Source organism: Hordeum vulgare, chromosome 3H, assembly GCF_904849725.1.
Source record: "Hordeum vulgare subsp. vulgare chromosome 3H, MorexV3_pseudomolecules_assembly, whole genome shotgun sequence".
Classification (NCBI taxonomy): domain Eukaryota; kingdom Viridiplantae; phylum Streptophyta; class Magnoliopsida; order Poales; family Poaceae; genus Hordeum; species Hordeum vulgare.
In genome coordinates this window covers 295,760,796-295,904,974 of record NC_058520.1, presented here as the reverse complement: position 1 = coordinate 295,904,974, position 144,179 = coordinate 295,760,796, and positions in this window count along the sequence as shown.

Below are 144,179 nucleotides of genomic sequence, written 5' to 3'. Positions count from 1 at the left end.
GGCGTCAGGGGTCGGGGGTCGAGGGTCAGTTTCGGGGTGCCGGGGTTCCCTTTTCCTCTTCTTTCTTCTTCTCCTCTCTCCTCTTTTTCTTCTTCTTCTTCTTCTTCTTCTTCTTCTTCTTCTTCTTCTTCTTCTTCTTCTTCTTTTTTCTCCTCCTACTCCCCCTCCTCTTTTTCTCCTTCTATTCTTTTTCTTCTTCTTCTTCTTCTTCTTCTTCTTCTTCTTCTTCTTCTTCTTTCTCCTCCTCTTTCTCCTCCTCCTCCTCTCCTCTTCTTCTTCTTCTTCTTCTTCTTCTTCTTCTTCTTCTTTTTTCTCCTCCTCCTCCTCCTCTTCTTCTTCTTCTTCTTCTTCTTCTTCTCCTGCTTTTTTTCCTTCTGCTTTTTTTCTTCTAACCTAACTAACTAACCTAATTAGCCTAATAATCTAACCAAATAAACTAACTAAATTACCATATATATAATAAAAAACTAACCTAATAAACTAACTAAAGTAATTAACTTTTTTAAAAAGAAAAACAGGAAAAACTCACCGGCAGGGGGCGGCGGCAGGGGCGGCGGCGGCAGGGGGCGCGCGGCTGGGGGCTCGCCGCAGGGGGCGTCGGCGGCAGGGGGCGGCGACGGCAGGTGGCGCGCAGCAGGGGGCGGCGGCGGCAGGGGGCGGCGACGGCAGGGGGCGGCGACGGCAGGTGGCGCGGGCGCGCGGCAGGGGGCGGCGGTGGCAGGGGGCGGCGGCGGCAGGCGGCAGCGGCAGGGGGCGGCGGCGGCAGGGGGCGCGCCGCAGGGGAGGTGCCCTCTCGGGGAGGGGATCCCACGGGGAGGGGGTCGCCGGGGGGGGGGGGGGTGGGCTCGCCACGGGGAGGGGGTCGCCGCCGTGGAGAGAGAGAGTGGTCGGGGTGAGAGAGAGAGAGAGACAGTGAGCGAGGGGGGGGTGTAACGGCCGTTATAGGGCTGCCCCTTTGCCGTCCGCCCCCCGATGGCAAAGGGCCGTATGGCAGACGGCAAAGGGCCGTATGGCAGACGGCAAAGGCCCGCGGACGGCAAAGGCCCCCGGATTTCGGACACGACAGGCATGGGACCCACGCGTCCCCTTTGCCGTCTGCCCTGGGGCTCTTTGCCGTCTGCTGGCGGACGGCAAAGGACCCACACATGGCAAATAGTATTTTTGCCATGTGTCAGTTCTTTGCCGTCTGTATTGTGTCAACTGATGGCAAAGAGGTTCTTTGCCGTCAGCCAGCAGACGGTAAAGAACTGGCTGACGGCAAATTTCTGGATCCCATTGATAACAATCCCGACTTTCCTACACCCTAGGATGGTCCTTAACACTGCTCCCGGGGTTTGTATTGCCATTTGCCCGTTAAGCAGGGTAGGCTTCAAACCACATTTTTTCGCAAATCTTTGTGTAACAAAATAATGCGAAGCATCACAATCAAACAATATTGTTGCTCGGGTGTTGATGAGGAACGTACCCAGAATGCAGTCTGGGTCTTCCTGTGCCTCTTACGCGGAGATATGATTGATCCACCCCCTGTTGTGATACTGCTGGTTGCGGGGAGCTTGGTTCCTTCCTGGTGCTCCTTGGCCTTGGTTTGGCGCATTGGGGCGTGGTGCGTCGGGCTTCTTGTTAGGGCACTGCCTGGAATAGTGCCATGTCTGTCCACATCCAAAACAGATAACTTCTGCTGGAAGGTTGGTCTTGACTCCACTGTTGTTCGGTGGGTTGAATGATGGCTTGGTGTTGACTTGCTGTTGAGGCTAGTAGTTCTAGCGGAATGTTGGAGACTTGTACTACTGCTGCTGTTAACTGGGTCTTGCTGGAGCTGACTGCCATGGGCGTGGCTTCGGATTACTAGGTCCTCCACTACCCATCAGCTTGCGCTTACGGGTGTCTTCCATTGCACGACGCTTATCTTCCAACATAAGGGCCTTGTTAACTAGATCGCTGAAGGCCCAGGATTCACAAACAACCAGTGTTGACATAAAGTGTTCCACTTTAGCGGACTCAGTGTTGACATCCTTTGGTGCATATCTTGACAGGAGGTTGAACTTCTACAAATATTCCTTGACAGATCCACTGCCTTTCCTTAAAGCTCGGAATTCACGCTTCTTAATGGTCATCATTCCGGGAGGAATGTGAGCAGCGCCGAATCCTTCCTTGAACATTGCCCAGGTGATGACTTGTCCTGCTCGCATGATCTGAAATCCATCCCACCAAGCTCTGGTTGTGCCTTTGACAAAGTGAGATGCATAGAGAACTTCCTCACGATCATCAGTGCATTTGACCAGCGTGAGGAGGTCTTCGATAGTAAGGATGCAGTCATCGGCATCCAATGGTTCAGTCATCTCCGTGAATATGGGTGGCATAGTCCGCATGAACTCACAAAGAGTATACGGACCATTGTCATTCCTGTTCTGCGATGGGTTGTTCACCAAGACTTGAGCTAGCTGCTGAATGGCGGCATTACTGGCTTGACGTTCCTCGCGAAGAGCTTGAAGGAACTGAGCCATAGTCAAGCTTTTAGGAGGACGCGGTGGCGGTGGAACATCGTCTTGCTGCTGCTCATGGTGATCTCCAGCATGAGCATCCCCTCCGGTTTCCTGCTGCTGACCTGAAGAGGCAGAGCCGTGGTTGCCGAAGGTGCTGGTGCGAGTTGCAATCACCATCCTGTCAGGGGAGTAGACAGGTCAATTTGCCGAACTGGCCAGAATCATAAGGGCGGATGCTCTAGTACATGGGTCTGGTGCTGTGATGGTGTGAGATGTTCAAGCCAAAGATTTTTGGAAAAGAATAATGCATTAGATTAAATCAAGCGATGTAGTCGCTTACAAGCTGTCTAAGGCAGAATGCGACTTGCATCCAACATGCTCACAACATCATGGTTCGCATGAACCGATACATAAACGTACTATGCTTAGGAAATCTCCTAATTGCCTAAGTCATAATCCTATGCGGCTGACTGCTCGGTTTCGTAGGCGGGTTCTGCAGTGTCTTCGTCTTCATCTTCATCGGTACTTTCCTCCTTCAGAGGGGTGGGAGAAGGAAGCGGTCCATCACGGTGTCTCTTGGTTGGCGAGGCAACGAAAAGTTCAGTGTACTCTTCCACGGTTAGGCGGCGAATCTGAATAGGAGTGGCCTGCAGCGGTTGTACTCCTCGTTGGAAAGCAATGGTTGATCGTCTTCGGGTGCTCCTTCCTTCTTTTCCTTGCGGGTCTTCATATTCTCCATGCGGAGTAGATCGTGGACTTGGTGCAGTTCTTGGCGAATCTTTGTTGACTCCTTGATCAAAAGGTGCCTCATAGTGTCGGAGGAGAGGCTGAAGTAGGTTTGAAACGTTAGTGCCGTCCCGTCCTGCGACGATGGGTTGAGTGTCCAACTCCCGTCTATCCAATCCTTAATAAAAGGTAGGTGACGAGTAGCTGGCTCATTAGCCATCTCGGGAAGGATGTCGTGGAGACGCACGAGCGCCTCTCGTGCGGCTTTCTCCACTGCCAGCATGAGATCCTCCATTTGTGGTCCTTCGAAGAACCAACTAGTCGGGAGTCATTAGCCTTCACTATCACATCCACGTGATATTCCTTAGTGTCGGCATTGACCCAGTGCTCGTGGTAGAGGAAGATGGGCGTGTGGCGTACTTGGCACTTCTCGAGGCTATCACCCAAAAGTAGGGGAATACCCGTCTCCAGAAGCATCTTAGGTACGGCGGCCATCTACAAGATGTAGGAGAGAGGGTTAGAAAATTTTTAGTGGGTGCAGAATCTCAGGTTAAGGTCTAGGTGCACTAATCGTCTCGGCTATCGTTCATGCTACCTAAGTCTTCCTATAGTCAGAATGGCTCTGATACCGGCTCTGTGGGGACCCGGACTTACGAGTCGAGATCGCCAAATGAACGTGCTCACCGAACACGCAGATACTGAATATTAAGAGTCTTGCATGCAAATACTGAATTATTACATCACGTGACCGAATTGTCAAGTTCACAAGGTAGGGCCTATAAGGCCAATTAGATGGATACAACTAGTAGCGGAAATCTTAGGGTTAAGCGGGTGCCAATGCCATCAGCTTACACCAACAGGCATTATGACTGGGAAGCGTCCTAGTTCGCAGGGGCGTCTCCAAAGATGTACTCTTCTCCAAACTCCGGTTCTTCCATGTCTGGTCAATAATATAACCAGTGGCAAGCCAATGAGTACTTTTGAATGTACTCGCAAACTGCCCATGATATGAACAATGCAAGTGAAGGATAACAATAATATGCATCTTTGGTGGACAACAACTTGGTTGTAATAATCATGATCGTGGATGTGCAACATAAGCTAAATCTTGATTTGAAGAACAGGATACATATATCAATATATCTGTCGAGGGTTGAACACTCTGGGTTCACCCTATATGCCAAGTCACCAAACTTGGGCATACCAACTCTTTCATGTTAACTCCATTTACCACAAACTCACACACACACTTGGTTTATGCGGAAACGACTGGATGTAGTTTAAGCAGCACCACCCAACTGTCCTTGACTGTGGACACGACTAACGAAATAGTTATACACTTTGGAGAGGTAGTAAGCTGGACCCACGAGATTTGGTAAACTTCCGTGTCATCCACAACTCGCGGAACATAACATACCCGAGGTAAGTACCCGATCAATGCCTTTCCCCTGACGATACTAGACAAAGAGATCCACTCGATTGGTTCCTAGCCCACATGTTGTACGTCTTACGAGCACCAACTCTGGACATTATCAACCATGCGGGGACCAACGGTGTGCGTGGAACACGTAAAAACGGCATAGTCTCCCTACCTGGCACGACCCCATCACAAGAGTGACCACACATCACTCCCGCCACTAGTAATGTGGCTCTTTGCTAGCACCGACCAGAGTAATAAACACAACCCGTCCCATAAAGGGGTAATGTGGTCGTACATGTAAGGTTGGGAGGGTCGACACATCATAAATCTAATCCCATTTCCGAAACCATACACACACAAATACCCGATGGACCACTTCACAAAAAGTGGCCACCTAACTCATCATCACCCTCGGGCATTAGTGGCATCCGACAGGGTTTTCATAAATCTTTGATTATACCAACAACATGCTCATGCTACTATGCTTAGCTCTGCTTGTCAACATGAGATTAGCGTGACCCTCATAGGTGGTAGGATCATGCTCAAAATGCAAGTGCTCCGAAGGAGCCTTCGGTAACAACACTTCAATGATTTACCGACTCTTATGATCATATGCAACGGAAATATTTGCTACACTAGCATGCAATATAACATATGCTCAGTCATGGTCAAAGGGTTGCTTGCCTTGGTTAGCTAGGTATTCGGGGTCTTAGAGGTCTTCCGCTCCGACTCCTTCGTCACATGGGTTTTCTATCGTCGTATAAAGATAAAACTAATAAGTAGCTCAGTCCAAAACAGATCATAAAGTCACTTTAAAAATGTTTGTTATTTCTGATAACTACAGGTTGTTATTTAAAAAATATTTGCTTCTGGTTTTAATGAAAGAATATTTCTAAAATCAACTTAGGAGAAGCAAAACTATTCCAATTTAATCCTTTTTATTATTGTAAAACAGAACAGTTGCTGCAAAAATTCAACCAATGGTTCTGTTAAATACTACACATTTTTAGATGAATAACGGTGGAAAAATTATATTTTTACACTCGTTAAATCTTTTTTATAAAAATCATTTAAACCCAGGTTGTAAATCAAAAAAAAAAGTGGCTACGGGCAGCGAGGGTGAGAGAGATGGGCCACCTACAGGTGGGGCACACCTGTCGGGGTCGTCTCCTACCTATGGCCAGAGAGGAGGGGGAGCACTCCGGCGTGGCTACCGACGTCCTCGGGCCCTAACGATGACGAGAATGGGTCCGCCTCGTCGTCACCTACCTGATAATGGTCGAGAAGACGGCGGAGGGGCTCAGGTTCACTGGCGACGAGGTAGCCGCGACGGAGGGGTTCCGGGCAAAGGTGGAGGTGGTAGCTAGGCGCAAGGATTTGCTCAGGGAAGAGAGGGGAAAGCTTCCTAAGGTCACGAGGAGTGGTTTGGGGTGCAGAGGAAAGCGGGAGTCGACGTGTAGCCGGATATCGACCGAAGCTCCGAGGCAGAGGGGCCTCGGTCGATCTTGAGTACCGGGGCTCTTCTTGCTCAAAGAGGAGGCTAGGGAGGTGATTGAGGTTGCTGCGATGAGGAATGAGGGGTGCTAGAGCGAGGGGAGAGGCTATATATAGGCTCGCGATGGTGAGCCGACTGGGGAGTGCAGGTGATTCACCGTACCGCGCTCGGAGGTGTAGAGAGGAGCTGGGGTCGAAACCACGGTCTCAGGACGTGGTTTGGGACTGCGAGGACTCACTGCGAGGGAGGGAGAGAGAGGAGATGCGAGCTACTGTGGCCACACATCTCTAGCCGGTTCTGGTGCGCGCAAGCACGCGTAGCACCAGGTCTTAGCACGGGAGAGGAGGGGCCCTGATGGTCGCCTGTTGCAGAGGGCTTGTCGGGGTAGAGGATAGACACATCGGGGGAGGCTGGAACTGGCCGAGAGCGTCATGCCCACCTTGGTGGCTATCTGCAGCACGCCCATAGCGCAGCTTTGGCATGCCATGGCATGCTGGCGCGCTCTGGGGTGCCTTGGACGTGTCTAGCATGTCCTAGGCACTTGCTGAGAGATGCCTATCCATTGGAGACCCGTGGGAGCTTTGGCTGGTCAAGGGGGACAAGGAAAACACGTGTTGTCAGCCTTCAGCTGAAGCTTCGATTGGGGTTTTTGGCATTTCTACTTTGAACCGAAGAGGGGCCAGTTGATTGAGGCTTGGCATTGATGTTATCCACCTAATCTAAGAGTTTGGGAGAAAGGGTTGGGGTTTAGCTAAGATTAGGAGGGGTTTTACCCATCTGTCAGAAGGTGCTGGACAGTGGTTTGGGGTGGTTGCAACCCACCACTGGTTCTGAACTTAACAGGATTGGGTTTGGTGCTAAAACAGGGGGCTTCACCAAGTTTGAGCTCCATTGGACAAGTTTAGCTCTGTAAACTTGAAAGCATCACCAAATGACCAGATATGTTCCTTACAAAGAGAGTGCGGGCAAATTAGGTCCCACAAATCCCATTTTTGGCATGGAGCCCTCATTTGAGGTATTAGGCACTCCTGCTGATGGGGTTATAGTCCTATGGTAGGGTCATAGGCCTGCCCCATGGGTCCTACCCAAGGACTACCCTTCATAAGGGATAAGGCCCTTAGTCAGTTCCGACTGAATTAAGGACTTCCCATCATCTAGTCGGTGACGAATCCTCCATCATCCAGTCGGAGATGAGCATTCGGAAAGTATCAAACTTACCGACTGGATTCCACTCTGTACATCGTAACCCCCCTGGAGGGCAACAGTCATACATTTCCACGTACCTTTATTATCATTTAAGACATACGTTACCTGTAACGTAGGCATTTATTCGCCACTACTCCACCCCTGTGCACCGAACCGTTGTGAAGGGTAGCGCACTCTATATAAGCCGCCCTTCCCCACTGGTGCAGGGGTTAGCAATTCACTGTAATCCATATTCCACTCGACAACAAGCTCCCAAGAGCACTGATACGTAGGGCTTTTACCTCCACCGTAGAGGGGCCTGAACTCATACAACCTCGCCATAGCTAAGGCTCTGCCCATCCTTTCGTACCCTACACATCTACTGTCAGACTTATACCCACGACAGTTGGCGCCCACCGTGGGGCAGGCGTCAAAGCGACTTCCGGCGAGTTTGCGACTACATCTTTTCGTCATGTCATCCGGTGGAGATTTGAGCATGGGTCACGTGATCCTCTTCGGCGCTCTCTCCTTCACCGTCGACGATTCGGCATGGCTTTGGGACGCCCCTCTCGACGTCGAGGCACTCCCCAGTCGTGGGGCTACGCACTTTCGTGCCGGCGCCCGCGATATCCTTCTTCTCTAGCAGTCGGCTCCGGTGTCGACCTACGCCGCCGTCGCACGCCACAATAAATGGTCCTGCCGTCCGAGGCTCTAGCGTTGGGTGTAACATGCCCAGGCGCGCCAGCACGCGTCCTCACAAGTGGCGGTCCTACAGTCGGTTGTAGTGGTGCCGCCGTCCCAGCACTCGGAGTCAGTTCCGACTGAGTTTCCTTCCGAGTACTTGGGTCGCGGGCCTGCAGCTGAAGTGCACATGGCCAACTCCCATGAAAGTCCCCGCCAGACCGGCCGGAATGCACATGAGGTCGGCAAAACATCCGGCGCTCGCCGTCAGCCCCGCCGTTCTGCCAGTCGCCACACTCGGCGGAGCAACGTGGAGGTGTTCCGCACACCCGTCCTCAACCTGGCTGCTGCCGCCAAGATAGCCGATTCCCTCCAGCCGACTGATTCAGAGGCTGGCAGAGGGATCGATCAAATCCGTGCCCTGCTGCACACGGCGCAGCAGCAAAATTCGGCGGTCTCCCAGTCGCACAACAGGATCCACAATAGTTCTGGTCATGCGAACACGGATCGGTCAGTTCAGAGCCCCGGTTCTCATCAGCGACACAGGGGAGGCAGCCGTTCCATGAATCCCGAAGATCGTCGCCGTTCACGCACCCCTCCGCGGGGTGGGCCCTACGGGCCCCGACATCATGATGACCGGTGTTCAGTCGGTGACACTTATGATCCAAGACCCGACGCGAGGGGGCATATCGCCCAGAGGAGGGTCGACAGGGGTCGGGCCCACCGCGATGGCCACGATGTGGACCGTCCGAGTGGAAGCAGGACCATCGTCTCTGGTCCCGAGTGTTTCAGTCGAGCCATCCGTTTGGCTGACATCCCTCCGAACTTCCGATTGGCGCCGGGGATCAACAAGTTTACAGGAGAATCCAAGCCAGAAACATGGCTGGATGACTACCGAGTGGCAGTCCAGATCGGAGGAGGGGACGACCATGTCGCCATGAAACACCTCCCTCTGATGCTCGACGGCTCGGCACGATCGTGGATGAACCAGTTGGCTCCCTCAAGCATCTACAGCTGGGAAGATCTGGCCCGAGTCTTCATCAGGACCTTCAAAGGGACGTTCAAACGCTCTGCTGGTCTCGTGGAGCTCCAGCACTGTGTCCAGAAGCAGAATGAGCCCCTGCGCGATTTCGTTCAGCGTTGGACGACCCTCTACCACACAATGGAGAACGTCATAGAGCACCAAGCAGTCTGCGCCTTCAAGGCAGGCGTGCGGTACAGAGATCTGTACTTGAAGTTCGGTCGAACAGGCGACATCTCCATGAGTAAGATGATGGAGATAGCGGCACGCTATGCAAATGGCGAAGAAGAGGACCGCATTCGTAGTGGCAAGCACAAAGCAGTCGCTAATGGAGATGGGAACAGCACCCGGAAGCAGAAGCAGACAGCTCCGTCCACTTCGGAGGCAGAGGCCGCAGCCGTTACCAATGCAAAGTTCAAGGGCAAGGGGAAGGCTCAGTTCACCCCCAAGAAGAAACAGTTCGGAAACCACATCCTGGACGAGCCATGTCCAATTCACATGAAGAAGGATGAAGAGGGCAACGCCATATTTCCGAAGCATACCAGTCGGCAATGTCGCCTCCTGATCCAGGGGTTCGGCGAAGGGCAGCCGAGTGAAAAGGACAATGAACTGGATGAGGAGGACAAGGAGGATCCGTTCCCCCAAGTCCATGCAACACTGATGATTTTTGTTGACGTTGAGAGCAAGAGTCGACTGAAGCTGGTGAACAGGGAGGTGAACATGGCCACGCCGACCAACCCCACGTTCCTCAAATGGTCTCAGACTGCGATCACCTTTGACTAGTCGGATCATCGAGCACACGTACCCACCCCAGGGAGGCACGCTCTGGTCATCGACCCGGTGGTGGAAGGATTCCGACTGCGCAAAGTCCTCATGGACGGCGGCAGTGGCTTCAACATCATGTACGCTGACACTCTCAAGGTGATGGGCATTCCGATGTCCAAACTTAGCGAGAGCAGCATGCAGTTCCATGGAGTCGTCCCTGGACGAAAGGCCAAGTCACTCGGCCAGATCGCGTTGGACGTCGTCTTCGGCTCCGACAAGAACTTCTACAAGGAAAAGTTGACGTTCGAGGTGGTGGACTTCCAGAGTGCGTACCACGCAATTCTGGGCCGCCCGGCGTATGCACATTTCGTGGCCCGTCCATGTTACGTGTACCTGAAGCTGAAGATGCCAGGCCCAAAAGGTGTGATCACTATCACCGGCAATCGGCAGCGGGCCGAGGAGTGTCTGCAGCAGGGATCGAGGTTCGCCGACCAACAGATGGCTGTCCTCGAGCTTGACGAGTACAAGAAGACAGTCGACCCCGCTGACTTGATGCGTTCGAAGAAGCCAGCTTCGGAGTCCGCATTCCAGTCGGCGGGAGAGACGAAGAAGGTCAGCATCCACTCGACGGACGACACCGCTGCCCCGACGAACATCTCCACCACCCTCGATCCTAAATAGGAAGCCGAGCTCATCCAATTCCTCCGTGAGAACTGGGACATCTTCGCATGGAAGCCCGCTGACATGCCAGGTGTACCCAGGGAGTTGGCTGAGCACCGACTGCAGGTGGATCCCGCTGCTCGGCCTGTCCGAGAATGCCTGCGTCGGTCCGCCGCGCACAAGAGGAAGGCAATCGGAGAAGAGGTGGCTAAGCTTTTGGCAGCCAACTTCATTCGCGAGGTACACCACTCCGAGTGGCTCGCCAATGTTGTCATGGTGCCCAAGAAAGACAAGTCGCTCCGAATGTGCATCGACTTCAAGCATCTCAATAAGGTCATTTTCCGCTCCCCCGCATCTATCAAATTGTCGATTCGACTGCGGGTTGTGAGCGTTTGTCATTCCTTGATGCCTACTCGGGCTATCATCACATCCGTCTGTATGGCCCCGATGAATTAAAAACAACCTTCATCACCCCATTCGGGTGCTTCTGCTACATCACTATGCCATTTGGTTTGAAGAATGCAGGAGCAACCTTTATGCGCATGATCCAAAAATGCCTCCTCGACCAGATCGGTCGGAATGTGGTGGCGTATATGGATGATATCGTAGTCAAGTCACGCAAAGGTTCCGACCTGCTGACTGACTTGGCAGAAACATTCTCCAACCTTCGTAGGTACGATATCAAGCTCAACACAGCCAAGTGTTCATTCGGCATTCCCAGCGGGAAGTTACTCGGTTTCTTCGTTTCCGAACGAGGGATCGATGTCAACCCCGAAAAGATCGGGACCATCGTCCGAATGGAGCGGCCGGTCTGAATACACGATGTTCAAAGACTCACGGGTTGCCTAGCGGCTTTGAGCAGGTTTATCAGTCGACTCGGTGAGAAGGCACTTCCTCTGTACCGACTCATGAAGAAATCAGATACTTTCGAGTGGACAGACGAAGCCCAAATCGCATTCGACGACCTCAAAGTCCTACTTTCCACCCAACCGGTTCTTACTACTCCGCTCTGTAAAGGACCCCTTCTTCTGTACATCGCCGCTACAAATCAAGTCGTCAGCACTATTCTCACAGTCGAACGGGAAGAAGAAGGCAAAGCATACAGGGTTCAGCGGCCAGTGTATTATGTCTCCGAAGTCCTGACTCCTTCCAAGCAGGGGTATCCCCATTATCAAAAACTTATCTACGGGATTTACATGACTACGAAGAAGGTGGCTCATTATTTTCAAGACCACTTGGTGTCCGTCGTTTCTGATGCTCCGTTGTCGGAAATCCTACACAATCGGGACGCCTCGGGCAGAGTGGCAAAGTGGGCAATGGAGATGTTATACTACGACATCAAGTTCGAGGCCAAGAAAGCTATAAAGACTCAAGCTCTGGTTGACTTCATAGCAGAATGGGTAGAACAATAGCAACCGACCCACATCTACTCGGCTCATTGGACAATGTTCTTCGATGAGTCCAAGATGTTGAATGGCTCCGGCGCTGGCGTTGTGATCATATCGCCAAAGGGTGACAAACTCAAGTATGTCTTGCAGATACACTTTGATTCCTCCAACAACGAGGTAGATTATGAAGCTCTCCTTTATGGACTGCGCATGGCCATCGCACTCGGCGTCCGTCGCCTGATGATCTATGGCGATTCGGATTTGGTGGTTAATCAAGTGATTAAGGAATGGGACATCAGGAACCCCACCATGACCACATACTGCAACACAGTGAGGAAGCTCGAGAAAAAGTTTGAAGTTCTGGAACTCCACCATGTTCCGCGACTGAAAAACCAAGCAGCTGATGAGTTGGCAAAACTCGGATCCACTCGGAGGCCAGTCCCTAGTGATGCCTGCCTCGAGCACCTCCACCTTCCCTCAGTTAAAGAAGATCCTTTCGCAGAAGAACCAATACAACCAAAGAGCTCGACAAATCCGACTGAAGTCGAAGTCCCTGCTTTGGTTGATTTGATCATGGAGATTCTTGCTATCATCCCCGATTGGACTGTGCCGTTTATTGCGTACATCCTGAGGCAAGAATTACCAGAAGACGAAGTCCAAGCTAGACAGATCGTCCGCAGGTCAAAGTTGCTCACTGTCATTGATGGCCAGTTGTACAAAGAAAGCGTCTCAGGCGTCCTTCAACGATGCATCTCCCCTGAGGGGGGATAGTTAATCCTGGAAGAAATTCACTCGGGAACCTGCGGTCATCACGCCTCCTCAAGAGCAATCGTCGCCAAAGCATTCAGAGCTGGCTTCTTCTGGCTGCAGGCGAATGAAATGGCGAAGGATATGGTCGACCGATGCGAAGGCTGTCAATTCTACTCTAACAAGTCCCACAAGCCAACATCTGCGTTGAAGACAATCCCTCTTCTTTGGCCGTTTGCACTATGGGGATTAGATACAGTCGGTCCATTCAGGACAGGCCAAGGGGGATTCACACATCTGTTGGTGGCAGTCGACAAGTTCACAAAGTGGATTGTAGCCAAGCCCATCAAGAAGTTCGACGCCCTTAAGGCCATCAAGTTTGTCAAGGACATCATCTCCAGATTCGGGGTACCTCACAACATAATCACTGACAATGGAACAAATTTTGACTCGGACATATTTAAAGGTTTCTGTACAAGCCAAGGTATCCGAGTGGATTTTGCATCTGTGGCGCATCCCCAAACAAACGGGCAAGCAGAGCACGCGAATTGACTCATTCTGCAAGGTTTGAAGCCTCGACTCTTGCGAGAAGTGGGACATGCCGCCGGCGCATGGGTCACCGAGCTTCCTTCGGTGCTATGGGGTCTCCGCACAACCCCAAATAGATCTACAGGGCGATCCCCGTTCTTCCTCATTACGGAGCAGAGGCAGTCCTTCCGAGTGACTTGCTTCACAATGCTCCACGAGTTGAACTCTTCTCCGAAGCTGAAGCAGAGCAAGCACGGCAAGACGGAGTGGATCTTCTAGAGGAGGAGCGCGAGATGGCACGGACTCGCTCAACCATTTATCAACAAGATCTGCGGCGCTTTCACGCACGACACGTCAGGAGTCGTACATTCCAAACAGGCGACCTGGTGCTCCGAGTGGATCAGCAGAGACCTCATAAGTTGGCTCCCGCCTGGGAAGGACCCTTCATCATCTCCAAGGTGCTGAACAACGGAGCATATCGACTCTACAACCTCGACAGGGAAACAGATGAGCCGCGAGCATGGAACGGAGATCTCCTGAAGCGCTTCTACACGTGACCGTCGACTGAAGCAATGTAAAGAACAAGTATCGTTGAAGTAATACAAAGTAGATTGAGTTTTTGCAGATTCAAAATTCTTCCGCGTTCGCAGACTCCGGTCTCAAAAAAAAAACTTAGCCGCGAACCAGAAGCACCTAAGTATAAACTTTCTCCGAGTGTGCACTAAACGTCGCACTCGGGGACTTAGCTGCGATCCAGAATCGCCTAAGTACTAACTTTCCACGAGTGTGCACTAAACGTCGCACTCGGGGACTTAGTTGCGATCCAGAATCGCCTAAGTAATAACTTTCTCCGAGTGTGCACTAAACGTCGCACTCGGGGACTTAGCTCCGATCCAGAATCGCCTAAGTACTAACTTTCTTCGAGTATGCACTAAATGTCGCACTCGGGGACTTAGCTGCGATCCAGAATCGCCTAAGTAATAACTTTCTCCGAGTGTGCACAACACGTCGCACTCGGGGACTTAGCTGCGATCCAGAATCGCCTAAGTACTAAGTTTCTCCGAGTGTGCAGTAAACGTCGCACTCGGGGACTTAGCTGCGATCAAGAATCGCCTAATTACAAACTTTCTCCAAGTGTGTGCTAAACGTAGCACTCGGGGACTTAGCTGCGATCAAGAATCACCTAAGTACAAACTTTCTCCGAGTGTGCGCTAAACGTCGCACTCGGGGACTTAGATGCGATCAAGAATCGCCTAAGTATTAACTTTCTCCGACTGTGCACTAAACGTCACACTCGGCGACTTAGCCGCTATCCAGAATCGCCTAAGTATTAACTTTCTCTGAGTGTGCACTAAACGTCGCACTCGGGGACTTGTCTGCGACCAAGAATCGCCTAAGTAGAAAGCCTCCTTCAAGTGTATCTTACAGATCCACTTGGAGGCTTAGCAGACCCTCATTGAGGCTCATGCAGATGTCAAGACAACTGACAATTACATGAGTACCAGAACCTCATTGAGGCTCATGTAGATGTCAAGACAACTGACAATTACATGAGTAACAACTCGCTCCAAGTACGACCTTACAGTCGCACTCGAAGACTTAGCCGCGATCACGAATCGCCTAAGTACACAATTGCCTTCGAGTGTATCCTACAGATCCACTCGGAGACTCAGCAGACCCTCAGTGAGGCTCATGCAGATGTCAAGACAACTGAAAATTACATGAGCAACAACTCGCTTCGAGTACGACCTTACAGTCGCACTCGAAGACTTAGCCGCGATCGCGAATCGCCTAAGTACACAATTGCCTTCGAGTGTATCCTACAGATCCACTCGGAGACTCAGCAGACCCTTAGTGAGGCTCATGCAGATGTCACGACAACTGACAATTACATGCTCTGCATGTTTTCCATTGGCTTCACCAAGAAACGCCAAACAAAAACCACGAGCCAAAATCGTGTCAACAACTCTTTGGCAAAGGAAGAGCAAAATAGTCGGTTCGAATTCAAAGTTGGCTTGAAGATAGTCGGTTCGGTGTAGATCAAGATTATCCACACCGAACCACGAATGTGACGGCCAACATCAGTGGCCAAAGTATGATACAAGCGAACACTCGGCATACCGAGGTAAAAGTTTTCTCAAGCGTCGTCAGGACTTGCACTGGGACTAGCAGGCTCCACGAAAGTATCGAGGTCGATCCCGTCTGCGATGCGAGTGGCGCTCTCAAGGAAGGTCTCCATGAAATCTTCGAATCGAAGCTTCTTGGTGTTGGCGACTTGCAAGGCCTTCAGATTCTCTTCGCGAGCCTCCTTGCAGTGCACTCGGACTAGGGACAACGCCACGTCCGCACCACAGCGAGCCGCAGACTTCTTCCACGCGTACACTCGGTTCGGGACCTCCTCCAGCCGAGTCATCAACCCTTCCATCTCTTGCTCGGACTCGTCTTCGGGCCACAACTCCTTGTCGATTCGGCCGGCGACCTCTCTCAGTCGACCGATGAAAGGTCCCACTTTTCCCAGGCGAATGTGCGCTCGGAGCATGTCTTGATTGGCGTCCTCGCCGAGTGGAACGTTCGGAAGAACCGACAGCTCAACGTCAGCTGCTTCAGCCTCAGCGTCCATACAAAAATCTACAAAGACAAGACGAGCAAACAGTAAGCGCAGAATGAAATACATAGTCAAGAAGCACTCGGAAAAACAGAACTTACCACCGAGAAGCGCAATCATATTCCGTGCCCAATCACTGACGTACTTCTCCTGTGATATGCACCGCCTGTTCATCACCTTCATCTGCCCCATCAGCTCGGTTCTTTGTTTCCCCATTTTCTCCATTTCGGCCACCAATGCCTTGTTTGCCTCACGGGACTCCTCCAAGGACTTATCTCGTTCAGCCAGAGCACCCTTCAGACCAGCTAAGGCAAGCATTGCTGCCTCCAGCTCCGTAGCAAGCTGAATCTTTTCAGCTTTCAGAGTGTTGTACGCTGATCCCATCTCGCAACTGTTCTACAAGTTAGCGCGAAGAGACGATCAGACAAATTCAACAAGGACAACAATACAAACTCGAAGTTCTTCACACCCCTGCCGACGCAAGCAGTCGACAGCGGTCTCGGGGACTACACCCAGTGGGTTCACTAAGAGTGACCCCACTGGCATGAAGCTCAAACAGGTCCGCCCTATTGAGGTACATAACTAAAAACAAGCCTATGAGGTTACTACTACCTGACCTGAGTAAAATTACTCTCGAGGACTCATCCAGTAGGTTCACTCGGAGTGCCCCCACCGGTAACATTCGAACAGATTAGTTTTGATCCGATCAAGTTAAAGAAAATGTATATAAAGGCAACTGCCGGTGCAAGAACTCGACAGAAGTCTCGGGACCACACCCACTGGGTTCACTAAGAGTGAACCCACTGCAAAATAATCATGCTGTATCCGAGTATATTGCTTAAACAACCACTAGGTTAAAAGGGGAAAGTAAATACTTACTAGCCCACTTACTCGGATATCGTCCCAGGGTTCCAAGCTTCGCTTGTACACAGACGCGATGGAGTCGTATGCTCTCTTAGCATCACCCGCCATCAACTCCGCCTGCACCATGGCCCCCTTGGCAGCTCCCACCTGATCTTCCGGGCGGCACTGAGCGTCGTACTGGACGGTCGACGGACTTGGCCCCACAAGAGACTCCTTGGGCATCCCAAGTCCTGCTCCAGTCGGTTCAGCGGCGATGAGCGTCGTTTCAGTCGACGGCATCGTCTCAGTTGGCGGCGCATCCATGGCGGGAGTAGTAACAGGTGGAACAGCCTCAAGGACAGGCACCGCAGCTTGCTCGGACCTCTTCTGGTCGTCCTCCTCCACATGAATCACCTCTGAAGGAAGCCCGACCAAACAACGTGAGACCGCAGAAAAAAAGGCAAGACCGAAGACAGAATTCGTGAAACAATAATGTAAGCTCTCAGAGTCGCCACGACGTACCTTGCTGGGATGTGACAACGTTGTCCGTATCCATGGGATCGTCCCCCTGGCGTGGCAGAGAAGTGGCGGAGGTGGTATCTCTGTCGAGTAAAATTCACTCGACCAATAAGCATGAGTTCAATCAAATACTGGAAGAAGATAGAAGAACAATACACTTACGCTGAGGCGACGGGAACAACGATCCTCATCCGCGGCAAAGCCTTCCGAGGCTTGGATCCACTCGGTTTGGCCACCTTAGAGGGCTGGCCAACGGGCTCAGCAGCAGAGTCCCTGGTCCTTTTTGTGCTCCGAGCACTCGGAACCATGGGAGAAGCTGGCAAGGCACTCGGAACCACAGGAGGAGCTGTCGGGGCACTCGAGGCCGCTGGAGGAACCGACGGAGCCACAGGTTCGTGGCGGCGTTTAGTTCGAGGCTCTGGTGGTGGGGGCGGCGAGTTCTGTTCCTCATCTTCCCCCTCTTCTTCTTCGGACTCCTCCTCCGTCTCCCCACTATCGTAGACGTACTCAACGCTCTCCACGCTGCCCTCCTGGCCGCCTTCCTCTTCCTCAGTCGGATTCCCGTTCGAGACAGGAGAAAACAAGTTGGTCCACGCCTGCATGAGATACTGTGGACAACATCAGACGTCAGACAGTGATAAAAGAAAAAGCGATAAATCTAAGACAATTGTGTGCACTCGACAAGTTATACTCACCTCATTCGGAGGAGGGTTGTCCGCGCGGAAGGGCTTCACACGCCGGGCTCCTCTGGGGTTATCGCAGGCGCCTGTGATGTTGCGAACCCACGATGTCACAAGCTCCCCGGTCACGCACTCCGGGTTAGTTCGAGTGGAGTCCTCAGGCCCCGTATAGTGCCACATGGCGTGGTGTCCAGCTTGCAAAGGCTGGATACGCCTACCGAGAAAAATCTCCAGCAAGTCTATCCCAGTGACCCCCTTTCGGACGACCTCTACCAACGCATCGACCAGAGGCTGGATCTGGATCTTCTCCATCTTCGTGAGCGCAAGCTGCCTAGGCGGAGCCGGTCGGTCTAGGCTAAAAGGTGGCAGTCGAGTTGCGGCATTCGGGCAAGCAACGTCCTGGCAGTAGAACCAAGTCGACTGCCAGTTCCTAACGGATTCGGACAACTGAATAGCGGGATAGCTACTTTTACTTTTCTTTTGGAAGCCTAAGACTCCGCAGAGCTGGAGAAGGTGAGTTTTGTCGTCCGACTGGCTAAGTATTTTGATGGTTTGAGATCTAGCAGAGAAGATGTGCTTAAAGAGCCCCCAATGGGGAGGACAGCCGATAAAACACTCGCACAACACGACGAAGGCAGAGAGATGAGCTATTGCGTTGGGAGGAAAATGGTGGAGCTGCGCCCCGAAGTGGTTCATTATACCTCTGAAGAAGGGATGAGGAGGCAGAGAGAAGCCTCGGTGCACGTGACTGAGTAGCAAGACGCGCTCCCCCTTCCTGGGGCGCCGGCTCCGTCTCGCCCTCCGCCGGCAACCTCCACGTCTTGTGCTCGATCATGCCTTGCTCCACCGGCTCCAGCATGTCCTCCTTCGTCATCGTGGAGGGGAGGAAATCCCCCTGGATCCAACCCGCCGGCAGTGCTCGCTGCCGCCGCTGAGCAGGAGCCGCCACCTTCTTCTTCTTCCGTGCCTCAAGCTTGCTCGTATGCCCCTTTGTCATGGTGGAGGCTGCAGATCCGCGGGGGAGGAGTAGAAGGAAGGAGCTCGGGATGCGCAGGAGGTCACGAGAGAAGCGGGGCAAATGCGTGTTATCAGGCGAGTGCAACGAAAAACCCTCGCTGTAGAGGTTTAAATAAGGTTCCGACTAGGTCACTAGTAAGTGGCCCCGAAATCTTATCCCCCGACCGGTTGCTGCGATATTAGAGGAGGAGATGAAGGCGCGGAAATCAAGGCGACAGATACTACTCGATTACGATGTCGAACTCCCCGCTGAGCACGCGGCAACCGAAATTTCAGGATCCCAGAAAATCCGCCACTGTCAGTTGACTGGTCACGTCAAAAGATTCCACGAAAGCACTCGGTCCGTGAGGGTTCGTTTCACAGATACATCCACTCGGATCACTCGTCAAGAGGACAAAATCGATCGAGGCAAACAACGTCAAAGCCGCATCCATACCAGTCGGATCCGTACTCGAGGCATCGCTTCGTCGTTCCAACCCCAATCCATTCGGGGACTAATGATGGGGGTATAGTCCTAGGGTAGGGTCATAGGCCTGCCCCATGGGTCCTACCCAAGGACTACCCTTCGTAAAGGATAAGGCCCTTAGTTAGTTCCGACTGAATTAAGGACTTCCCATCATCCAGTCGGTGACAAATCCTCCATCATCCAGTCGGAGATGAGCATTCGGAGCGTATCAAACTTACCGACTCAATTCCACTCTGTACATCATAACCCCCCTGGAGGGCAACGGTCATACGTTTCCACGTACCTTTATTAGCATTTAAGACATACGTTACCTGTAACGTAGGCATTTATTCGCCACTACTCCACCCATGTGCACCGAACCGTTGTGAAGGGTAGCGCACTCTATATAAACCGCCCTTCCCCACTGGTGCAGGGGTTAGCAATTCACTGTAATCCATATTCCACTCGACAAAAAGCTCCCAAGAGCACTGAGACGTAGGGCTTTTACCTCCACCGTAGAGGGGCCTGAACTCATAAAACCTCGCCGTAGCTAAGGCTCTGCCCATCCTTTCGTACCCTACACGTCTACTGTCAGACTTATACCCACGACACCTGCAAAGTTTCAACTCCATTGGACAGACTTTGCTATGTAGAGTTGCTCTAACTTCAATCTGGACAGAAGGGGTTTTGCAACTATTTGGTGCCCTTAATCATCTTGGATTAATATGAAATTTTATATGGACACCAAATATGGCTTAGGGATACCACTAGAATTTTCTAGGAATTTATTGATAATATTTCCTTTGGAAACATTTCAAAAGGTCAAAACAAACAAAAAGGGTTTTCACGGTTTTACTCAAATAATAATAATATAAATAGGGGTTGAAAATCTTATGTATGGAAAATATATGTCCTTCTCATCATCTCCTATTTTTCTCAGTTTTTTCTAAGACAGAAAAGTATTTTTCCATATAGGAATACCATTTCTCGCCTCAGAAATGGACATGCAATTAAATTAGAAAAGTAATTCATAAAATAATGATTATACGGTTTTGGTGCTCTAAAATGGTGCTATAACCAGATCACCAACTTTGGGTAAGCACACTCCTTGCCATCAAGGATTTGTAGTGCAAGCCAAAGCAGGGTTTTGCTTTAACCAGAAATAATAATAAAGGTTTTGTAAAAAATTAAGTCATGAGAAATGTGGTTTTTAATATCACATTATCAAGCATACAAGCATACAATGAAAATCATGGCACTCACAACATTAGTTTTCAAAAAGTTTTAATAAACTCAGATTTTTGAATTACAAAGAAAGTGGTAGTGAAAACAGGGTGTGACAAGTTCCTCGCAGCGCAGGCCGACGCAGGGTAGGCTGCGTCCCCTTCCTCACATTCCTGAGCCGTCTTCCTATCTCCTTGCATCGTTATAGTTCCGTTGGGACCCGACATATTAAGCTTGAGGTATACATAACAGGGGCATGCCATGAAACATGCATAAGTCGGTCTTCCGAAGAGAGCGTGATAGGGGCTTTGTATTTGTGCTCATCACCAAAGGCTATGTCGAGCTTAATTCATGTGAATGGGTATGCCGACGTCCCGGGGACGATGCCATGAAAAATGATGGGCGAAGTTTCCAAGTTGTTGTCGAGGAGATTCATTCGCCCAAAGGTGTCATAATATAGTATGTTGATGCCGCTTCCTCCGTCGATGAGGACCCTTGAGAGGGTATAGCGACCCACTTGAGGCGTGACAACCAAAGCCAAATCTCTGGGGTTGTCGACTCGGGGAGGATGATCCTGTCAACTCGAGGTGATTGGCTGCTCAGACCAATGGGGATACTCGGGAATCGCCGGATCAGCCATGTCGATCGCTCTTTTTTTACCTTTATGTCTTGTTTGCATGCATCGGTGGTGAATACATGGTACTGACCACTACTTAGCTATTAGAGATCCCAGATGACCCAGCAGAGATATCCTGACCCGTATATTTCTCGAGAACCCGGTTGTCGGATTTCGGGCTCTGCAAAAAACCCTAAGGATTCAAACTCAGGGGCGTGTATGAAGATCTCTCACAGCCTAACCTCGCCCAGCTCTCTACTCGATGGGCAAAGCAAAGAACTCACTCGATGGTGAGGGAAACACATAACACAACAATTTACCCAGGTTCGGGTCGCTGCGGAGCGTAAAACCCTACTCCTGCTTTGGTGGATTGCCTCTCATGAAGGTTGGTGGATGAACTGGTACAGTGCTTGGGTGCCTCCGGAGGCAGGATGACCTTGCGGGGTGCTAGTGGGTGAATGAGTGGTTCGGAGATCCGATCACCTTCTATGAAGCAACCTATCCTCTATTTATAGCGGCGGCTCTGGTCCTCTTCCCTCATAGTTTCGGCGGGAAGGGATCCCACAACGGCCAATTTTGAAGGGGGACACGGGAACATGCTTTCCCTGTACAAAGGTGGTCTTCGCCTACAAAGTACCTGCCAGCGTTTTAGGGGCTGGCCGAGGGATGACGTCCGTCCTGCTGGCGGGCGACAAGGGTCTTGTTGCACCAGAATGGGAACCTTTAGAAGATGCCTTGGGAACCTGTGTTCGTCCTTGCCCCCTTTGCACCCAAGGGGAAACTGCTCCACTCCGCTTTCTGCTGCTCGCATGTCCTTCCCTTGCGTCCCCTTGACTCCTGAGGCCGGGCCTCACCTCGTAATATCCGCCGCTCCAGAGGGGTCCTGAGGAGGCCCCTGCGGGTCTTGATGCTCCTCCTTCTCGCGAGGCTTGCCCCCTCGTGAGGGCCTTCTCCTGAGTGACACTGGGCCCATTGGTTTTAGGTCGATGAAGTGGGCCAGCCCTAGGCCGCACGCAGGCAGGTCTAGGTACCCCCATTCCCAGAATGCCGACAGTAGCCCCCGGGCCCAAGGAGCGCCATGGTTGGCTTCTTGGCGAAGCTTGGAGGGCAGCCTGAAGCGTCTCGGGCCCTATTTGCCTACGGGCTAGGCGGCACACGGGTCCAACAAGCATGTGGCGACACTGTTGCTCCTCGAGGTGTTCTCGAGGCATCCAGGGTGCACCGGGCCACAATGGCATGATATCCTAGAACCGCACAAACTATCATTGCTCCCATTGAATGGCACAGGTGCGGCCGGACCACATCCAACGGCCCTCGCGGACATGACCGCTTGGTGGACAGGTGAGGCGACGTGTGCGGCAGTGCTCCCGTCTGCCCACCTCGCAACCCTCGTGGGGCGTGCGACGCTCGCGCTCCCATGACGGTTGGTGGCCGTGGCTCGCCTATAAATTTGCCCCCCCACCAGGGGGAGGCACTGCAATCTTGAGCTTCTTCTCCGCTTCCTCAGTTCACCGTGAAAAACCTCTTGTCCCCTTCGTTCCTTGTCTTCATGGCGTCCCCCGGAGACGGTTTCAGTCAGGGGAAGCATGCGACGCCTTCGACGCCTTCGTCTGCTCACGGAGGCAGCGGAGGAGAGCCCTCGGGGCCTCAGCATGTTCGTCACCATTGGGCTCTGGTCGGCGAATAAGCCCCTTGTATGTATTTCCTTTACTTGTTGCCTCATGTGCAGCTTGGTGGCTGATTCCCTCTCTTCTCTAGCACGCCCTCCTCCAAGAAGCCCAAGCTTGGTGAGCTTCAAGAAGAGGTGGAGGGGCTGCGGGCCCATCTTGACAGCACCGAGGCCGCCCCCGAGGTCGCCCGCCATGGCGAGGCAACGGCCAAGTAGGAGCTCGCGTCGCTGCAGCAGCAGGTCAAGGAGGCAACCGACGCTGTTCAAGCTGCCCAGGACGAGTAGTCGTACGCCCGGCTGATGGAATCATAGCGAGCCAAACAGTTCGTGGACATCGCCGGCCGAGCAGTTGTCGCGACGCGCCGATTCGCGGGAGAAGCCCCGGCGCTGCCCAATGTCAGGAGCGATGGGGTTACCTCGCCTTCTTCGAGAAGGCGGTGCAGGCGCTCGAGGCCGGCGTCACTTGGGTGGAGGAGAGCGCGTCCACCGCGCGAGAGCTTCTAGGCCTTGCCTTGACGCTCGTCTTGTCCAACCTACGCTGCCACGTCCCAGAGCTCGATCTCCAGCGCGTGGCCGAGACCGTGCCTACTTCTTCCTGGCATCCTCTCCGGGACGAAGTCCGCCCGTGTGTGGATGCCTTAGAGGAGCGGTATGTCCAGTTGCGTGCCTCGAGCGAGGAGGAGGGCGCCGACACCAGGCCTGCTGGTGCCGTGGGTGACGTCGGCAGCCCCTCCCGTTAGACGTCCTCAGCTTCCGTCTCCTGTTATGGTGGATCAAGAACCCTGCCCTGTTGGGTGTTAAACTTTTGTTCGTTGCCTTCGTTGTTCTCCTTTTTCTTTTTCTCCTGAATTGATGGCTTGGTCGTCGGTGGTCGTCGCGGCTTGGCTTCGAGGTTTAGGGTCCGTCAGTGCCCCAACCATTGCTTGGGGGTGACGGGGGCCGGGACCCTCAGGAGGTCATGTCCTCCCGAGGCACCACTCATGCCGCCACACATTCGGTCGATGTCCTCCTTTCTTGCCGCAACTGAATCCTTAAGCCCTGCATCCCTTCGTTAGCGTGCATGTTTTTAATTCATTGTTAGTTTGACATAAGACGAGAGGGTTCCAGTCTGGGCCTGCGGGGTACTTAGCTCATGGGTTTGTGTCGGTCCCTTGCGTATTCCCTCCTGTGTAGCTCATCTTTCGTAGGTGGGACGGGGTGAAGACCCTTTCGGCACTCTATGTCTGCAGGTCCCGGTCTCGCGCATTTCCCTGCCTCCGTAAGGCGTAACCCATTACCAAGGTTGTCCCCTATAGGGCAAGGACCTGACCCGAAGGCAAGGTAGCCGTGTGACCGGTAAGGCTCCTGAGGCGTGCTAGTCAGGAGCCCCCCTTGACACCCAAGCCACTGTGCATCGTCAAGCCCCGGCCCCGCACATTTCTCCATCGTCGTTAGGCTCACGCTTCACAGGGCGGGGCCCCGCCATTCCTGACACCGACCAAAGCTTTCGAACGGTACCAACAGTGGCGAGTGGCATTATGACCGGTAAGGCTCCTAAGGCATGCCCAGGAGCCCCCTCTCTGGCGCTCTAACGATTCCGCACTCCGTTCCTTTGTTCACAGCCCCAGGGGCCCTTAGGCCTCCCGAGACACTTTATGGTGGTATCAAGTTTTGGTCTGGACCGCCGAGCGGGGGTTGACTACTGAAAAATGTTCGCCCCTGGGGTGGAGAGTCTTTGCTTTCACGCTCCTTGACTCCTAGGGGCGGTGCGGAGCGTTCATCTCCAAACACGTCCTCTAGAAGGGAGGTTTTAAAGCCAGTGAAATAAGAAAGCGCTAGAGAAAGTATTCCACCCTTTTTTTCTTGTCAAATGTCACGCACTGAGAACTAGAAACCAACTTTTGAAATCGTCAAGATTAAGTTCGACGGAAGATAGTTTGAAATCCAAAAAATGCAAGCAAACGCTGCGTCCGGCACTCAGGCTGGCATAGTTATTGGTGGACTTTATGGGTTTCCTTGCCAGCTGCGGGCATAGTCATTGGTGGACTAGGTTGATTGCCTTTGTCTACACCCAACGCGGAGCATAGGTCTTCCACTAGGTGTGGGGTGGACCCCTTCCGCATCCTCGGGGGGGGGGGGGGTTGGGCGTATACAGCCTTGACACGTTATTATGTGAGAGTATCACGGTGGGGGTATATATGGGAGGTCGACGCTTTGGCCTCGTGATTGTCCCTACCCCTGAGGCATTGGCTCCTGATTTTGGAAGTCATTGGTGAACTGTGTTGATTTCCTTCATCTGTACCCAACACGGAACATAGGTCTTCCACTAGGCGTGGGGTGGACCATTTCCGCGTCCTCGTGGGGGCCCGGGCATATACAACCTTGGCTCGTTATTACGTGAGAGTGTCATGGGATGAAGTCCCCATGGGCGCGAATTTGGGTTCTTATTATTTTAAAAAAAACTCGCTGTGGGGGGTTTCCCTTATAGTTTTCCTTAAAAAAAAGTAGGTTCCGGAAGGATTGAAGGACGATGCAGAGGTGCGACGGGTTGATGCAGGTCCTGTGCGCTCCCTCTCCGGAGGCTAGTTAAGGGGTTTTCTTTGGCTCTACGTTCAGAGGTCCCAGTCCCACACATTTCCCTGCTATCGTGACGCGCCTAACGAGGCAAGGCCCCGACATCCCCCGATACCGACCAAGCCTGGACGACACCAGGGTGGTCAAGTGGCTTTGTGATCGGTAAGGCTACTGAGGCGCAATGAGCAGGAGCCCCCTTAACGTTCGAGCGGCTCTACGTTGCTAGGATCCATTCTTGCGCATTTCCCAACCGTCGTCGCATGTGACCGAGTGAACGGATGTAGATACACGGTCATGCCCTGCCACCCCTGATAATGACCGGATAACCAAGGACGATATCAGGGGCGGCAAGTGGCCTTGTGACCGGTAAGCCCCCTGAGGCGCGATGCTCAGGAGCCCCCTTTTGACGTTCAAACGGCTCTCGGTCGCTAGGATCGAGTCCCGCACATTTCCCAACCGCCGTCGCGTGTGACCAAGTGAACGGATGTAGCTACGGGGTCAGGCCCTGGCACGCCTGATAACGACCGGATAATCAAGGACGATATCAGGGGCGGCAAGTGGCCTTGGGACCGGTAAGGCCCCTGAAGCGCGATGCTCAAGAGCCCCCTTTGACGCTCTAGCAAATATGATTTTATGTTGTTGATTGTGGCCCTGGGGAGCCGTGGGGCTTCCCCAGTCCCGCGTCGGGGCGACGTGCACCGGCCGGAGCCCCCGAGCGAGGGAGTTAGATCGTTCAAAGATGCAAGCAAGGCAGTGTGTAAGGTCGCCAAGTGGATACAACAGAAATTATAGAAGATTGCGCACACGATACGGCGGGCAGAAGCATGCCCTGAATATTTGAAGTCCCTGTGGTCAGCAGGCACTTCCTAAGGCAGTAGATCCAAAAAAATTACCTCGAATAGCTTCCTTGTGTCTGAGGAGTTCCTTGTGATGCCTGGCACTCGGCACCCCACGCGTGCATCATGGTTGCTGCGGGTGACCCGTGCCACTTGTGTCTTGGTGACGCATTCGACTCATCCTCATGAGGCGTGGGGTTCGGCCATACGTAGTTCTTCCGCGGGGAAGGCGGTTGGCGTCGTGTCCTGCGGCTCGAGGGCGCCTTCCTGCCCGCTCATCTTGGGCCCAGCTCAAGGAGGGGCCCCAAAGCGTTCCTCACTCCTGAGGAGGATAGGCACCCGGGGGATGCCTGAACTTCTTCCTCGTACGGGGGGTCAGGTGATGCTGCATACTCCGGCACATACGGGTCCATGTAGCCGTTTGATCGTCCTTCGTGGCCGCTCAGCAGTGTAACGCTGGACTCCTCGCAAAGTCGATTGTTCCTGTTGCTTCCGTTGGTTGGTCCCGGCACCGCCCAATGTTGATTCCCTCCTTGGTGCCCCGGCATGTCTCTGTTGTCGTAGTTCGCCCACGCCTCCGCCCTCTGCTGGCTGCACCGGAGGGAGCGCTCCTATCTAGCTGCCCTGGGCTGTCGGGGGCTGAACTGGTCTTGGTGATGCACACGGGTGTGCGCATCGATCGTTCCGCCGTTTTCTTCGTGCCCCTGGTGGTTGTCATCGTGATGCGCCTCAAGGCCGGCCGTCGGAACCTGGAGGAGGATGAGGGCTGCACGAGGCGCATCTCTCTCGGCCATGCCCATCATAGGAGGGGCCCTGTTGCTCGCAACACCGGGGGTCGGCATGAGGTGCGAGCCCCCGGTGCCCGACGTTGGCAGCCTTGAAGAAGAGCAGGGTTGGACGACCCTCTGGGCGATGGCAATCAGCTCCATGATGTGGTGTGCCCAGGCATCGAAGCCCCCCTAGGTCGGTCATTGACGGAACATCTCGCTCGCCATCTGCAACGCGTCGTGTGTGCCAAGGTCCCCCAAGTTGATGCAACGCGTCGTGGGTGCCGGGGGCAGCACCCAGCCGTCGGGCGCATGGGTGGCGCGGGTGGTTGCGACGGTGGAGACGATGTTGACGATCTGGTACAAGCCGCCCGGTACCACAACGCCGGCGTGTGCGCTTCTGGCTGCCGTGATGTAGTGGTTGGCAGCCAGGTCGATGAGGCTCGAAGAAGCCGGTTGGTGAGCCGGCCATCGGAGCAGCGGGCCTGGGGAAGGTGAAGCTTGGAGATGACCTTAATACGCCCCCTACCTGGCGTGCCAAATGTCGGATTTCGGGCTACGCAAAATCCTAAGGATTCGAACTCACGGGCGTGTATGAAGATCTCTCATGGCCTAACCTCACCGAGCTCTCTACTCAATGGGCAAAGCAAATAATTCACTCGATGGTGAGGGAAACACAAAACACAATAGTTTACCCAGGTTTGGGCCGCTGCAAAGCGTAAAACCCTACTCCTGCTTTGGTGGATTGCCTCTCATGGAGGTTAGTGGATGAACTGGTACAGTGCTTGGGCGCCTCCCGAGGCTGGATGACCTTGCATAATTCTAGTGGGTGAATGAGTGGTTCAGTGATCCGATCCCCTTCTACAAAGCAACCTATCCTCTGTTTAAAGCGGTGGCCCTGGTCCTCTTCCCTCATAGTTTCGGCGGGACAGGATCCCACAACGGCCAATTTCGAAGGGGGACACGGGAACATGCTTTCCCTGTCCAAAGGTGGTCTTCGCCTGCAAAGTAGCTGCCAGCGTTGCAGGGGCTGGCCGAGGGATGACGTCCGTCCTGCCGGCGGCCGGCCAGGGTCTTGTTGCACCAGAATGGGAACCTTTAGAACATGCCTTGGGAAGTTGCATTTGTCCTTGACCCCTTTGTACCAAAGGGGAACCTGCTCCGCTCTGTTGTCTGCTGCTCGCATGTCCTTCCATTGCGTCACCCTTGACTCCTGAGGCCGGGCCTCACCTCGGAATATCTGCCGCTCCAGAGGGGTCCTGAGCAGGCCCCTGTGGGTCTTGATGCTGCTCCTCCTCGCGAGCCTTGGCCTCTCGCGAGGGCCTTGTCCTGAGTGACGCCGGGCCCAGGCAGGCAGGTCTAGGAACCCCCATTCCTAGAACGCCGACGTCGGTTCGCGAAATCCCACATGATATAGCAGTCTTCCCATGAAAGATTAGGTGGCTTCTCCTGAGTACCATGCTTGGGGCAAGGCAACTTGAGTGCAGCCTCATACTTGTATGCCTTACTCGCTTGATGCACCTTCCTAGGACAGCCGCTCCAACGCTAATTTTTGAGACTTGTGTTGATACTGACCGCAGATTCTAACCCACCCTCGGGCCGCTTTCGCTTATTGCCACCTTGGCCTTCAGCGTTCCCTCCTTGGAGGGGACGGGCTAACCTCGCGTTCCTCGCGAATTAATGGATTTGGCCCGCTCCACGCCAGCTGGGTCAAACGCGGAGAGCCGGCTCGATGATGATTGTGGAAATGTCTGGCTCGAGCGTCATTTCATTAACATTGTCGATGAAGATGTGGATCTTGCCGAAGGTGACTCGGTACCCGTACTCTATTGAGTTTGCATCATGACCCCAGCTTCAATCGTCGATGTAGATCTTGTCGCGGAGACTCTTGGTCGTCTGACCCGCCATGTAGTGCCTGAACCTTGGAAGAGCTCCCTCCGTGAACTCAACTCCACCTTGTGATAGCCCCATGGTGGGCGCCAACTATCATGGTTTTGTCATGACAAATGTCGTCGTGAAAGGACTTAGTGGTGAGGCCATCGTTGCTATGTGGCGACTCAGAGAGGTTGATGAGTAACGGGAGACGGATTTGCGCATGTTCGGCCTCTCCGATGGCGGTAAATGCCTATGTCCTGCTTTTGTGTCTATATTGATGGATATCTCGATTACAAGGATGCCGAATAGCTAACCAAGCTCTCGAGGGTTTATTTTTTTCCTCTTTCTAGCTCGAGGGATCTCCTTTATATATAGGTACATGCCTCGAGTTTACAATAGAGTCTGGGTCAAATAAACACCCGTGACCTATTACAATTCTATTTCATCTTGCTTCCCAAGTTAGGAAAGCTTCTAGCGCCTTCTGCCTTATGGGCCTTGAGTGGCCGTCTTCTGGGGTTGGGCCGCTAGGCGCCTTACTTGGTAAGTCCTCTGGCTCACCCTCCTGTCTTCTCCATGACCCATTGAACATATGCTCCTTAGGCCTCCTATGGCTTAACTCATCCCAAGAGGCGGGTTATGCCGTGGGGTCATATCCCCAACACATACTGTTAGGAGCCTCTGCGCTCAGCGTCGGCACGGCCCAACCCTGCATGTATCTCAGTCATCACCGGATTACCAGGAGGTGAGAGGCTAGATGGCTAGTGAAGGTCCTGAGTGGCGATGCTCACGCACTCCCGCTTAATGCGCAAGCAACTCCTGCTCCGTAGTGAAGGCCTTGAACTCTGCGTCCGTAGGGCCCAACCAGGCGTGCAGCTCAACTGCAACTGGATTACAAGGAGGTGAGAGGCTATAGGTCCAGTGAAGGTCCTGAGGCGCGATGCTCAGGCACCCTCTTGATGCGCAAGCTGCTCTCATACGGGCGAATTGGTCAAATCTCTGTGCGCCCACCTTCTTATGCTTGGGTGTCGCGCGGGAACTAGACACCAAGGACCTTAGGAGGTGACGTGCACAGTGTCGAGCCCGCGACACAGAGCTCGATCACTTGGATTTTTCTGCGTTGCAGGGACGAACTCAAGCACGGGCACCATGTCTGGCCCCAACTGTGCGAGGTACAAGGGGAAGTTGGTGAGCATGGAGGTCCAATAATCCTCCCCAACACGATGCATGGGGATTCCACTTGGGTGTGGGCATAGTCGCGGTTCGAACGTAATTCCGTTAGCGTGGAGCATTGGGATTTCCACTTGGGCGTGGGTGGGATCCCCTTCCCGAGGCCAAGATGCGGCCCATCGTGGGCTTCCATTTTAGGAGGCTCCGGGGCATGTACATCCCCAAACTCATTACTATGTGAGAGTGTCACGGGCGGCGGTTACTGAGGTGTTGGATACCCGAGGCACAAGGCTCAGGAGCTCCTAGCCTTAGCCTTCAGGTGGGTCGCTCCTCATTCTTTGCATGCTCGAGGAACCTGTGACATAAGGGGGCGACATGCGTTGGGTGACCGTCACGAGGCCACTTCACGAAGATGTTTGGCATTGAGGACCGTAGGAGATGACGTATACGAGCGTAAGCCCTTCATTCAAAGCTCAGACACTCGGATTTAACGACGCTGCAGGGACGAACCCGAACACAGATGTTGTGCGAGGATCCTTCATGGACAGATCAAGCAAAAATCATGTGCCGCATAGTGCCCGAGGTGACGAAGCGCCAAACCATCAGTGATGCATTTCAAGCGAACAACATAAGATTTGAAGGGAAATAACAAGGTTTACCACACAACCAAAAAGCGAGGACTTCGTGAGGGTGGGCCCTCATGCCTGAGGGTAGTGCAGCTTAAAGGGTGCCATCAATCTTGGGTGATATGGGACTTCTTCGGGCAACCGCGTTATCGTGGGAGCTCTGAGTTGCTGGATGAAGTGCGTTATGAAGCTCGATCTTCTCAGGGGCCGGCTGCCTCCCAGAACCCCAGGTGGTCGCAAGGCCCTGTTGTCACGCGAGGCACCAGTGCGAGTTGTGCTAGCCTTTGGAAGGTGGCCGCAGCATTCTCTAGGCCAAAAGTCATGCGAACGCAGCCAGTATGGGCGCCTCGGTCTAGCCCCACGCGTACAACCCAGAAGGAGCTCGAAGAAGTGACCCCATTGAGGCCCACAACGTCAACGCACATGCGCGCCGCCATGGTCCCCTCGGGAGTGATGAAGCGCTCCGTGCGGCGCACGCTGCGCATGGCACGCGACTCCCGAAGCCTGACGATCTCCTGGGCGATAAACTCCTGAGCCCCCGGCACCTGGCATTATACTCCTTGCACGTGAGGGCGCGTGTTGAGGAACTCCTCCATGTGGTGCCTGATACGTCTCCAACGTATCTATAATTTTTGATGGTTTCATGCTATTATCTTGTCAAACTTTGGATGTTTTGTATGCCTTTTATATCTTTTTTGGGACTAACTTATTAACTCACTGCCAAGTGCCAGTTCCTGTTTTTTCCGTGTTTTTACCCTTTTCAGAGGAGGATTTTAAATGGAGTCCAAACGGAATAAAACTTCCGAAAAGATTTTTCTGAAACCGAAGACGGTCGGGAGACTTGAGAACCAAGGTAGAGGGTCACCAGGGACCCCACAAGCCCCCTAGCCGCGGCCAAGGGGCCCGCACCTCCCAGGCTTGTGGGATCCCTGGGATTCCCCTGCCCTAGCTCCTTCGCCTATAAATTCCCTAAAATCCCAGAAAAAATCAGGAGATCCACGAAAATACTTTTCCGCCGCCGCAAGCTTGTGTCTCCACAAGATCCCATCTGGGGCACGTTCTGGTGCCTTGCCGGAGAGGGGACTTCTGGCGCCTTTGCCGGGGAGGATCAAGTCAAGAACTCATCCAAGTAAGTGTCGCAAACTCATCTCTTGCATTTACGTTGTTGCCTCTCGTTTTCCTCTCCCCCACTTCTGAAACCCGGAGTGGCGGACATTCCGAGGCAAGGTCTAGCCTCCGGAGTCAATGATGACGCAGAGGAAGGAAAGGCGAACCACAGATGACAGGGCCGTGCAGTTTCCCCTTTGGTGCAACGGAGGCAAGGACGTACGCCGGACCCGAAGGCATCTTCCAAAGGTTTCCACTTCGGTGTAACCAAGCCACCGCCGCCGGCCAGCACGGCGGACGTCACCCATGCAGCGCGGACACCTACTTTGCACGTGAACAGCACCTTTGGCAGGGGAGCATGTTCCCCTGTTCCCCTTTGAAATTGGCCAATGTGGGATCCCTTCCCGCCGAAACGATAAAGGAAGAGGACCGGGTCCGCCTCTATAAATAGAGGATAGGCTGCTTCATAAAAAGGGGATCGGACCCAAGACCATTCACTCACCCACCATCGCACCACTAAGGCCGCCTAGCCTCAGGAGGCTGAACAACACTGTACTAGTTCATTCCCCAACCTCCACGAGAGGTAATCCACAAAACCAGGAGTAGGGTTTTACGCTTCCAGCGGCCCGAACCTGGGTAAACTGCCGTGTCCCGTGTCTTCCTCACCATCGAGTGAGTTCTCTGCTTTGCCCATTGAGTAGTGATCCTAGGGATCGAATGTGCTACATGGTCTCTGCACGCGCCACTGAGTTTGAATCCTTAGGGTTTTGCGGAGCCCGATATCCGAGATAGTCCAGCCCCCTCTAGACATCCCTTCTAGTTATTCCTCACAGCGTATTCAAGAAGTGGAACCATGCCATGGCGCCGCCGTTGCCGACACCGACCCAAGGTCAGGGCCGGAATTCCACGTGAAGCTCCGCCACACCTCCGAAACCGAGCAGATCTGAAGCACTGCACAACACACAATCCCCATCTGTCATAGGTAACTCAGTGGCACTGAAATGGAAGATTCTATGGCACCGATTTGGCTTCATGGTTTTGGACATAATTTATGTGAGAATGTGGTTGAGGGTTTTTGGCACACCTGAAGGACTTGAGCAAGCAGATCATTGTCTAGTAGTATTGGCTTCGCTATGGACTCAATGTGATCAAGATCACTGATAAGCAAATGTAGGGGATCGTTTGTAGCCTTTTTCTATAATTAAGAGTGTCGAACCCAATGAGGAGCTAAGGTAGAATTAATATTCTCTCAAGTTCTATTGACCACTGATACAACTCTAAACATGCTAACACCTACTTTAACTAGAACAAGTATGAAACTACTTTGCGGGAGGGAAACTAGAAGTACTTAGTAGGTGTAATAGATAGTTTTGCAAGATAATAAAAAACAAGTAAATAAAAGTTAGGGGGTGTTTAGATAAATATTAATTTAGTTACTTGTTTAGTAGAAAGATTTTTCGTGCAATGCAAGAGAAAGATTGTCCATATGCAATTGGATATAACATGATAAATACTTATCATACACAATGAGGGAGGGGCATATTCTAACACACTTTCCGTACTTGTATCATATGCACTTATGATTGAAACTCTAGCAAACATCCGCAACTATTAAGGATCATTAATGTAAAACCAACCATAGCATTAAACTTCAAGTCCTGTTTACTCCCATACGCAAACGATCCCCTTACTCGGGTGTAAGCTTCTCTCACTCTAGGCAGCCACTATAAAAGAATCATGAACATATTGCAAACCCTCCATCGTGAATTCTTCATGTGTGCTCGTCATGGAAGGAACCTTAAGACAACACCTTATCAACATACAACTCATATCAATAACATCATACCACAATTAACCGGTAGAACAAAGAGATCCATTCAAACATCATAGGATAGCCACACATCATTGCGTAATAATATATAGCATTAAGCACCATGTTTAAGTAGAGATTACAGTGGGGAGAAGAGGGTTTACACTGTTGCATAGAGGGGGAGAGAGTTAGCCCTGACGATGACAAAGTTGTTGGTGTAGATCGTCGTCATGATGGTTGCCCCGGTGGTGCTCCGGCGCCATTTGGAGAGAGGGGGAGAGAGAGCCCATCCTTCTTATTCTTCCTTGGCCTCCTTCGTATATTTGAGGAGATTTCCCCCTCTGGTCCATGGCCACTGTGGATCCTGGAGGTCAGCATTCCCTCCAAGATTGTATCTCTCTCTTTGTTTCTCTCCTGTTTTTGCTACTGTTTTCTAGCCCTTCACCGTTTCTTAAATATCCGGAGATCCGTAACTCTGATCGGGCTGAAAGTATAACGGGATTTTTATTTAAAAATTATATTTCTTGCAGCGAAAGTAGGCTCCAACCGACTTAAGGGGTGTCCACAAGGCATCAGGGCACGGCCGCGCCCTGTTGCCTTGTGAGAGCCTCGGGCATCGTCTGGCGTTGATCCTTCTTCCCAAAATTCACATATATTCCCAAAAAAATAACCATAATTTTTTGTATCATTTGGACTCTGTTTGATATGGATTTTTTCTAAGCAAAAAACACACAAAAACATGAACTGATACTAGGAACTAGATAAGTAAGTTTGTCCCACACATAAAAATCCGTAATATCAAATGTTGCCAAAAGTATATAAAAGTTGTTGAACATTGAGATGAAACAATCAAAAATTATAGTATGACATAGAAGTATCAGTGATGACCCAGAAGTATAGGGGATCTGTCGTAGTCCTTTTGATAAGTAAGAGTGTCGAACCCAACGAGGAGCAGAAGGATCTGACAAGTGGTTTTTCAGCAAGGTAATATCTACAAGCACTGAAATTATCGGTAACAAGTAGTGTGTGGTTAGATGATTCGTAGCAAGTAGCAAAAGTAGCAACGGTGCAACAAAGTGGCCCAATCCCTTTTGTAGCAAGGGACGAGCCTGGACAAAGTCTTATAGGAGGTAAAACGCCCCCGAGGACACATGGGAAAGTTTGTCAAGCTAGTTTTCATCATGTTCATATGATTCGCGTTCGTTACATTGATTGTTTGATATCTGGGTGGACCGATGCTTGGGTACTACCCTTAATTGTACAAGCATCCCACTTATGATTAACCCCTCTCGCAAGCATCCTTAACACTACTAGCAACCTTACAAGTACCAATCGGAGTCGCGAGATGGAGATTGGTTACAAGAGATGAACTAGGGTTTGGAGAGGAGATGGTGCTGATGAAGATGTTGATGGTGACGAGTCCCCTCCAATGAGAGGAGTGTTGGTGATGACGATGGCGACAATTTCCCCCTCCGGGAGGGAAGTTTCCCCAGCAGGATCGTCCTGCCGGAGCTCTAGATTGGTTCTGCTCAAGTTCCGCCTCGTGGCGGCGGCGAATCCTCCGAAAAGCCTCCTCCTATTTTTTTCCAGACCGAAACCCTTCTTGTAGCAAAAGGGGGAGCCAATAGGCCAGCAGGGAGCTCACAAGCCACCTAGGCGCGGCCAGGGGGCCCGCGCCTAGCAGGCTTGTGGCCTCCTGCTGCCGCCCCTACGGCACTTCTTTGGCCGAGTACTTTTTATAAATCCCAAAAAAAAATCCACGTTGATTTTCACGGCTTTTGGTATTGCGCAGAATAGGTATCTTAAACTTTTTCGTTCTTTAGGCCAGAATTCTAGCTGCCGGCATTCTCCCTCTTCATGTAAACCTTGCAAAATAATAGAGAAAAGGCATAAGTATTGTACCGTGAAGTGTAATAATAACCCAAAAAGCGATAAATATCAACATGAAAGCACGATGCAAAATGGACGTATCAACTCCCCCAAGCTTAGACCTCGCTTGTCCTCAAGCGAAAGCCGAGATCAATAAACATGCCCACATGTTTAGGGAGAGAGGTGTCGACAAAACAAAATACGAACATGCAGGCATCATGATCATGATGAGAACAACAATACCATGATAACAACTCTTATGCTAAAGTGACAATTCCTTCACAAAGTAAAGCACGGATCAAGAACCTTACCGAGAATTAACAACCGATAGCCTTTAGTCATTGAAGCAATTGCAATTTATCACAACATCGGAAAGAGTCAAATAAGAGCTTGTAAAGAAAATCCACATATTCAATCATCTTTTCGTTCTCTACAATTGCTACAACTCACGTGGTACTCATGAGATCAAAGTTTCAGCTGGACACAGAGAAAGATAGGGGCTTATAGTTTCACCTCCCAACCATTTACCTCAAGGGTAATGTCAACAATAATGATTCATGAATACTTACCTCCAAGTTGACATATGAATATAGATCTTTCCCGAGCATATGACATTAGCCAAGATAAAGGCGAAATAAGGAATTTGTGAAGATCACCATGACTCTTTCAAGGGCAAAAATTAAAGGCACAAGATAGTCCCTTCGCAGAGGGAAGCAGAGGTTGTCATGCGCTTTTGAGGTTTGTATGCGTGTCCTCTTAGTGCGGAGGAACGTCACTTTATATTCCCTCCTGTTATAAAGAACTTTATTATGCAGTATGTCGCTTTTATGTCTTCCTCATCACATGTTCGTACAAAGCTTATTTTACACACACTAATAGATCATACATATTAGGGAGCAATTTTTATTGCTTGCATCGATGACAACTTACTTGAGGGATCTTATTCAATCCATGAGTAGGTATGGTGGACTCTCATGGCAAAACTGGGTTGAAGTTTTATGGATGCAAAAGTAGTATCTCTACTTGGTGCGGGAGTTCTGGCTAATATGAGGTGGAAGAAATTGTCACATGCTAAGGGATCTCTAGTCATATAACATTGTTCGGAACCAAGCAGACACAATTCATTATGTTGTCTTCCTTGTCCAACATCTACTTCTAAGCATGCAATAGTTTAGTGAGTGTTCACAATCATAGATGGTGTCAAAGATGATATATTTATATGTGAACCTCTCCTTCTTTATCACTTCCTATTAATTGCAACAATGACCAAGGTCTACGTTTGTCTACCCTCAACAAGTTTCAATCAACATTATTTTTATATGTGAAGCCATCACTTCCCATAAGATCATTACATGATCTTTCATGCTTTTGTTCTTTTGTCATTCTCTTGATCATGGCATGAGGCAAAGCCCTTAACTAAAACACTCTTTATTATATGGCTCACGATCTCGAATACATTGGGGGTGACACAAAGCAAAACTCAAGCCTAAAACACTAAGACCTTTATTCTACTAGAGAAAGAGAAAACTGAAAAGGAACAAACTAAAACAAAGGTAAAGGCAAAAGATGTGATGGTGATATGATACCAGGGCAACTCCCCCAAGCCAAGGGGATTTCCCATACCTGTGCTTAGTTGTCTTCCTTTGGCGGTGATGGTGGTGGAGTTGTTGCAGAGGTCTTGAGCTTGTTTAATTTCCACTTGAGCATACAATTTTGCTCCCTCAGATCATCATTTTCCTCTTCAATCCTCAACACCCTTTGGCATAATTCCTGCTTACTCTCCTGCAAGAAACGAGAAGGGATAAACAATGTCTTAGGCTTCTTCCTTGAGTTAGGGAGGCTAGACTTCTTGAACTCCACATGCGTGTGTCCAAGTTGAGGTTGAGGAGCCTCCTCCTCATCGGAACTTGTTTGTTCCTTCCCCTTGGGATCATAATCTTCTTCCCCATCAGTGTTCCAACCATAAGGATCCAAGTCCCCATAGACCTTGGGGTTATCAAGGTAATCGGCCACATAGCTCTCCCCATCTAAATCTTGAGAAGACATCTCGCCCTAAATCTACGGCAGAAAACAGGCTCGAAACGAAACACAGGAATCTGCGTGATACGAGGGTCAGACCTTTCGGGAGAATATATAATGATTTTTTTCCGACCAGAAGGAGTACTCCACAAGAAAACGGAGTCCGGGAGGCACACGAGGTGGCCACAAGCCCCCTAGGCGCGGCCAAGGGGGTGGCTCGCGCTGGCAGGCTTGTCGCCTCCTCGTGCGCTTTCCGGACTACTTCAAATTTTTCTAATTTTCTAAATATTCCAAAACAGAGAAAAATTCCTGCTGGAAAAGTTTTGGAGTCTGTTTACTTACCGAAACACATACCTCTTCATTTTTGGACTCTGAAACAGGCTGATAAATATCCCTTAGGTATTCCTCTGGAGTTATGGTATTGATAATATTGCTTTCAACATTTATGGGAGTACGTGAGATATAATGCTTGATTCTCTGCCCATTTACAACTCTCGGACAATTACCTTCCGTGTTGTTGATCTTGATAGCACCAGAACGATGTACTTCCTCAACAATATGGGGACCTTCCCATTTAGAGAGAAGCTTGCCTGCAAATAATCTTAAACGAGAATTATATAGCAAGACATAATCACCTACATTGAACTCACACTTTTGTATCCTTTTATCATGCCACCTCTTAAACTTTTTTTTGAACAACTTGGCATTCTTATATGCCTGAGTTCTCCATTCATCAAGCGAGGTAATATCAAATAAACTCTTCTCACCAGCAAGTTTGAAATCAAAGTTGAGCTCTCTGATTGCCCAATAAGCTTTATGCTCTAGCTCAAGAGGTAAATGACATGCTTTACCGTACAACATTTTGTACGGGGACATGCCCATGGGATTATTATAGGCAGTTCTCTAAGCCCACAATGCATCATCGAGCTTCTTAGACCAATTCTTTCTAGACTTGTTGACAGTCTTTTGCAGAATTAGTTTAATCTCTCTATTCCTTAGCAATACTTGACCACTTGACTGAGGGTGATAGGGAGATGCAATTCTATGGTTGACATCGTACTTAGAAAGCGTTTTATGGAAAGCACCATGAATGAAATGTGAACCACCGTCGGTCATTAGATATTGAGGGACTCCAAATCAAGGGAAAATAACTTCTTTAAGCATCCTGATAGAGGTGTTGTGATCAGCACTACTAGTGGGGATAGATTCTACCCACTTAGTGACGTAATCTACAGCAACTACGATGTGAGTATACCCGCTGGATTTTGGAAAAGGTCCCATATAATCACAGCCCCAAACATCATATGGTTCAATGACAAGTGAATAATTCATAGGCATTTCCTGACGTTTACCGATATTACCTATTCTTTGACATTTGTCACAAGACAAGACAAACTTACGGGCATCCTTGAAGAGAGTGGGCCAATAGAAACCTGATTGCAATACCTTGTGTGCAGTTCTATCTCCCGCATGGTGTCCTCCGTAGGCCTCGGAGTGACACTTCTGTAGGATCTGTCCCTGTTCATGTTCAGGTACACAATGTCTAATAACACCATCCACTCCATCCTTATAACGGTGAGGATCATCCCAATAGTAATGTCTCAAGTCAAAGAAGAATTTCTTCTTTTGCTGGTATGTGAAACTAGGTGGTATATATTTGGCAACGATAAAGTTTGGATAATCAGCATACCACATTGCACTACGTGAAGTATTGATGACATTCAGTTGCTCATCAGGAAAGCTATCATCAATAGGTTGTGGGTCATCAAGAACATTCTGCAACCTAGACAAGTTATCTGCTACGGGGTTATCAGCACCCTTCCTATCGGCAACGTGCAAATCAAATTCTTGTAGCAAGAGAACCCATCTGATAAGTCTAGGTTTAGCGTCTTTCTTCTCCATGAGGTACTTAATAACAGCGTGATCAGTGTGAATAGTGTCTTTGGAATCAACTATGTAAGACCTAAACTTTTCACATGCAAACACGACTGCTAAAAATTCCTTCTCCGTAGTAGCATAGTTTCTTTAGGCACTTTCTAGAGTTTTACTAGCATAGTGAATAACATTCAACTTCTTATCAACTCTTTGCCCTAGGAGAGCACCAACATCATAATTACTAGCATCACACATGATTTCAAAAGGTAAGTTCCAATCAGGTGGTTGAACAATAGGTGGAGTTATCAAGGACTTCTTAAGTATTTCGAAGGCTTCCTCACAATCATCGTCAAAAACAAAAAGGAATATCCTTTTGCAAGAGATTGGTAAGAGGCCTAGAAATCTTAGAGAAGTCTTTAATGAACCTCCTATAGAAACCAGCATGACCAATGAAACTTCTTATACCTTTGATATCTGTGGGGTGTGGCATTTTCTCGATTGCATCAACCTTAGCCTTATCGACTTCAATACCTCTTTCAGAAATTTTATGTCCTAAGACGATGCATTCATTAACCATAAAGTGGCACTTCTCCCAATTCAAGGCAAGATTGGTGTCTTTACATCTCTGCAAGACCCGATCAAGGTTGCTGAGGCAATCATCAAAAGAAGACCCGTAGAAGGAGAAGTCATCCATGAAAACCTCAACAATATTTTCACAAAAGTCAGAGAATATAGCCATCATACATCTTTGAAACGTAGCAGGTGCATTGCTTAAGCCAAAAGGTAGACGTCTGTAAGCAAAGGTACCGAAAGGGCAGGTGAAAGTGGTTTTCTCGTGATCAGATTGCGCAACTGGTATTTGGGAGAAACCAGAATAACCGTCTAGAAAGCAGAAGTGTGTGTGTTTAGACAGTCTTTCTAGCATTTGGTCAATAAAAGGCAAAGGGTAATGATCTTTCCTAGTGGACTTATTCAATTTCCTAAAATCGATCACCATCCTATACCCAGTAATACCCCTCTGTGGGCTCAATTCATCCTGATCATTAGGGACAACGGTAATGCCTCCCTTCTTAGGGACGCAATGCACATCACCCAATCACTATGAGCAACATGATAGATAATACCCTCTCCCAGGAGCTCTAGTATTTCTTTTCTTACTACCTCTTTCGTCTTAGGATTCAATCTCCGTTGATGATCAGCAACTGGCTTGGAATCAGGATCAGTTTTAATCTTGTGCTGGCTTAGAGTGGGACTAATGCCCTTAAGATCATCAAGAGTATATCGAATAGCAGCACGGTGCTTCCTCAGAGTTTTTAGTAACTTATTTTCTTCATGCTCTGAGAGGCTAGCACTAATAATAACAGGATATATCTCTTTTTCATCAAGATAAGCATACTTAAGAGTACCAGGCAACTGTTTAAGCTCGAATACAGGATCACCCTTTGGTGGGGGTGGATATCCGAGCAGTTCAACAGGCAAGTTATTCTTAAGGATAGGATATTGTTCTAAGACAACTCTATCTATCTCATCCCTTTCATCCATATGCATATCATTTTCATGCTCAAGCAAGTATTGCTCTAAAGGATCAGTGGGAGGCACCGCAATAGAAGCTAAGGCAATAGTTTCATCCTTATTGGGTAACTCTTTTTCATGAGGTTGTCTACCAAACTTGGAGAAATTGAACTCATGTGACACGCCTTCAAAGCCAACAGTGAAAGTTTGCTTCTCACAGTCAATATGAGCATTGACGGTATTAAGGAAGTGTCTGCCAAATATGATGGGACAAAAGCTATCTTGGGTGGTAGCAAGAACGAGGAAATCAGCAGGATACTTTGTTTTACCACACAAGACTTCAACATCCCGAACAATTCCCACAGGGCAGATAGTATCTCTATTGGCAAGCTGAATAGTGACATCAATAGGCTCTATCTCAGCAGGTGCAATCTCGTCTTTAATTTCATCATATAAGGATTGAGGTATTGCACTAACCATAGCACCCATGTCACATAAACCATGATAACAATGATCTCCTATCTTAACAGAAACAACAAGCGTGCCAACAACAGGCCTATGTTTGTCTCTAGCGTGTGGTTTAGCAATTCTAGCACCATCTTCACAGAAGTGAATATTATGGCCATCAACATTGTCGGACAGGAGATCTTTGATAATATCAATGCTAGGTTCAACTCTAATTTGCTCAGGGGGTGTAGGTGTTCTAATGTAGCCTCTACGTATCACAGTTGAAGCTTTAGAATGATCCTTTATCCTAACAGGGAAAGGTGGTTTCTCAATGTAAGCACTGGGAACAATAGGATCATTATAGGTAATGACTCTCTCTTCAACTGGATTGGGTTTAACTACATTGACTTCTAAGGGAGGATGATTTTTGAACCACTTCTCTTTGGCGATATCAATATGAGCAGCAAATGATTCACACCATGAAGCTACTATCTCAGAGTCAAGTCCATACTTAGCGCTAATATCACAAAAAGTATTTCTTTCAACAAAGGATTTAACGCAATCAAACTTGAAATTCATACCTGACTCCTTACCTTCATCAAGCTACCAATCTTCAGAGTTGCGTTTAATTCTCTCCAATAAATTCCATCTGAAGTCAATATCTCTCTTCATAAAAGAACCGGTACAAGAAGTGTGAAGCATGATACGATCATCATGAGAAAGCCGAGCATAAAAGTTCTGAATGATAATTTCTCTCGAGAGCTCATGGTTGGGGCGTGAATATAACATTGATTTAACCGTCCCCCAAGATTGAGCAATGGTTTCTCTGTCACGAGGCCAAAAGTTATAAATATAATTCCGTCACGATGTACTAAATGCATAGGATAAAACTTTTGATGAAATTCCAATTTCAAACGATTTTAGTTCCATGATCCAGTATCATCACATAGCCTATACCATGTAAACGCCTTATCCCTCAAAGAAGAGGGAAAGACCTTCTTCTTGACCTCATCCTCGGGCAAACCTGCAAGCTTAATAAACCACAAACTTCATCTACATAGATTACATGCAAGTCTGGATGTGATGTTCCATCTCCTGTAAAAGGATTAGCCAGCAGTTTCTCAAGCATACCCGAAGGAAATTCATAGCAAATATTTTCAGTAGGTGCAGCAGGTTGAGGAGCAACTCTTTGTGCTTCCGTTCGAGGTGAAGATACCCCGAACAAGCCCCTCAAAGGATAAGTTTCCATAGTGACAAGTGACAATAAATTTCAGCTCACTATATAAATGTTTCCTTACCAAATTCTACTTACCAAAGGCGCTTCACTCCCCGGCAACGGCGCCAGAAAAAAGCCTTGATGACCCAAAAGTATAGGGGATCTGTCATAGTCCTTTCGATAAGTAAGAGTGTCGAACCCAAGGAGGAGCAGAAGGATCTGACAAGTGGTTTTGAGCAAGGTAATATCTGCAAGCACTGCAATTATCGGTAACAAGTAGTTGTGTGGTGAGATGATTCGTAGCAAGTAGCAAAAGTAGCAACGGTGCAGAAAAGTGGCCCAATCCCTTTTGTAGCAAGGGACAAGCCTGGACAAAGTCTTATAGGAGGTAAAATGCTCCCGAGGACACATGGGAAATTCTGTCAAGCTAGTTTTCATCATGTTCATATGATTCGCGTTCGTTACTTTGATACTTTGATATGTGGGTGGACCGGCGCTTGGGTACTGCCGTTACTTGGACAAGCATCCCACTTATGATTAACCCCTCTCGCAAGCATCTGCAACTACGAAAGAAGAATTAAGTCAAAGTCTAACCATAGCATTAAACTCGTGGATCCAAATCAGCCCCTTACGAAGCAACACATAAACTAGGGTTTAAGCTTCTGTCACTCTAGCAACCCATCATCTACTTACTACTTCCCAATGCCTTCCTCTATCCCCAAATAATGGTGAAGTGTTATTTAGTCGACGTTCACATAAAACCACTAGAGGAAAAACAACATACAAAACATCAAATTATCGAACGAATACCAAATTCACATGACTACTTATAGCAAGACTTATCCCATGTCCTCAGGAACAAAAGTAACTACTGACAAAGCATAATCATATTCATGACCAGAGAGGTAATGAGTAGCATCAAAGATCTGAACATATAATCTTCCACCAAGTAATCCAACTAGCATCAACTACAAAGAGTAATTAACACTACTAGCAACCTTACAAGTACCAATCGGAGTCGCGAGACGAACATTGGTTACAAGAGATGAACTAGGGTTTGGAGGGGAGATGGTGGTGATGAAGATGTTGATGGTGACGAGTCCCCTCCGACGAGAGGAGTGTTGGTGATGATGATGGTGACAATTTCCCCCTCCGGGAGGGAAGTTTCCCCGGCAGGATCGTCCTGTCGGAGCTCTAGATTGATTCTGCTCAAGTTCCGCCTCGTGGCGGCAGCGAATCCTCCGAAAAGCCTCCTCCTGATTTTTTCCAGACCGAAACCCTTCTTGTAGCAAAAGGGGGGAGCCAGTGGGCCAGTAGGGAGATCACAAGCTTCCTAGGCGCGGCCAGGGGTGGGGGGCGCCTAGCAGCCTTGTGGCCTCCTGCTTGCGCCCCTCCGACACTTCTTCAGCCCAGTATTTTTTATATATCCCAAAAAAATCCACGTTGATTTTCACGGCTTTTGGAGTTGTGTAGAACAGGTATCTCAAACTTGCTCCTTTTTTAGGCCAGAATTCCAGCTGCCGGCATTCTCCCTCTTCATGTAAACCTTGCAAAATAAGAGAGAAAAGGCATAAGTATCAACATGATAAATATCAACATGAAAACATGATGCAAAATGGACGTATCAATCAGCATCCCCAAGCTTAATTCCTACTCGTCCTCGAGTAGGTAAATGATAAAAAGATTTTTTTTATGTGGAGTGCTACCTAACATAGTGTTAAACAAATGTCTAATCATGGCATGGATATTAAGATACAAGTGATTCAAGGCAATAGTCTATCATTTGAGAAAAAGACATCCAGACTCAGGTTTACTAGCAAACAATAATGTCCTTTTAAAATATCAATGCTAAAGAATGCTATCCATACAAAATCAAATAGCCTCTCATTCTTGGTCTCCCTAGAATAAAGTATAAATCATGAGCTCCTCGATGTCAAACCAAGCAATCGGATCGTACTTTTTAACGTGCTTAAGATTTTTATTACTCACTCAATACATGAGCGTGAACCATGGATATATCACAAAGGTGGAATAGTATATGGTTGTAGGTTTAAAAGGGGTAAAAGTGGAGAAGTAAGTCTCGTATCAACTAGGCCTATCAACGGGCTATAGAGATGCCCATAAAAAGATATCAATGCGACGAGTTGGGATTGCCATGCAATGAATGCACTAGAGCTATACATGTATGAAATCTCAACTGAAGCTAAGTGGGTGTGCATCCAACTTTCTTGCTCATGAAGACCTCGAGCACTTGAGAAAGCCCATCATCAGAATATACCAGCCAAGTTCTATAATGAAAAATCCCCACTAGCATATGGAAGTGACAATACAAGACACTCTCTATATGAAGAATATGGTGCCACTTTGAGGCACAAATGTGGTAAAGGGTATATAGTAGAAAAGTCCTTTACCTCTTTTTCTCTCATTAATTTTTATATATTTTTTCATGGTGGGCTCTTTTTTTGCCTCCCCATTTCTCTCTCTCTAACTTTTGTGGTGAGCTCATTTGGCCTCCTCTATTTTTGATTTTTCGTCCAGAGTCTTATCCCAACTTGTGGGGGAATCATAGTCTCCATCATCTTTCCTCACTTGGACAATGCTTTAATAATGATGCTGATCACACTTTTATTTACTTACAACATGATATGACAACCTATGAAACAATATGACTCAATATGAATGCCTCTCGTATATTACCAGGATGTGCAATGATCTGGCGTAGCTATCGGGGCTATGGGCTGCATATGACCGAGGGCCCAACGCATGCTGTGGGCCCCGGTATGCTCCCCGTTAAGGCCCAGGAGTTTGGAACTCGTGAGGGCCCTCCCTCGCGAGGGGCCAATCATGGAGTTCTCCGCAGGGCATTTCTCAGGAGGCTCGCGGGAAGGAGGCGCCTTCTTATGCTCCTACCCGAGAGGCGAACTTATCGAGGGCGACCTACCCAGGTCGCACAGTCCAATCTCCTCACGTGTGTGACGTGAGCCACGCTGCCCGACACCGGGGCTGGTGCCAGCAGGCACAGACACAGAAGATATTCCCTTTGGTGCTAAGGGAGCCAAGCGAGCTGCAGGTTCCCAAAGCAACCCCCAAAGGTTCGCCGATCGGTGCAAGAGGACTTACGTTGGCGGCTCGGTGGACGCAGGTCACCCTCGATCCCACCAGCACATCATGCAGAAGGACTTTTGCATGCAAAGACCACTTTATCAAGGCAGGTCGTAGTCCTATCCCCTTTCAAAATGGTCGTTGTGGTAACCCTTCCCTCCAATTGTGCTTTCGGGGAAGAGGAGCAAGGCCACTATAAAAGAGAGGCCCGACGTCCATAGCAGGGTAGGGATCCTCATTGTGTTCGACTAGGGCAAGATCAGGCCTTTGTACCCGTCTTCCACCTCAAGCAATCTATACAAGTAGGAGTAGGGTTTTACACCACAAGGTGGTCCAAACCTGGGTAAACTGCCCGCGTGTTCTAGTTCGCTTCCCTTAGCTCGAGCCACTAGAGAGTCGCTATGAGGCCGTAAGGTGGAACATGGTAGGAGAGCGAGCGCATCCCTGTGGTCAAACCCCTTTGGGTCTACGGAGCCCCGATTCCGACAATTGGCACGGCGGGTAGGGGTGCATAGCCGCTCTCCAGCTCCAGTTTTGCTCCTTGTTTCACGGACCCCATGGCCGACGCTCGCCATGTGCGTGCTGAGCATAGAGCTGCGCGGGTCATGGTGACTGCGATAGCACGCCCTGGCACCCACCATCACTCCGCCAGGGCTGAGGTGGTGGCCACCCACCATGCAGCCCACGAGCAGCAGGCCTCGTCCATGCATCCTTCCGTGCGGCGGGAAGGGTGCACTGCTCATGGCGCGAGATCTGCTTCACTACCACCCAATGGACGCTGGATACAACGCATGCATGGACCGCCGGAGAGGCCCGGTCGCCCTCTCGCTCCCTCCGCCCCCTCCGCCCCACAACGAAGAGGAGATTAGGGAGTGTCGCCGCCTCCTCGTGCGTGCGGCACGCATGTCGAGCCCAGGTGTGGCGCACGCCTGGGGAACCATCCTCGCGAACCACCACTACACGCTTAAGAAGTAAACAAATACCAGATCGTCCAACACAAGGCTCCGCTAGATGCGCACGCAGTCCTTGAGGAGCAGCGTCAGCGCCTCGACCGGGTCGTCCAAGATGTTGCAGCAGCCGGGCGCCAGAACCGGACTGCCCTCGTGCATGGCAGCCACTCAAGCACCGTGGGTTGCCGGGCCTTCATCCGCAAACTGCGTAGGGTAGTTTGGTCGTCTAAGTTCAAGCCCGACGTGTCCCCGTGCTACGATGGCCCCCTCGACCCTACATAGTTCCTCCAGCTCTACACCCTAAGCATCAAAGCGGCAGGTAGCAACGACAAGGTCTTTGCGAACTGGCTCCCGATGGCGCTCAAAGATGGCGCACAGTCCTGGCTCTTGAACTTTCCGAACGACTAGGTTTCTTCATGGAGCGACCTCTGTGAGCTATTCGTTGCCAACTTGAAGAGCACGCGTGACCGCCCCTCTCTTTCAACGACCTGCACCGCATGAAGCAACGTCTTGGCGAGGCCCTCCGCAAGTACATCCATAGGTTCAGGGAGGTGCACAACAAGATCCCCCACGCCATGGACGAGGTCGTCATCATGGCGTTCACCAATGGCGCCAAGGACCTCAAGACATGCGAAAATTTCGTCATCAAGGACACCCTAAGCACGACCATGGAGTTGTTCAACCTGGCCGACAAGTGTGCCATTGCTAAAGAAGGACTCTTGTTCGCTCGTGACAACCGTGACGATTAGCCCAAAGAAACCAAGGCCAAGGCCAAGGACGTCAAGCGCAAGGGACCCGTCGTTCTTGCAGTTGAAACCAAACAGAAGCGCGTCCGTGAGCCAAGCATTCATGAGAAGGAATACCGCCCGTTCTGCATGTACCACGACGTGCACACCCACAACACCTAAGATTGCCAGGAGCTCAGGGTGCTCCGGGACGAGCGGGTTGGCCAGCGCTCGGAGCACAATGACAGCGGTGCTAGTCGCCGCGACGACAGATAGGATAGCAACAACGAAAACCCTCGCCGGGGCTGGTAAGAGCAGCCTCGCGTGATACGCCCTCGGGACAATGCGCTTCTCCCTTTGCTTCCTCCATCGCCACCGAGGAGGAATGAGGACAACCAACACGATGAGGATGTCGGGGCCTATCAGGAGCATTGAGTGGATGCCTGCATGCTCGGCGGCGCTCACACCCCCTCAGCAAACCACCAGTTCAAGCAGTTCTCATGCGAGGTGAATGCCATCCTCCCGAGGACGGGGACTGTGAAGCGCCTCAAGTGGTCCCAATACGCCATCAATTTCGACGCTAAGGACAACGTGAAGTCCGTGTTTGTCCTGGGCACGCTCCCCAAGATGTGCACTCCCACCATCAGCAACGTGGCAGACACCTAGACCCCCATCGATGGTGGCGCGGGCCTCAACATGTTCTCAGTAGAAACCTTCGACACGCTCCAGGTGCCTTACGACCAGGTGATGCCGACCATACCGTTCTCGGGGGTGACCAATAGCTCCACCACCCCACTGGGGCAGGTCTGCCTTCAGGTTACCTTTGGCACACGTGACAACTATCAAATCAAGCACATAAAGTTTTACGTAGCGCACATTGGCCTCCCGTACAACGCCATCTTGGGCTACCCGGTGCTAGACAAGTTCTTGGTGGCGACCCACCGTGGCTACAACATCCTCAAGATGCCGAGTTGCAGTGGCATCATAGTCGTTGACTGCGACAAGAGGGAAGTGGTCTGCTCCATCAAGCATGGTTATAGGACCGCTGCCGCAAAGTGCTCAGACAATGTTGGAGGCGATGTGCCTCACGAGGCCGCACCTTCGAGGGAGAAGCAGTCATTGCCCACCTCGGGCTCCGCCAATGGGAAGGGCCAGGTGGCCAAGGCCAAGGACGCAAGCCCCGCACGTGTTGCGGCTGCTTTCCCCCTTCTTGCATAGGAAGGCGCACCGGCACCTTCCTCGAGTTGGTCTTGGGGGCTTCCAACTGGACATCATCTGACCTTGCCGCTACACCGGGAGAGGTGCTCGGGCACTGCTACATCTCAAACAACAACGCCAGAAATTGACACGTTGACGGAGACTTGCTTGCGTTGTTTTTTACCTTGAAGAGTAAAGGGTGATGTAGCACAGGAGCAGTAAGTATTTCCCTTAGTTTGAGAACCAATGTATCAATCCAGTAGGAGAATCTCGTCAAGTCCAGAGTACCTGCTCAAACACAAAAGAGCTTGCACCCAACGCTATAAAGGGGTTGTCAATCCCTTCATGATTTATTGCAAAGTGAGATCTGAAGGCTGAAAGTGCAACGAAGTAAAAGAGTAAGGCTGAAAATATGGTGTGAAGTAGACCCCGGGCCATAGTGTTCACTAGAGGCTTCTCTCAAAATAGCAAATATTACGTTGGGTGAACAAATTACTGTCGAGCAACTGATAGAATCGCGCGAAGTCATGACGATATCTAAGGCAATGATCATACATATAGGCATCACGTCCGAGACAAGTAGACCGATACTTTCTGCATCTACTACTATTACTCCACACATCGACCGCTATCTAGCAAGCATCTAGTGTATTGAGTTCATGACGAACAGAGTAACGCTTTAAGAAAGATGACATGATGGAGAGGGATAAACTCAAACAAATGATGAAAACCCCATCTTTTTACCCTTGATGGCAACAACACGATGCGTGCCTCGCTACCCCTTCTGTCACTGGGTGAGGTCACCGCACGGTATGAACCCAAAACCAAGCACTTCTCCCATTGCAAGAATCATAGATCAAGATGGCCAAACAAAACCCACAACTCGAAGAGAATTACAAGGATATGAAATCATGCATAAGAGAGATCATAAGAAACTCAAATAAGATTCATAGATAATCTGATCATAAATCCACAATTCATCGGATCTCTACAAACACAACGCAAAAGTAGATTACATCGGATAGATCTCCATGAAGATCATGGAGAACTTTGTATTGAAGATCCAAGAGAGAGAAGAAGTCATCTAGCTACTTGCTATGAACCGGTAGGTCTATGGTGAACTACTCACGCATCATCGGAGAGATCCTGGTGTTGCTGAAGAAGCCCTCCGTATCCGAATCCCCCCTCCGACAGGGTATCAAAACGTGCCCCAGATGGGATCTTGCGGAGACAGAAGCTTGCGGTGGCGGAAAAGTATTTTTGTGGATCTCCTGATTTTTTCTGGGATTTTAGGGAATTTATAGGGGAAGGAGCTAGGGCAGGGGAGGCTCAGGGATCCCACAAGCCTGGGAGGCATGGCCCCCCTGGCCGCGGCTAGGGGGCTTGTGGGGTCCCTAGTGACCCTCTGCCTTGGTTCTCAAGTCTCTCGATCGTCTTCTGTTTCAGAAAAAGTCTTTTGGAAGTTTTATTCCGTTTGGACTCCGTTTAAAATCCTCCTTTGAAAAGGGTCAAAAACATGGAAAAAACAGGAACTAGCACTTGGCACTGAGTTAATAAGTTAGTCCCAAAAAAGATATAAAAGTCATACAAAACATCCAAAGATTGACAAGATAATAGCATGAAACAATTAAAAATTATAGATTTGTTGGAGATGTACCAAGCATCCCCAAGCTTGACTCCTTATCGTCCTCGAGTAGGGAAGTGATAAAGACTAAATTTTTGATGTGGAATGCTACCTAGCATAGTTGTCCTTTGTAACTTCTTTCATGTGACATGAATGTTCAGATCCGTAAGATTCAAAACAGTAGTTTGCTATTGACATGGAAACAATAATACTTCAAGCAAACTAGCAAGGTAATCATAAACTTTCTAAATAACAAGGCCAAAGAAAGTTATCCCTACAAAATCTTATAGTCTGGCTATGCTCCATCATCCTCACACAACTAATTTGAATCATGCACAACCCCGGTATTGGCCAAGTAATTGTTTTCGAACTCTTACTTTCTCAAACCTTTTTCAACTATCACGCAATACATGAGCGTGAGCCATGGATATAGCACTATAGGTGGAATAGAGTGTGGTGGTGGTTGTGAGACAAAAAGGAGGAGATGGTCACATTGACTCGGCGTATCAAAGGGTTATGTAGATGCCCATTAATAGATACCAATGTGAATGAGTAGGGATTGCCATAAAAAAGGATGCACGAGAGCTTTAAGTATGTGAAAGATCAAAAGGAGAACTAGTGGGTGTGCATCCAACTTGCTTGCTCAGGAAGACCTAGGGCAATTTTGAGGAAGCCCGTCATTGGAATATACAAGCCAAGTTATATAATAAAGATTCCCAGTTGTATATGGCGGTGGCAAAACAAGAGGCTCTCAATCATGAAGAACATGGTGCTATTATGAAGCACAAGTGTGGAAGAAGATAGTAGCATTGTCCCTTCTCTCCTTTTCTCTCTCTTTTTTTATTTGGGCTCTTTGGCCTCTTTTTCTCTGTTCTTTTTTTTATTTAGGCAACTTTGGCCTCTTTTTTTTATTTCCTCACATGGGACAATGCTCTAATAATGATGATCATCACACTTTTATTTACTTAAAACTCAAAGCTCAGAACGATAATGACTCTATAGGAAATGCCTCCGACAGTGTACCGGGATGTGCAACGATCTAGCTTGGTGTATGACGTTGAAACATCTCGCTAGCTATCTTACGATCATGCAATGGCAATATGAGAGTGACGGCACAAGTCATGAGACTGAACGTTGGGAGTTGCATGGCAATATATCTCGGAATGGCTATGAAAATGTCATAGTAGGTAGGTATGGTTACTGTTTTGAGGAAGGTATATGGTGGGTTTGTGCACCAGCGAAAGTTGCGCGGCACTAGAGAGGCTAGCAATGGTGGAAGGTGAAAGTGCAGCTATACCATGGACTCACATTAGTCATGAAGAACTCACATACTTGTTGCAAAAGTTTTTATTAGTAATCAAAACAAAGTGCTAAATGCATACTCCTAGGGGAAGGGTTGGTAGGTGTTAACCATCGCGCGATCCCGACCTCAACACAAAGGGTAACAATCAATAGATCAATTATGCTCCCACTTCCTAACATAGCGGTTCACCATACGTGCATGTTACGGGAATCACTAACTTCAACACAAGTATTTCAAGATTCACAACACCCTACTAACATAACTCTTAATATTACCAAATCCACGTCTCAAAACTAATTGAGAGGAATCAGACTTCTCTTTCTACTCAACGCACAAGAAGATGGAAGTTTTTGTATCCTCGTTGGGTACCTGTCACCTTTGGGACTACTTTCATAGCGCAAACCAACTACCAAGTCACGCACCGCCGTGCTCTAAAAAGATCTAATTGAAGCACATAGAGAAAAAATTATCTAGCTCAAAAGATATAAATGAAGCACAATGAGCATTCTAGCAAAATCATGATGAGTGCATGTCTCTCTCAAAAGGTGTGCAGCAACGATGATTGTGACACAACAAAAAGAAAAGACTCCTACGATACAAGACGCTCCAAGCAAAACACATATCATGTGGTGAATAAAAATATAGCTCCAAGTAATGTTACCGATGGAATGAAGACGAAAGAGGGGATGCCTTCCCGGGGCATTCCCAAGCTTAGGCTTTTTGGTGTCCTTGAATTTGGCTTGGGATGCCTTGGGAATACCCAATCTTGAGCTCTTTCCACTCTTTATCTATTTTTCCATGAGAACATCACCCAAAACTTGAAAACTTCACAACACAAAACTTAAACAGAAACTCGTGATATCATTAGCATAAGAAAACAAACTACCACCTCTTTAGTTACTGTAGAAATCTTGATTTCTATTTATATTGGTGTTAGATTAATGTATTCTTACTTTTCCTTGGCTAGTACCCACCGATACTATCCATACTTTCATCGAAACAAGCAACCAACTCAACAAAAACAGAATCTGTCAAAAACAGACCAGTCTGTAGCAATCTGTATACTTTCTATACTTGTGGTACCTCAAAAAATCCGAAAACTTACGACTGGCTTGGCTAAAGGCATGTAAACCAGAAGCAAAAAATAATGAACTCAAAAGCTCTTTCTGAATAGAAATGAAAAATAATCTCGTGAGTGAAAAGTTTCTGTCTTTTTCCAGTAGGATCAAACAACCATCACCAAGACTAGTCATAAAGGTTTTACTTGGCTCAAACACAAAAAGAAACACAAAAGACACAATCATAACAGAATTATGATAGTGTGGACGCAACAAAACCAAAAGAAGAAGATAAATTCATTGGGTTGCCTCCCAACAAGCGCTATTGTTTAATGCCCTTAGCTAGGCATAAGGCGATAGAATCACGTATCGTCGTCTTTGGTGCTCAAACCATAAGTAGACCTCATCATGGATTCATATGGAAATCTTATTTTCTTTCTAGGAAAATGCTCCATGTCCTTATTTAAAGGATACTGAAATCTAATATTCCCTTCCTTCATATCGATGATAGCACCGATAGTCCTTAGGAAAGGTCTTCCAAGAATGATAGGACATGTAGGATTGCAATCAATGTCAAGCACAATGAAATCCACGGGTACATAGTTCCTATTTACAATAATAAGAACATCATTGATCCTTCCCATGGGTTTCTTGATAGTAGAATCTGCAAGATGCAAATTAACAGAACACTCCTCAATCTCATTAAAACCCAGAACATCACATAAAGACCTTGGAATCGTGGAAACACTAGCACCCAAATCACACAAAGCATTGCATTCATAGTTTTTGATTTTTATTTTCATAGTAGGTTCCCATTCATCATGAAGCTTTCTAGGGATAGAAACTTCCAATTCAAGTTTCTCTTCAAGAGATTTTATCATAGCTTCGATGATATGATCGGTAAAGGCCTTGTTTTGGCTATAAGCGTGTGGAGAGTTTAGCATGGATTGCATCAAGGAAATGCATTCAATCAAGGAGAAACTATCATAATTGAATTCCTTCCAATCTAAAGTAGTAATTTCATTATTACTCAAGGTTTTAATATCTTCTACTTCACTTTCAAAGCTTTTAGCATCAAGATAGATGGACTCCGAATCATAGGGGCGTTTTTCAACCAAAGTGGATTCATATCCAGCCCCATCATCATTAGGTTTGACACAAGAAAACAAAGATTCAATTGGAGTCACACCAAGCACTTTAAGATCTTCGTGATTCTCATCACAAATTTCAGGTTTAGCAGCCATTTTATTGACTAAAGTAGCCTATTTATCAGAAATCTGGCCTACCAATTTTTCAAGACGAGCAAACTGAGAATTTAGCGCAAGGAATTCTTTGGCCATATCATCAACTTCTTTATTCATAAAATCCAAAAAAGAATTTTGCTCCTTCAGTTCCCTACGAAAGTAACTATTGTAATCAAACTATGTGGACATGAAGCTTTAACACTAGTTTCAATCTCTTCCAACCTCGCATAGTAAGCGTCAAAATCCTTTGGTTGGGCCATACAAGTCTTAGCAGACAGATAGGCGGACAGAAAGCAAGCGAGGAAAAAGAGCGAACAAAAAAAGGCAAACGAAAAAGGCAAATATTTTTAGAAATTTTTGTTGGGGTCCAAAGGAGGCCCCCTATGGGTCTTGATGTCGTTCCTCCTGGTGAGGCTTGAATCCTCACGAGAGCCTTGCCTTGATTGATGTCGAGCCTGTTGGTGCTTGGTTGATGAAGTGGGCCAGCCCTGGGCCACAAGCAGGCAGGTGTGGGTATCCCCATTCCCAGAACACCGACAGTAGCTGTCGGATCTCGGGCACCGCGAAACCCTAAGGATTCGAACTCAGGGGCGCGTGCGGAGACCGCATAGAAGATTCAATTCCTTGGCTTGCTAATTGATGGGCATGGCAAAGAACTCACTCGATGGCAAGGAAGACGCAGGACACAATAATTTACCCAGGTTCGGGCGGCTGGGAAGCGTAAAACTCTACTCCTGCTTTTGTGGATTGCGTGTCGTAGAGGTTGAGGAATGAACTAGTACATCGTTCTTCAACCTCCTGAGGCTAGGCGGTCTCAGCGGTTTGATGGTGGGTGAGTGAATGGTTTAGGGTTGGGATCCCCTTTCTATGAAGCAACTTATCCTCTATTTATAGTGATGGCCTGGTCCTCTTCCCTTATCATTTTGGCGGGAAGGGATCCCAGAGTGGCCAATTTTAAAGGGGGATAGGGGAACGTGCTCCCCTGCCCAAAGGTGGTCTTTGCCTGCAAAGTGGTTGCCTGCGCTGCAGGGGTGACGTCCGCCCTGCTGGTGGGCGGCGGTGGCTTGGTTACAGCAAATTGGAAACCTTTGGAAGATGCCTTCGGGTCCCGCGTACTTCCTTGCCTCCTTTGCACCAAAGGGGAAACTACACGGTCCTGTCATCTGTGATTCGCCTGTCCTTCCTCTGCGTCATCCTTGACACCGGAGCCCAGACCTTGCCTCAGAATGTCCGCCGCTCCACGGGGGCGGTCCTGAGGAGGCCCCCTACAGGTCTTGATGTCGTTCCTCCTCGTGAGGCTTGGCCCCTCAGGAGGACCTTGCCTTGAGTGATGTCGAGCCTGTTGATGCTTGGTTGATGAAGTAGGCCAACCGTGGGCCGCAGGCAGGCAGGTCTGGGTACCCCATTACCAGAACACCGACAGTATCCCCCAGGGCCAAGGCGTGCCTGGGCTGGCTTCCTGGCAAAGCATTGGGGGCAGTCTGAAGCATCGCGGGACCTAAAGATCTGCGAACCAGGTTGCACAAGCGCGCCACCCAGCCTAGTAGCAACACTCCAGTTCCCGAGGCGCCCGAAGGTGCGCCCGGTTGAACTGATATTATGCGTGGATGCTGCTCCAGCCATCATTGCTCCATGGTGGCAACGTCTGTACACAGGCCACATGTGTGCATCCCCTCACGAACTGCACGGGCTCGGGGACGCGAAGGGACGCCAGCTCGGTCTCAGCTTCTTATTAAACCTGGTGAGGGCGATAAGTCTCACATCGTCTCAGTCTTCTACGTCTTCCACCTTGAGCCCTCCACTTTCTCAGCATGGCGCTGGTGAGGAGGTTCTCCGCTACTGATAAGGGGAATACTTCCGGTGAGGGTCTTGCTTCCCCACCTACCAAGCGGGGCCGAGGCTGCCCCTGGAAGTGCGCGGCAGTGTCGGTGCAGGCCTCCGGCAGGCGCGGCCATGGCTCCGCCCGTCCCGGAATCACTATCGGCGGTGCTGGTGTTGCGCCAGCGAGCGCGACCGCGTGCGGCGGCCGAGGTGGAAGGTCGATGGAGGCCACCCGTCCACCGGTCCCGCAACTCCATTCAGCCGACACGGCAATGGAGTTCGTGACGTGGGTGGACATGCCGAAGATCGCTTGGTTCCATCTCCCAAGCTTCTTCACGAAGGCGATGCCGATCAGCAGGCTCTCAGGCCTCTAGCTATAAGTCGTCGGCTGCTACGGTGGGGCAACATGGGTGGAGGTCGAGGTCACCCCCTGCAGCTACGTGTATCTGAACCGTGGGTGGCAGGTGTTCGCACGTGCCTAAGGCTTGAAGGGGAGCTGCTATCTCCACTTCAAGTATGATGGGGAGGCGACGCTCTTCGTCAAGATCTTCCGGGACGAGGGCGAGTGTATGGGTTGCTGCCCGGAGGACGCCGGCCGCGGCGATCCCGTGGATGATCTCGTCTCTGGCGATGGGCGCCGCTCCTCGAGTCACAGAGACACCCCGTCCTGAAGGAGCCCGAGCGACAACAACTATGACAAGCCCCCCTGCCGCCATGCCCAGACCTCGGGGATGAGCCCCCAAGCGCGGCACCGCCCGTCCGCTCCTGCATTGCCTGTGAAGGAGGAGGAGGACACGGACTGAGGGTTGTTGTGCGGGTGTCGGACGTGTGTGGTGACAGACCTCCGCCGGGATCACCATCACTAGTTGTCTCCTCCTTGCTTTTGGTCCTGCGTCCATGATAACTACAATAGGCCCTTCAGGCATGTAATGGATTTGGGTAGCCGTCTCTTTTGTTAGTATTTTTGCTTTTCTGTTGGTTCATATACTTAGCTTGGCATGCTTGCAGTGAACTTCTTTGTTGTGACGCATGATTGTGGTGCTCGGGGGGCTTGTTGTTCGGTTTGTTTCTCCTTGTTGTGGATGAAGTGGGTCGATGCTCTATTTTAGCAGGTCCCAGTCCCGCACATTTTCCTGCCTCCGTGAGGCGTGACCCGTTACCAAGGTCGCTCCTCACGGGGCAAGACCCTGACCCCCCTGATACAGACCGGATCACCTGGACGTCACCAGGTTGGTCAAGTGGCTTTGCAACCGGTGAGGATCCTGAGGTGCGATGCTCAGGAGCCCCCTTAGACATTTAAGTAGCTCTACGTCGACAAGTCCCAGCCCCGCACATTTCCCTGTCGTGAGTTACGACCCTCTAAGGTCCCTCGTGGAACAAGGCCCTGGTACCTTTGTGACCGGTAAGGTTCCTGAGGCGCGATGCTCAGGAGCCCCCTTAGATGTCCAAGAGGCCCTTTCAAATTCTGTTTTATGGAGATCCCTAGCCTGCATTCAGGAAGCTCTGGGTCGGCAGGTCGCAATCCTCCTCATTTCCCTGCCATCGTGAGGTGCAGCCCGTTACCAAGGTCGTTCCTCACGAGGCGCGGCCCTGGCACCAGGGTGCCAAGTGGCTTGTGACCGGTAAGGCTCCTGAGGCGCGGTGCTCAGGAGCCCCCTTAGGCGCTCAAGTTGTCCCAAGAGAAACAGCTGATGTAAGAAAAGACCAAATGTGTTTGCTCTCCAGGATGGTGCGCCGAGCCGTGAATGGGACTCTAGAGCGAGTATCAGATGGCATGGCTTTGCCTACTCGTCCGTGAGTGCCACATGAGGGTCCAGGCGCCAAGGCCTTGGCGAGGTGCCAGCACCGTGCCCTCCAACCCCCGCTCATGGGGTACGAGCGGGTGGGGACAAGAAAATGCTTGACTTAGCGAAAGGGACTGTGCTACAAAGAGCGGCAAGGAAGACGAGTTTTCGCAAATGCTTCATTTGGAAAGGCCCCGAGTTTGACTTCATAAACGTCAGCAAATCAAAATAAAAAAGAAGGCAAATACAAGCCGTGTCTGGCGCCTAATCTATTATCTTCCTCCGTCGCCCCCCAGCGCTGAGCATAGGGCTTCCACTAGGCGTGGGGTGGACCCCTTTCGCGTCCTCGGGGGCCCTGGACGTATACAGCCTCGGCTCGTTATTACGTGAGAGTATCACGGTGGGGGTGTATATGGGAGGTCACGAGGACGCTTTGGCCTCGGGAGTGTCCCTACCCCCAAGGCATTGGGACCATAGCTTCTAGAGTCATTGCTAGACCGTGTTGATTTCCTCCATCTTCCCTCTAGGCATGGGATGGACCCCTTCCGCGTCCTTAGGGGGCCTGTGCATATACAGCCTCGACACATTGTTACGTGAGAGTTTCACGGGATGAAGTAGGTTCCGGAAGAATTGAAGGATGATGCAGGGTCGATGAAGAGGCAGTGCAGAGTCGTTACAGGTAGAACTTGCGGAGGCGTTGGATGTCCCTGGCGTTCTGGATGGGGACTCCTTCTTGAGTCTCCAGACACACGGAGCCTGGCCTGGAGACATGGACGACCTTGAACGGGCCCTCCCACATGGGCGAGAGCTTATGGAAGCCCTCTCTGGATTGGACCCGCCTCAGGACGAGATTGTCGACTTCGAGCGTCCGGGAGCGGATGTTGCGGTAGTGGTAGCGCCGCAAGGCTTGTTGGTACCTCGCGGCTCGAAGGGAGACCCGGCGACGCGCCTCCTCTCCGAGCATGAGGTTCGTCTCCCGCACAACCTCCTGACGCTCCTCGTCGAACGCCAAGACCCGTGGGGATGAGTGCTCAATTTCGTGGGGAAGGGTCGCCTCAGCTCCGTAGACAAGGAAGAACGGGGTCTCGACGGTGTTTGGTTGCGGTGGTGCGGATGGACCACAGCACCGATGGAAGCTCGTCAACCCAACCCCGGCCACAAGCTCCGAGCTTCTTCTTGAGGCTCCTCACTTTGAGACACCGCAGGACCTTCGCGTTGGTGCGCTCCGCCTGGCCATTGCTCCGCAGATGGGCCACCAATGCATAGCATATCTGCATACCGAGGTTAGCACAATACATTTTGAAGAGTTGACTGTCGACCCGGCGGGGATGGTGCGGACGGGCTCCACCTCCGCCCACTTCGTGAATTTTTCAATGGCGACGTAGTGGTAGAGGAAGCCCCCGACCGCCCGCGGTAAGGGCCCCAGTATGTCCAGCCCCCAGACAACAAAGGGCAGGTAAGCGGGATGGTCTCGAGGTCCTGCACGGGGTGGTGGATCTTCTTGGCGTGGAACTAGCAGGCCTTGCAAGACCTGACCAGCTTGGTGGCATCGTCCAGCGTTGTAGGCCAGTAGAACCCTGACGTGAACGCTTTACCTCCGAGCGTGCGCGAAGAGGAGTGATTCTGGTAGTCCCCTCCATGGATGTCGGTCAGTAGCTCGCTCCCCTGCTCCCTGGAAATGCACTATAGCGCGACGTTGTTCGGGCGCCTATAGCACAAGGCGTCGTCTTGTACGCAGTTGGTTGAGGCTTGTCGTGCCACGCGCTCCGCGTCTTCCTCCTTCTCTGGCAATGTGTCGTGGAGCAGGTACGCCCCAAGTTCCTGCATCCAATCATCGACCTAAGCCTCCAAGGCCAAGAGCAGTCGAGCCACCGAGGCCTGGCCGCAGTCCGGAGCCCCGAGGGTGGTGCTAGGGGAGCTCCTCTGTGTGTGGCACCGGGTCCTCCGGCGATGGTGTCGCGGAAGGCTTGAAGAGTCTCTCCTCAAAGACGCCTGGTTCTTGAGCCTCGCGACGCGAAGCTCTTTTGTTCATGTCGTCCGCCTCCTTGTTTTCGCCTTGCGCGACGTGCTACAACTCCAAGCCCTAAAAATGTTTCTCCATCTTACGAACCTCTTGCAGATATGCCTCCATGTGTTTGTCCTTGGGTATGTACTTTTTGCTGGAGAAGTTGACGAGGAGCTGAGAGTCGCCCGTCATGGTGAGGCGCCGGACCCCCAAATCCACCGCCGTATTGAGGCCGGTGATGAGGCCCTCGTACTCCGCTACGTTGTTGGAGACCTTCTCCACATGCTAGAAGCAGAGCTGTATGGCGTAGACAAGCGTGTCTCCCATCGAGGATGTGAGCAAGACACCAGCCTCTACTCCTTTTGCGTGAAGGCTCCGTCGAAGTGCATGGTACATCCCTCGGGTGCCTCCACATCGGTGGCAAGGGATTGGATCCCTTCCAGCTCCCGGTCCGGCGCATCCGTCCACTCCACCACGAAGTCAGCCAGGGCTGCTCCCTTGATGACCCTGGACGTGGTGAATTCGATGATGAAGTCCTGAAGCTCGATGTTCCATTCAGCGACCCTTCCCGTTGTGTTTGGGTTGTGCACTATCTTTTCTAAGGGGAAGGCAGATACGACCTTCATTGGGTGCCCTTGAAAGTAGTGACACAGCTTGCGCGAGGCAACTTGGAGCGCTAGAAGGAGATTTTGTTGCATGGGGTAGCGCGAGAGCACGTCCTGCAATACCGTGTTGATGAAGTACACTGGGTGCTCGACGAGGGTGCATTCGCCCGGGGCGGCATGCTCCCTGGCGACTTCACGGGGTTGGGGAGTTTCGTCGTCCGCAGGAAGGACCGGGGCCTCAGGAGGGTCGGGCTCCTCACGGCACGATTCTACGGTCTGGGACTCCAGTTCCTGTGCTCACTGGGGATTTGGATTTTTTGAGTCACACGAGCCCCCAGACGCCGCGGGTGGGGGCCCGTCGGGGCTCTCCTGAGTAGCGCCCTTGCTGGTTTGTTCCTCCCGTACTGCCACCAATGCGGCGCTGGCGGAGTGGGGGTGGCAGCGAGGTACAGAAGCAGAGGCTCCCTTAGATGAGGCGCCGCCATGACAGGCGGGCTTGTGCGGTAATGCTTGAGCACATCGAAGGCGGCATCGGCCTCCGGGGTCCACTCGAAGGGCCCCTTTCTTTTCATTATCTTGAAAAGGGCAGGGCCCGCTCGCCAAGCTTGGAGATGAAATGACCCAAAGAGGTAACACACCCTGCCAACTTCTGCATCTCCTTCAGGGTTGTGAGCATCCTCATCTTGTTTATGGTGTTGACCTTCATTGGGTTTGCTTCGATCCTCTGGTGCGAGACGAGGAAACCGAGGAGCTTTCCTGATGGGACCCTGAAGACGCACTTTTCGGTGTTGAGCTTCAGATTCACCTCCCAAAGGCTGGCGAAGGTCTCCTGCAGCTCCTCCACCAGGGTCTTCGCATGTCTTGACTTGACCGCGATGTCGTCTACGTAGGCCTCTGTGTTCCTCGCGAGCTGCGGTCCTAAGGCGATATGCATCAACCACTAGAAGGTTGCCCCGGTGTTCTGCAGCCCGAAGGGCATGCACTCATAGCAGTATAGCCCACACGGGGAGAGGAAAGTTGCCTTCTCGTCATCCTCCACCGCCATCTTGATCTGGTGGTAGGCCGAAAATGCATCCACGAAGCACAGGAGGTCGCACTCCGCGGTGGAGTCGACGATCTGGTCGATGCGTGATAGCGGGAACGGGTCCTAAGGGAACGCCTTTTTGAGGTTGGTGAAGTCGACGCACATGAGCTCCTTCCCCACACTTCTTCGGGACAACCACCGGGTTGGCCACCCATTCAGGGTAGCGCACCTCTTGAATGATCCCTGCCTCCTTCAGCTTGCACACCTCCTGAGCGATGAACGCTTGCTTTTCCGGGGCTTGCCTTCTTGCTTTCTACTTCACTGGACGTGCGTTCGGGCACACCATGAGGTGGTGCTCGATGATGTCCCTCGGGACCCCCACCAGGTTAGAGGCGCTCCAGGAAACCGCGTCCTTGTTCGCCCTATGGAAATCCACCAACACCTTCTCTTGGTCTTGAGGGAGGTTTGCGCCAATGGTGAATGTTGGAGCCGAGCTTCCTTCATCCACCAGAACTTGCTTCGTCTCCACTGCTTAGCAGTCCCCGGCAACGACACTAGAAGAATGTTGATGACGAGTCCCTCACTTGATGCCTTCACGACAACAGAGCCATAACTGCTCCCAGTTGCTCAACAATTAGCAATTGTCTTGCAATGGCCCACCAGCGCGTGGGTTCTCGGCAGTTTTCGAGGGTAGAGTATTCGACTCAAATTTGTTGGTACGCCAGTCAGGAGGTGAGAGAATACTATTGAGTATTAGCAGCTGAATATGTCAGATTCAACCACACCTGAAAGATTAGTATCTGCAAGCAAAGTATCAGCAGCAAAGTAGTATGACAACAACGGTGTCAGAAACGATCTGTTGACACGGCAGACTCTTTCTAACGGTCATATCAATGGCGTCACAAGTTGCCCGTTGACGGAAATTGTCTTTTCCCGTCAACGACGAGCGAACCAGAATTGTAGCAGCTAGCAGCAGTGTAACGAGTAACAACAGTGGCAAGGAATAGCAGTAGTGACAGCGGTAGCAAGTAGCAACAGTAGCAAGTAGCAGCAGAGCAAGCGACAGTGGTAACAGCAGTAGCAAGTAACAACAATAGTAACAACAGCAGCGCAGAGCAAGTAACAGCAGTAACAGCAGTAGAGCAAAACAAGTAACAACAGTAACAGAAGTAGAGCAAAACAAGTAACAGCAGCAGTGGGACAAACTTGTAGGCAATGGGTCGGTGATTCGTTTGGATGATATTCATCATGCAACAGTTATAACACAAAGAGATATGTGGCTAGCTCCCGTTCGTCAATGTTATGTAGGCATGCATTATGTGTGTAGTCATACGTGCTTAGGGAAAAGAACTTGCATGACATCTATTGTCCATCCCTCCCGTGGCAGCGGGGTCCAAAAGGATACTACGGGATATTAAAGTTCTCCATTTAATAAAGAACCGGAACCATGCATTAGCACTTGGTGAACACATGAACTCCTCAAACTATGGTCATCACCGGGAGTGGTTCCGGTTATTTTCACTCCGGGGTTGCCGGGTCATAACACATAGTAGGTAACTACAACTCGCAAGATCGGATCTAAACCACACATATATTGGTGACAACATAATAATTTCAGATCTGAAATCATCGCACTCGGGCCCTAGTAACAAGCATTAAGCATGGCAAAGTAGTAGCAACATCAATCTCACAACATAGTGGATACTAGGGATCAATCTCCGTCAAAACTAACACGATTACATGATAGATCTCATCCTACTCATCACCGCCCAGCGAGCCTAGGAATAGATTACTCACGAACGATGAAGAGCTTCATGGAATTGGAGAGGGAAAAAGGTTGTTGATGACGATGGCGACGATTTCCCCTCTCCTGAGCCCAAAACGGACTCCAGATCTGTCCTCCAGATGAAGAACAGGATGTGGCGACGCCTCCGTATCGCAAACACGACGAAATCTTCTCTTTTGATATTTTTTTTCTGGGCGAAAGTGAATTTATAGAGCTAAGATTGGGGGCGGCAGAGCCACGTGGGCCCCACAAGCTTGGTTGCCGTGGCCAGGGGGGTGGCCGCGGCAACAGGGCTTGTGGCCCACTAGCCCATCCCCTCTGGTGGATCTTTGCGCAGGTATTTTTCATATTTTCCAGAAAAATTCTCCGTAAATTTTCAGGCCGTTCCGAGAACTTTCATTTCTGCACAAAAACAACACCATGGCAATTCTGCTGCAAACAGCGTCAGTCCGGGTTAGTTCCATTCAAATCATCCAAATTAGAGTCCAAAACAAGGGCAAAAGAGTTTGGAAAAGTATATACGACGGAGACGTATCAAACTCCCCCAAGCTTAAAACCTTGCTTTTCCTCAAGCAACTCAGTTGACAAACTGAGAGAGAAAGAAAAAAACATTGACAAAGTCTGTTTGATCTTCTTGTTGGAACTATGTCTAACTCGTAACCAGAATTTTAGCAAGATCACAAGTTAACCACATAAGCAAGTGACACAAAGGTCTCACGGTAAACTAATATCAATGGCATAATCAGCTAGCGAGCAAATAATAATGAGTTTCAGATACCAATAATTCAATCAAAACAGGCATGAAGCAATATGAATAGGTGGTATCTCGCTAGCTCTTTCTGAGACCGCAAAACATAAATGCAGAGCACTTTCAAAGATCAAGGGCTGACTAAACATTGTAATTCATAGCAACGAAGATCTAGTCATAGTCATACTCAATATCAATCAAAAGCAAAGCATAAAAATGACAGAGGTTCTCTCTAATTGGTGCTTATATAAGAAGAGGATGACTCAACAGGAAAATAAATAGACAGGCCCTTCGCAGAGGGAAGCATTGTTTTGTAGAGGTGCCAGAGCTCAAGCTTCGAAAACAGAGATAATAATTTTGGGTAGCATGCTTTCATTGTCAACGCAATGACCAAGAGTTCTCAATATCTTCCAAGCTACTCATGCTATGGGCGGTTCCCAAACAGAAAAGTAAAGTTTTAACTCCTCCACCACGAATAAATAACACTCCACAGCTAGTCGAATCCTCGGGTACTGTCCAGACTAACATCAATCCAGGGGGAGTCTTGTTTTACAGTTATGTTTTTGATTTAAGCGTGGAACTGGGCATTCCAATTACCGGCCCCTTTCTCGTGAATGACAGTGAATCAACACATGTTGAGGATAACACGCCTAACATGGAAGATATCAATAGCCCCCTGTCACCACATGAGCGGTTCGGGCATGCAAAACAGATTATTTGATGAAGGTTTAGAGAATGGCACATGAAAATTTACTTGGAACGGCAGGTAAATACCGCACATAGGTAGGTATGGTGGATTCTCATGGAAAGACTTTTGGGTTTATGGAAGTGGATGCACAAGCAGTATTCCGCTTAGTACAAGTGAAGGCTAGGAAAATACTGGGAAGCGACCAACTAGAGAGCGACAACAGTCATCAAGATGCAATGAGTTTGACTAACATGGAATACAAGCATGAACATGATATATATCACCATGAACACGGACATCATAGAGGCTATGTTGATTTTGTTTCAACTACATGCATGAACATGCGCCAAGTCAAGCCACTTGAATCATTCAAAGGAGAATACCATCCTATCATACTACATCATAGTCATCTCAAAATCTATGTTGGCATTCAAGACAAACCATTATAAACTCCTAGATAAATGAGCATGGCATCAGAAACTATGATCTCTAAGTTGTCATTGCAAACATGTTCTCTCTCAACAAAGCTGAATCTGGACACAACAAGCTAGTCATATTTACAAAAACAAAATAGATAGAGTTCATACCAGCTTTTCCAGTCTCAGTCACTTCATCATATATCATCATCATTGCCTTTCACTTGCACGATCAAACGATGTGAATAATAAGCGTGCTCATGCAATGGACTAAGTTGAATCTGCAGGCAAACACAAAGGAGAAGACAACGTAATATGGATCTTTGAAAGCTAAACAGGTATGCATGCAAGAGCCACTAAACATTGTAAACAATATCTTCTACCTTGACCCAAAGAAAAAGAAAACTATTTACACGGGGAAGCTCCCAACAAGCAAAACAAGAAGGTAAAATATTTTCGGGTTTTCTCAAAAGGACACAAACAAGAAAACGAAAATAAACTAGCATGGATAATACAGTGGCAAAGTGTAAACACCGGCTAACAAAGTGAAAGCATAAGCACGAATGTAAAGTCGGTGAGAACACGTACTCCCCCAAGCTTAGGGTTTTGGCCTAACTTGATCTACTCCCAAGGATGGTCCTGGCGAAACCCAAAACCATAGTCGGGGTTATATGGGAGTGCTGCACCCACTGCCTGAATAGCTGCCTCACGAAGACGAGCAGCCGTCGCCTCCCTCTCAAACTCCTCTGCCTCTCCAATGGTTATGTAGTATCTCCATTTTACCTCAAAGTCAAAGAAAGCAGGAGCAAGAAGGGTAATATGGAAGACACGCTGTCGGTTAAATATCAATCGGTATAGGAGGGATTCATCATCCCTCTCGAGAAACTGGTAGTGTGTCAAAGCGACGTGGTAAAGGAAAGCTGTATGGAGCGGGGGATCTCCTGCGCGGATGGGTACTCCAAGAAAATTTTCTATGCTAGTGGCATACATGCCGCCAAAGAAATCTCCCTCAATAGCGTTTTTATTCAGCCTCCTTGCTATAATAGCTCCCATGTTGAAGATTTTGTCACCCGTAACTGCGCTCTTGAGGATAGTAAGGTCGGATGCGCATAGATGACAATGTTCAACCTTACCGTTAATGCATATACCTATGAAGAGGGCAAAGTAGTGCAAGGCAGGAAAATGAATGATTCCTATGGTAGCTTGCGTGATGTCTCCAGTTTCTCCAACAGATATACTAGAGAAAAAAATCTCTAACCGAAGATTTAGCAGGATCTTTAAGATTACCCCCATCGGGTATTTTGCAAATCCTATTGAAATCCTCCAAATCCATGGCATAGGATTTATCATACAGATCAAACAATATGGATGAGTCACGGCCAACTGAAAATTTAAATCTACGCACGAAAGAGGTAGTGAGCATAGCATACTGTTCACATTTGTCTGAGAGGAATTCTTATAACCCGGCATTGCGGACAAGTGTATCAAACTCATCCTTGAAGTCTGCTTCGATCATGAACTCATCGGAAGGCCATTCACATGTTTGTACCGGTGCGTCCCTTAGTTGATAAGGATCAGGCTCCCAAAAATAAAGACGGGGACCCTTCTTACTTGAGGAACCACCATGAAACTTCCTCCTAAACATAATTTCTCTTTGCTGAAATTTTGAAGTTCAAGAGAAAAGTGAATAAAGACCAACCACAACTTGTAGAAACTACTCCTACTAGTGCCTAGAGACCGTATCACGTGCTAAAACTACTTGGGACCAGCTAAAATCAACATTTCAAGCTCAAGAACAGGGTTACCAAGGTACCAAGAATACGCGAAGGATAAAGCACTAGAGCAAAAACTAATTGGACCAATGGAGGAGTCACTTACCAAGGAGAAATTTCCCCAAAACGGTTCGGAGAATGATGCTTTGAGCAAGGAGATCGAAAATCACAGCCAAATGAGCAAGAACACGGGTTTGAGCTGCGAAACAATTTTTTCTGGAGGAAGAAGAAGAGGATGGGATCTAGAATTAGTGTAGGGGGGCCCTGTGGGCCCGACAAGCTTGCTCCCCGCGGTGACAGGGCTTGTGGCCCACTGGGGTGACCCCCAGGCCAGCTCTTTGTCCCAGTATTTTTAAAAAATTCCAGAAAAAATCATACTAGATTTTCAGGACCATCGAAGAACTTTTATTTTCGAGGTATTTTCTCCGGGACGCTAAAACAGAAAACAGGAAAAACTAAACTAAACCTATCGTTTTTCTTCTAAGCAACACAAAGTGAAAGCTTAAAACAGAGGTATGTGACTCTTTGATTCATCCATTTCATGGTCATCGAAAGAAATCCGTCAATGGGGTTGATCAAATCGTCATGACAAAACTTTCTCGAATCGCAAGAGAGAACGGAGAATTTTGAATACCCACTAAGTCACCTCAATGGGGATATGAATCTCCCCAACAAGCAATTCATACTTCATCCTGACACGAGGAATAGGGCATTCAAAGCTCCCAATAAGAATCGATTAAGTTTTTTTGATAGCATTGATGCAATGTACTTGATATCGTTTCTTCGGAAAGTGCATGGTATGCTCATTAGCGTTGACATGGAAAGTGACATTGCCTTTGTTGCAATCTATAACACCCCTTGAAGTGTTTAAAAAGGGTCTTCCAAGGATGACTGCAATGGCATCATCCTCGGGAATATCCAAGATAACAAAGTCTGTTAAGATAGTGGTGTTAGCAACCACAACAGGCACATCCTCGCAAATGCCAACATGGAAAGCAGTTGATTTGTCGTCCATTTGGAGAGAGATTTCAGTAGGTGTCAACTTATCCAGTTCAAGTCTACGATAAAGAGAGAGAGGCATAACACTAACTCCAAGGTCACATAAGGCAGTTCTTACGTAGTTTCCTTTAATCGAGCAAGGTATGGTGGGAACTCCGTGTCACACCCTGTTTTTCACCACCAATGTTTTAAGTTGCAAAAATCAGGGCTTGTTAAAACTTTTTCTAATGATGTTGTGAATGCTATGAATGCCTTGTATGAATGTATGCTTGTGTGCTTGTGTGCTTGCTGATCCAAAACCCATGATAGATTTATTTATTTTTAAAATGAATTTCCAAAACTCTTTTCTTTGACATCAGATCACCTCTACCTTGCTTTGGTTACACTACTAGCTCATGATGCCTAGTAGCACTCCCAACCAAAGTTGGTGATCTGAACTCAAATACTATTACTACATAGCAAAGTTTGTCCAATAGGGCTGAAACATTGCAGGGGTGTTTGGCTAAATACACTCCCGGCAACACCCAGCAAGACCCAAGACATGAGGGACACGTCTGAAGTGCCCCAGAGCGGGCCAGCATGCCATGGCATGCCAAAACTGCGCTCTGGACGCGCTACAGGGAGCAACCGAGAAGGGGACGACGCTCCGGTCGATTCCAACCTCCCCCGAAGTGTCCAAGACCTCCCCCGACAACCCCTGAGTGTAAAGCAGCCGCCACGGACCCTCCTCTCCCGCGCTAGAGCTCGGGCGACGCATGACCGCACGCACCCGGCGAGGCCGAGCATGCACATACGCTGCAGCTCGACCCCACGCCCTTTCCCTCTGCGGCCGATCCTTCAGAGCGTCCCAAACCACGTCCGGAGACCGTGGTTTCGCAGCCAGTTCCTCACTGTGCACGCACGCGCGCCGCGGTGAGTCACCGGCGCACCGAATCGGATCACCGTCGCGAGCCTATAAATAGGGCCCCCCTGTGCCTCAGCACCCCTCCAGCAGCCTTTGCATGACCACTAGCTCCCCCCTAGCCACCCAATCGAGCTCTCAGAGCCACGGTGCTCGAGATCGACCGAGGCCCCTCCGCCTCGGAGCTCCGGTCGATCCCCGGCTACACGCTGGCTCCTGCGACACTCGACCCCCCAGAGCACTCCCCTCGACACTAGGAACCTTTCCCCCAACAGCCCCGAGCTTTTCCGTGCCCCTAGCTATCGGTTCAACCACGTCCCGAAACCCCTCCGCCACGGCCACCTCGTCGCCGGCGACTCCAAGCCTCTCCGGCGCTGTCCCGACAACCTGCAGGTAGGCGGAGGCACGCTGAACCCATTCTTGCCCTTAGCTAGGCCCATGGACGACGATAGCCTCGCCTTAGTTCGTCTCCTCCTCCCTGGCCGGAGGTAGGGGAAGAACCCGACAGGTGGGCTCCACCTGTCAGTGTCCTGGAGCTGCCCTCCGCGCCGCAACTGCTGCTGACTACAGGGGCCTGCACGTCAAGTTCAAACCTGGCGCGCGCGCGGTTGGCAGCCTGCTGGCTGGCTGGTCGGCCTGCTTCCCAGGCCAGGCTTTGGTCTTTTTCTTTATTTTTAAACCTAAGATTAAAATGATTTTTGCAAAAATAACTATCCAGTGGAAAAGTATAATTCTTCCACTGATATTTTTCTAAAAATGAGTAGTATTTGATTCTGCCATTGTTGACATTTTTTCAAAAACAGAACATGTTTTATAATAATATAAAGGCTTTAAAGCAATAGTTTGCCCCTGTTTAGTAATTATTAAAAATGCTTAGCTAGTAAAAACTAAGAGAAGATATTTTTCAAAGTAACAACCTGAATTTAACCAAGTTTTGCAACATTTTTAAAAGTGGTTTGTGATCTGTTTTTGTGTGAGCTATTTCTTATTTATTCTATTCTCGACGATAGAATTACCGAGTGGCGAAGGATTCGGAGCGGAAGACCTCGAAGACCCCGGATACCTAGCTGACCAAGGCAAGCAGCCCTTTGACCATGACTTGAGCATATGAATTGATGCATGCTAGAATAGCAAGTATTTTTCCGTTGCATGTGATCATAGTGTCGGTTCATCATTGGTGTGATGGTACCGAAGGCTTCTTCGAAGCACTTGCATGATGGTGATGTTATACATATGGCTCCTCGGAGCACAAGCATGATGAGCTTGACCCTACCATCTATGAGGATCATGCTACTGTCATGTTGACTAGTAGAGTTAGAGAACCATTGCATTGAGATTGACCCTACCCCTTGAGGGTCATGCTAATACCATGTTGACAAGTAAAAGTATATTATCATGAGCATCTTGATGAGTTAAATCAAAGGTTTATGAAAACCCCGTCGGGTGCCACTAATGCCCGAGGGTGATGATGAGTTGGTGGTCACTTTTGGTGAAGTGATGCACCAGTGTTTTGTGTGAGTATGGTTTTGGATATGGGATTAGATTTATGATGTGTCGACCGTCCCAACCTTACCAGTACGACCATGATACCCCTTTATGGGACGGGGCTTTGTTGATTACTCTGGTCGGTACTAGCAAAGAGCCACATTACTAGTGGCGGGAGCGATTGTCATCACTCTCGTGATGGCGTCGTGCCAGGTAGGACGACTATGCCATTATTATGAGTTCCATGCACACCGTTGGTCCCCGCATGGTTGATACTGTCCAGAGTCGATGCTCGTAGGACGTACAACATGTGGGCTGGGTACCAATCGAGTAGACCTCTTTGTCTAGTATCGTCAGGGGAAAGATGATGATCGAGTACTTACCTCGGGTATATGTGATATACCACGAGTCGTGGATGACACGGAAGTTTCTCGAATCTCGTGGGTCCAGCGTACTACCTGTACAGAGTGTAAACTATTCGAATAGCCATGTCCATGGTCAAGGACAGTTGGGTAATCTTGCTTAAACTATGTCCTGATATTTCCGCATAAACCAACCGTGAGTGTGTGTGTGTGTGGTGTCAAAAAGGTGTTGTTATAACAGTAATAATATGACCAAGTTCAGTGACTTGGCATATAGGGTGAACCCGGATGGTTCAGCCCTCAACTGATATATTGAGGATATGACCAAGTTCAGTGACTTGTCATATAGGGTGAATCCAGATGGTTCAGCCCTTAGCAGATATGTTGATATCTGTAACCTGTTCTTCAAGAGTAATTCTTTAACTTCATGCATATTCATGATCATTCCACCCAGATGAGTTATACTAGAAATGCATGATATTGTTATCCTTCACTTTCATTATTCATATCATGGGCTGTTTGCGAGTACATTCGAAGTACTCATTGGCTTGCCACTGGTTATATTATTGACCAGACAAGGAAGGACCGGAGTTTGGCGACGAGTACGTCCTCGGAGACGGACCTGCGATCTAGGACGCTTCCAAGTCAGAATGCCTATCGGTGTAGGCTTGATGGCATGGGCACTCGCTTAGCCCTTATGAGTTTCCGCTACCCGTTGTACCCGTTTTATTTGGCCTTAGGCCCTGTTTGTGAACCTGACCCTTCGGTCATTTGATGTAATATTCGGTATTTGGATGTAAGACTCTATTATTCAGTATCTATGTTCAGTGAGCATTGATCCTTGGGATCACTCGGCACGGCGATCTCGACTTACCAGTCGGGGTCCCCACAGAACTGGTATCAGAGCCATGCTGACTATAGGAAGCCTTAGGTAGCATGGACGTTAGCCGAAAACGATTAGTACACTAGTCGTACACAACTTTGCACCTAAAACCTTCTGATTCTCTCTCTCTCCTATATCTTGTAGATGGCCGCCGTACCTGAGACGCTTCCGGAGACCGCCTTTCCCCTATTCCCGGGGGACAGTCTCGAGAAGTGCCACGTACGCCGCACACCCATCTTCCTCTACCACGAGCACTGGGTCAACGCCGACACCAAGGAATATCACGTGGACGTGATAGTGAAGGCTAATGACTCCCGACTAGTTGGTTCTTTGAAGGACCACAAATGGGGGAACTGATGCTCGCAGTGGAGACAGCCACATGAGAGGCGTTCGTACGTCTTCGTGATATCCTCCCTGAGATGGCTGATGAGCCCGCTACTCGTCACCTACCTTTTCTTTAGGAAGGTGTGGACGGGAGTTGGACGCTCACCCCATCGTCTGAGGATGGGATGCCATTAAGATTTCAGACCTACTTCAGTCTCTCATCCGACACCCTGATGCACCTTCTGGTTAAGGAATCAACGAAGCTTCGCCAAGAACTACACCAAGTCAAGGGCTTACTTCACACCGAGAAGATGAAGAATCGCAAGGTGAAGAAAGCAGGCGCACCTGAAGGACGGGCCGGTGTTGCTACCAGAGGTGGTGTGCTACCAATCCGGGCTGTCCCTCTTCAGAGTCGCCGCCTGACTGCGGAAGAGTATACTGAGCTCTTCGCCGCCTCACCTAAGAGACGCCGTGATGTGCTGATTCTTTCTTCCACTCCGTTGAAGGAAGAAGACACCGACGAAGACGAAGATCATGCCGAACCCACTTTTGAGACCGAGAAGTCCGCCGCGTAGGATTTCAGCGTAGGCAACTAGGAGTACCCCTGAGCGTAGGATATCCATGTATCCGATCTTTTAAGTTATGAGTGTGTATGATGTAAACTGCAATCTGCCTTAGGCAGCCTGTATCCGACTATGTCACTTGTTTTCAATGAATGCAAATTCCGTTTCCAGGATTTTGGTTTTAAAAACTCGCACTAGCACACATTTGGACCCCCCCTCTTACTAGAGCAAAACCTTGTGGTTTCAAGCAAGGTGGATTTTTTGGCATGTCTGTTTCCATGACAGGATGGTGAATGGAACCCGCAACAGCACCTTCAGTGACCCCGGCGCCGCCTCCTCAGGTCAGCCGCAGGGAACCGAAGGAGAAGCTCACGCTGGAGATCACCATGAGCAGCATGGCAATGTTCCGCCGCCACCTCCTCCCGAGAACTTGACTATGGCTTCATGCTCTTTGCGAGGAGCGTCAAGCCAACAATGTCGCTATATAGCAGCTGGCTCAAGTCCTAGTGAACAACCCGCCACAGAATGGGAACGGCAATGGCCGCTCTACTCTCTCAGAGTTTATGCGGACTACGGCTCCCATATTCACGGAGACGACTGAACCATTGGATGCTGATGACTGGATTCGCACTATTGAAGACCTCCTTGCGCTGGTCAAGTGCACCGACGAACATGAGAAGGTCCTTTATGCCTCTCACTATCTCAGAGGCACCGCCAGTGCTTGGTGGGATGGTTTCCAGATCATGCGAGCTGGGCAAGTCATCACTTGGGCAATATTCAAGGAAGGATTCCGCGCGGCTCATATTCCAAGAGGAATGATGACCATCAAGAAGCGGGAATTCCGAGCCTTGAGGCAGGGCAAGTGGAACTGTTAAGGAATATCTGTAGAAGTTTAACCTCTTGTCGAGGTATCCCCTGAGGATGTTAACACTGAGGCTGCTAAGGTGGAACGCTTCATGGAAGGATTGCAGCAGTCCCTGCAATACCAGTTGGTAGTTTGTGACTGCAAGACCTTGAGCGACCTGGTTAACAAAGCACTTATGCTGGAAGAGAAGCGTCGTGCAATGGACGACACCCTCAAGCACAAGCTGATAGGTAGTGGCGGACCCACGAATGCAAGACCAAGACCATGGCAGTCAGCACCTGCGAGGCCCAAGTATGAGCAGCAGCAGTACAAGACCCCAGTATTCCGTCAGAATTATCAGCCTCAAGTCAAAACCAAGCCAGTTTCCAACCCGCCGAATAACAGTGAAGTCAAGACCAACCCTCTGGGTCAGGTCACCTGTTTTTGGTGTGGTCAAACCGGGCACTATTCCAGGTTGTGTCCCAACAAGAAGCTCGATGCACTGTGTCCCAATGCACCCAACCCAGGTCAAGGAGCACCAGAAAGAAACCAGATTCCCCGCAATCAGCAGTTCAATAGCAGGGGGCGGATAAACCACATCACCGCCGAAGAGGCGCAGGAAGACCCGGACTGCATTCTTGGTACGTTCCTTGTCAACTCCACGCCAGCTACATTGTTGTTTGATTGTGGTGCTTCGCATTCTTTTGTTACTCAAAGGTTTGGAGAGAAGTGTGGTTTAAAACCCACTCTGCTTCGCGGGCAGATGGCAATTCAAACCCCGGGAACAGTGTTGAGGTCCAATCTAGGGTGTAGAATGGTCGAGATAGTTATCAATAGGACGAGCTTCTTGGCAGACCTCATTGTGCTTAAGTCGCAAGGCTTAGAAGTAATTCTCGACATGGATTGCTTGGCCAAGCACCAGAGTCTCTTGGACTGTGCCAACAGGGCCATTACCATGACAAGCGACCAAGGGGTCGAAGTCAAGTATGTCTCTGAGCCGGTATCAGCTCAAGTACCTCGAATCAACAGCCTATCCGAGGTAGAGCTCGACCAAGTGCCTGTAGTCTGTGAGTACCCGGACGTCTTTCCTGATGAGCTACCTGGAATGCCTCCTGACCGAGACATCGAGTTCATCATCAAGCTCATGCTCGGGACAAGGCCTATCTATAAGAAGCCTTCAGGATGGGATCCGAGGAGCTAGCAGAGCTGAAGAAGCAGCTGGATGAGCAACTCTGGAAAGGATTCATTCGTCCGAGTGCATCACCTTGGGGATCACCTGTTCTGTTTGTATCAAAGAAGGATGGTACCATTCGACTCTGCCTCGATTACCGTTCTCTCAATGAAGTCACAATCAAGAACAAGTACCCGCTCCCCAAGATAGAAGACCTGTTTGACCAGTTAAATGGAGCTAAGGTATTCTCCAAGATCGATCTTTGATCCGGATATTACCAGTTGAAGATTCGAGTCGAGGACATACCCAAGACTGCATTCGTGACCCGATACGGTCTCTATGAGTGCACAGTCATGCCCTTCGGATTGACAAATGTGCCAGCCTACTTCATGTACCTCATGAACAAGGTCTTCTTGGAGTATTTGGATAAGTTTGTCGTCGTATTCATCGATGACATATTAATCTTCCCAAAATTCGAAGAAGAGCATGAGCAACACTTGAGGATAGTTCTGGGAAAGCTTCGAGAGCACCAACTGTATGCCAAGTTCAGCAAGTGTCAATTCTGGCTGAATGAAGTTGGATTTTTGGGTCATATCATGACGGCAAGCGGATTGGCAGTAGATCCATCCAAGATTACCACGATGACCAACTGGGAATCGCCGAGGGACGTGAAGGATGTCAGGAGTTTCCTCGGACTCGCGAGATACTACAGCAAGTTCGTAGAGGGATTCTCCAGCATCGCTCGACCTATGACTCAACTTTTGAAGAAAGGTTGGAAGTTCGAGTGGACACCGGCGTGTGAAGCAAGCTTCCAAGAGTTGAAGAAAAGACTGACTACTGCCCCAGTACTAGCTGCCCCGGACATCAACAAGATGGCAGAGTCGTGGCGTACTTGTCACGGCAAATACGTTCGCATGAGGAGAACTACGCCAACCATGATCTCGAGTTAGCAGCCGTAGTGCATGCCTTGAAGACATGGCGACATTACCTTCTGGGAAGCGATGTGAAATATACGCGGACCACAAGAGTCAGAAATATATCTTCACCCAAAGGGAGCTGAATATGAGGCAACGAAGATGGCTTGAGTTAATCAAGGATTACGACCTCAGCATTCAGTACCACCCTGGTAAGGCAAACGTGGTGGCCGATGCTTTAAGCCGGAAGGATGGCACCTTGAACGTCATGCTCAAGTAAAGGTTGCCCGCCTTATATAAAGAGATGGAAAGCTTCGGACTGGAGTTGGTCGGACCAGGATACCTGGCCAACCTCAAAGTCAAACCAACTCTGGCTGATGATATCAAGGAAGCCCACAGGGGACACAAGAGTATTGAAGGCCTCAAGAGGAAGATACAGGAAGGCAAGGCCCGAGGGTTCTTGGTTGATGATCAAGGAGTGGTGTGGTACGGGAAACACTTATGCGTGCCCAACAAGGCCGAACTCAAGGACTTGATCCTGCAAGAATCCCATGACACGCCATACTCCATTCATCCCGGTGGTACCAAGATGTATCAAGACCTCCGAGAACGATTTTGGTGCCATGGCATGAGGAGAGAAATAGGCTCCTACGTCGCCAAGTGCGATGTATGCCAGCGGGTCAAGGCTGACCATCAGCGACCTGCTTGGCTCCTACAGCCTCTTCAAGTGCTAGAATGGAAATGGGACAAGGTCAGCACGGACTTCATCACTGGACTACCCCGGTCAAGCAGGGGTCATGACTCCATATGGGTCATCGTCGACCATTTAACTAAGGTGTCTCATTTCATTCCGGCGAGCACCACCTACGGGGGTGACAAGTTGGCTGGCCTCTAATTGAGTGCATCGTTAGCCTCCATGGAGTTCCTAAGGAGATCGTGTCCGACCGCGGCACGCAGTTCACCTCAAGATTCTAGAAGAAGTTTCAAGAAGCTCTCGGAACCAAGCTCTCTTTCAGCACGGCTTTCCACCTGCAGATGGGCGGATAGACCGAGAGGGTAAACCAGATACTCGAGGACATGCTCCGTGCGTGGGTCTTGGCTCTTGGTGCCAAATGGGAAGACTGTCTGCCGTTTGCTGAGTTCTCATACAACAACAGCTACCAGTCCAGTCTTCAAATGGCTCCATTCGAGGTGCTATATGGGCGAAAGTGCCGCACCCCACTCAATTGGTCCGAAACTGGAGAAGGACTAGTTTTTGGGCCAGAAGCGCTACAGGAAGCGGATTGCAAGGTGCAGCTTGTTCAAGAAAACCTGAAGGCAGCTAAGTGATGACAGAAGAGCTATGCGGACTCCCACCACAAGGATGTGGAGTTCATTCCCGGAGACCAGGTGTACCTGCGCATTACGCCTCTCAAGGGAACCAAGCGTTTCTACGCCAAGGGGAAGCAAGCCCCAAGGTTTATTGGACCCTTCAAGATCGCGGCAAGGCGCAGAGAAGTGGCTTATATGTTGGAGCTACGCCCAGAACTTTCAAGTGTGCACAACGTGTTCCACGTGTCACAACTCTGGAAGTGCTTACAAGTGCCGAACCGTTCCGATCATTGCAAGGACATTGACCACCAAGCTGTTGACCTTCAACCGGACCTTACCTATCGCGAGAAGCCGATTTGCATTCTAGATGAAGCAGAGCGTTGCACCAGAAGCCGCACCATCAAGTATTTCAAGGTTCAGTGGAGCAACCATACCAAAGCAGAAGCAACATGGGAACGTGAAGACTATCTCCGATCAGAATTTTCAGAGCTATTTAATGCCTAGCTTAGGAATCTCGGGGACGAGATTCTTGTAAGAGGGATAGGTCTGTCACACCCTGTTTTTCACCACCAATGTTTTAAGTTGCAAAAATCTGGGCTTGTTAAAACTTTTTCTAATGATGTTGTTAATGCTATGGATGCCTTGTATGAATGTATGCTTGTTTGCTTGCTGATCCAAAACCCATGATATATTTATTTATTTTTAAAATGAATTTCCAAAACTCTTTTCTTTGACATCAGATCACCTCTACCTTGCTTGGGTTACACTACTAGCTCATGATGCCTAGTAGCACTCCCAACCAAAGTTGGTGATCTAAACTCAAATACTATTATTATTTGCCAAAAACATTATTTAATGATTTAAAACATTATTTTTCTGTTTTAAATACATGTTTGTTTCTAAGGCCAGGAATGATATTCCCACAAGGAAAAATGCTTCTCTGCCTTAGAAAATTCTTAGTAAAATCATGGAAACTCAGAAGGACATATGTTTTCCACATATAGGATTTTCAACCCTATTTTATATTATAATTATTTGAGTAAAACCCTGAAAACTATTCCTGTGTGTTTTAACATTTTGAGATATTTCCAAAGGAAATTTGCTCAATAAAATCCCATTAAATTACATGAGACTCCCCAAGCCATATTTGCTGCCCACTTAAAATATCACCTTGATCCAAGGTGGGGAAGGTCACCAAATGAGCCTAAAACCCTCTCTGTCCAGAATAGAGTTGGAACAATTCTACATAGCAAAGTTTGTCCAATAGGGCTGAAACTTTGCAGGGGTGTTTGGCACCTCAAATGAGGACTCCACACCAAAAATGAGATTTGCTAGACTCTGTTTAGTCACACTCCCTTTGGAGATGACAGATCTTGCCACTTTGATGCATTTTCAAGTTTACAAATCTAAACTTGTTCAATGGAGCTCAAAATTGGTGGAAACCCCTACTTTAACCCCTAGACCAAACCTGTTAAGTTGCAGTTCCAGTGGTGGAGTGGAAGCACCCCAAACCACTATTGAACACCTTTTGACAAGAAGGTAAAAACCCACCTAGCCACTGTTTTACCCAATGTCAGAGCCTGAAACTTTGTGTATTAGTACCCCAGACTAACCTAAACACCCACTCAACTGGCCCCTCCCTAGTTCAAAGCACAAGTAACAAGAACCCCAATTTGTGCCACAGATCAGGGCTGACAGCACTAGTAAAACCTGTCCCCCTTGACCAGCCACTGCTCTCACTAGCACACAACGGCTAAATACACTCCCAGCAACACCAAGGACATGAGGGACAAGTCTAAAGTGCCCCAGAGCGCGCCAGCATGCCGTGGCATGCCAAAACTGTGCTCTGGACGTGCTACAGGGAGCAACCGAGAAGGGGACGATGCTCCCGGCCGGTTCCAACCTCCCCCGAAGTGTCCAAGACCTCCCTCGATTACCCCTCAGTGTAAAGCAGCCGCGAGGACCCTCCTCTCCCGCCCTAGAGCTCGGGCGACGCGTGCCCGCGCGCGCGCGATGTGGCCGAGCATGCACAGACGCTGCAGCTCGACCCCACGCCATCTCCCTTTCGGCTGATGCTTCAGAGCGTCCCAAACCACGTCCGGAGACCATGGTTTCGCAACTAGCTCCTCACTATGCACGCGCGCGCGCCGCGGTGAGTCAACGGCGCACCGAATCGGTTCACCGTCGCGAGCCTATAAATATCCCACCTGGTGCCTCATCACCCCTCCAGCAGCCAATGCACGACCACTAGCTCCCCCCTAGCCACCCAATCGAGCTCGCAGAGCCCCGGTGCTCGAGATCGACCGAGGCACCTCCGCCTCGGAGCTCCGGTCGATCTTCGGCTACACGCCGGCTCCTGCGACACTCGACCCACCAGAGCGCTCCCCTCGACACCAGGAACCTTTCCCCCAACAGCCCCGAGCTTTTCCGTGCCCCTAGCTATTAGTTCAACCATGTCCCGAAACCCTTCCGCCACGGCCACCTCGTCGACAGCGACTCCAAGCCTCTCCAGCGCTGTCCCGACCACCTACAGGTAGGCGGAGGCACGCTGAACCCATTCATGCCCTTATCTAGGCCCATGGACGACGGTAGCCTCGCCGGAGTTCGTCTCCTCCTCCCTGGCCAGAGGTAGGGGAAGAACCCGATAGGTGGGCTCCACCTATCGGCGTCCTGGAGCTGCCTCGCGCGCAGCCACTGCCGCTGACTCCAGGGGCCCGCACGTCAGGTTCAAACCAGGCGTGCGCGCGCCTGGTAGCCTGCTGGCTGGCTGGGCCGGCCTGCTTCCCAGGCCAGACTTTGGCCTTTTTCTTTATTTTTAAACCTGAGACTAAAATGATTTTTGTAAAAATAACTATCCAGTGGAAAAATATAATTCTTCCACTGATATTTTTCTTAAAATGAGTAGTATTTGATTCTGCCATTGTTGACATTTTTTCAAAAACAGAATCTGTTTTATAATAATATAAAGGCATTAAAAGCAATAGTTTGGCCCTGTTTAGTAATTATTAAAAATGCTTAGCTAGTAAAAACTAAGAGAAGATATTTTTCAAAGTTACAACCTAAATTTAAACAAGTTTTGCAACATTTTTAAAAGTGGTTTGTGATCTGTTTTTGTGTGAGCTATTTCTTATGTATTCTATTCTCGACGATAGAATTACCGAGTGGCGAAGGATTCGGAGCGGAAGACATCAAAGACCCCGGATACCTAGCTGACCAAGGCAAGCAGCCCTTTGACCATGACATGAGCATATGAATTGATGCATGCTAGAATAGCGAGTACTTTTCCGTTGCATGTGATCATAGTGCCGGTTCATCATTGGTGTGATGGTACCGAAGGCTTCTTCGAAGCACTTGCATGATGGTGATGTTATACATATGGCTCCTCGGAGCACAAGCATGATGAGCTTGACCCTACCATCTATGAGGATCATGCTACTGTCATGTTGACTAGTAGAGTTAGAGAACCATTGCATTTAGCTTGACCCTACCCCTTGAGGGTCATGCTAATACCATGTTGACAAGTAAAAGTATATTATCATGAGCATCTTGATGAGTTAAATCAAAGGTTTATGAAAACCCCGTCGGGTGCCACTAATGCCCGAGGGTGATGATGAGTTGGTGGTCACTTTTGGTGAAGTGATGCACCAGTGTTTTGTGTGACTATGGTTTCAGAAATGGGATTAGATTTATGATGTGTCGACCGTCCCAACCTTACTAGTACGGCCACGATGCTTTGTTGATTACTCTGGTCGGTACTAGCAAAGAGCCACATTACTAGTGGCGGGAGTGATTGTCATCACTCTCGTCATGGGGTCGTGCTAGGTACGACGACTATGCCACTATTATGAGTTCCAGGCACACTGTTGGTCCCCGCATGGTTGATACTGTCCAGAGTCGGTGCTCGTAAGACGTACAACATGTGGGCTGGGTACCAATCGAGTGGACCTCTTTATCTAGTATCGTCAGGGGAAAGATGATGATGAGGTACTTACCTCGGGTATATGTGATATACCGTGAGTCGTGGATGACACGGAAGTTTCCCGGATCTCGTGGGTCCAGCGTACTACCTCTGCAGAGTGTAAACTATTCGAATAGCCGTGTCCACGGTCAAGGACAGTTGGGTAATCCTGCTTAAACTACGTCATGATATTTCCGCATAAGCCAAGTGTGAGTGTGTGTGTGTGTGTGGTGTTAAAAAGGTGTTGTTATGAGAGTAATAATATGACCAAGTTCGGTGACTTGTCATATAGGGTGAACCCGGATGGTTCAGCCCTCAACTGATATATTCAAGATATGACCAAGTTCGGTGACTTGGCATATAGGGTGAACCCGGATGGTTCAGCCCTTAGCAGATATGTTGATATCTGTAACCTGTTCTTCAAGAGTAATTCTTTAACTTGATGCATATTCATGATCATTCCACCCAGATGAGTTATAGTAGAAATGCATGATATTGTTATCCTTCACTTTCATTATTCATATCATGGGCTGGTTGTGAGTACATTCAAAGTACTCATTGGCTTGCCACTAGTTATATTATTGACCATACAAGGAAGGACCGGAGTTTGGCGACGAGTACATCCTCGGAGACGGACCTGCGATCTAGGACGCTTCCAAGTCAGAATGCCTGTCAGTGTAGGCTTGATGGCATGGGCACCCGCTTAGCCCTTATGAGTTTCCGCTACTCGTTGTACCCGTTTTATTTGGCCTTAGGCCCTGTTTGTGAACCTGACCCTTCGGTCATTTGATGAAATATTCAGTATTTGGATGTAAGACTCTATTATTCAGTATCTGTGTTCAGTGAGCATTGATCCTTGGGATCACTGGGCACGGGGATCTCGACTTACCAGTCGGGGTCCCCACACTCCGGGATCGCCAAGTTTCTTTGGAGTTCCACCCTTGAAAGTGTAATTGGCAATCATGGTGGAGATCTCAAGATCTGGTATCTTCCATTTATTAGTCACGATATCTTTCATGTACTGGGCATACGGAGACATTTTGAGCATATCAACTAACCACATCTGCAGAAAGACGGGTCTTATCATTTCAATAAAGCGCTCAAAATCCTCATCATCCTTTTTCTTGGATGGCTTAGGAGGAAAGGGCATAGGTCTCTGAACCCATGGCTCTCTTTCTTTACCATGCTTCCTAGAAGTGAAGTCATTCTTATCGTATCTCTTAGGTTGTGGGTTATTAGGATTAACCGTAGGTTCAATCTCCACATCCTCATCATTGCTAGGTTGAGCATTATTATGAACATCACTATCCATATTGTCACCAGGTTCATGTTCATCACCAGATTGTGTTTCTGTATCAGACGCAGAAATATCATTTGGTTCTTCAGGTGTGAAAGTATTTGGTGAACTAACATGCAGGTTTCTATCATCCTTCTTCTTCTCCTTAGGATGAGTGGGTGCATCTGCATCAATTCCTTGAGAATCTTGATCGATTCTCTTAGTATGACCTTCAAGATACAAAGGTTCCTGAGTCATTTTGCCTCCTCTAGTAATGACTCTGACAGAGTTGTCATTTAATTCATTGAGCAGGTCATTATGAGCTTTAAGTACTTGTTCTACCTGAGTAGTAATCATAGAGGCATGTTTACTCAGGAGCTTCAGATCATTGACATTTGTGTCTACACAAGCACTTAAATGGCTAAGGATACGAGTGCATTGTTCCAAATGTCTGCTAACATAATCATTGAAACTCTGTTGTTTGGCAACAAAGTTGTCAAATTCATCAAACCATAGGCTTGCAGGTTTATCAAAGTAATATCACTGTCATCAAACCTACGCAGAGAATTTACTTCTACTACCTGTATCGGGTTATCGAGACCATGGATCTCTTCGTTAGGTGGTAGATTTTTGACATCTTCAGATCTAATGCCTTTCTCTTGCATAGATTTCTTAGCTTCTTGCATATCTTTGGGACTGAGGAATAGAATACCCCTTTTCTTCGGAGTTGGCTTAGGAGGTGGTTCGGGAATAGTCCAAGCATTATCGTTGATCAAGATATTATTCAGTAGAATCTGATCTTGTTCTACAGTTCGTTCCCTAAAACACAACTGGCACAACTATCTAGGTGGTCTCTAGAAGCATCGGTAAGTCCGTTATAGAAGATATCAAGTATCTCGTTCTTCTTAAGAGGGTGATCAGGCAAAGCATTCTGTAGCTAGACGAGCCTCCTCCAAGCTTGTGGGAGACTCTCTTCTTTGAGTTGAGCAAAGTTGTATATTTCCTGCAAGGCAGCTTGCTTCTTATGGGCAGGGAAATAGTTCTCACAGAAGTAATAGACCATATCCTGGGGACTACTCACACAACGAGGAGCAACAGAAGCGAACCAGGCTTTAGCGTCATCCTTTAAAGAGAAAGGAAACAACTTAAGGATATAGTAGTGGCGGATCTTCTCCTCACTAGTGAAAAGGGTGGCTATATCGTGTAGTTTGGTAAGATGGGCTACGACTGTCTCAGACTCATAACTGCGGAAAGGATCAGATTCGACTAGAGAGATTATCTCAGGATCGACAGAGAATTCATAATCCTTATCGGTGATAAAGATAGGTGAAGTGGCAAACTTCGGGTCGTATTTCATCCTAGCTTTCACAGATTTTTCCTTCCACTTGAGAAGTAATTTCTCAGCGTCATAGGCATCCTTACACGCAAGAAAATCCTCAGCTATCTCTCCCTCCATAACGTAACCCTCAGGTATATCACGCAATTCATATCTAGGAGAGCTAGATCTAGCAGGAGCAAAAGTAGGTTCTATCTCAATAGTATCGGCAGTTTCAGAAGCATCACGAGCATTGGTAGTAACTCTAGCAATATGAGCATCAAGGAATACCCCTAGTGGCACATCAGGAAAAGTAGTATCTCTAGCAGTATCAAGCATAGCATCATCAGGCAAAATAGCATCTCTAGCATCATCAGGCAAGTCAGTATCAAGCATAACATCTCTAGCAGTATCAGGCATAGTATCTCTAGCAGTATGAGGCATAGCATCAGGCATAGTATCAAGCATAGCATCTCTAGCAGTAGCATCATAAGCATCATCAAGCACAGTCGACATATCAAGATTTCTAGCAGGAGGTGATGTCGCAAACTTACTCATAACTGAAGGTGAATCAAGTGCAGAGCTAGATGGCAGTTCCTTACCTCCCCTCGTAGTTGAGGGAAAGACTTTGGTTTTTGGGTCCTTCAGATTCTTTATACTGATCAACAGATATAAATCCCAAGTGACTTAGAGAATATAGCAATACCTTCCTCGGCAACGGCGCCAGAAAAATGCTGCTTAGCAGTCCCCGGCAACGGCACTAGAAAAATGCTGCTTAGCAGTCACCGGCAACGACACTAGAAGAATGTTGATGACGAGTCCGTGACTTGATGCCTACGTGAAAACAGAGCCAGAATTGCTCCCAGTTGCTCAACAATTAGCAATTGTCTTGCAATGGCCCACCAGCGCGTGGGTTCACGGCAGTTTTCGAGGGTAGAGTATTCGACCCAAATTTGTTGGTACGCGAGTCACGAGGTGAGAGAATGCTCTTGACTATTAGCAGCTGAATATGTCAGATTCAACCACACCTGAAAGATAAGTATCGGCAAGCAAAGTATCAGCAGCAAAGTAGTATGATAACAACGGTGTCAGAAACGATCTGTTGACACGGCAGACTATTTCTAACGGTCGTATCAATGGCGCCAGAAGTTGCCCGTTGACGGAAATTGTCTTTTCCCATCAACGACGAGCGGACCAGAATCGTAGCAGGTAGCAGCAGTGTAACGAGTAACAGTAGTGGCAAGGAACAACAGTAGTGACAGCGGTAGAAAGTAGAAGCAGAGCAAGCAAAAGTAGTAATAGCAGTAGCAACTAGCAATAATAGTACCAGCAGCAGTGCAGAGCAAGTAAGAGTAGTAACAGCAGCAGAGCAAAACAAGTAATAGCAGTAACAGCAGCAGAGCAAAACAAGTAACAACAGAAGTGGGCCAAGATCGTAGGCAATGGGTCGGTGATTCGTTTGGATGATATTCATAATGCAACAGTTATAACACAGAGAGATATGTGTCTAGCTCCTGTTCGTCAATGTGATGTAGGTCCGTGTGTAGTCATACGTGCTTAGGGAAAAGAACTTGCATGACATCTATTGTCCATCCCTCCCGTGGCTGTGGGGTCCAAAAGGATACTACGGGATATTAAGGTTGTCCTTTTAATAAAGAACCGGAACAACGCATTAGCACTTGGTGAACACATGAACTCCTCAAACTATGGTCATCACCGGGAGTGGTTCCGGTTATTGTCACTCCGGGGTTGTCGGGTCATAACAGATAGTAGGTAACTACAACTTGCAAGATCGGATCTAAAACACACATATATTGGTGACAACATAATAGTTTCAGATCTGAAATCATGACACTCAGGCCCTCATGACAAGCATTAAGCATGGCAAAGTAGTAGCAACATCAATCTCAGAACATTGTGGATACTAGGGATCAATCCCCGTCAAAACTAACTCAATTACATGATAGATCTCATCCTACTCATCACCGCCCAGCGAGCCTACGAATAGATTACTCACGAACGATGAAGAGCTTCATGGAATTGGAGAGGGAAGAAGGTTGTTGATGACGATGGCGATCATTTCCCCTCTCCGGAGCCCAAAACGGACTCTAGATCTGTCCTCCAGATGAAGAACAGGATGTGGCGGCGCCTCCGCATCGCAAACGCGATGAAATCTTCTCTTCTGATTTTTTTCTGGGCGAAAGTGAATTTATAGAGCTGAGATTGGGGGCGGAAGAGCCAGGTGGGCCCCACAAACTTGGTTGCCGCGACCAGGGGGGTGGCCGCGGCAAAAGGGCTTGTGGCCCACTGGCCCATACCCTCCGGTGGATCTTTGCGCATGTATTTTTCATATTTTCCAGAAAAAATCTCCATAAATTTTCAGGACGTTCTGAGAACTTTCATTTCTGCACAAAAACAACACCATGGCAATTCTGCTGAAAACAGCGTCAGTCCGGGTTAGTTCCATTCAAATCATGAAAATTAGAGTCCAAAACAAGGGCAAAAGAGTTTGGAAAAGTAGATACCATGGAGACGTATCATCCACCCGGTCCTGGGAGAACAATTGCTTCTTCTTCACGGGCGCGATGTCTTGGACGCCGCCTGGGTCCTCCGTGGCACACGCTTCGCACCTGAAGTTCGCACGCGCCGTAGCCGCGGCCTTGTGGGAGAGCTTGAGCACCCGAGAGGCGTCCTTGATGTCCCCCACGATGGTGAGCACGCCTCTTCTCCCGGGAATTTTGACAACATTGTAGCCCGGGTGCGTCGCCGCCATGAACTGCGCGAGGGCGGGGTAGCCGAGTATTGTGTTGTATGGTAGGTGTATGTGGGTGATGTCGATGTCAATCTTCTCGGTGCGGAAGTCGGAGCGGGAGCCGAATGTGACGGGGAGGCGAATCCGCCCCACAGGGGGGACGGATCCTTCCACCACCCCAGAGCAAGGCTTTGAGGGCGTAAGCCGATTTCGGGGTAACCGCAGCGTGTCGAAGGCCTCCACCGAGATGACGTAGAGGCACTCGCCACCGTTGATGAGGGTTTTGGAGACGGCCACACCAGATATGGTCGGCGTGCACATCATGGGAATCGTCCCGGTGGCCGTCGTGGACTTGGGGTAATCGTCGGGGCCGAAGGTGATGTTGACCTCTGGCCACACGTGGTGTTCCGGGGGCTCGGTACTTGGGTGAGTCGCACCTCCGTGCTGTAGAAAACGCTTGACGTGATGGCCGGAACGTGGCGCCTGCGATCCGCCGAGGATGCAGGCGACCGCAGGGGCGGCCTGTGGGGACCCCGATTACAAGTCAAGATCGTCGAATGATCGTGCTCAGTGATCCTAGAGATCTATGCTGACCGAACACACAGATACTGAAATAATAAGAGTCTTACATACGAGTACCGAATTATTACATCACATGACCGAATGGTCAAGTTCACAAGGTTGGGCCAAAGCCAAATCATGCTGATAAAACTAATAGAGGAAAACATAGGGGTTAAGCGGGTGCCCATGCCATCAAGCCTACACTGACAGGCATTCTGACTCGGAAGCGTCCTAGTTCGCCGGGGCGTCTTCGATGACATACTCGTCTCCAAACTCTGGTCCTTCCATGTCTGGTCAATAATATAACAAGTGGGAAACCAATGAGTAATTTTAATATACTCGCAAACAGCCCATGACATGAACAATGAAAGTGAAGGATGACAATAACATGCATCTTTGGTGTAACTCATCTTGGTGGAAAATGATCATGAATATGCATCAAGTTAAAGAATTACTTTTGAAGAACAGGTTACAGATATCAATATATCCATCGAGGGCTGAACCATTCGAGTTCACCCTATATGCCAAGTCACCAAACTTGGTCATATCGTTACTTTCATAATAACTCCCTTTTAGCACTACTCATGCACACTTGGTTTATGCGGAAATAACTGGACGTAGTTTAAGCAACACCACCCAACTGTCCTTGACCGTGGACACGGATATTCGAATAGTTTTACACTCTGCATAGGTAGTACGCTGGACCCACGAGATCCGGGAAACTTCCGTGTCATCCACGACTCGCGGTATATAACATACCCGAGGTAAGTACCAGATCAATTCCTTTCCCTTGAAGATACTAGACAAAGAGGTCCACTCGATTGGTACACAACCCACACGTTGTACGTCTTATAAGCATTGACTCTGGACAGTATCAACCATGCAGGGACCAACGGTGTGCCTAGAACTCATAAAAATGGCATAGTTGTCCTACTTGGCACGACCCCATCATGAGAGTGACCACACATCACTCCCGACACTAGTAATGTGGCTCTTTGCTACCACCAACCCGAGTAATCAACATAGCCCCGTCCCATAAGGGGTAACGTGGTCGTACAGGTAAGGTTGGGACGATCGACACATCATAAATCAAATCCCATTTCCGAAACCATACTCACTCAAAATACCCGGTGCACCACTTCACCAAAAGTGGCCACCTAACTCATCATCACCCTCGGGCATTAATGGCACCTGACGGGGTTTTCATAAACTCTTGATTTATACCAACGACATGCTCATGTTTTTTACTCTAGCATTACTTGGCAACGTGATAATAGCATGATCCTCAAAAGGGTAGGATCAAGCTCAACGCATGTGCTTCGGAGGAGCCATCGGTAACATCACATCAAATGATTTACCGGCACTTATGATCATATGCAATGGGAATACTTACTATTTTTAACATGTAATATAACATATGCTCAGTCATGGTCAAAGGGCTACTTGCCTTGGTCAGCTAGGTATCCGGGGTCTTTGAGGTCTTCTGCTCTGATTCCCTTGTCACACGGGTTTTCTGTCGTCGTGAAAAGAATAAATAAGAAATAGCTCACTCCAAAACAGATCACAAAGTTATTTTAAAAATGTTCTTTATTACTGATAAATCTAAGTTGTTATTTTGAAAAATACTTGCCTCTAATTCCAATGTAGGAACATTTTTTAAATCAACCAAACAGAAGCAAAACTATTCCAATTAGTCCTTTTTATATTTGAAAAACAGAGTAGTTGTTTCAAACATTCATTTCTATGTATTATTAAATACTACATATTTTTAGAAGAATAAGAGTGGAAAAATTATATTTTTACACTCGCTAAATGTTTTTATAAAAATCTTCAAAAATAGATTTCAAAAACAAAAGAAAAATGGGCTAAGTCCTTGGCCTGGCTCGGCCTGGAACTCGGCCGGCCCAAGGCCAGCCGATGGCGTGCCCAGGCACGTGCGCCGTCAGGTTTGAACCTGACGTGCATGGACATGCAGTCGGCGGCTGCGTGCAGCACGGGGGAGGAGGCTGGGCCACCGACATGTGGGGCACACCTGTCGGGCTCATCTCCTACCTCTGGCCAGAGAGGAGGAGGATCACGTGGGCGATGCTGTCGACGTTCTCAAGCCCCAACGAGGACAGAAATGGACTCAGCATTACGGCGCCTACCTGCTGGTGGTCGGAACAATGCCGGAGAGGCAATGGTTCGCCGGCGACGAGAGGGCCGCGGCGGAGGAGTTTCGGGACGTGGTCGAGGAGGTAGCTAGGGGCACGGAAATTCTCGGGCGAGTTGGGGGAAAGCTTCCTGAGGTTGAGGGGATCAGTTTGGTGGGTCGAGGGATGCATGAGCCATCGTGTAGCTGGAGATCGACTGGAGCTCCGAGGCGGAGGGGGCTCTACTGGTTTGCTGGGGTGGCTAGGGAGGTGCTAGTGGTCGTGGCGAAGCTATCTGAGGGGTGTAGGAGCGGGGGGGCTATAAATAGGCCTGCGACCGTGAGCCGATTCGGGAGCGCCAATGACTCACCGTGGCGCGCATGGGATGCAGGGAGGAGCTGGGGTTGAAATCACGGTCTCAAGACGTGGTTTTGGACTGCCAGAACCATCTGCATTAGAGGGAGAGAGAGACGAGTCGAGCCTCCGTGGCCGCGCAACCTTGGCCGTTTATGGTGCGTGCGGGCACGCGTCGCACGAGCTCTAGCACGGGAAACGAGGGGCCCTTTGGGTTGCTCGACGCAGAGGGGTTGTCGGGGGATAGGTTGGACACCTCGGGGGAGGCTGGATCTGGCTGAGAGCGTCGCCCCCACCTCGGCGGCTTCTGGTAGCGTGCCCATAGCGCAGTTTTGGCATGCCATGGCATGCTGGTGCGCTCTGAGGCACTTTGGACGTGTCTAGCATGTCCTGGCACTGGCTGGGAGAGAGGCTAGCCATTTGGGTCTTGTGGGAGCTTCGGCTGGTCAAGGGAGACAAGAAATACTGGTGATGTGAGCCTTGAATTGAAGCTTAGATTGGGGTTTTTGGCATTTCCACTTTGAACCAAAGAGGGGCGAGTTGACTAGGGTTAGGCATAGATACTGGCCACCTACTTATGAGTGTGGAGCAAAGGGGTTGGGTTTAGCTGTGGCTAAGAGGGCTTTTTCCCATCTGTCAGAAGGTGCTCGACAGTGGTTTGAGGGGGTTGCACCCCACCACTGGTGATGCAACTTAACAAGTTTGGGTTGGGTGCTAAAACATGGGGTTTCACCATATTTGAGCTCCATTGGACAGGTTTAGCTTTGTAAACTTGAAAACACCACTATTTGACCAGATTTGTCCCTTCCAAAGAGAGTGTGGGAAAACTAAGTCCCACAAATCCCATTTTTGGTGTGGAACCCTCATTTGAGGTATTAGGCACTCCTGCAAAGTTTCGGCATCATAGGACAAACTTTGCTATGTAGAGTTGCTCTAACTCCAATATGGACAAAAGGGGTTTTAGGGTTATTTGGGGTCCTTAATCACCTTGGATCAAGGTGATATTTCATGTGACACCAAATATGGCCTAGGGATACCACTGGAATTTTCTAGGATTTTATTGAGAATATTTCCTTTGGAAATATTTCAAAAGGTCAAAACAGGCAGAAATGGATTTCAGGGTTTACTCAATAATAATAATATAAATAGGGGTTTAAAATACTATGTACGGAAAATATATGTCCTTCTAACCATCTCCTAATTTAATCAGATTTTTCTAAGGCAGAAAAGTATTTTTCCATGTAGGAATACCAATTCTGGCCTAAGAAATGGACATGCAAATAAATTAGGAAAACAATTCTAAAAACAATTATTTTTGTGGTTTTGGGATATAAAAATAAATTAAAATCAGATCACCAACTTTGGGTAAAAACACTTCTTGCCATCAAGGGCATGTAGTGCAACTCAAAGTAGGGTTTTACCTTGATCAGAAACAAGTAAAGATTTTTAGAAATAAATTAATATTTTGAAATGGGGTTTTTATCATCACATGATCACACACACAAGCATACAATGACAATCATGGCACGCACATCATTAGTTTTGAAAAAGTTTTAACAAGCTCAGATTTTTGCATTACGAAGAAAGTGGTAGTAATACAGGGTGTGACACGGCCCTGCTCGCCCGGACGCTGCCCATTGCCATGGACTGACGGTCATTGCTGGTTGATCTTGCCATGGAGTCGCCGAGTCGAGATCTGGCTCTTGCTGTCGCATGGAGGCTCCGACACGCGCCGCCTATCTGGCGTGCCAACTGTCGGATTTCAGGCTCCACAACACACTAAGGATTTGAACTCAGGGGCGCGTGCAGAGACCACGTAGCAGATTCGATCCCTAGGCTCGCTACTCAATGGGCAAAGCAGAGAACTTGATCGACGGTGAGGAAGACACAGGACATGACAGTTTACCCAGGTTCGGGCTGCTGGAAGTGAAAGTGGTAGTAAAGGAGGTTGGGGAATGAACTAGTACAGTGTTGTTCAGCCTCCTGAGGCTAGGCGGCCTTAGTGGTGCGATGGTGGCTGAGTGAATGGTGTTGGGTACGATCCCCTTTCTATGAAGCAGTCTATCCTCTATTTATAGCGGTGGCCCCGGTCCTCTTCCCTTATCGTTTGGGCAGGAAGGGATCCCACATTGGCCAATTTCAAAGGGGAACATGGGAACATGCTCCCCTGCCCAAAGGTGTCTTCGCCTGCAAAGTAGCTGCCTACGCTGCAGGGGTGACGTCCGCCCTGCTGGCGGGCGGCGGTGGCTTGGTTATACCGAAGTGGAAACCTTTGGAAAATGCCTTCGGGTCTCGTGTACGTCCTTGCTTCCTTTGCACCAAAGGGAAATTGCACGGCCCTGTCATCTGCGGTTGCCTGTCCTTCCTCCTTGTCATCCTTGACTCCGGAGGCTAGACCTTGCCTCAGAATGTCCGCCACTCTAGGGGGTCGTGAGGAGGCCCCTACGGGTCTTGATTTCGTTCCTTCTCGCGAGGCTTGGCCCCTCACGAGGGCGTTGCCTTGAGTGACATCGAGCCTGCTGGTGCTTGGTTGATGAAGTGGGCCAGCCTTGGGCCGCAGGCAGGCAGGTCTGGGTACCCCCATTCCCGGAACGCCGACAGACTACTTGATAAATTAAAACCTAGCCTTTTCCGAATTATAATTGTTAGCAGATTTTAGCATTTAGAATAGGTCGATCACACCCTACACATGCAAGTCTATGAGTATATCAGCGGAAAGTAACGACATGCACATGTAAAGTAAGGAGAAGAGTTTAGGAAAATCAAATGCAAAGATGGACACAGTGATTTTTGGCATGATTCCGATAGGTGATGATATCGTGTGTCCACGTTGATGGAGACTTCAACCCACGGAGGGTAACGGTCACGCGAGTCCATGAAGGGCTCAACTCATGAAGGGCCCACGGAGAAGCAACCTTGTCCATTCCATCTCGGCTTACGTCCATGAAGGACTAGCCTCACTCGGCGTAGATCTTCATGAAGTAGGCGATCTCCTTTCCTGTTCAAACTTCTTGGTTCAACTCCACAACACAAATAGGAGGCTCCCAAGCCACACCTAACCCATCTAGGAGGCACCACCCTCAAAAAGGTAATGGAGGCGGTAGTACGATGAACTCCTTTCTCTTGTGCTTCAAAATATAGACTCCTCAATACTCAATCACTCTCTCATAGATTTGGCTTGGGTAGAAGAGATTAATTGGGTGGAAAGCAACTTCAGGAGGCTAGAAATCAAGAGCCATATGGTAGGCATGGAATTTCTTGATCTCAACACATGAGTAGGTGGCTCTCTCTCAGAAATATGGATATGGCAAGTGTAAGTGTGTGCTGAGTGCTTCCACTAGGAATGAGAGGTTGTGGATGGGTATATATATGAATCTCCAAAAATTCAACCGTTACAACATTATTGCCCAACTCGATGAAATCAAAGTGAAACTCAGTGGCACCGACTAGTGCAAAATGTGGAAACTTTGCATTCTTTGTGAGACCGATATAGAAATCTCGATGGTACTAATATGGGTGACCTAGGGCAGATTCTAAATCTCGGTGAGACCGATTTCAAAACTTGGAAATTTTGAATCTCGAAAATGGCTTACCACAAAGTTGGTCATTGATTTCGATGGCACCGGAAGGAATGTTGGTGGCACCGAGATGCTAGGGTTTGGCATAGGGTCTATCTGGTGCTAAATCTGTATGGCTGAATGGAAAATCTTGGTGGCACCGATTTTGGTGTATAGGATTTGGACAAAGAATTTTGTGGAAGATTGGATGAGTATTTTTGGTGGCTATCTCTAAGCACTTGAGCAACTAGATCATCATAGTCACCGCATCCCCTTTTAAAAGTAGTGGCTTTCCTATGAACTCAAATGTAATTTCGCGCCTAAAGTAAAATGCAAAGTCTTCAGGCTTGAAGCTTGGACAATCCTATTACTTCTTGGAAATTCTCCTCACAGTCCTTTTCCAACACTTCACTGTGGACTATTTCTGAAATAAGGTAGATAAACCTATTAGTCCAAGAAACAATGTATGTTGTCATGAATTATCAAAACCACCAAGGGAGCATATGTGCTTTCAATCTCCCTTTTTTTGTAATTGAGGACCACACACAATCAAAGCTTCAAATAGACATACACACTAGAATATGACGGCTTTGAATCGTACATGACTAATACAAGCTCCCCCTAAATGTGTGCCATCCCTTTTAAGAGATGCTGGCTTTGGACTGCATGGGCACACATATAGTAGAAGGGACAAGACAAGTCAGGTGAATCTTGGTTGTATACATCAAACAATATCTGAATGAAAGGTTTTCATGTCCAAGTGTAAGATCCGAAGTATGTCTAGATGGAGGTGATTAGACTACTTGAAAAAATAAAAAACTTAGCTTTTCCCCAATTTTAGTTGTGGGCCATTTTTAGCAATTTAGACTAGTTAAGTTCACCCTACACATGCATATCTAAGAGTATAGCAGCGGAATGTAAAGGCATGAAAATGTAATGTACAGGCTAAGGAAAGAAGATCAAACGCAAAGGTTGACACGGCAATTTTTGGCGAGGTTCTGATAGGTATTGTACGTCCACGTTAGTGGAGACTTCAACCCACGGAGAGTAACGGCTGCGAGAGTCCATGGAGGGCTCCACCCAGAAGGGGTTCACGAAGAAGCGGCCTTGTCTATTCCACCATGGCTTACGTCCACACAGGACTAGCCTTACTCATGGTAGATCCTCACAAAGTAGGCGATCTCCTTGCCCTTACAATCTTCTTGGTTCAAATCCACAACATGCAGCAGGAGGCTACCAAGCGACACCTAACCAATATTGGAGACACCATCCTCCAAAAGGTAATAGATGCGATAGAACGATGAACTCCTTGCTCTTGTGCTTCAAAAGATAGTCTTCTCAACAATCAATCACTCTCTCGTAGATTTGGCATGGGTAGGAGAGATTGGTTTTGTCGAAAGCAACTTGGGGAGGCTAGAGATCAAGTTTCAAATGGTTGTATTGGAATCTCTTGATCTCAAGACATGAGTAGGTGGCTCTCTCTCAGAAAAATGGATCTGTCAAGTGGGTGTGTGTTCTGAGTGCTTTATCTACGAATGAGAGGAGGTGGAGGGGGTATATATAAGCATCCCCAAAAATACAACTTTTACAATATTATTGCCCAACTCGGTGACACTGAAAATAATCTCAGTGGTACCTAGTTGCACTAAATGTGGTAACTTTTGAATTCTCAATGAACCGATATATAAATCTCAATGGTACCGATACGATGACCTAGGACAGTTTCCAAATCTCGATGAGACCGATTCCAGCGTTAGAACTTCTGATTCTTGGAATTTTCTCAATAGAAAGTTGGTCACATGATTTCGGTGGCACCAATGTGAAACTTGGTGGTACCGAGAGATTAGGGTTTGGCAAAAGGATGTGTCACTCGAAGAATTGGTAGGGCCGAGTGAAAAATATTGGTGGCACCGATTTTGCTGGTTTGGCTTGGGATAGAGATATTTGTGGGAGAAATGAGTGAATATTTTTGGTGACTATCTCTAAGCTCTTGAGCAACCAATTCATCATAATACCTCACCCCCTTTTAATAGTATTGGCTTTCCTATGGACTCAAAAGTGATTTATCACAAATGTAAAATGTAGAGTCTTCTAGCTTGAAGCTTGAGCCAATCTTATTCCTTTTCTTCATCAAGGGGTTTCTCCTCACAATCCTTTAGCCAATGCATCTTTGAACTTTTCTGAAATATACTTGGATAAGATCATTAGTTCAATGATACACATGTTGTGATTAATTACCAATACTACCTTAGGGAGCAATTGTGCTTTCAATCTCCCCCTATTTGGTAATTGATGACAACATATAGATCAAACCTTTGACAAAAGATATAATCTATGATTAGCATCGACGCTTTGAGAAGTATGTGAAAATCAAGAGCCGCCCTAAATTTGTGCATTGTTAATTTGTGTTTGAATGCAAATGCACAATGGATTAGGATCATGGTTCACACTTCCATGTCACATACAACTTTGTGGTGCGCATAAATGATGTGAATGAATAGTAATGCACATAACACCAAAAAATAAGTGAATGATCATCCTGTAGATAGCTCAAAGGTATAACATAGTAGCATCAACAATCAAAGTGTATGATCAAAGACGAAAGACTAAGTCATCCAAAAGATGAAAAGTTTTGAAAAAACAAAAGAGAGCAAATAAAATGCAAAGCTCTCACTCTCGAAGCTCATCTCCCCATTCGAAAACAAGTTACCAAAAAGTTCAAAGGTGTAGAACTAAATATCTATGTGGGCTCGATCTCCTCCGGTGGCAGTCGATGGAGTGGACATAAGAGCGTCGGCGACGCTTCTGCGGATGTCCCTGGAGCTGGAGGTGTAGACAATAGAGGTGGAGGAGCTAAAGCTAAAGCTGCTAAAGCTTGAGCTGATGAAGTTGGTATTGCTTCCGGAACTCGCACAGCTGCTGACCTAGTCTGGGTGCTGAACTGAGTAGTCGTGGGAATCTGCACACAATCAACTTCACGGTGGAGCTGCTAAAGAGTGGTAGTCAATTCTGCCACCTTAACATCCAGGTCATGGTATTTTGTTTCCACAATCCTCTCAAGGCTCTTCTGGTTCAGCAAGATATCGGAAATTTTCTTATCCAACCCTTGGATGGTGCTGACAAGAAAAGACATATGCTCCTCGCTCGCCCTGAGCTGTGGAGCTGATGCTCGAGCATCTCTAGATGCATCTGCCTCTGCTACCTCTGTTGTCTTTGCTGCTTCACGTGCTGAAGGTGAGCTAGGATGGTTGGGGCTCGTCATAACTTTGTGATCCTTGAAATATGGCTCAAGTGGCAGGTGTGGATGATCAAGTTGATATGCATGCTTGCCAATCTTGGCATTGATGAGCATGTGAATATATGATGCATATCCACAAGATCTCTTCTGATCTACATCAGTCCTCCTAACAGTCTCAACTATCAAGTCCATCACTCGGAACCAGGTGTGGGTGTCTAGATGGTGAAGCATGTTAATGGAATAACCTCTGATCATCTTATCATCTCCTGATTTGGGCATTAGGGTGTGTCTCTTAATGGTGTTCGTAGTAGGTATTCCTGCTTGTAGAAAATAGACATAGCCAAACTTATGTGTATTCTCATACTTATGGGGCAATGGATTGTACATGTTTGATATGGAGTTATGATTCATCTTGGATTCTGAGTACACATCCAACCATCCCTCTTGTGCCTCTGGGGTACCAATCATTTTGTCCCACACATCCATGAAAGACTCATACCGGTGACCTTCTGTCATCCAAACTATCCTTCCATCACGATAAAAATGAGAAGTTGAATAGATTTGCCACATCATCTCATCGTTCCAGGCAGTCATCTCTCTAGAAAAAAAATCTTCAATATCAACTAGGCTGAAATTTTCTCTCACATGGAGAAAGTAGTTCTCATTGGCCTTGATATATTCCCAATCAATATATTACATGTCACTGACTGGAGGACTCAAGTAAAGCAACATTGTCTCATAGAAATCTTGTTGCTCCTTAGTGTGAAAATGAGGGTCAACAGCAGTCCTTCTCGACATAGCATATGGATATGCGGACCTCCAGAGCCTCAAACATTGATCCCTTCTCTTTTTCATATCCTCAGCTATAGGATGAGCAACGTTGTGCAACGGTATATGAGATCTTAGTTTCATCAAAAATAGTGCTTCTCATTCTTCCTTTGTAGCAAACTCTATGGATGCAGAGACTTTGTTCTTTTGTGCTGCAGGAATGTCCATGGTAGTCCTCTTGGGAGCTACAGACTTCTTGGGAGCTCAATTATTCGATATAGACATCCTTGGCATAGCATCAGCCATAAGCTTCTTCTTCTTTGCACGTGGGAGATCAGCTTGAATCTCTTCCTCCTCTTCCTGAGCATCTTCTGTTGTGTCCTCATACACACTACACCACAACACTGATGTAGGGACAAAAAAACTGCCAGCAGAAAGCACTTTAAAGCGTACACAATCTGTCAGGATAGGTTTTCTCCCGGCAGATAGAACTGCCACCAGAACGGCTGTCAGGGATTACTTTTCTAGGCAATTAATATTTTCCCGGCAGTTACATTGCCGTTGCCTATCTAGTTGCCGGCAGTCTAGTTTCCCCCGACAGATTGGTCAAGACACATGTAACATCTATTACTCGCAGAATTGTTGCCTGCACAAGCTCATTTTCTCAGCAGTTCGTACGCCAACACAGATTGTAGTTCCTATTTGTTTTAGGCATATCCCTTATGTGATATCCATTCATTATATATGTTCAAACCATCAGTAACACAACTTGTACATACACTTCACTCAAAGTAACATGTCTTATCCATACACTTCACTCAAAGTAACATGTCTCATCCATACACTTCAATCAAAGTAGCATGAATGCCTCATGCAGAACCTTAAAGTTGATTCGATAAATTAGCATAGCGACGATATGTATAAGCAGGTCACACCACAAAAGGTACACAATAGATATATGTATCTAATTGTATGCCACAAAAGGAGTACATATGTTTCTAGGATGCCACAGAAGCAAAATGAGCAAAGCATCATAATCACTCTACAAACTTAATTATAGGTCTACCAAATCTTCACTAGCTTGAAGATCTTCCAAATCTCCCAACTCTTCAATAGATTAAAGCTCTTACAAACCTCTATCAACTTCTGTAAGGAAATCTGAACAAATAGAAAACTCATCATCACAGGAAGCAATGTTACATAATTTTCACATGCTGCAGTTTTTAACTCGTTGGCATAAATAAGAAAAAAAACATGTACAATAAACTTGCATAAGTTACTTGGTATAAAAACTACAACTTACTAGTGAAAGCTATGACTAAAACTGAGTTAAGCATGTATCTCTGGAGTTATACAGTACTGAGATAAACTGAGTTAAACATGTATCTGTGTAAACATCGACAAAACATGCTCAGTTCGAATCTTTCCTTTTTTGCAGTGAGATAAACATTTGTAAAGAGTCTCCAAGAATGACATAAAAGATTTCAGCACAGTAGTTACTATGTGAAATATATTTATTTTGTAAACTTTAGTACAGTTCACAGTCGAGGCCATGCAAATTCTTCGGAACATACAAAATATGATTATGTGCTCCATAGGCAAATATGGCAACTCAAGGAACATGATTTGAGTTGTAAAAGCAGTATATAATGCGCAGTTTGAATGCCAATTTACACTTTGTATAGGGAGGATTGAACATAAGGAATGGTCATTCTATGATAAGTAATGAACTAGGCAGGGACACATCACAGGAGCAAATTATCACAGCACCAAAAGCTAAACATGCATTGGTTCATACTAAAACTTCTTTGGAGCTACTAAAAAAATTCCCATGTACCGATTTTATGGTAAATATTAAAGCACCATAAGCTCAAAAGATGCATTCGTTCATCACAGGAGCAAAAAATCCCATGTACAGATTTGATGGTAAATATTACATCACCATAAGCTCAAAACATGCATTGGTTCATCACAGGAGCAAAAGTTCCCATTCTATTGTAAAAAAAATACTCTTTCAGCGACCAATAGAAATATTCAGCCAAGAGTAATATGTATATTACCCCCTCAACTTTCTTGTGGCCGCATTGCTGCATTTTTCGTTGACTTGGCCACTTCCAACTACATACATAGAAGAAAAAGAGTATTAAGCAATCAACCATGATAGGACAAAAAAATTTAGCAAAAGAATCTAAGATTACATGCTTGTAAGGCCATGCGATACTTCACCCTTGAGCTTGCCCCATGGTTCTCGTGTTCCCAACACCACGAGGAAGAATAGCATCCCTTTTTATTACATAGTTCACGACAACCTTACAATATTGACAGCCAAGCTCCTGACCACCTACCTCCTCTCTCTGATCAACTGATAGAATGGTAGCTTTTGCCACGTGGGTACTATGATCCCGATAAACATTATAAAGTATCACATCGCTTCCTTGTCGGGGAATCATGAAAAAGAAGTTAGATAAGCGGAAGTGATTCTTTTCCATCCAATAAAAACTAAAGAGGCAGAGTATAAACATAATAAAATCTGACCTGGTGATCTTTTTGTTGGGATGTAGCCATCTTGTTGTGATGAAGTGTCACATTCTTATCTTGTCGCACTGTTGCCTTCTTCTTTTGGGAAATGACGGCTTACTTCTCTTGCAACACCTCATATTGAGTTGGGGGATTGGAAATTGTATTCCTGAGTGAATGGTGATTGGACATTGTATTCCCGAGTGAATGCTGCTACCTTCTTTTGCAATAGTGCCCCTGCAGTCTTCTTTTGCAAAATGGTTGCCTCCTTCTCTTGCTGCAGCTCAAAATGGGGGTGGCAGATCCTACACTATCTTCTTGTCCGTATGCAGCTTCTTGTCCATATGCATATGCATCTGCCCTATTCCAGGGCGAGTCATATCGTGGATTGAACTAAATATTTTGTCTAGCATTTGATTGTAAGAACATTCTCTTCACTTGTAGAAATTCATCCTTAAGAGTTGTAACTATTGACTGGAAATCATTCTCGAGTTGATCTACGCGATCATGTAGAATCGCATTCTCTTGTAAAGCTTCTTTTGTTTCTTCCTCGGCCATTTGAAGCTTCGTTGATTTAAGCTATCTAGTTCCTCGCATGCCCAAATCTTCCGCACTTGGTCCTAGACCTTTACACTTGACATATTCATTCCTCTACTTTGCAGTTCCATATGAGAAGAGGTCACCTTACTAGATGGTTTTCTCCAAAAATTCTGAATGCTCATTCTCCATATTTTCTATATTTTACTACAAGACCTAACATATGATTCATTAACACATTGATAATGTGGTGTTGCTTCAACAAATAACTTCAAACCACACAGGTTGAAATACTTGAAATACTTAAAAACATATCTGATGCAGCCACAATTGAAGGGGCACCAGTCTTCTTGCAATTGTGTGTTTTCAAAAACACTTCATGTCTATGAGGGGGATTGTAACATCTAAATGCGGCTCTTTCCTTATTTGGGGGCGAGGCCTCAAAAGGGGAAAGGAGCGCATCTAATAATTTCGCAAGAACGGTAAACATTGCATTAGATACAAGAGGGATGAGTGTAAGATTTGGCTTACACTCGCCACAAATTAAGTTACAAGATACACACAACGTTTTTTCAAATCATTCACAAGGCAGGTCCGACTACGGACAAGATAAACGACAACAGCAATGTTCCCGCCTCGCTAGGCCCACGATCACGACCAAGGACCTCTAGTTATCGGGATATGTCACATACAGCCGGCCACTATCCTCGTCAAACTCCCACTTCAGCTGGATATCCTCGAAAGCATCTGTATCTGCGGTACTTGTACCTGTGGGTGGTTGTAGTAATCTGCGAGCCATAAGGACTCAGCAATATCATGACCATGGGAGCGAATCTAACTAAGTTGTTGCGTAAGGATGGGGTTTGTGTTTGAATTTGCAGCAGCACTAAGCATTTATGGTGGCTAACTTACGTTGAACACTAAGCATAAAGGGAACAAGAGTGGGACCCGGCTGGCAGCCTCGCCGGCTGGCCAGGGGGTCCGCAAGGGTCTTGTCTTGTCGCTTGAGGGGCCCGCCGGCTGCGAGGACCCGTCCGGCTGTGGGACCCGCCGGCTAGCCAATGAAGCTCTCGCGTAAGGTTGACGCTGAGCATGAGCGGTATGTCAAGCGTCGTCCAGCGAGATCCGTCATGGGCGGATAGTACGACCGCCTCCACTGTTCCCCACGCCGAGTGCAGTAATGGAGTGGGAGTCTGACGGTATGACACTATGTTGCGTGATGGATCAGGGCCGGGGTAGGTCAGCGGCGTGGCCGTCGACGCTTATACTTGTTAGGCACTCCAATCCAGTACCTTTGCTGACGCGTAGCCACCTTCAATAGTAGGGTCTCATCATGACCTACGATCTGTTGTGACTTGAGATCCCCGGCCGGCTAGCTCGCTTGATTAGCCGGCTGGGGCACGGCCGCCTCGTCCCTAGCCGGCTGGCTTGGCGAAGGCGGTCAGGGAGAGGTAGCCGTCTTGCCTCTAGCCGGCAGGGGTTGCATGGCCGGCCAGAGAATTGGCCGCCTCGTCCTCCCGCCGGCAGGCGTAGCCTAGCCGGCCAGAACAGTTGGGCCTTGGAGAATTATGCTTGGTCATCACCTTTGGGCAGGAAATGAAGGAGCAGGCTCGATGAGCCTACCCCAGGGTTATCCCCCAACAGTAGTCCCCGAAACTGGAGAGGCCCGCCGTCTGTGGACGGGCGGCCTCACCGGCTTGATTTTTTGTCTTGGTATTCCTGCCGCCATCCGTGGCAGGGGACGCCGGTTCCGAAGCCGGTTGGCTTCGAAGCGACGCCTCGGCTTCGTCGTAGGCCGCGCAGATAGCGCCACACGTCGGGCCCAGCCTGTCGTAATGATGGTGATTACTGGTGACGGGACTAGGTCTGGGCCATGGGTCCCGCCACGACGCAACCTCGGCCTCCGCGCGGGAGATCCTCTGCGGATTTACTCCACGACGGTTGGGCTTTGGGAAGCGTTACCGCCCGTAATACACGGGGTTAGTGGGGTTCCGCACGCACCGGATCCCCTCCCTACGACGCTTCGTGGGGTTTAAATGGGATGCGGCGGTTCCGAGGAGGCCACTCGCCCCTCTTCTCGTCTCGCATCGATGCCCTCTTCCTCCCTGAGCCCACAGAGAAAGAGCCCGTCTTCTTCGTCTTCATCATCTCCGTCGCCGCCGATCCACTAGCCCCCTCGAGCTTTTGCCGACCGCAGTCATGGCCGGGGGCTCCTCCTCGAAGAAGGTCTCATCGCAGGGAGCTTGGCCGGGCAGCGAGGTCTATGAAGGCCACATCGCGGCGCTCCGCCATCACCGGCTGTTGCCCCCGGCCTCCCAGGTGCTGGTGCGGATCCCTGATGCCGAGACCGCCCCAAGACCTGCAGCGGGAGAGATCATCATTTTTGACGAGCACTTCTACAGAGGCTGTGGGCTCCCAGCGAGCCCCTTCTTCTCCGAGTGGCTCCACTTCTTCGGCCTGCAGCCGCATCACCTGGCGCCGAACGCCATCTTGCAGCTGTCGGCCTTCGTGGTCTTGTGCGAGGGCTTCCTGGGGATCGAGCCCTGCCTCGATCTCTAGCGAAGCTTTTTTTTCTTCAAGCAGCAGTCCATTGCGATGGACAAGGCCGAGCGGGAGAAGCACGTCGGGCCGCGGCCGATGACGCCGTGCGGAGCCGCACTGGTGCATCATCGTTCGAAGTTCGACATTCCCAGTTGCCGCTGCAGGAGTCCATCAAGCAGTGGCATAAGGTCTTCTTCTACGTGAAGAACGCCGACCCTGCCCGGGACGCCCTCAACATGCCCCCGTTCAACATTAATCCTCCGACAAAGTTGAACTAGGGGGCGAAGTTCCCTAAGCCGATTCTTGACGTGGCACAGATCGGCGCCCACCTCGATATTTTGGAGAAAGGTGGCCTCCTTGGCCGCGACCTGCTGACCACCATGGTTACCCGAAGGATCCTGCCGCTGCAGAGGCAGCCTCATGTGGTCTGTCGGATGAGCGGCCGACACGACCCTTGTAGGACATCCACCAAGAGATTCACCCCTAGCGCGGTGGCGTAGGGGGGTGAACCAGATTTCCAGCGCCCGCATGGACGACAGTGGGAACTGGTCATGGGGGATGATCCCTTACAACATGTCTCGTCCGCCTCCAGTGGTAAGTGCTCTTTGCTTTGTTTTTGCTGTTTGTCTCGCAACTAGCCGTCTCACTGAGCCGGCTGTCCAATCCTTTGCGCAGCTGTTTGAGAAGCTACAGTCACCACTCAACCCGCCTGCCCCCAACGTGGCGGCGCCTGACGCCTCAGAGATTGAGGACGAGGGCATGATCAAGTCCAGCTCTGCCTCCTCCGAAGGCTCGGAGAACGCGCTGGAGTCGGAAGGGACGGAGCTGTCTGGTGAGCATCTGCGGCCCTCCATCGAAGATTGGACGGATGATGATGAGACTCCCTCCTCCCTATCTGATGCAGCCTTCGAGGAAGACTCCAATGGGGTGGAGGAGGTCACCAGCCCGCCTTTGACATGCGGACGACGTCATAGGGCTGAGGCGACCGAAGCTGACGAGGCGGCTAGGAAGAAGGGCAAGGGTGTGACAGCTTCCAGGCTGGCCCCTAAGCGCCCGGCGACAGGTCCTCCAGCCGGAGCACGGGCATGCGGCGCTAAGAAGCGCCTTGGTGGAGGCAGGAGACAAGTGCCCATTGTCGCGGGGTAAGGGTGCATCTCCCTTCTTTTATTTTGTCTTGTGCGAAGCTTCGTTCCTCAACAACGTCGCCCGGTAGGGAAGCGGAAGACGTGGAGGAAGACACCGCCTCCGCAGTTGAACGGGCCGGCTGGGCAACGGCTGATGCTGCCCAGAGGGAGCTCGAGGCGAAGTCCAAACGGCGGTGGGACGCGGCCGTGGGGAAGACGGCCGAGGGCCAGTCTCGCCCCAGACGGGCCGAGAAGCCGGTGGAGAAGTGTACGCACGCTAGACATGACCCCTCCACGCGTGCACGCGTGGAGGAGCCAGCTAGCGAGGCAGCCCCAAGGCACGCCCCGAGGGCTGGGGAGGTCCAGCCCTTCGAGTCAGACGCCTCTGAGCGAGTGGATCTTGAGGTGCTCCCGGATTCACTTAGATCCGAAGCAGAGCCCAATGCGCCGGAACTAGTCCTGGACGCGCCAGACGCGACCTCAGATGCACCAGGAGTGAACATGCATGCGCTGGATGCGGCCCATCCACCTCCTGCCGAGGAGGCGGCGCCGGCCGGAATGCCAGCGGAGCCGGTCGCCATGCCGGTACGTGGAGACGGCGCAATCGTCATCCCCCACCAAGGTCCGGCTGCTCTAGGAGCCGGAGCTAGGGTCGGGAGCCGGCCGATGAAGACTTGGCGAGCGGCCAACCTGGCGTGCTCGAAGCTACCTGCACGCACCGCGCTCCGCGGTGTCCTAGAGCTGGTGTTGATGTTTGCCAGCAGCCGGTTCAAGGTGGACCAGGCGGCCCGCATGGTGGGCGGCGATCTAGAGCGCTTGGAGGAACGCACCAGGTAAGTGCCTCATCTTTATCTTTGATTTTTTTTTCTTCTTCTTGAATCAGTGGGGGCGCGCCAGCGCACCCACTGGGTGTAACCCCCGAGAGTCGGGCCGGGCGAGCATCGGCCGGCAGAATCTCTTTTGAGCTTCTTCTCTTGCTTTGCTTCTTTAGTGGGGGCGCGCTAGCGCACCCACTCGGTGTAGCCCCCGAGAATCATGCTGGTTATGACTTAACCAGGCCGAATCTTACTTCTACTTTATCCTTGCCTTGTAGGATCTTTATGATGCCCAGGTGCAGGCCTTCAACATGCTGCGAGCTCAGCACCAGGCAGCTGAAGGTCAGGTTGCCGAGCTTCAAGCCTGGCTGGGCGAGGTAGTCGTGGAGCTGGACGCCCTGCGTGACGCAGACGGCCGGCTCTAGGAGCAGTTGGCTCCTCTCCAGACGGAGAAGAAGGAGCTCGAGGCGGCTGGCCGGGCCGAGCTGGAGCAGCTGCGTGCCTCTCATCAGGAGAAGGACGCTTCCCACACTGCTGATGTGGAATGTCTTGGGTCGCTTCATCTCGAGGAGATGAAGCTCAAGGACGCTGCCTTGAAGGAGAAGGAGGACGCCCTGGCCCAGAAGCAGACGTAGCTGGCCAAGGCCCTGGACTCGGTGGCGACCCTCCAGGAGAAAGTTGCCCGCCTTACTCAAGCGAGCAAGGTGCGGGAGCTCGAGGTCCTGGAGAGCGCCCATGAGACCGATGGCGACTTCAATCGTGAGTCTTCTTTTGTTTCGTCTTGAACTTTCTTTGTCGTCTCCTCTTCTTACTCGTTTTTGCACACCTTTCCCTGTCTTAGGCCTCTTCCCTGAGACACAGGGCGCAGCCGATATGGCCGTCGAGCTGAGCCGCGAGGAGCGCCGCGCGGCTGGGCAGGAGGTAGATGCTACCTCCGGCTGCAACGTGGAGGAGATCGGAGTGGGCCTCAGGGCCCGCCTGCGCGTCCTGGGCGGGTCCGTGGCTCAGCTCCAGGTCGCAGGCTCGTCGATGGTCGCGACCCTGTGGCCGGCCTCGATGAGCCGGCTCTCCCGCTGGCTTGCGGCTGGCGAGGAACGTCTTGACGCCTGGCGTGCCTCGGCTGCGCGCGTTGGAGCCTACACGGCCCTGCGCGTGGCCAGGTCCTGGTACCGAAACCTGGACTTGGGCAAGCTCGTCGCTCAGCGCGATAGCTCGGAGGCGGAGCTGTAGGCCGTGGAGGATACGATGCGTGTAAGGGCCTGCGACATCGCCAAGTACGCCGCCAGGGATGAGCTCAACTTGGAGCGGGATGAAGGCGGCAATGTGATCCCTGAAGATTTGCATGGCCTTCAGCCCTATGACGCCGATGGCAGCTCCGACGAGGCGGCCCACGATGTGGATAATGCTGCCGCCTCAAGCGGCGCGGCGTACGCCGACTCCGGTGCAGACGGAGCCAGAAGTCCTCACGGAGGAGACGGTTCCACCGCCTCGGGAGCAGCCGACGATGGTGAAGCCACCACTTCAGGAGCAGCAGCCGGGGCGACCGATGAGGCCGCAGCCCCTTAGCCGGTGTCCTATTTTTGTTGTCTGAAATTATTTTGCCAGTCCAACAGTTCCACCCACTGGGAGTGTAATGAACCTCGGCCGTGGACCAATGCATTTTGAATGTACGGATTCAACATTATATTCGTATTGCCATGCGTGTTGTTTTATATCTTTATCTTTTGATTCATGTTTGACTTCTTTTTCCCCAATTCTTGTATCCCCAAGTTTCCACCCCGCCAGCGCGACAGCAGGGAGCCGGTCTTTGACTAGGTCGAGGTTTCTGGCCTTGAGAATACAAGACTTAGATTTTTCGAAGCCATCAAGACTTAAAGATTCAGACATAAACCAGCAGAGGCCGGCTAGAATGAGATCGTAGAATAGATCAAGCCAACCCGAGCCGACAACCTTTTTGTAGTCAAACTTTGCATGCATCCGGCCTTACCTGGCATCTCCTCGCTAGCCGGACAGCCGAGAGCCGGTCTGTAGCTGTTACGAGGTGACCAGGGATCGGTCCGACGTACACTATGTGTTCTTCTACAACGTAAGGAAGGCGTCCGGGCGGCTAGCGAGCCCCTAAGCTTACTAGAGCCAGCAAGGGGCTTCGCAGAGTGAGCACTCTGGATATGAACATAAAAAGAAGCATAAGGCATGCTCTTTTCATTCCATTCATTGGAAATCCCTGAAGAGGGAGAAAGATAAATATGTGCATGCTTTTTCCATATTTGATACTTGCCTTCTAGTAGTAGAACGGGCGAAGCAACGCCGCGTTCCATGGATGTTCCATCTCCTGGCCGGAGTCGTCCCTCTTACGCTTCCTTGGCTTTTGGGCATCGATCAGGTAGTATGCGTTGCTGTGCAATGCCCTACTGATGATGAAGGGTCCCTCCCATGGGGATGAGAGCTTGTGCTGGCCAGCGGTGCGCTGGATTCTTCTGAGCAGCAAGTCTCCCTCTCTGAAAGAGAGAGGCTTGATCTTCTTGCTGTGGTAGTATCTCAGCTTCTGTTGATAGATGGCCGTCCGGCTCAAGGCCAAGTCCCTTGCTTCCTCGAGGAGATCCACACCGTCTTCTCTTTCCTCCTTCGCCTCTGTTTTCGTGTACACGATGACCCAGGCGAGTCGAACTCGATATCTGTAGGGATAATGGCCTAGGACCCGTATACAAGGAAGAACGAAGTGAAGCCGGTCGACCGGTTGGGCGTGGTGCGGAGGCTCCACAGTACAGCCGGTAGTTCTTTGATCCAGCAGCCGACTGACCTAACAAGTGGTGCCACCAGTCTTGGCTTGATGCCGGCCAGGATCAGGCCGTTTGCCCTCTCTGCCTAGCCATTGGGCTGGGGATGTGCCACTGACGCCAAGTCGAGTCGGATGCCTACCTTGGAGCAGTAAAGCGTCAGAGCGCCGTTGGCGACGTTAGTGCCGTTGTCGGTGATGATGTTGTGGGGGACGCCATATCGAACAGATATGTCAATGATGAACTTGACAGTCTTGGGGCCATCAAGCTTCTTTATGGGTATGGCCTCGATCCACTTGGTGAATTTGTTGACGGCTACCAAGAGGTGAGTCATGCCACCACGAGCCATCTTGAAAGGCCCCACCATGTCCAGCCTCCAGACGGCAAAAGGCCCTGACAAGGGGATGGTTTTGAGGACCGAAGGCGGCATGTGGCTCTGTGTGCTAAAGAATTGGCAGCCTTTGCATTTGTCGACCAGATCCAAGGCCTCCTCGAGGGTCGTGGGCCAGTAGAATCCCTGTTGGAACGCCTTGGCCGCCAGGGTTCTAGAGGCGGCTTGATGCCCGCACTCCCCCTGGGGAATGTCTCTGAGGATCTCCTGTCCCTTTTCTGATTCGACGTAGCGCTGGAACACGCCAGTCCCGCTACGCCGAACCAGCTCGCGATTGATGATGGCGTAGGCTGCAGATTTGCGCTGGATCTGCCTCGCCTCCGCCTCGTCTTGAGGAAGCTCGCCGCGAAGGAGGAAGGCCAGGATGGGTTGAGCCCATGACGGAGCCGACACGAGGGTTGGCTCCACCTCTACCTGACTGTTAGGGGCTTCTGCAGCCCCCGCGCTTGATGAAGCAGTAGTCGTGGGCTCGAGACGAGGTGTCTCTGATGCCTTCGTGGTAGCTGGCTCGCCGTCTACCTCCATGACGTCCACCCACTTGGTGTCGAGACAACCGGATTCAAGGTAGGGCAGAGACGGAGTTGTTGTTGTAGCCGATGCCGCAATTGGAGTCGGCATAGCCAGCGTAGCCGGTACAGGAGCTGTAGCCAGCGTAGCTAGTGGAGCTGACGGCGCTTGCACTGAAGATTCAGCCAGTGCCGTAATTGGAGTCGGCAGAGCCAGCGTAGCCGGCATAGGAGCTGTAGCCGGCGTAGCTGGTGCAGCCGACGACGCTTGCATCGAAGAATCAGCCGGCACGAAGATCGATGCCGACTCTGGAAACGGCCTGATAGACGGCTTGTGGAGATGCTCGAGGGAGACGCCGGCTGGGATAGCCTGTCTCATGGAGCCAATCTTGGCCAGTGTATCAGCCGCCTCATTGTCTGCTCTGGGAACATGGTGGAACTCGCAACCCTCGAAGGGGCCGTTGAGCTGCTGGATGAGGAAGCGGTAGCTTGCCATGTTGGCGTCCCTGGCGTCCCATTCGCCAGAAACTTGCTGCACCACCAAGTCTGAGTCGCCGAAGCATATGAGCCGCCGGATGCCAATCTCCTTGGCGAGCCAGAGGCCATGAGCCAGTGCTTTGTACTCGGCGACGTTGTTGGAGGCGGCGAAGTGGATCTGGAGAGCATACTTGAGCTGGTCTCCTTTCGAAGACGTCAAGACGATGTCGGCTCCCAGACTAGTCCGCATCTTTGAGCCATCGAAGTGCATCCGCCAATGCATAGAGTCTGGAGGTGGTGGCTCGAATTGGGTTTCGGCCGAGTCGACTAAGAAGTCGGCCACCACCAGAGATTTGATGGCAGTGCGAGGCTCGTAGTGGATATCGTGGTCCGCCATGGCGATGGACCACTTGGCGATCCTGCCCATTGCATCACGGTTGTCCATGATTTCTGAAAGTGGAGGAGTGCTCGCCACAGTGATGGCATGCTCTTGGAAGTATTGCTTTAACTTATTTGCAGCAAGGTAAACACCATAACACATTTTTTGGTAGTGGGGATAGTTCTGCTTGGAGGCGGACAATACCTTGCTGAGGTATTAGATAGGGCGCTACACTAACAATACCTTGCCCTCCTCCTTGCGTTGAACTACCAGCAGTACACTAACCACGCGAGTGATCGCTGCAATGTATATGAGTATGGGTTCCCTTTCAGCCGGTGCTGCGAAGATTGGCAGGCTCGAGATGACCCGCTTGAGGTCGCGGAAGGATTCGTCCGCCTGGTCATTCCACTCGAATTTCGTTGTCTTCTTCATGAGCTAGTAGAGTGGAAGGGCCTTCTCGCCAAGCCGGCTAACGAACCGGCTAAGGGACGCCAAGCAACGGCGAACTTCTGAACGTCTAGGATCCGAGCCGGCCGCACCATACGCTCGATGGTGCCGATCTTGTCAGGGTTCGCCTCGATGCCACAAGCAGACACGAAGAACCCCAAGAGTTTGCCACCTGGAACCCCAAAGACGCACTTCTCCGGTTTGAGCCGGATCCTTTATTCGCGCAGGTTGGCGAACGTCTCCCGCAAGTCGTCGAGGAGGCTGAAGTGCTTCTTCATATTGACGATGATGTCATCCACATAGACATGGATGTTTCTGCCAATATGTGGCAGTAGGCACTGTTGCACGCAGTGTTGGAACGTCGCACCAGCATTCTTTAGACCAAACATCATGGTGGTGTAGCAGTAGGCCTCAAAGGGCGTGATGAAGGAGGTCTTCAGGCGATCAGGTCGATCCAGCTTGATTTGATGGTAGCCTGAATAAGAATCCAGAAACGACAACATTTCGCAGCCTGCAGTGGAGTCGATCACTTGATCTATCCTAGGCAACGCGAAAGTGTCTTTCGGATAGGCCTTATTCAAGCTAGTGTAGTCGATACACATTTGCGAGGTATTGTTCTTTTTCAGCACTAGGACTGGATTGGCTAACCAGTCCGGGTGGAAAACCTCCATGATGAAGCCGGCTGCAAGGAGCCGGGTAATCTCTTCTCCAATTGTGCGCCGCTTCCCATCGGCGAAAAGGCGCAAAGGTTGTTTTACCGGCTTTGCATCCGGTCGCACTTGAAGTTTGTACTCGGCGTACTTCCTCGGAACACCCGACATGTCTTTGGGGGAACATGCGAAGATGTCCCGGTTCTCACGGAGGAAGTCGACGAGCTCGCCTTCCTATGTGGGGCTGAGGCTAGCCCCGATGGTGACGCAATTCTTGGGGTTTGCAGGGTTGAGTGTCACTTGCTTGGTCTCTTTGGCCGGCTGGAAGGAACATTCGCCGGCCGACTGGGACGGAGGAGAAGGGATCGCCGGCTGTTCGGTAGCCTGGGACACGAGCCGGTCGATCTGTATCTTCTCCTCAGCAATCACCAGGGCATAGGCCAGGCGGTTGCTTTCTTGGGCACACTTGAGCGACTTCTTGTAGTCGCCAGCAATGGTGATGATGCCCTTCGGACCCGGCATCTTCATCTTCAGGTAGGCGTAATGCGGAATAGCCATGAATTTGGCCAGAGCCGGTCTGCCCAGCAGCGCATGATACAGGCTGCTAAGGTCCACTACCTCGAACCATATGGACTCATGGCGGAAGTGAGCCTTGTCGCCGAAGAGGACGTCCAGGTGGCTTTTGCCGATAGGCGAGCAGGACTGCCCAGGCACGATGCCGTGGAAGACTATGCTGGTCGGCAGGACGTCCGTCTCCTTGAGCCCGAGCTTGCAGAGAGTGTCGAGGTAGAGGATGTTGATGCTGCTGCAGCCATCGACCAGCACCAGGGAGAACCAGAAGGTGAGCCTCTTGGAGGCGAAGGTGGGGTCGAGGACGAGCGTGTATGAGCCCGGGTTGGGCATCACCGCAGGATAGTCCACCCGGCTCCATGTGATTGATCTGTCCGGCCAGTGCATGTATTGGGGAACCGGGGGAACCGTGGCATTCACATCACGCCGTCTCTGGCGCAGGCTATGCTTGTCGTCGCCTTCACTTGTGAAGACGACGAATGCTCCGTCTTGATGGGGGTAGTCGTCGTGGAGGCGGCCGTCGTCGCGAGGCGGCGGCGGTGGAGCCGGAGCAGGAGCCGGAGCATGAGGCGCAACCTGCGCACCTAGAAAAGCCGGCAGGCCCTCCCCTTGCGACAGCCAGCGTGCAAAGCTGCAGTGTCGAAGGGTGTGGGTAGAATGCTGGGCTCTAGAATGTATCTTGAAGGGGGCGTCAAGCAGCTGCTCGAAGGTCTGCTTGGGCAACCAGTTTGGGTTGCCCTGTTGGGTCGCTCCCGTTCAGAGCCGGCTTGAGGAGCTGACGTCTCTCCCTCCATGCTGGCTACCAACTTGTTGTTGGAGCGCGAATCTAGCTGATCCGCCTTGCGCTTGTTGTTGTTCTGGACGCCTCGACCGTCTCCAGCCGGCTCGGGAGTAGCCGACGTGGGAACGGCCTTGTCCGAGGCGGTCACCTTGACTCGCATCACTGAGTCGGCCGTGGTGTACTTGTCCGCCTTGGCCATGAGGACCGCTAGAGAGGTGGGCTCGGAGCACATAAGCTTGTGCTTGAGGAGGGTGTCGTCTCGGCAGCCGTCGATGAAGTACTGGATGGCCTGTACCTCATGCACCCCCTCGCAGGAGTTGCGAAGATCCATCCACCGAGTGATGTAGTCGCGCAGGGGTTCGTCGGGCCTCTGAACGCACATGGCCAGCTCGCGAGGCCGGCCAGGGCGCTTGTAGGTGCCAGTGAAGTTGCGGACGAACGCCTCCTCGAAGTCCACCCATGAGTTGACGCTGCTGGCTCGAAGGCTGTTAAGCCAAGTCCGAGCCGAGCCAGCCAACATGAGTGGCACGTAGCGACCTGCTACGTGCTTGTTGCCCTTGGCAATGCCAACGGCTGTGGTGTAGACGATCAGCCAGTCCTCTGGCTTGGCAGTGCCATTGTACTTGGGAGTATCCCGAGGCAAGGTGAAGCCTCGGGGAAACGGGTCCCCTCGGATCCGGGGGCCGAAGCAGGACGGACCGGTAGGACCGTCCTCCTCTAGGAGGGCTGACTGGGCCAGGGTGATGAGGCACCTGCAGGAGTCCTGGTCACCCTGGGGAACGTGAGCACCGGTCCGAGCCGTTATTGGAGAAGCACCTTGCGAACCGGTGGCATGGGTCCTCCCCGGACGAGGAACCTCATACACAGAGTCGCTCTCGTCGCCTCCGCGACACCTCATACATAGAATCACGATTTATGTAAAGGAAAGGACTCTTGTAAACCTGAAGGACTCGACCTGCATATAAAGGCGAGTCCCAGGGAAGGAGAGGGGAGGTTAGAAATCATCGAGTGCTAGGTCAGGCGAGTTACACCCCCTTGTAATCGAAACATCATCAATACAAACTCCAAGCAGGACGTAGGCCTTTACCTCGTCACGAGGGGCCGAACCTGGGTAAATCTCTGTCTCGCTCTCGCATAACCCCTTTGAGTCGCCACCAAGGTGCGATGGCTCCAACACTAAGTCCTTTCACGAGGACATCTGCCGTGACAAAACCCCGACAGTTGGCGCCCACCATGGGGCCTGCGCACGGTGGAGTTGAGTTCTCAAAGGGAGCCCTACCAGGGTTCGAGAGCTACGCAGCAGGGCTCATGAGTTGGAGCCGCCGCGGGAAGTAATACATCAATAACTTTCTATGGGGGCCCGAGGAAGATTCGATCGAATTCGGCTACAGAATCCCCTTCGGCAAGATCAACGTCTTCGTCGGCATGGTTGGATTGCCTATGCCTGAGCCGGACATCTCCTCCGACATCGTCGAGCCGGCAGGTACGTCCGCCCTACCGCGACGCCAAACCTAACCCGTCCGGTCTTTGTTGGGTTCACGCAGGGATCTGAGGAACCATAACAATCGGCGACCCAGGAGACCACGTCGGTCAACACTGATGACGAATCATCCATGGGCGATTCAGATTCAATTCAGTCTCTACATGGGGGCTGCCTTGGGGGCTTGTCACTAGCCATGGACCCCGAGGTTCTTGACCGGACCCGCCGTCAAATCGCCGTTTACATGGCAGGGGCGAATCAGCCCTCGCCAAACTCGGCAGGCGGAGATGGGGCTGGCAAAACGTCTAGAAGCCCGGCCGCGATCTTGGTGGAGTTAGCGGCGGAGATAACAAGGCTCATGGCGACCCCCATAACGTCAGAAAACCAGGACGCGATAAACACGGAAGTAACAAAACTAAGAGATGGGGTGGCAAAGGCTCAACGGGACGCCGAGGTGGAGGCTGCCAGGATCGAGACCCGGCAGGCTCAAGTTACCGCTGAGGTAGCTCGCTTGAATACCGAAAGCTGGCGGCTCGAAAGGCATCAGCGCGCATCTGACGCCGTCCAATAGCGAAGGCATCAGGGTCGTTTGCCCCTGATCTCAACCCGACCCACCTGTTCGACACTCCACGAACTCCCGGGGTAGGAGACGCCCCGGGAGGAGGGCCGGGCCAGCCACCAAACCCGCCAGCTGTGGATCGTGTTCCCCGATTCCAGACACCTCGAGGTCACTTTTCCAACCCGGTGGACAACGTCCTTGCCGCAACTCGCCATTTAGAATCCCTTCCAATTCATGGCAACACTCCAGCTCAGATAGAAGCAAGGAACGCCATTGAGATGTTGAAGACGACGGTGGTTCAAAACGCCCAGTTCTCGCACAGCCTAGATCAGGTGCAGTCCACTCCCCAGGCAAGCCGCACCAGGAGTCGACCAGAGGACGAGCCCGCCATAACCAGTGGACCTTGACCCTTTCCCCAGGTCAACTCGTCTGATCATCGAGACCCGCGAGGTCAGGACCACCCGGACACGCAAGTCTCCCCAGCGCCTCTTGTTGGAAGCGGCAGACAAGTGGGGGTGCCATGCTTGGCCCCCGCCCTTCGCAACGAGCGAATGCCCAAGGATTTTAAAGGACCAAGGAAGGTGCCTAACTACACTCCGGACCTTGAGCCAAAATCATGGGTCGAGAGCTACGAAATCGCCATGGACATGCTCGATGTAAGCGAAGCAGTCTGCGCCAGATACTTCACAATGATGCTCGAAGGGACGGCGCGTACTTGATTAAAGAACGTGCCCCCCAACTCAATCCAGACTTGGGCTGAATTAAAAGAGCGTTTCTTCAAGAAATTCCGAGGGACCTGCAAGCGCCCGATGACAATAGTAGATTTACAGCACTGCATTCAACGCCAGGACGAGTCGGCCCACCACTGGATGCGGCGGGTCGCGGAAATCATTCATTCGTCGAATGGTATCATGGCGGCTCAGGCTGTGTTGATCCTGGAGCAGAACTGCCACTATGAGCCCTTGGTGCAGAAGTTGGGACGACTCAAGCGAAAGGTCCAAGACATGGGGGAGCTAATGGACACCCTCACTAGGTACGCTGAGGCGGACGACACCAAAGATCCCGGAGAAGATGGTGGTAAAGCCAACTCGCCAAGGAAAGGCGAGTCATCCAAAAAATCATACCCGGTTCTAGGGGCGCATCCGCCATAATCATAGAGCGAATGGCAAAAGAAGGCAGCAGGAAGAGTCTTCGGACTTAGTCACCAACACCAAAGCCAACAATGGCAACCAGCGCCAAAAGAAGAATAGGGGTTACAGTGGCAAAAAGCCGTGCAACTATAATGAGTTACTCAAGGGCCCCTACCCGCACCATGCCATGGCAGACGGACCAGCGACTCATTCCTGGGAGGACTATTACGTGATGCGGGATTTTCGGGCGGAGGCGATCAAAAAAGGGCAAGGTAGTGACCCGGACCAACGGCAGGAACAGTTCGGCGCACCTAATCAACGCGAGAACCCCTTCGGCGGCTTCCCCAAACCCGGGACTCAGAGCGGCTCGCACCCAAGCAGTGGACAGTATCCGGTGCATCACCAACGACGGTATAACCCACCAGGAGTCTTTCAACAACCACCCCCATAGGGGGCTCCGCAAGGGTAGGATGACAATGGCGGTTCCCGCAACAACCCCAAGCAGTTAAGCAATGGGCAGTACCACGTTTTCACCACCAATGCCTGCAGGCGTGATAAAAAGGTGAGTCACCGAGCGTACAGTGTATCTAAGCCGGCAGTCCCTAGATATCTCCACTGGTCCGAGCAGACTATATCATGGAGTAGGGAGGATCACCCGCCAAGAGTTGACAATCCCAGCGACTTAGCGTTGGTCGTGGCTCCTCAAGTTGGAGGATATACCTTATCGAAGGTACTGATGAATGGTGGTAGCAGCATCAACATATTATACTTCGACACCTTTCGAAGGATGAACCTGTTGGAGAAAGATTTGATGCCCTCAACCACGGTATTTCATGGGATTGTCCCAGGTCAATTGGCGTACCCCATAGGCCGAGGTAGGCTCACAGTTGTGTTTGGAACAACGTCTAACTACAGGAGTGAGTCGCTTATATTTGAGGTGGTCAAGTTAAAAAGCCCCTATCATGCGCTGTTTGGGAGGCCGGCTTACGCCCGGTTCATGGCTCACCCCTGCTATGTTTACCTTAAACTCAAGATGCCTGGTCCTAAAGGACCCATCACGGTTGATGGTGATAGGAGGATCGCAAGAGAGTGTGAAGAAGGGGATGCGGCTTACGCAGAAGTCGCCTGTGCTGCGGAAGAGCTTAAATATCACCGGGCCAATGTTGATCCGGCTACATGTCACCTTTAAAGAAGCCAACGACAGACGCTGACCCGCCCCTCAAGTTCAAACCAACAGACGACAATAAGACAGTGGATTTCGTCCCTGACGACTCAACCAAGCAGTTCACTATTGGGGCGGGTCTAGACCCCAAATAGGAAAGCGCGCTCATCGAATTCATCCGTGAGAATCAAGACATCTTCGCATGGAAACCTTCTGACATTCCTGTTGTGCCGAGAGAATTCGCTGAGCACCATCTTAATGTTGACACAAAAGCAAAACCGATTCAGCAATATCTTCGCAGGTTCAATGAGGAACGACGCAAGTCAATCTGGGCCTAATGTTGGGGATATTATCTGTTGGGTAACCTGCCCTAGTTGGGCCAGGTCACCCAAGCTGGCTACTCATCTCCAAGTGGTTCTGGCCTTGGCCCAGCGAGGCCGGGAGTCGTATGATGGTTCAGGACCTTCAGAAGAAGTCCATTGTAGGGAAAGATCTCCAAGTCTTGGAAAGATGGCGACTTAGAAATCGGAAGAATCACGATTTATGTAAAGGAAAGGACTCTTGTAAACCCTAAGGACTCGACCTGTATATAAAGGCGAGTCCCAGGGAAGGAGAGGGGAGGTTAGAAATCATCGAGTGCTAGGTTAGGCGAGTTACGCCACCTTGTAATCGAAACATCATCAATACAAACTCCAAGCAGGACGTAGGCCCTTACCTCCTCACGAGGGGCCGAACCTGGGTAAATCTCTGTCCCGCTCTCGCATAACCCCTTTGAGTCGCCACCAAGGTGCGATGGCTCCAACACTAAGTCCTTTCACGAGGACATCTGCCGTGACAAAAACTACGACAAGCACCAAGTGGCAAAGCAGTATCAGGCATAGCATCATCAGGCATAGTATCAAGCATAGCATCGTCAGGCATAGTATCAAGCATAGCATCATCAGGCATAGTATCAGGCATAGCATCATCAGGCATAGTATCAAGCATAGCATCATTAGGCATAGTATCAAGCATAGCATCATCAGGCATAGTATCAAGCATAGCATCATCATAAGCATCATCAAGCACAGGCGACATATCAAGATTTCTAGAAAGAGGTGATGTCGCAAACTTACTCAAAACTGAAGGTGAATCAAGTGCAGAGCTAGATGGCAGTTCCTTACCTCTCCTTGTAGTGGAAGGAAAGATTTTAGTTCTTGGATCTTTCGGATTCCTCATAGTGATCAACAGACGTCAATCCCAAGTGACTCAGAGAATATAGATGTGCTTCCCCGGCAACGGCACCAGAAAAAGCCTTGATAACCCACAGGTGTAGGGGATCACAACAGTTTCCGAGGGTAGAGTATTCAACCCAAATTTGTTGGTTCACCAAAAGGGAAGCGAAAGAATATTCTCAAGTATTAGCAGCTGAGTTTGTCAGATTCAACCACACCTGAAAGATTAGTGTCTACAAGCAAAGTATCAGTAGCAAAGTGGTATGATAGCAACGGTGCCAGAAACAATATGTTGACGGCAGACTATTCCTAACTGTTGTATCAATGGCGCCAGTAGGTTGCACGTAGGCGAGTAACTATTCTTCCCCGACAACAGTGTCGGAAAAGATCTTGCAACAAGTAACAGTGAAGTAGCAAGGAATAGCAGTAGCAGCAGCAGCAAACTAAGAGCAATGGCAACAGTAGCAGCAAAGTGGACCAATCCCTTTTGTAGCAAGGGACAAGCCTAGACAAAGTAACATAGCGAGGACCAGTAGTAAAAGACTCGTAGGCAGTGGATCGGTGATGGATAAGTGTGACAAATGTGATTCATCATGTAAGAGGTATAACATGGAGAGATATGTAACTAGCTCCCATTCGTCAATCTAATGTAGGTATGTATTTCGTATGTAGTCATACGTGCTTAGGGAAAAGAACTTGCATGACATGTATTGTCCATCCCTCCCGTGGGAGCAGGGTCCTAATGGAAACTACGGGATATTAAGGTTCTCCTTTTAATAAAGAACCGGACCAACACATTAACACGCGGTGAATACATGAACTCCTCATACTATGGACATCTCCGGGAGTGGTTCCGGCTATTGTCCCTCCGGGGTTGCCCGGTCATAACACATAGTAGGTGACTACAACTTGCAAGATAGGATCTAAAACACACATATATTGGCGACCCCATTATGTGGAGCGCTGAGGTTCAGATCTTGAGCGCTAGTGACAAGCATTAAGCATGTTACATATCTGAAATCATGGCACTCGGGCCCTAGTGACAAGCATTAAGCATAGCCAAGTAGTAGGAACATCAATCTAGAACATAGTGGTTACTAGGGATCAATCCCCGTCAAGAACTAACTCGATTACATGATAGATCTCATCCAACTCATCACCGTCCAGCAAGCCTACGATGAGATTACTCACGAACAATGAAGAGCATCATGGAATTGTCGATGGAGAAAGGTTGATGATGACGATGGTGATGATTTCCCCTCTCCGGAGCCCGAAACAGACTCTAGATCTGCCCTCCAGATGAAGAACAGGATGTGGCGGCGCTTCCGTATCGCAAAACGCGATGAAACCTTCTCTCTGATTTTTTTCGGACGAGAAGGAAGATATAGAGCTGAGTTTGGGGGCGGTGGAGCCACGTGGGCCCCACAAGCCCTCACGGCACGGCCAGGGGGGTGGCCCCGGCGTGTGGGCTTGTGGCCCACTAGTCCACCTCCTCTGGTGGCTCTTTGCGCAGGTATTTTTGTTTTATTCCAAAAAAAATATCCTTAATTTTTCAGGACATTCCGAGAACTTCTATTTCTGCACAAAAACAACACCATGGCAATTCTTCTGAAAACAGCGTCAGTCCGAATTAGTACCATTCTAATCATGCAAATTAGAGTCCAAAATAAGGGCAAAAGAGTTCGGAAAAGTAGATACGACGGAGAAGTATCATTGCCTCGTTGAAAGCGGGCTCCACGGGCATGCAGATCAATCCGGATGCGATGCATCCGGTGGTGTAGGTGTGGGGCCCCGCCCAACGCGTAAAGCCAGCCGATGTCGCGATTGGCCCCACGGTGGGCGCCAAATGTCGGTGAATACTCACAGCATATGCCATAGGTAGGCTAAATTCGGTGAGAACCGAAGGTACAACGGAGGGCGCTGGGGACGAGGTTAGTACAAGCATGGAGCGCACAATGTACCCAGGTTCAGGGCTCTCCGTAGAGATAAGACCCCTAGTCCTGCCAGAGTGTATGATGTATATGGATGGATTATATGGTTGCTCCTGGAGCTGTGTTGAGGAGGAGGAAGACGGGAGCAGCCGACTCGTCTCTGCCTCTCTCTATGTGGTTGGTGGGTGTGGTATGTTGTTCGACCGACCCTCTGCATGGAGGGTGACCGGGGGGTTTTATAGACGAACCCACCGGCCTATAATATGGATAAAGGATACAAGAGTAGGACTCGGCTGGCAGCCTCGCCGGCTGGCCAGGGGGGGCGTAAGGGTCTTGTCTTGTTGCTTGAGGGCGCCGCCGGCTGCGAGGTCCCGTTCCACTCTGGGACCCGCCGGCTAGCCAATGAAGCTCTCGCGTAAGGTTGACGCTGAGCACAAGCGGTACGTCAAGCGTCATCCAGCGAGATTCATCATGGGCAGATAGTACGGCCGCCTCCACTGTTCCCCACGCCGATTGTAGTAATGGAGTGGGAGTTTGACTGTCTGACACTATGTTGGGTGATGGATCAGAGCCGGGGTAGGTCAGCAGAATGGCCGCCGACGCTCGTACCTGCCAGGCATTCCGATTCAGTACCTTTGCTGACGCGTAGCCACCTTTAATAGTAGGGTCTCGTCATGACCTACGATCTGATGTGACTTGAGATCCCCGGCCGGCTAGCTCGCTTGGCTAGCCGGCTGGGGCACGGCCGCCTCGTCCCTAGCCGGCTGGCTTGGCCAAGGCGGTCAGGGAGAGGTAGCCGTCTTGCCTCTAGCCGGTAGGGGTTGCATGGCCAGCCAGAGAATTGGCCGCCTCGTCCTCCAGCTGGCAGGCGCAGCCTAGTCGGCCAGAAGACTGGGGCCTTGGACAATTATGCTTGGTCATCACCTTTGGGCAGGAAATGAAGGAGCGGGCTCGATGAGCCTACCCCGGGGTTATCCCCCCGACAGTTCTCGATCACAGAAGGAACTTTGAAGGAAACAACCATGGTTACGCACACGATTGGTAGTTTTAGTTAAGTTACTTCAACTTATCTAGAACCGGATTTCAACAAAGTTTCCATATTTGCTACATAATCGCGGGCATGGTTTTACGAAAGATTTAACCCTGCATGGGTGCTCCAAATAATCCATCGCAAATTATCACAAGCCGCACAGAAATCCTCGATTATCAAAATCGCGATCTCGTCAGATTCCTTAGTAGAAAACCTCAACTTCGAGAAGACCCAAAGTCTCACTGGAATCCCAATGCACAAGATATATTGTTAAGGTAAGACACGTCCAGCAAGACCACCCGATGTGTTGATGCCCCCGATAAGAGTCGTGTATCTCAGTCTTAGGACATGCTAGATAAGTGATGCGTACGGTGGCCTGATAGAAATCACCAAAGTTACACAGTGCTCTAGTTTGGACCAACACTCATGAGGAGCACTGGTCCGGGAGAGTCGATTAGTCTCCTTGGGGTAGCTATTCCATATGCTTTAATTATTAAGTTGTTAGCAAATTTAACACCAAAGTTGGGTCTTGCCAGACAAGCCTTAACACTAAACGATTTACCAAGGGGGTCCCCATAACAACCCCGAACGTGTTAGGAGCGCTCAGTTATGGAATAAAACACCGGTAGATGAAACTAAGGCGATTGTCGGTATTTTGGGAATGGGGGTATCTAGACCTGCCTGCCTGTGGCCTAGGGCTGGCCCACTTCATCAAGCAAGCACAATCGGCTGCGGCACCACTCAAGGCAAGGTCCTTGCGAGGGGCCAACCCTCATGAGGAGGAAGAACATCAAGACCCGCAGGAGGCCTCGCTAGGACCCCTCCGGAGCGGCGGATATTCTGAGGCGGCACCCGGCCTCAGGAGTCAAGGATGACGTGGAGGATGAAAAGGCAAGTAGCTGACAGCATGACAGTGCAATTTCCCCTTTAGTGCAAAAGGATCAAGGACGAATCGGGGTTCCCAAGGCATCTTCCAAAGGTTTCCTTTCTAGTGCAACAACGCCATCACCGCACGATAGCAGGACGGACGTCATCCCTGGACCCGTCCCTACAGCGCTGACAGCCACTTTAGAGGCGAAGACTACCTTTGGGCAGGGGATCATGTTCCCCTGTTTCCTTTCAAAATTGGCCGTTGTGGGATCCCTTCCCGTCAAAATGATAAGGGAAGAGGACCAGGGCCGCCGCTATATAAGAGAGAATAGATTACTTCATAGAGCATCGTATTCATTCATTCGCCCACTAGCACCATACAAATGCCACCCAGCCTTTGGAGGCCCTCGAACACGGTACTAGTTCATCAACCAACCTCCACGAGAGGAAATCCACCAAAGTAGGAGTAGGATATTACGCTTCTCAGCGGCCCAAACCTCGGTAAAATGTCGTGTTCTGTGTCTTCCTCACCATCGAGTGAGTTATCTGCCATCCCCAGCGAGTAGCGAGTTAGGTGAGGTGAGCTCGCGAGAGATCTTCGTATACGCACCTGATTTCGAATCTTTAGGGTTTTGCGGAGCCCAAAATCCAACATTTGGCACACCAGGTAGGGGTGTGTCAAGGTTTCCTCCAAGCCCCGCATTCACCCAGCTTCGCCGCTCCGATGGCTGACGCTCGCCGGGCTCACGCCGAGCGCCGCGCCACCCGGGTTGCTCAGACGGCGCCTGTGAGGCCCGCCGGCGTGCACTGGTCACCATCGCTCATGGTGAGTGCCACCACGGGCCCCGGCGCTCAAGAACAGCAAGGTTCCTCCTATCTAGATGTCGAGCAGCCCGACGGCTGCACCGCCACTCCGTTCCTCGTCCAGGCTTCTGGGTCGTCCTCTCGCGCCCAACTGGAGATGCCTAATGGTTGGCGCGCGCTTGCCATGGCTGCCGAGCTGCTCAGCTACCGGCCCGCCTCTGACCGCCACAACGAATGGCTCCAGCGCATCGAGGAGCTCGTCGTCGCTGTTGGTGATCCTGCGGTGCTCTCCTGCTCGTTTCGACCCCAACCGTGAATGGCAAACTACGAGGAGCAAGACGCACCACCCCCACCTCCGCAGCATGGCGCGCACCCCGATCCCAGGCAGTAAGCGCGTCCCAGCGACCGGCCTCACGAACCCATGGCGAGGCCAGGAGATGAAGCAAGTTGTCGGGTGGTTCCTCGGCCACGTGCCGACATGCGCACGCTCCCGGCGCTGCAAATGTCGTGCCACGAGCGTGACCCGCTTGAAGCAGACCCATTGGAGCAACAGTACCAGGCCGCCCTCGCGCGCGCTACACCCGTCGGGCCGGTGGGGTGCCTCGCCATCGCTCGTGAGATCTACCCAACTGTGTGGCCCTGCAAGTTCAAGCCCGACCTACCCTCGCGCTACGACGGAACCCTGGACCCGACTGAGTTCCTGCAACTCTATATGCTGAGTATCACGGCGGAAGGAGGGGGCGACAAGGTCATGGCGTGCTGGTTCCCCATGGCGGTCAAGAGCGGCGCGCTCTCTTGGCTCCTCAACCTCCCAAGGGTGTCCATCACCTCCTGGGATGATCTACGCTAGCGCTTCATCACGAACTTCCACGGCACCCACGACCGCACTCCCACCGTGAATGACCTAAGGTGCATCAAGCAGTAGGAGGGGGAGGCCCTGCACAAGTTCATATAGCGCTTCACGGCCATGCGCCTCAAGATCCCCAAGGTGTCGGACAAGGTTGTCATCTCGGCCTTCTCCGATGGAATCACTCACCTCAAGATGAAGGAGGAGCTAGCCATGAGTGATGAAATGAGCATTGCACTAGAGATGTTCAACCTGACAAACAACTGTGCCACGACTAAAGAAGGTCGCATGTCGCTCCTCGGGCCCTAGGCGGCGGTGTTGGAAATATGCCCTAGAGGCAATAATAAATTAGTTATTATTATATTTCTTAGTTCATGATAATCGTTTATTATCCATGCTATAATTGCATTGATTGGAAACACAATACTTGTGTGGATACATAGACAAAACACTGTCCCTAGTAAGCCTCTAGTTGACTAGCTCGTTAATCAAAGATGGTCAAGGTTTCCTGGCCATAGGCAAGTGTTGTCACTTGATAACGGGATCACATCATTAGGAGAATCATGTGATGGACTAGACCCAAACTAATAGACGTAGCATGTTGATCGTGTCATTTTGTTGCTACTGTTTTCTGCGTGTCAAGTATTTATTCCTATGACCATGAGATCATATAACTCACTGACACCGGAGGAATGCTTTGTGTGTATCAAACGTCGCAACGTAACTGGGTGACTATAAAGATGCTCTACAGGTATCTCCGAAGGTGTTAGTTGAGTTAGTATGGATCAAGACTGGGATTTGTCACTCCGTGTGAACGGAGAGGTATCTCGGGGCCCGCTCGGTAATACAACATCACACACAAGCCTTGCAAGCAATGTAACTTAGTGTAAGTTGCGGGATCTTGTATTACGGAACGAGTAAAGAGACTTGCCAGTACACGAGATTGAAATAGGTATACGGATACTGACGATCGAATCTCGGGCAAGTAACATACCGAAGGACAAAGGGAATGACATACGGGATTATATGAATCCTTGGCACTGAGGTTCAAACGATAAGATCTTCGTAGAATATGTAGGATCCAATATGGGCATCCAGGTCCCGCTATTGGATATTGACCGAGGAGTCTCTCGGGTCATGTCTACATAGTTCTCGAACCCGCAGGGTCTGCACACTTAAGGTTCGACGTTGTTTTATGCGTATTTGAGTTATATGGTTGGTTACCGAATGTTGTTCGGAGTCCCGGATGAGATCACGGACGTCACGAGGGTTTCCGGAATGGTCCGGAAACGAAGATTGATATATAGGATGACCTCATTTGGTTACCGGAAGGTTTTCGTGCATTACCGGAAAAGTTTCGGGCTCATCGGTAGTGTACCGGGAGTGCCGGGAGGGGTGCCGGGGACCATCGGGAGGGGTGTCACGCCCCAAGGGGTCTCATGGGCTATGGGAAGAGATAAACCAGCCCCTAGTGGGCTGGAATAAGTTCCCACTAAGGCCCATAAGGTTTGAGAAGGAAAAAACACAAGGTGGAAAGAGTTTCCAAGTGGGAAGGTGGAATCCTACTCCAAGTAGGATTGGAGTAGGACTCCTCCACCTCCAATTTCGGCCAAACCTTTAGGTTTTGAGGCTGCCTCCTCCCCTCCCTCCCACCTATATATACGGAGGTTTTAGGGCTGATTTGAGACGACTTTCTCACGGCTGCCCGACCACATACCTCCATAGTTTTTCCTCTAGATCGCGTTTCTGCGGAGCTCGGGCGGAGCCCTGCTGAGACGAGATCATCACCAACCTCCGGAGCGCCGTCACGCTGCCGGAGAACTCTTCTACCTCTCCGTCTCTCTTGCTGGATCAAGAAGGCCGAGATCATCGTCGAGCTGTACGTGTGCTGAACGCGGAGGTGCCGTCCGTTCGGTACTAGATCGTGGGACTGATCGCGGGATTGTTCGCGGGGCGGATCGAGGGACGTGAGGACGTTCCACTACATCAACCGCGTTCTCTAACGCTTCTGCTGTGCGATCTACAAGGGTACGTAGATCACTCATCCCCTCTCGTAGATGGACATCACCATGATAGGTCTTCGTGCGCGTAGGAAAATTTTGTTTCCCTTGCGACGTTCCCCAACAGTGGCATCATGAGCTAGGTTCATGCGTAGATGTCTTCTCGAGTAGAACACAAAAGTTTTTGTGGGCGGTGATGTGCGTTTTGCTGCCCTCCTTAGTCTTTTCTTGATTCCGCGGTATTGTTGGATTGAAGCGGCTTGGACCGACATTACTCGTACGCTTACGAGAGACTGGTTTCATCGTTACGAGTAACCCCCTTTGCTCAAAGATGACTGGCAAGTGACTGTTTCTCCAACTTTAGTTGAATCGGATTTGACCGAGGAGGTACTTGGATGAGGTTAAATAGCAACTCATATATCTCCGTTGTGGTGTTTGCGTAAGTAAGATGCGATCCTACTAGATACCCTCGGTCACCATGTAAAACATGCAACAACAAAATTAGAGGACGTCGAACTTGTTTTTGCAGGGTATGATTGTGATGTGATCTGGCCACCGATGTGATGTGATATATTGGATGTATGAAATGATCATGTTGTAATAGAAATATCGACTTGCACGTCGATGGTACGGCAACCGGCAGGAGCCATAGGGTTGTCTTTATACTAACATATGTGCTTGCAGATGCGTTTACTATTTTGCTAGGATGTAGCATTAGTAGTAATATCATAAGTAGCACGACAACCCCGATGGCAACACGTTGATGGATGATCATGGTGTGGCGCCGGTGACAAGAAGATCGTGCCGGTGCTTTGGTGATGGAGATCAAGAAGCACGTGATGATGGCCATATCATGTCACTTATGAATTGCATGTGATGTTAATCCTTTTATGCACCTTATTTTGCTTAGAACGACGGTAGCATTATGAGGTGATCTCTCACTAAAATTTCAAGACGAAATTGTGTTCTCCCCGACTGTGCACCGTTGCGACAGTTCTTCGTTTCGAGACACCACGTGATGATCGGGTGTGATAGACTCAACGTTCACATACAACGGGTGCAAAACAGTTGCACACGCGGAACACTCGGGTTAAGCTTGATGAGCCTAGCATGTGCAGACATGGCCTCGGAACACATGAGACCGAAAGGTCGAGCATGAATCGTATAGTTGATATGATTAGCATAGGGATGCTTACCACTGAAACTATTCTCGACTCACGTGATGATCGGACTTGAGATAGCGAATTTGGATCATGTACCACTCAAATGACTAGAGAGATGTACTTTTTGAGTGGGAGTTCTTAAGTAATATGATTAATTGAACTAATTGTCATGAACATAGTCTAATGGTCTTTGCGAATTACGATGTAGCTTGCGCTATAGCTCTACTGTTTTTATATGTTCCTAGAGAAAATTTAGTTGAAAATTGATAGTAGCAACCTTTGCAGACTGAGTCTGTAAAACCGAGGATTGTCCTCGTTGCTGCACAGAAGGCTTATGTCCTTAATGCACCACTCGGTGTGCTGCACCTCGAGCGTCGTCTGTGGATGCTGTGAACATCCGACATACACGTTTCTGATGACTACACGATAGTTCAGTACAAAATACTTAATGGCTTAGAAGCAAGGCGCCGAAAACGTTGTAAAAACGTCACGGAACATAAGTGATGTTCCAAAGAGATGAAATTGTGATTTCATGCTTGTGCCCTTGTTAAGAGGTATGAGACCTCCAACAAGATTCTTTGTCCACAAAGTCACTAAAGGAGAAAAGCTCAATCGTTGAGCGTGTGCTCAGATTGTCTGAGTACAACAATCACTTGAATCAAGTGGGAGTTAATCTTCCAGATGAGAAAGTGATGGTTCTCCAAAGTCACTGCCACCAAGCTGTGAGAGCTTCGTGATGAACTATAACATATCAAGGATAGATACAATGATCCTTGAGAGATTCGTGATGTTCTGACACTTCGAAAGTAGAAATGAAAAAGGAGCATCAATAGTTGATGGTTAGTAAAACCACTAAGTTTCAAGAAAGGCGAGGGCTAGAAGGGATACTTCGTGAAACGGCAAAACAGTTGCTGCGCTAATGAAGAGACCCAAGACTAAACCCAAACCCGAGACTAAGTGCTTCTGTAATGAGGGGAACAGTCACTGAGGCGGAGCAACTCTAGATACTTGGTAGATAAGAAGGCTGGCAAAAGTCGAGAGAAATATATTTTATATACATAATGTTGATGTGTACTTTACTAGTACTCCTAGTAGCATGAGGGTATTGGATACCGGTTCGGTTGCTAAGTGATTAGTAACACGAAATGAAAGCTACGGCATAAACGGAGACTAGCTAAAGGCGAGGTGACGATACGTGTTGGAAGTGTTTCCAAGGTTGATATGATCAAACGTCGCACGCTCCCTCCACCATCGGGATTGGTGTTAAACCTAAATAATTGTTATTTGGTGCTTGCGTTAAGCATGAACATGATTGGATCGTGTTTATTGCAATACGATTATTCCTTTAAAGAGAATAATGGTTACTCTATTTTCTTGAATAATCACCTTCAATGGTTTATTGAATCTCGATCGTAGTGTTACACATGTTCATGATATTGGTGCCAAAAGATACGAGTTGATGATGATAGTACCACTTACTTGTGGCACTGCCGCTTGAGTCATGTTAGTATAAATTGCATGAAGAGGCTCCATGCTGATGGATCTTTGTACTCACCTGATTTCGAATCACTAGTGACATGCGAATCATACCACATGAGCAAGGCCTTGTTTTCATTGAGATGAAATAGGATAGTAACTTGTTGGAAGTGATACATTTTGATGTATGCAGTCCAATGGGTGCTGAGGCACGCAGTGGATATCATTATGTTCTTACTTCACTGACGATTTGAGTAGATACAGGAGTATTTACTTAATGAATCACAAGTCTAAAATGTTGAAAAGTTCAATTCCGTTTCAGAGTGAAGTTCGTCGTAACAAGAGGATAAACTGTCTACGATATGATCATGGAAATGAATATCTGAGTTACGAGTTTTGGTACACAGTTGAGACAATGTGGAAATTGTTTCGCAGTTCATGCCACCTGGAACATCATAGTGTGATGATGTGTCTGAACGTCGTAGCCACGCACTATTTGGTATGGTGCATACTATGATGTCTCTTATCGAATTACCACTATCGTTTATGGGATATGCATTAGAGACAACCGCACTCACTTTAAATAGGGCACCGCGTATTTCCGTTGAGATGACACAGTATAGACTGAGGTTTAGAGAAATCTAAACTGTCGTTTCTTGAAAGTTTGGGGTTTCGACACTTATGTGAAAAAGTTTCAGTCTAATAAGCTCGAACCCAAAGCGAATAAATGCATCTTCATAGGATATCCAAAACAGTTGGGTACATCTCCTATCTCAGATCCGAAAGCAAAGTGTTTGTTTCTAGAAACGGATCCTTTCTCGAGGAAAGGTTTCTCTCGAAAGAATTGAGTGGGAGGGTAGTAGAACTTGATGAGGTTATTGAACCATCACTTCAACCAGTGTGTAGCAGGGCGTAGGAAGTTGTTCATGTGGCGCCTACACCAATTGAAGTGGAAGCTGATGATGGTGATCATTAAGCTTCGAATCAAGTTACTACAAACCTCGTAGGTCGACAAGGTCGCGTACTGCTGCAGAGTAGTACGGTAACCCTGTCTTGGAGGTCATGTTGTTGAGCAACAGTGAACCTACGAGTTATGGAGAAAGCGATGGTGGGCCCAGATTCCGACAAATGGCTGGAAGCTATAAAATCCGAGAGAGGATCCATGTGTGAAAACAAAGTGTAGACTTTGGTAGAACTACTTGATGGTCATGGGACTATTGGGTAAAATGGATCTTTAAAAGAAGACAGACGATGATGGTGATAAGTCACTATTAAGAAAAGCTCGACTTGTCGCAAAGATGTTTTCGACAAGATCAAACAGTTGACTATGATGAGTCTTTCTCACTCGTAGCGATGCTAAAGGTCTGTTAGAATTATGTTAGTAGTTGCTGCATTATTTATGAAATATTGCACGTAGGATGTCAAAACATTGTTTCCTCGACGGTTTCCTTGAGCAAACATTGTATGTGATACAACCAGAAGGTTTTGTCGATCCTAAAGATACTAGCAAGTATGCAAGCTCCAGTGATCCTTCAATGGACTGGTGCAAGCATCTCGGAGTTGGAATAAGCACTTTGATGAGATGATCAAAGATTTTGGGTGTGTACAAGGTTTATGAGAAACTTGTATTTCCAAAGAAGTGAGTGGGAGCACTATAGAATTTCTGATAGGTATATGTGGTTGACATATTGTGGATCAGAAGTAATGTAGAATTTCTGTAAAGCATACAAGGTTGTTTGAAAGAAGTTTTCAAAGGAGTACCTGGATTATGCTACTTGAAGGTTGAGCATCAAAGATCTATGGAGATAGATCGAAAGCGCTTAATAGAAGTTTCAACAAGATGCATGCCTTGACAAGTTTTTGAAAGAGTTCAAAATAGACCAGGAAAGAAGGAGTTCTTGGTTGCGTTGTGAGGTGTGAATTTGAGTAAGACTCAAAACCCGACCACGGCAGAATAAAGAGAATAGATGAAGGTCGTCTTCTATGCCTTAGCCGTAGAATCTAAAGTATGCCATGCTGTGTACCGCACCTGAAGTGTGCCTTGACTCAAAGTATGTTGAGAGGTACAGAGAGTGATCCATGTTTGAATCACTAGCAGCGGTCAAAATTTATCCTTAGTAACAAATGGACTAAGGAATTTTTCTCGATTATGGAGGTGGTTAAAGAGTTCGTCGTAAAGGGTAACGTCGATGCAAGCTTTGACACTAATCTGAATAACTATGAGTAGTGAAACGGATTCATATAGTAGAGTGGATATTTGGAGCATTTCCGAATAGCACGTAGTAGCAGCATCTATAAGATGACATAAAGATTTGTAAAGAACGCACGGATCTGAAAGTTTCAGAACCGTTGACTAAAACCTCTCTCACAAGCAAGACATGATGAGACCCCATAACTATATGGGTGTTGGATTCGTTGGAATCACATGGTGATGTGAACTAGATTATTGACTCTAGTGCAAGTGGGAGACTGTTGGAAATATGCCCTAGAGGCAATAATAAATTAGTTATTATTATATTTCTTAGTTCATGATAATCGTTTATTATCCATGCTATAATTGTATTGATTGGAAACACAATACTTGTGTGGATACATAGACAAAACACTGTCCCTAATAAGCCTCTAGTTGACTAGCTCGTTAATCAAAGATGGTCAAGGTTTCCTGGCCATAGGCAAGTGTTGTCACTTGATAACGGGATCACATCATTAGGAGAATCATGTGATGGACTAGACCCAAACTAATAGACGTAGCATGTTGATCGTGTCATTTTGTTGCTACTGTTTTCTGCGTGTCAAGTATTTATTCCTATGACCATGAGATCATATAACTCACTGACACCGGAGGAATGCTTTGTGTGTATCAAACGTCGCAACATAACTAGGTGACTATAAAGATGCTCTACAGGTATCTCCGAAGGTGTTAGTTGAGTTAGTATGGATCAAGACTGGGATTTGTCACTCCGTGTGAACGGAGAGGTATCTCGGGGCCCGCTCGGTAATACAACATCACACACAAGCCTTGCAAGCAATGTAACTTAGTGTAAGTTGCGGGATCTTGTATTACGGAACGAGTAAAGAGACTTGCCAGTACACGAGATTGAAATAGGTATACGGATACTGACGATCGAATCTCGGGCAAGTAACATACCAAAGGACAAAGGGAATGACATACGGGATTATATGAATCCTTGGCACTGAGGTTCAAAAGATAAGATCTTCGTAGAATATGTAGGATCCAATATGGGCATCCAGGTCCCGCTATTGGATATTGACCGAGGAGTCTCTCGGGTCATGTCTACATAGTTCTCGAACCCGCAGGGTCTGCACACTTAAGGTTCGACGTTGTTTTATGCGTATTTGAGTTATATGGTTGGTTACCGAATGTTGTTCGGAGTCCCGGATGAGATCACGGACGTCACGAGGGTTTCCGGAATGGTCCGGAAACGAAGATTGATATATAGGATGACCTCATTTGGTTACCGGAAGGTTTTCGTGCATTACCGGAAAAGTTTCGGGCTCATCGGTAGTGTACCGGGAGTGCCGGGAGGGGTGCCGGGGACCATCGGGAGGGGTGTCACGCCCCAAGGGGTCTCATGGGCTATGGGAAGAGATAAACCAGCCCCTAGTGGGCTGGAATAAGTTCCCACTAAGGCCCATAAGGTTTGAGAAGGAAAAAAACACAAGGTGGAAAGAGTTTCCAAGTGGGAAGGTGGAATCCTACTCCAAGTAGGATTGGAGTAGGACTCCTCCACCTCCAATTTCGGCCAAACCTTTAGGTTTTGAGGCTGCCTCCTCCCCTCCCTCCCACCTATATATACGGAGGTTTTAGGGCTGATTTGAGACGACTTTCTCACGGCTGCCCGACCACATACCTCCATAGTTTTTCCTCTAGATCGCGTTTCTGCGGAGCTCGGGCGGAGCCCTGCTGAGACGAGATCATCACCAACCTCCGGAGCGCCGTCACGCTGCCGGAGAACTCTTCTACCTCTCCGTCTCTCTTGCTGGATCAAGAAGGCCGAGATCATCGTCGAGCTGTACGTGTGCTGAACGCGGAGGTGCCGTCCGTTCGGTACTAGATCGTGGGACTGATCGCGGGATTGTTCGCGGGGCGGATCGAGGGACGTGAGGACGTTCCACTACATCAACCGCGTTCTCTAACGCTTCTGCTGTGCGATCTACAAGGGTACGTAGATCACTCATCCCCTCTCGTAGATGGACATCACCATGATAGGTCTTCGTGCGCGTAGGAAAATTTTGTTTCCCTTGCGACGTTCCCCAACAGGCGGAACCAGAAGAGCAGAAGACCAAGGCCAAGGAGACGAAGCACAAGGCTCTGGCGGTGCTCGCAACCGAGTCTGTGGCGAAGCATGACTGAGGGGGGAGCGTCTGTCAGGAGGGGGTGCCAACGTGCATCTTCCGCGGCACCAGCGGCCATGATACCTCCGAGTGCCACAAGCTCCTACTAGTCTGTGCCGAGCACTTCAGCAGGCGCCCCGGACGGGGAGAAAGAGTCCCCGCGCGCGGCGGTGGTCGTAGTGGAGGCCGCTGGAATGACCGGGAGCCGCATCAAGGGTGGCATGAACAACCTCATGAATACCGTTGGCGCGACCAGCCTCAGGAGGATCGCTGGCGCGACTAGCCTCAGGAGGACCGCTGCCGCGACGACCTTCAGGAGGGGCAACGACACGGTCAGCCTCGTGAGGCTCGGCTGCCTTCGCCACCGAAAAGGAGGGATAAAGACAGGCAGAATGATGGGGCTGGGGGCTTCCAGGAGGTCACGGTGGTGGCCTCCATCCTGGGCGGAGCCCAGACCACAGCCTTGAACCGTGCCTTCAAGCAGATCACCTGGGAGGTGAATGCCGCTCTCCCGAAGCCTGAAGCGTTGCGCGCACTCAGCTGGTCCCAGACCACCATCACCTTTGATCCAAGTGATCAGCTCAGGTGCTCGTTCATGGTCGGCAAGCTCCCCATGATGTGCACCCCAACCATGAACAACGTCCTCGTCACCAAGACCCTTATCGACAGTGGAGCGGGGCTCAACGTCCTCTCGATCGAGACCTTCGAGACACCCCAGCTGCCGTACGAACAGCTCATGCCGACCAAGCCCTTCTCAGGAGTCACGGCAGGGTCCGCCATGCCCACAGGGCAGGTGCGTCTGCCAGTCACCTTCGGCGAGCGCAAGAACCACCACACTGTGATTATCGTCTTCGACGTCGCGCACATCCACCTGCCGTAAACCACGATCCTTGGGTACCCGGCTCTCGCCAAATTCATGGCAGTGACCCACCATGGCTACAAGTCCTTAAGATGCCAGGGAAAGGCGGCGTCATCACCATCTCCTACGACGAGAAGGATGTTGTCTGTACACTCGAGCGCGCCTACCGTGCCGCTGCGCTGGAATGCTCAGACGACGAACGAGACGAGCCACCTCGCGAGGACCCACGCAAGAAGAACAAGCAGCTCCTCCCCATGGAGCGCCCTAGGACTTCGGGCTCCGTTCCCAGGGATGGTTTCATGCCTCCCATCGCATAGGAACGTGCACTTGGCGCCCCCTTGGGTCAGGCCTGGGGGCTCCTACCGGGGAGATTCCCGGCCTGACCAGTGAGGCAAGGGTGGTGCTCGAGCACAATTCGAGGGTGCACTCTGGCGCGCGCCCGCCCAGCTCCCGTGAGTCTGTCAACGCAGCAATCCAAGAACTTCAAGAGACCCAGTCCGTGCGAGGCAGGGACTGCCTGCATCACCAATTGCAGTTGCCATCGTCAGCACGGTCAATCGGCCCCGCATCTGCATCAAAGAGCTCGCAATCGAAAGAGTTGCGGCTCAAGGCCCCTTCTGGCCCGCAAGAACTGACCATCGGTGGGTGTGCCCGGGCGATGGCACCCTCATGCCCTTCGGGCTGGGGAACGCGGCTGCTACCTACCGGCGGCTCTGGCAGGCCATGCTCATGCCTTGCCTGCTTGGGCATGGTGAGTAAGAGGAGGAGATGCTCGGGACAAACAAATATCCCGAGCCTCAGGATACACCGGACCCGTGAGGGTCACAATCGTGTAAGAAGGAGATCGGGCGATGACGACGCCCTTAGCACTTCAGCTGCATCGCCACCAAGTGACTTTTCGTTGGCCGCTGCAAGGTAAATTTTTTGCTCACTCTATCCGAGGGCGCCCACATGGCCATGTGGCCTCGAGGAGTTCAGGGCACTCCCGAGCCGCCACTTTCTTTTACGCATCCTTTAGTTGTTTCGGTCGCACCCACTTCGAACACTAACGTTCTACCTTGATTGCATCTTTGGGCGGTCAGCCCCCCGTTTGGGGGCTCCGGCCGAAGCTTATCCTTGCAGGCCTCCTGAGGCAGCAGACACCCTGCCTCACTCCCGAAGAAGAAGTCAGCATGGTTTACCAATGACCCGAAAGGAATCAGGCGCCTATGCCTTGGGGGTAGGGACACTCGCGAGGCCAAAGCATCCTCGCGACCTCCTAGATACACCCCTCTCCCCCCCCCCGTGACACTCTCACATAATAATGAGCTGCGGCTGTATACGCTCGGGGGGGCCGAGGACACGGTGGGGTCCCTCCCACGCCGAGTGGATGACCTATGCTCCGTGAAGACTCAAAAGTAATCAGGCGCCTATGCCTCAGGGTAGGGACACTGAAGGCCAAAGCGTCCTCGCGACCTCGCAGATACAGCCCCCCCCCCCCCCCCGTGACACTCCCACGTAATAAAGAGCTGCGACTATATATTCTCGGGGCCCCCTGACGAATAGTGGCAGCCCTACGCTCCGTGCTAGGGAGAAGACGGAGGCAATCAACACAATCCACACATGACTATGCCCGCAGCTGGAAAGGAAATCAACACAGTCCCGTTGTTGGCAAGGAAATCAACATAGTCCACCAATGACTATGCCCACAGCTGGCCAGGAAGTTAACCCAGTCCACCTATGACTATGCCCATGCCCAGTGCGGGGGACGGACAACTGGAGGTACGGAGCCGCTTGTACGTCAAGGGGGACCCCTGAGAATCGCGACTCACGGGCCTAACTACGCCCGTAGCCCCTTCCCTCTTGGGCCGTCGTGGAATCCGGTCGGTTCAACGGCGGTGGAGGTATGCCCGGGGCGGTCCCTGCCGATGCAGAGCCTAGTGCGCTCAACAAGCAACTTAAATTCTCTTAGGAAGAACGCTGGAATCACTCGTACGTCAAGGGGGACTCCTGAGCATCGCGACTCAGGAGCCTGAACTGCGCCCGTATCCCCTTCCCTCTTGGGCCACCCAGGCGGTCCAACGGCAGTGGAGGTACGCATGGGGCAGGCCCTGCCAACGCAGAGTGTTGAAGGAGTTTGAGCGTCTCAAATTGTCAGTTTCTTAGGAGGTACATTGGAGTCGCTTGTACGTCAAGGGGGACTCCTGAGCATCGCGACTCAGGGGCCTAACTGTGCTCGTAGCCCCTTCCCCCTTGGGCCATCGTGGTATCCGGTCGGTCCAATGGCGGCGGAGGTACGCGCGCGGTGGGCCCTACCGACGCGGAGTGCTTAAGGTGTTCTGAAGTTTCAAAATCCTCGTCACGTTCCCCTCACGAGGGATACTTGCACGTCAAGGGAGACTCCTGAGCATCGCGATTGAGGAGCCTAACTGGACCCATAGCCCCTCACCTCTTGGGCCTTCCTGTAATCCGGTCGGTTCAATGGCGGCTGAGGTATGCGCCGGTCGGGCCCTGCCGACGCACAGCATCCCAGCAAACATGAAAGAAACCAGGCGAAGAAAACATTCAAGCAGTCAGCCAGTTATTACAACCCTTAACAAGTTCTAGTAAACGCAAATGAGTTTTGATGCCTCCACGAGGCACAGTGTGCATTGCAGGAAAAAAATAGGGGGAAGGAATCAGGAGGAACCGCCGTCCCCGGTCGCTCCATCTTCACGGGGCTTGTCGTCGGCGTTAGTGACGTGGTCTTCCCCGCCGTCGGCTTCAGCGGCATCCGGAGATGGGGGAACAGCGACGTGGGCGAACCTCTTCACCAACGCCTCCACAGGGCCCTCTGCAGCGCTGTCGCGGGCCTCAGTAGGGACCGGCAGGATCACGAAGCCGAAGTCAAACCACGGCTCACGAAGATGACGGTGACTGAAGACACGTGTCGCGGCAGTCACTTTCCAAGATCTTGTCCACCTGGATAACGACGTCATGCAACGCCACGGCGAGCTCCGTCGCGAGCACGGCGAAGCCGCCCTCTGGGGTGGCTAGAGGATCGTCAAACCCGTCCCAGCAGAGAGTGTGGAGCGATGTGTGAAGCCTGAGCTCAACGTCAGCGAAGTCGACCAGCTATGCGGCCTTCTTCTTCTCGGCCGCGGCGAGGGCTTCCCCTAGGCATCGAGAAGGGTCTTCTTTGAGGCGATCTCCTTCTCCCGCTCTTCCAAGCGGACCTACTTCGTGCCCAGGCGAGTTTCCTCCTGGGACAGCTATTCTTCCCGGGCGGCGAGCTTGGTCTTGTGGGCCACGAGTTCTTCCTCCCGCACATGAAGCTACTCGACTAGCTTGGCTCCTTCTTCTTGGAAGGCCTTTAGGCGAGCCTTCGCCTCTTTGCAGCCTTTGGCAGCCGCCATGGCTCCTTTCATCACCTCCTCGCGTGCGGAGCAAGCGTATTCGGCTTCCTTCATCGCCTCCTCATGCGTGGCGCCAGCGGATTCGGATTTCTCCAGCGCCTCTTGACGCGTAACGTGAGCGGCCTTGGCCTTCTTCTCGCCCTCCTCCATCACGACCGTCACCTTGCCCAGGGCATCGAAGGGCTTGTTCAGGACACCCTGGATATATACCGGAGTTCTATGGATCTCCCCGGAGGAGCCTCTATTGATGTCGCTGGCGGTATCATCAGGGAGGCAGCGTTACAAGGGACAAGGGGCTCCGAAGGTTGCTCCGAGATTGTGAGCATTGGCGCATCAGTGGACTGAGGACCCTCAAGAGCCTGCCCATTGGGGAACGCTGCTGCCACAACCGCCTCAGGACGCTTCTGAGGCTCGCGGGGCTTGGCGACCAAGGTCTGAGAGGTCACCTCTGGAGCCTCCCATTCCTCATCGGTAGGCGGCGATGCATTGGCGAGGGCCGGCGGTGCGTGAGGTGTCGCCTTTGGCTTGAGGCCCGTCTTCTTCTTCTTCGCCCCCAGTGAGGCAACGCCCCTGGACATCGAGCAAAAAGGGAATCAGCCATGCGCGGACAATGGACGCGCGGGGCGTGCTAAGACGAGTCACTTACTCTTCGACGTCGACCCATCTCCTCTTCCTCTCCGCCCCGGCGACGGCAGGGGCGACAGGGCCTGCCATGGAGGGGGGCCAGCCCGGCACCTTAGACTTCCCGCCGGCGGAGGCAGGATGCGCCAAGGGCGACTCAGCCCCGTGCTTCCGGGGGGCGAGCACGCACCTGTACTGCATGGCGTGCGGGGACAACACGGGTCCCCCAGAGATCCTGGTCAGGTGCAAGGACATCACAGCGGAGACTTCACCGGTGACATCATCATCTTCAAGCTCGCGCATAAGGATGACCTATGACGGGAGAGGTGCGCTCGCCAGGCAGTCGTCGATGGTCTTCTTAGAGTCCTACCCACTGGAGGTGTCGCCCGATGACACCTCTACCGGAGCAGAGCCCTCGGCCGGGGAGAGCCCCCGCTCATCAAAGACAAGCAGTGTGGCGATCAGGTCGGCTCGGTCGTCGAGACAGTACAGTGGACCCACAGCCTTGGGTAGGTCACCAGGGTCAGCACCCAGCAGGGTCGCCACAACCCTGTTCAACTCCTCAACACGAAGCGCTCCAGGATGGGCACTGATGTCGCAGGAGAAGCGCTCCAGGATGGGCACGGCCCGAGGGTCGGAGACCTTCATTGAGCTCCATGTAGAAATCTTCTCCGGCAGCCCCTTGGGCACCTCCAGCCGAGGGTGGGCGTCCTTGAGGCTCATGAGAACCCAACGGTGCCTAAAGTTTTCCACCTTCTTCCCTGCCTTTAGGAGCAAATTGCCGCCCTGGCCGCTATGAAGGACACGCATGCCGACAAATGGGCGGCGTCATGCAGGCGTAGGCTGAAGAAATGGCGGAAGAGGGCTACTGAAGGCCGCATGCCTAGGAAGGCCTCGTAGTAGACAGTAAAGATAGACAGGAGCAAGATGGAGTTGTACTGGAGGTGAAGGGCCTGGATCCCATAGTGGTTCAGGATTGCGGTGAAAAACGAGGAGAAAGGCGGCACCAGCCTGCCAAAGATGCTATGGAGGAAGAAGGGGTATACTGCCTTTGACGCGGGCCGCTTTGCTCTGGCGCTGGGCCAGATCAGGGTCCGCCCGTGCTCGCTGGACTCGGCCGCCGTCCATGGGAGCACGGGGGTAAGATCCACATCCTTGGAGAGAACGCACTCGAGGAGCGGAGGAGCCGGGGCAGGACCTTGCATCTCTGGCTTCTGCTTGCCGGCGGGCGCCAACGTTGAACCGACAAGGGAACGACGCGGTGCTAGATCTGGGAGACATCGGTTGGAGTTGGTGACCGAGGAGGAAGAGCGAGTGCGGAACAAAGGAAAGCAATAACGGACCAAGGCAACGAGTCAGGATCCTAATAGCTCGGGTGGAGACAAAAGGCAAGGGAGACCCATCATCAGTCGTGTGATGCGCACCGGCCTGGCCCAAAGGCATTTAGGGCCCGCGACGCCTCAGGCCGCCACCCAAGGCATCACACAGAGGCCGGAATGAGCACGCCTTGGGCTCGGGGGCAACAATCGTCGTTCTGGGAATGGGGGTACCCAAACCTGCATGCCTAGGCCACATCATCAAGCAAGCACAATCGGGCACGGCACCACTCAAGGGAAGGTCCTTGCGAGGGGCCAAGCCTCGCGAGCAGGAACAACATCAAGACCCGCAGGAGGCCTCGCCAGGACCCCTACGGAGCGGCGGATATTCCGAGGCGAGGCCCGGCCTCAAAAGTCAAGGATAACGCGGAGGAAGGATAGGCGAGCAGTAGACAGCAGGACGGTGCAATTTCCCCTTTAGTGCAAAGGGAGCAAGGACAAACTGGGGTCCCAAGGCATCTTCCAAAGGTTTCCTTTCTGGTGCAACAAGGCCATCGCCACCCGCCGGCAGGACGGACGTCATCCCTGAACCCATCTATGCAGCGCTGTTAACCACTTTGCAGGCGAAGACTACCTTTGGGCAGGGGAGCATGTTCCCCTTTTCCCCTTCAAAATTGGTCATTGTGGGATCCCTTCCCGTCGAAACGACAAGGGAAGAGGACAGGGGCCGCCTCTATATATAGAGAGAGTAGGTTACTTCATAGAGCATCTGATTCATTCATTCGCCCACTGGCACCACACAAAGGCCACCTAGCCTCCGGAGGCCCTCGAACACAGAACAAGTTCATCCACCAACCTCCACGAGAGGCAATCCACCAAAGCATGAGTAGGGTACTACGCTTCTCAGCGGCCCGAACCTAGGTAAACTACCGTGTTCTGTGTCTTCCTCACCGTCGAGTGAGTTATCTTCCATCCCCAGCGAGTAGCGAGTTAGGTGAGACGAGCCCGCGAGAGATCTTCGTACACGCCCCTGAGTTCGAATCTTTAGGGTTTTGTGGAACCCGAAATCTGACAGCGGCAAAGGCAAAACAAATCACCTAGCAAAAGGCCAGGCATTCCGCCTCTTAGCAAGTATGTAGGTGCATTAATTAAATAGCATTTAAAATAAGATGATAATCAATTGCCCATGTTATAACATGGACCAGCTTGCACGTGCAACTACAATTCTATAACATGGTTCGGCAAGCACTAACTTAGCCAAACAATATTTGCTAGGAGGGGAAGGGTTAGAGGTTTCATGGAAATGTTTGTAGGCTTATTTATCAGGTGGTAGGCAACTGTGAATAACGATGGTAAGGATTCAACTAGGCCTAACAAAGCTAGAAATGGTGTCAAGGTCACGATCATCTTGCGTGGGAGGTCTTCGGACAGGAACTTCTCTTGATATTCTTGAACGTACTCAACAGAATCATCGAACTTGTTCTAAGCACCCCATGCTACCCAAAATTAATAAACTGCAAATAAACACCAACAACTGACAATGCTACAAGCAATACGGTTCATGTGTGGCATGAAAGGAAGCATCGCATGGCAATATTAGTCATCTTTCATGCATTAAGTGAGTTATTTACATTCTGGACAAAACAAAATGTTAACTTATTTTGACATGCATGAACATGGAAGAAATGTATGCATCATGAGAATACGGTGCAAAAACATATAAAGAACGTCGTGAACCGAATTGCGTAGCTCTCGGAAACTACAAAACAAGATATGAGGGGCTACAGAGACATAACAGCAAAATACCAGTAGCTATGGGAACCCACTTGGCATTCCAAGGTTTTCAATGGAACAAGCATCAAATTCCAGGTGGAATAGACCTAAATAACATACAAATCCATCAAACATAGCTCGCACAAAGCCCAAAACAATATAGCACACAATCTACCCACTAACAGCATCTTGCCACTTTACTCACAAGAATTAAAGTAGCTAAAGTTGTCGGGGGAATGATCCCTAGGTACACCAAAGACGGAGAGTCGAACGGGGTGCGTGCCCGCCCGGGCCGGCTGCTCCCGTTCCTGCGCACGGCCGGCAGCTCCGACCAGCCGGCTGTACCGGCCAGACGGTAGCCCGGAGTCAACTACGACGTCCCTTCGGGCGTCACACAGCTTCATCTACAGTGTAACTTGTCCCGTGGGCGCGGTTTATTAAGTGCCCCAGGGGACAAGCATAGCCTAGCTCCCAAGCTACATATAGCTTGGCATGCAAGCTACCCATGGTAGCTTAAATGCCAAGCAGCTTGGTATGTAAGCTACCCACTGTAGCTAACATACCAAGCCACACACCCATACGGGAGAGGCAGTAGCGAGCCGGCAGCTCCTTTTTCCTTCTCTGTCAAACAGCTCAAGGAGCACACTGTAACCACTTTGGTGCATTATACACTCCGGCAGGACTAGGGGTATTATCTCTACGGAGAGCCCTCAACCTGGGTACATCGTGCATCCCTCGCTTGTACCAACCCTGTTCCCAGAGCCCGTCGGTGTACTTTCGGTCTCCACCTCATATCTTTATCCTACCCATGGCTTATGTCGTGAGTAAACTCCGACATTTGGCGCCCACCGTGGGGCAAGCTGCTGCTGGAACACTGACATTTGGGGCGGCGCGTCCTCGTCGTCGGCCTCGCCCTCTTCGTCACCACCATTGCAACACTGGCTATCCGTCGCGGCATCCCACGTGCGACCCTAACACGCGCTCCTCCCCGTCGCTGGCCTGCTGCCATCTGGCTGGCCGTCGCGGCCATCTACGCGTATATATGCAGGAGCGTGTTGTGCTGCTACATGGCTCATTGGCCTAGAATGCATGGCTGGCTGGCTTAGGCTGCATGCATGCAAGCTTTGCATGCGCGTCTAGCATGGTCGAGGCCGCCTCATCCGCTACGCCATGGTCGTGCTCCTCCGTGCTGCTTCTCTGCCTCGCCCGGACGGCTGCTACTCTGCCTCGCCCGCCGGCATGCACAGGTCACCATCGCTCATGGTGACCGCCACCACGGGCCCCGGCGCTCAAGAACAACAAGGATCCTCCTAGCCGGATGTCGAGCAGCCCGACGGCTGCACCGCCACTCCGTTCCTCGTCCAGGCTTCTGGGTCGGCCTCTCGCGCCCGACCGGAGATGCCTAATGGTTGGCGCGCGCTTGCCATGGCTGCCGAGCTGCTCTGCTACCGGCCCGCCTCTGACTGCCACAACGAATGGCTCCAGCGCATCGAGGAGCTCGTCGTCGCTGTTGGTGATCCTGCGCTGCTCTCCTGCTCGTTTCGACCCCAACCGTGAATGGCAAACTACGAGGAGCAAGAGACACCACCCCCACCTCCGCAACATGGCGCGCACCCCGAGCCCAGGCAGTAAGCGCGTCCCAGCGACCGGCCTCGTGAACCCATGGCGAGGCCAGGAGATGAAGCAAGTTGTCGGGTGGTTCCTCGGCCACGCGCCGACATGCGCACGCTCCCGGCGCTGCAAATGTCGTGCCACGAGCGTGACCCGCTTGAAGCAGACCCATTGGAGCAACAGTACTAGGCCGCCCTCGCGCGCGCTACACCCGTTGGGCCGGTGGGGTGCCTCCCATCGCTCGTGAGATCTACCCAACTGTGTGGCCCTGCAAGTTCAAGCCCGACCTACCCTCGCGCTACGACGGCACCCTGGACCCGACCGAGTTCCTGCAACTCTACATGCTGAGTATCAGGGAGAAAGGAGGGGGCGACAAGGTCATGGCGTGCTGGTTCCCGATGGCCGTCAAGAGCGGCGCGCTCTCTTGGCTCCTCAACCTCCCAAGGGTGTCCATCACCTCCTGGTATGATCTACGCTAGCGCTTCATCACCAACTTCCACGGCACCCACGACCGCACTCCCACCGTGAATGACCTAAGGTGCATCAAGCAGCAGGAGGGGGAGGCCCTGCACAAGTTCATACAGCGCTTCACGGCCGTGCGCCTCAAGATCCCCAAGGTGTCAGACAAGGCCGTCATCTCGGCTTTCTCCGATGGAATCACTGACCTCAAGATGAAGGAGGAGCTGGCCATGAGTGATGAAATGAGCATTGCACTATAGATGTTCAACCTGACAAGCAAGTGCGCCACGGCTAAAGAAGGTCGCATATCGCTCCTCGGGCCCTAGGCGGTGGAACCAAAAGAGAAGAAGACCAAGGCCAAGGAGACGAAGCACAAGGCTCCGGCGGTGCTCGCAGCCGAGCCTGTGGCGAAGCACGACCGAGGGGGGAGCGTCTGTCAGGAGGGGGGCCAACGTGCATCTTCCGCGGCACCAGCAGCCATGATACCTCCGAGTACCACGAGCTCCTACTAGTCTGTGCCGAGCACTTCAGCAGGCGCCCCGGACGGGGAGACAGGGTCCCCACGCGCGGCGGTGGTCATAGTGGAGGCCGCTGGAATGACCGGGAGCCGCGTCAAGGGTGGCATGAACAGCCTCATGAAGACCGTTGGGGCGACCAGCCTCAGGAGGATCCCTGGCGCGACTAGCCTCAGGAGGACCGCTGGCGCGACGACCTTCAGGAGGGGCAACGACACGGTCAGCCTCGTGAGGTTCGCCCTCGTGAGGCTCGGCTACCTTCGCCACCGAGAAGGAGGGATGAAGACAGGCAGGATGATGGGGCTGGGGGCTTCCAGGAGGTTAGGGTGGTGGCCTCCATCCTGGGCGGAGCCCAGACCACGGCCTCGAACTGTTCCTTCAAGCAGATAGCCTGGGAGGTGAATGCCACTCTCCCGAAGCCTGAAGCGATGCACCCACTCAGCTGGTCCCAGACCACCATCACCTTTGACCCAAGTGATCAGCTGAGGTGCTCGTTCATGGTCGGCAAGCTCCCCATGATGTGCACCCCGACCATGAACAACGTCCTCGTCACCAAGACCCTTATCGACAGTGGAGCGGGGCTCAACGTCCTCTCTATCGAGACCTTCGAGACACCCCAGCTGTCGTACGAACAGCTCATGCCGACCAAGCCCTTCTCAGGAGTCACGGAAGGGTCTACCATGCCCACATTGCAGGTGCGTCTGCCAGTCACCTTCGGCGAGAGCAAGAACCACCACCATGTGATTATCGTCTTCGACGTCGCGCACATCCACCTGCCGTAAACCACGATCCTTGGGTTCCCGGCTCTCGCCAAGTTCATGGAAGTGACCCACCATGGCTAGAAGTCCTTAAGATGCTAAGGAGCAGCGGCGTCATCACCATCACCTACGACGAGAAGGATGTTGTCTGTACACTCGAGCGCGCCTACCGCGCCGCGGCGCTGGAACGCTCAGATGATGAAGGAGACGAGCCACCTCGCGAGGACCCTAGGACTTCGGGCTCCGTTCCCAGGGATGGTTTCATGCCTCCCATTGCATAGGAAGGTGCACTTGGCGCCCCCCTTGGGTCAGGCCTGGGGGCTCCTACCAGGGAGATTCACGGCCTGACCAGTGAGGCAAGGGTGGTGCTCGAGCACAATTCGAGGGCGCACTCTGGCGTGCGCCCGCCCAGCTCCCGTGAGTCTGTCATCACAGCAATCCAAGAACTTCAAGAGACCCAGTCCATGCGAGGCAGGGACTGCCTGCATCACCAATTGCAGTCGCCATCGTTAGCACAGTCAATCGGCCCCGCATCTGCATCAACACGCTCGCAATCGAAAGATTCGTGGCTCAAGGCCCCTTCTGGCCCGCAAGAACTGACCATCGGTGGATGTGCCCAGGCGATGGCACCCTCATGCCCTTCGGGCTAGGGAACGCGGCTGCTACCTACCGGCGGCTCTGGCAGGCCATGCTCATGCCTTGCCTGCTTGGGCATGGTGAGTAAGAGGAGGAGATGCTCGGGACAAACAAAGATCCCGAGCCTTAGGAGACAGCGGACATGTGAGGGTCACAATCGTGGAAGCAGGAGATCGGGCGATGACGCCGCCCTCAACACTTCAGCTGCATCGCCACCAAGTGAATTATCGTTGGCCGCTGCAAGGTAAATTTTTTGCTCACTCTGTCCGAGGGTGCCCACATGGCCATGTGGCCTCGAGGAGTTCAGGGCACTCCTGAGCCGCCACTTTCTTTTACGCATCCTTCAGTTGTTTCGGTCACACCCACTTCAAGCACTAACGTTCTAACTTGATTGCATCTTTGGGCGGTCAGCCCCCCGCTTGGGGGCTCCGGCCGAAGCTTATCCTTGCAGGCCTCCTGAGGCAGCAGACACCCTGCCTCACTCCCGAAGAAGAAGAAGTCAGCATGGTTTACCAATGACCCGAAAGGAATCAGGCGCCTATGCCTTGGGGGTTGGGACACTCGCGAGGCCAAAGCGTCCTTGCGACCTCCTAGATAGACCCCTCTCCCCCCCCCCGTGACACTCTCACGTAATAATGAGCTGCGGCTGTATACGCTCGGGGTGGCCCGAGGACACGGAGGATTCCCTCCCACGCCGAGTGGATGACCTAAGCTCCGTGAAGACTCAAAAGTAATCAGGCGCCTATGCCTCGGGGTAGGGACACTTAAGGCCAAAGCGTCCTCGCGACCTCGCAGATACACCCCCCCCCCCCCGTGACACTCCCACATAATAAAGAGATGCGGCTATATATTCCCGGGGCCCCCCGAGGACATGGAGGGGTCCCTCCCACACGTAGTGGCAGACCTACGCTTCGTGCTAGGGAGAAGATGGAGGCAATCAACACAATCCACACATGACTATGCCAGCAGCTGGCAAGGAAATCAACCCAGTCCCATAGTTGGCAAGGAAATCAACACAGTCCACCAATGACTATGCCCACAGCTGGCCAGGAAGTCAACCAGTCCACCTATGACTATGCCCATGCCCAGTGCGGGGGACGGACAACTGGAGTTACGGAGCCGCTCGTACGTCAAGGGGGACCCCTGAGCATCGCGACTCACGGGCCTAACTACGCCCGTAGCCCCTTCCCTCTTGGGCCGTCCTGGAATCCGGTCGGTTCAACGGCGGTGGGGGTACGCCCGGGGCGGGCCCTGCCGATGCCGAGCCTAGTGCGCTCAACAAGCCACTTAAATTCTCTTAGGGAGAACGCTGGAATCACTCGTACGTCAAGGGGGACTCCTGAGCATCGCGACTCAAGAGCCTGAACTGCGCCCGTATCCCCTTCCCTCTTGGGCCACCTAGGCGGTCCAACGGCGGCGGAGGTACGCATGGGGCTGGCCCTGCCGACGCAGAGTGTTGAAGGAGTTCGAGAGTCTCAAATTGTCAGTTTCTTAGGAGGTACATTGGAGTCGCTCGTACGTCAAGGGGGAGTCCTGAGCATCACGACTCAGGGGCCTAACTGTGCTCTTAGCCCCTTCCCCCTTGGGTCGTCGTGGTATCCGGTCGGTCCAATGGCGGCGGAGGTACGCGCGTGGCGGGCCCTACCGACGCAGAGTGCTTAAGGTGTTCTGAAGTTTCAAAATCCTCGTCACGTTCCCCTCACGAGGGATGCTTGCACGTCAAGGGAGACTCCTGAGCATCGTGATTGAGGAGCCTAACTGGACCCATAGCCCCTCACCTCTTGGGCCGTCCTGTAATCCGGTCGGT